Raw genomic sequence first — 117,206 nt, forward strand, 5'->3', positions numbered from 1 at the left:
GCGAGCAGGACCAGCCCCTGCGGAGCCAGCACAAACTGGCTGTGAGGAGAACCGAGAGTCGGTGGGCGGGTCCTTCCTGTCAAAACTTTTTCGCTCGCCTTTCGCCACCTCAGGCAGGGCTTGGTCGCGCTGTGGCTGCGTTGACTTCGAAGGCGCCACACCTACGGCGGAAGAAGGCGCCGTTTCCTCTCAGAGACCACTTGAGGGAGAGAGAGAAAAGAAGTGGCGGGCAGGCGAGCTCGTCCCTTCTCGTCGCGGAGATGGAGGAGAAGAAGGCGAGCCCTCCCCGGGCAGATGCGCCTGCTCCCTCGTCCCGCTGGTGGATGCTCCCCGGCGAGAGCGGCCCCAGGGGCCGCGCCCAGAGCGACGTCTCCTCTTTCTGCACGCTGCGAAAGAGCCACCTGCAGCGGGGCGCGCTCTCCGGCTCAGGTAAGGGAGCGGGGCCGCCAAGAGCTGCCACCTTCATCCCACCTACCTACCCACCCCACCCTCTTTCTCGGCAGCCGGGGGGCTTGCGCCTTTAACAGGCAGGGATTCTGCAGGAGAAGCTTCCCCAGCCCACTGCAGCTGCTTTGCGAAGTGGCTTGCTGGGAAAGCTTCACCTGCTGAATGCCAAGTCGGTCACCAAGCCTAGATCCAGGATCCAGGATCAGGTTGCATTGGAGTTCTCTCCAAGCAACTTTTTTTGCCTGTGTGAGTAAGATAAGCGTATATGTGAGAATTTAAAATGTTCTGCTGGATATGTGCAGTATCGTATAAGGTTATGGAGGGATTTTCTGTTGTTGTTTTTTTTCATATATGAGTCCCACTTCATACCTCCCTTTCCTGTAGGAAAGCTTAGCCTTTGATAGTTGCATGGCAGGCAGGAATTCAAGAAGCACCATGTCACTGTGGTTGAGAGGTAGTTGTGGGAAAGAGATTCTCCCATTGAACTTCTGCCTGTCACAAGGCAGCTGCCAGCATGATGTTAGGTCTAGAGAGGTAATCCTCATGGGATCTAGAGAGGTAAGCCTCATAAGATAAGATAAGATAAGATAAGATAAATTTATTGTCATTGTCCGTATATACACAGTATACACAACAACGAAAATCAAACACCCACCCAAAGACCGGGTCCACATACACATTTGCACGTATCTCCAACACTCTCATCCTATTCAGACATAATCTATAAAAACATATCATACTCCAGAATGTAACATAACCTATTAAAAGCATAACATAACCTAAAAACCTGTCTCATTCCTTCCTACTCCCTGCTTGCTATTTCTTGCAACTGGCCCTGAGATCATTATTTAGTGCAATCAGAGCTCTTGGATAGAAACTATTCAGAAGGCGTGTGGTTCGTGTTTTCATTGTCCTATATCTTCTGCCCGAAGGCAACAGTTCAAAGAAGTTGTGAGCGGGATGGGTGGGATCTCTCAGGATATTGTGTGACTTCCTCAAAGTGCGAGACGTGAAGATCTCATCCAGGGTTGGTAGTTGGAGCCCAATAACATTCTGGGCAATTTTAATTATTCTCTGTAAAGCTTTTTTATCCGTTTCAGAGCTGCTCCCATACCACGATAATATACTATAGGTTAAGACACTCTCGATGGTACTGTGATAATAGGACAGAAGTAGGTGCTGAGATAGATTCAGTCCCCTGAGCATTCTCAGGAAATACAACCTCCCCTGCACCTTCCTCACAACCATATTAATATTTGCAGTCCATGAGAGGTCCTCAGAGATGTAAATGCCCAGGTATTTAAAACTACCAACCCTCTCCACCTCCTCGCCATTTATGTGCAATGGTAAAAATAATACCGGTCTTCGGAGTGCCGAGCCGCTGCAAGTGCTTGCGCCGCCATCTTGACCCATGGGATCTACAGTGTTACCCTTCTGGTAGGATGTCAAGATTCCTTAACTCAAACTTGGCCTTGAGCCTACTGACCTCCCTGTTAATTTAAAACTAGAGTAGTTCCAGCATGCTTTTGTAGATGAACTGATATTTGGCTGGTGATAATGAGCATGAAGAATCACAGTAGTGGTTGTTCCAGACTAGCACTGAGAGTGATGTTGTCATCGTCTCTGGCTTGGCTTGGTTTACATCTCAGTCCTTTGGCAAGTGATGGGTTCTCTCTGGTAGTTAGTATGCCACATTCTTTGACCATTAAAGAAACTGACATGACAAACACTTACTTTCTTCTTAGTAAAATGGTCATAATAGCAGTCTACTTCAAAAGACTTTCTAGATCAGAGCTGTGGCCTTCCAGCCATTGCTGGACTCCCAACTCTTATCACGTGATACCATTTGCCATGCTGAGCTGGGGCTGATGTGAGCTGAAGTCCAACAATATCTAAAGATCTACAGATTTCCCAGCCCTGCTCCGTACTAAGGTTGTACAGCACTTTGTTACATTAGGAGAACTAAATATTATTATGTTATATAGTACTTTTAATGTACAGAGAAAGCACTGGAACTTGAGGCTTTGGGAGGGATAGCCAGCTCATGAGGCAAGGTGAGGCAACTGCCTTAGGTGGTAGGGTCTACAGGTGTAGTGCATGGTAGTCTTCTCACACATAAAAAAATTTCTATATGTTGTAAGTCAGTTTGTCAAGCAAAGGGTTGTTTTCAGTAATTTTTGGATCTAGCATGTGGTCACCGTGAGGGACTTAGGCCATCGTGTGGGGCCTAGCAGGTGCTCAACCATTCCAACAGCCAACACTTGATTTGATCATGGGTTTGCCATGGATTATCCATGATGAATACTGCTGCTTGACCTTTTGAGAAAATACCTGTTTCAAATCTGCTGCATGCCTATTCCATTTGGCACAACAAATGAGTTCTGTGTCAACATTTCCCAAAGTTTGAACTTCAACCCTCTGTTCAACCAGAGCTTTTTTCAGGGGGAACTCACAGAAACACAGTTTTGGCACCTCTCAGGTGGGTGCCATTGCCATTCTAAGAGAATGAGGGAAGTGTTCATGGTGAGCTCTGGCACCTCTTTTTCTAGAAAAAAATAGCACTGTGTTCAACCATTTTATGATTTTCAACCCTATCTTCAGTTGTAAGGCTTGAAAACTTCCAACATGGCCTGGGCTTTGGGCTGTTAGTCATAAGAACATAGTCATAAGAACAAGCATCTCTCATGTAGCAAGCATTTGGGTAAAAGGCTAGGAAGTATAGACCATACTCGCAATTTTAAAAAATGGTTAATAGCAGTCTTAGGGCCATACCCATATCAGTGCTGGGAGAAGTTAATCCTTCTCTCTTGTGCCATTTTCCCATGTCTTTGCATCTGCTATTTTTCATGCAAGTGCAAGCGTATGGGTGCAATAGGGAGTTAAGCAAACTGCTTTATCCACTACTACAGCCTCAGTCTGATTCCCCTGCCCCATAGCTATTCACACACCCCTCTTTTTTTAAAAAGGAGATAGTGTCTGTAGTTCTCTCACATAACATAAAATTTTGCCCTCAGCGTAAGCTTTTGAAAGGACTGGTTTTCATACCTGGATTCTCAGAGCATGGGCATCAGCTTGAGAAATAACAGACTGTATTTGGTTACTGCACTGTCTAAAAGCTTTTTGAATAGTAAGGAGGTGCAGTATGTTGTTGTTTCCAGGTTTGTCGATTTACATCAAGACTTGACTGAAGAGCATTGCTTGGAGGGCTTGCATTGTTCAAGGCTCAGACAATCTCTATATAGGGAATACACTTTGCACTTGACATATTTCAGGACCTGAATGAATCTGCATATTGTTTATATAACATCTATAGTCTGTTCCAGGAGCACGGGTTTAATTCAGAATTGTAGGGGACCTTCATTTTCTCACAGACTTTGAGGGCCTTTAAGTTCACCCAAATATTGATGAATTTGAAGTATGCCCTTTCTCCTACAGACCCCAGGGTGGCTAACAGCATCTTAACAAACAACAGAATTAAAAACATAAACTAAAACCTACTGTAGCAGCAGCAGCAGCAAGAACAGAACAATCAAAGATACAATTCAGTAATATAGTTTCCAATTGTCACTCTTAATATGCCCCAGGCTTGCAAAAATAAACAGGGTTTAAGTTGACACCTGAACAAAAGAAGCTGAGGGACAGCTGGATCAGCAGAGAAAGAGAGTTCAGTAGGCAGGGGACTATCAGAGCAAAATATGGCAGATCTCCAGGCTATGTTCTCTGGGCTTCTGCTGCAGAACTCAAAACTTGTATTCCTGGTACTGTTGAAAGGTGATCCTTCAATTTATGCAGAGATTAATGGTGTTGATATTTATTGAGGCTGGAACCAGATATTCTAGGCTATCTGTTACTTTTTTCCTGTGCTAGTCTTTCATGAAGTATTGAAGTTCCCATAAACTAATTCTATGAAGGGCTATTGTGGATAATAGCTCTGCAACACGGAGACTTATTCTGGACTGGAATTGGGGAACTGAATACTTGAGGGCCAAGGGCCTGTAGTTTCAAACAGAATGTTTGGTTCAAAAGCACGGGAATGAGAGGGCGGTCCTTGCTGTTCTAATTATTAGACAGCATTTTATGGACCTATTTGAACTACTTTGTGAGAGAAATGTGATCTGCTTTGCAACTTGACATTAAAGTGTTGGGGAAATTTATGTGAATGTACCCATACATTATCTATATTGGTATACATTGCAAAAGTGGAGAACCTGTGGCACACCAGATGTTTTTGGCCTGTAAGTCCCATTGGCCCCAGCCAGCATGGCCAGTGGTCATGGATGATAAAAGTTATAGCACAGTGGCAGCCGGAGAGGCAGAAATTCCCCATCGCTGATACTGAAAACATCAATTGCTACAGGAAGAAGTTAATGAGAATATTCTAGTTAGAGACACTGTCCTTTCTAAAAAGCAGTTTTGGCAATGGTCCACAAAATCCATCTATCTGTTATTCCATACAATCCACCTATCTCTAAACAGATTATTGTTTAATATGCTGATAGTTACAATTTCCTGCCATCTCTTTTGTTCAGTTCTTTTAAGCTATAGACCTTATGAAGCAAGCTAGCCTGCTTTGTGGTTTGCTTTATATTGATGTTGTCTGTATTGTCTCCGGTGCAAAAAGGTAAAGGAAGACAGAAATATTATGCATACATTCATTAGAACAAGTTCCAGACTGAAAGCAATGGGACTTCCCTGCAAAAACAGGACTAAAGCTGGCTGGGGCTGAGAGGAGTCATAGTCCAGCAACATCTAGAGGGGAAATAAATAAATTAGCTGTGGCTTATTCACTGACTTTCAACCTTGGGATGCCTATTTAAGGACTGGTGCCACAGTCCCTTCTCCCAAGGCCCTGCGGCACCCTGAATACTGTCTAAACAAGGATAAGAGAGATGGGGGAGGCCAGCAAATTCATCAGCATGTCTCTACCTGGGAACCCTGTTGACCTTGAGCTCTGTGACTTTTCTTCAGGGCCGCGAAGCTGTAGCTTATTGCCACTCCCTCTTTCTTTTGAGTTTGTTTGTTTTTTGCTAAGTTGCTACTGTGGGCATAGAAGCCAACTCCTAGGGGCCAAGGTCTCTTCCGCTCCCCCAATAAAATATTTGAGGAGGCCAGGCCCCCCAAAGTTGATGGGAATTGCCATTCAAATGGTGTTTGTGTGTCGGGGGTCATGATACCCAAGGTTTGCTGTAGCTTACTCCAATTTATTCTTGTAACACTGCACCATGGTTTAGTGATATGTTTGTCCTGGGCCTTATTCAAATGCCCCACCTTCATAAGTTTATAATAATCAGGGTGCCTTGAACTATGTGTGCACCAAATTTCAGCTTTCTAGGTTATGATAACCCTGATAATTTTCATACTCCTATGAGATCCATCAACACCAAGAAGCTTCATCTACATGATTTCTATAAATGCATGCATCTTTGTGTGTTAAACAATATTCTATGCAAACTGAAGAGAAGGAAAATCTGTCATTGAACTTTTCCCTGTCTCTTGATAGATGCAATTTTCTAATAGATACCCAGATTGTGTTTGTAATTTCCTGTTTCTGACAGAAATAGAGAAATGCAGGAAGCATTGCTTTCAAAACATATGCCAATATTCGCTCTTGGGTTTTAATCTCCACTATCTTGGGGATTTTATTTATTTGTCAGGGCTGTAATTCACTGTCATATGCCAAGGTGGTGTTAATATTTCACTTTAACATCTAACTTAGATTCCAGAGCAGCTAACAAGGAAACAGAGTGAGATAATGAAAAGTTTACAACTGAGAATTATTTATTGTCTCCATGGCAGCAATAAGGTTGTCTAAATGCCCACCTGCCCAAAACAATAAGCAGTGATACAGTGCATCTTATTGTCATGGTTGGACCACCAGCTGGTGAAGTTTGGATTGATGGTAGCAATACCTCCCCACAAGGGTTGTGGACCCATTTGGATGGTCCACCCTCAGTGCCTGATGGATTCCAGAATGCAGAGATGAATGACAATCCTGTTGAAGCTCTGGTCATGTCCAAGTCCTGATCGGGGTGGAATTCAATGTTAAGCGCTTACAAACATTCCATCTGCGTGAGCATATCAGCTTGCCAGACAGAATGACACCCACCCACCCCGGTCCTCTTCACCCACACACTGTGCTTGTGGTGCTCCCAACACCCCCACTCCCCACAGCCTTTTTTTATTCTGCAAAATGCTTCATATTTTTCAGTTATAATAAATCTAGTTTTGGTCACAAGCTTATATTTCAATATAAGACTGTAAAAGCTGTCACGTATTTCCTGCCATGAGATAAATAGTGGTTTTATGAATCTAATGCTGAACTTGCTTGTTATGTTGAATGTTTCTGTACAGCTACATAGGAAAGCTGCTATGCAGAGTTGACTCACTAGATGGGGTGATTGCCATACTGATAAGCAAATGTTATTCTCCATAATATCAAATGCCTGTTTAAAAGTCTTTAATTTCTCTGGAGGAGAAGTGCTTTCTAACCAAAGTGTATATTTCTAAAATAGGTGATACAACACCAATTTTAAGTGCATCCAAATGTAGGCTACAAAATGACTTGCAGCTTGTAATATTTAGGCCGCACTTTTGTGTGTTCTTGACAGTAAGTCCCATTGAACTTAATGGTGGTATTACTTCTTAGGATCAAAATAAAAAAATTCCTTCCAGTAGCACCTTAGAGACCAACTAAGTTTGTTATTGGTATGAGCTTTTGTGTGCATGCACACTTCTTCTTTGGTTGAACTGAAAGTGGTCATGTGTAGATGAACATGCACGAAAGAGCATGCAGGAAAACTGGCTCTGTGCAACCCACAAGTGTATCAACAATCTGGTGTGTACACAACTCAAGCTTCTTAACAAGTACTTGTCTAATTCATTTGCAGAATCAGAGGTGAAGAGATGACCCATGTATAATGGGTGGGGGTGCAGAAAAAGTTGCTGAGGGAAAACTCCATGCCCCCTGGGTGTCTGTGTCACCATTTTTGGTGACTTGCTGGGGAGGATAAGTGCTCACCCTCCATGTCTGCCCTATGATGTGGGGATGGTTGAATGTCTGGGAGACATCCCAGGGATGCTGCTGAAACTGCTGTCACCTTTGGGACTTTGGTATAGTGACAAGTGTCTTTAGCCCTGTGGGAACCAGTCACTGAGAGGGAACACCTTCTATTGCAACTCTGCTCCTGTTTGAAATATCAGATGATTTCTAAGTGCTGGGCTTTCAGCTCTCTTACTAGAGGAAACCATGTTGAATATAGCTCCAGAGAGGAAGAAAATGAAGGACAGAAAAGTTAAGATAAAAGTTTTGCTGAGTCCTTGACACCCTTCACACCAGAGCTAGGCAGGACTAGTGCTGGTAGGAGCCTCTCTCCCACACAGGAAGGTTATAAAGCTTTAAGTGTTGACCATACCCTTTGGAGTGGGTGGGAAGAGATCCCAGTTTAGGATGATCTCCATTGCTGTAGGAGAATGTCTGCCCACAAGTGGCCACCACACATTGAATTCATATATTGAAGGAAGGCTGTACTGGTCATAGGAAGTCAGAACATTGGTCTATCTAGCTTAGTATTATCTACGCTAATTGTCAGTGACTTAAGAATTAATAATTAAGAATTTTCCAGCCTAGCTGATGATGCCAAGGATTAAACCTTTTGCATACAAAACACAATAAATGCTGAGCTACCACTCCTTTATTTATCTGGACTAGTGAAATATGATACCCATTGCTGCGATTTGTGTAGAAAATGTCAATAAAAAAATAAATAAAATGGTGGCATTGGCTGTAAAATCCAATTTTCTATTAATATTGCTTCAAAAGAGCACACATGTACAAAATAAGTTTCTAGCCATTTTGGTTGTGAAGATATGTTTGAAAGTGCGCGGGCAGTGACTGGTAAAATGTCAGCAGTTAGTGCATAGACGCCACTGAGCATTATCACTTGCTATTATGCTTGTCAATGCTGCACTTGTTTTGAAGCCATTAAAAACTGATTGCCTGAATATGTAGGCTGCAGAATAAATTTGGTAGTAGTTCATTAACTCTAGCAGGCACATGGCTGCTTAGAAACCAAATCAAGGTTTCCAGGATCTTAGTCTGTGAGATCAGACAATGACCTCACTGCCTACAGAGCTAGTGATTCACAGACTGTAAACACTGATGTCATCCTACCAGTCCTTAACTATTATCATGTAGAGTTATTGGCTCAAAAACATACCAAATGAATTAAATATGCATATATTAGGATGGCACATGTTTAGAAATGCGTATGTTGATATAAAATATTATTTAAATATGTATTTTTATGCAGATTAAAAATGTGCATATTAATAGAGAAATTGGACAGAGCTGACTCATGCATGAACACATGCGTAATTGACACAAACTGGAAATAGACTGATACATCTATCCCTAGATGAATATATGCAAGATTGTTTTGCCACAAGTTTTCTGTTAACAGCATTAAGATTTTAGTGTTCTAGGGAGTTATATCTAAAGCTGTAATCCTGTGTGTATTTCCTTGATAGAGTGACATCTCTCATCCAAACACTGACTGACTCAAACCTCCTTACATTCAGCAGAGTTGCTGTATCAGGTAAAGGTAAAGGTAAAGGTAAAGGACCCCTGGTCGGTAAAGGAAAGGCAACTATGGGGTTGCGGCACTCATCTTGCTTTCAGGCCGAGGGAGCCGGCGTTTGTCCACAGACAGTTTTCTGGGACATGTGGCCAGCAAGACTAAACTGCTACTGGTGCACAGAGGACATTGACGAGTGCCAGAGCGCACAGAAACACCGTTTACCTTCCTGCCACTGCAGTACCTACAGTGGTACCTCTGGTTACGTACTTAATTCATTCTGGAGGCTGTTCTTAACCTGAAACTGTTCTCAACCTGAAGCACCACTTTAGCTAATGGGGCCTCCCGCCACCGCCGCGCAATTTCTGTTCTCATCTTGAAGCAAAGTTCTTAACCTGAGGTATTATTTCTGGGTTAGCGGATTTTGTAACCTGAAGTGTATGTAACCTGAAGCATATGTAACCCGAGGTACCACTGTATTTATCTACTTGCACTGGCATGCTTTTGAACTGCTACGTTGGCAGGAGCTGGGACAGAGCAATGGGAGCTCACCCCGTCGTGGGGATTTGAACCGCCGACCTTCCAATCAGCAAGCCCACGAGGCTCAGTGGTTTAGACCACAATGCCAGCTGTATCATGTACCTTCTGACCATGCCATGGGTGCTATATACATTTTTCTAATCCTGCTCTTTGTGAATGATTGTTTTTTCAGCTTTTTTCAGCTGAAACTTGCAGAAACCTCTTAGATGGGTTCCTGCACCTCTCAGGTGGATACCATTGCCATGCTAAGAGAACGAGGCATACATACATTGAGACTAAATGTTATTACCTAGTAATACGCATAGCTGTCAACCTTCCCTTTTTTGGTGGGAAATTCCCTTATTCCAGCGCCGTTTCCCGCTGCTTCCTGCTGCTATCCTGGATTGTTAGCTATCCTGTAGACTGTCCCCGGGACAGGTGAGGCTGCTGATCCCTTATTTTCGAGGCTCCCCAGGACAGGTGAGGCTGCTGATCCCTTATTTTCAAATCTGAAAGTTGACAGCTATGGTAATATGCTATGATCTTGGTCTGGTCCCCACTCTCCCATCTGTAGAGAGCATTTGTAGGGGATAGAGCATAAAAGAGCCGTTCTGGATCATATCAAAGGGCTATCTAATCCAGTTTCCTTTCCAGCTGTGGCATCTTTCAGGAGGACAGCTTTTGAGGATTGTGAGGGCTTGTAGAGATAGATTATCTGGGGTTTTCTGATTTCCCCACCCAAAAAATTCCTCTGATCATTTCAGAGTTCATCCTAAGTGAGCCTGGGAGATATGCCCATCTGTAGGAAAAGCTGCACCTTGTCTGTGGATCATCCCATTTCGCTGTCAAGCAGGATAGCCAAATTTGAAATTACAAAGAATAGTGATGATAAAATCTGATCAGCTTTGAACAGCCTCATGTCTTACAGCATTTTGCAACAGCTTCTATTAAGGTTCTTTCAATCTTTACAGACACAACTTTATAAGGATTTTATTTTTCATAAATCTTTCCAGAATTAAAAGAAATGTAAGAGAAATGTCCAAATGCAGCCGTTAAAAGATTTTTTTAATGCTTTCTAGCTGAAAAGGATTGCATTTTCCATGGGCTTTGCCCCATGACACACTATTACTCAGCACATCAGATTGATGGAGAATGAGTGACAGAAAGGCAGGGTGGGAGGGGGCTTCTTCTGTCATCATTTACTGAGGCATTTGCCTCTACCTATTTGGTTATTCAACTTCTGGCAAATTAAGAAGAAATGTTGCCAGAGGCTATTGTACAATAATGAACTCCCTTTCTTTGAATACTTGCCAAAACTTGAACATTTTATGAATTCTTGAAAGACCTTCCTATTTGACCTGTTTTTTTCTGCCTGAGGTTAGGATAACATTGGCAGAAAGTGATAGAAAGAGTTTAGTCTAGTTTTTCAACTGATTGAATATTGCTGACACTTGACTTTGATTCCTTGTCTTTTCCATATCTTTAAATTTTGATGCTTTTTTGCTGTTAATTACATTTACATAATGTTGATGAGAAAGAACAAAACTTCAAATAATTTGAGTAAAAAATAATTTGAGTAAAAATTTTGGATTAATGTTTACATTTTTTCACTAGCATTATAAGCTAGTGACAAGATCTATTCTGTATTCTTTTTAAATGCTTTATATAATCTTAAAATCATCTCGTATTGTCCCTCTTGGCATTTTCAGAAGCTGAGCCTTCCTTAGGTTTCTAATTTTGCTCCTTAGAGACATGTGTTGAAAAGTGTATCTTGGGTATAAATTAAATAAGTTGTATCACTCCCCCCCACCTCATTTGGTGCCTTAATATAAACTTGAGTGTTACAGTGATAATTACAGCATCTTCAATTGCACACCAAACAAGCACTTTAAGTGCAAGTGCTAATGTGATGCTATTGTGAAGAGGAAAGAAAAGTAATACAGTGGATTATTTTAAAGCCTGATTACTACCCTAGGAACACGTCATCCAAACAGCATTGATTTGTGTTCCTTGACAGGAATAGACAGCCTCCTGTGATATCCTGTGAAAGGGTGACCAGGTGAAAGAAAACGCACAATAAACTGGATGCTTTGTAACTTCTAGGGAGGTGGGAAAATGCCTCCAATTCTTCCATAATGTATATGGTTGCTCTGTGTTTTGCATCATTGCCAAGGGCTTCAAGTAATAATAGTACCTGAATTGCAGCTTGCTGTTGAGTTAATCACAATTTTGGAATACTTAACCGAGGCAGCAGTAGTCACGTAGTACTGCCTAACAGAGTGTTACCCCCTAATGGTACAATGACACAGTGCGCTATAGAAATGACTCAGAGGCCCGAGTGCCAGGTTTTGCATTGCCAACACTTATTCCTTCAGCAAATGAGGCTTCATTTTGTGGCCTCACCTGGCCATACTGTGTTGTGGGCTTTATTAAAGGAGTTGAAGCCTTTGGCAACCTCAATTATAACCTTCTTGAGCTGTAGATTTATGTACCTGTTTTTCTAGTTTTTTCATAAGTGTTTCCCCGCCCTCTCTCTCTGTAGAAAATTCACTGCAAATATCTTCTAAACTGCAGCATATTATTCAGTTGGCCTCTCAAATATGTATTTTGTTTGTTTATTACCTACTTTTCACCGTAAGATCCCAGGGTGGGTTACAACATTAAAAACAACATTAAATACAATTTATAACAACCCACAACCTTATAAAGTGATGAGGAAGTACAGCAGTACAGCAGTACAGCAGTACCATGTTTTTCTACCAAAGACCTACATTGGCTCCCAGTACATTTCCGAGCACAATTCAAAGTGTTGGTGCTGACCTTTAAAGCCCTAAACAGCCTCGGCCCAATATACCTGAAGGAGCGTCTCCACCCCCATCATTCAGCCCAGACACTGAGGTCCAGCTCTGAGGGCCTTCTGGCTGTTCCCTCACTGTGAGAAGTGAGGTCACAGGAAACCAGGCAGAGGGTCTTCTCAGTAGTGGCACCCACCTTGTGGAATGTCCTCCCATCAGATGTCAAGGAAATAAACAACTACAGTCATACCTCGGGTTACAGATGCTTCAGGTTGCACCTTTTCAGATTGCACACCGCGCCGAACCCGGAAGTACCGGAACAGGTTACTTCTGGGTTTTGGCACTCATGCATGCGCAGAAGCACTAAATTGCACTTTGCGCATGCACAGAAGTGCCAAATCACAACCGGTGCATGCACAAACGCAGCGCTGTGGGTTGCAAAAGCTGCGGGTTGCGAACGTGCCTCCCGCACGGATCACGTTCACAACCCGAGTGTCCACTGTATCTGACTTTTAGAAGACATCTGAAGGCAGCCCTGTTTAGGGAAGTTTTTAATGTTTGATATTTTATTGTGTTTTAATATTCTGTTGGGAGTCGCCCAGAGTGGCTGGGGAAACCCAGCCAGATGGGCATGATATGAATAAAATAATAATAATAATAATAATAATAATAATATTTACCAGGACACTGGGTTGCTACTGCAGTTGTCGTCTGGCCCTTTAAGACTGGGGACCAAGCCACACTTCCACTTGTCCTCTTCTTAGAAAGCACAAGTTTGAGAGGTTTTCTGTTTGTACCATTCTTTCTAGCCATGGATCAGAGCGGTTTTTCATTTACCCTGCAGCTTTCCCCCAGAAAACCCGCTGTCTGCCGTTGAATTGGAGCAAATGTCAATACACAGGATTGATATTTGTACCTTCAGATTGAGCAGTAAACAGTGGGTTTTCCTAGGGGAAAGCATTGGGGAAAGCAGCCAGGTGGATGAGCCTAGGCAGGTTGCCATAATGGTGCTGGAGCTCTCTACATTAGGTACGTTTTCCATCTTGCAGAACGAAAAGGAACAGTGGTCATGGATCAGTGCTTACAATGACAACTCAATGATGTATTCCACATGTTCCTAAAAGATAATAAGAGAATATAAGGGAATTTCAGACGTGTGGTAACTGTCTGTCCTTGTGACAAAATAGTGACGCACGCCTCTGGGGCTTGGGAAACTGATCGTTGCTGTGGCTTGGAAGAGGTACTGCTGCTGTTTAATTGCTTTAGGTCCACATAGGGTCTCAATAAAATAATTGCTAGTGGAGGTGTGAACTCTGCTCTTAACTCACAGGGTGGTCATGTATCCTACTTTTGCAGAGAAGAGTCTTCTATTTGAAGGGATTTTCCAGACCAAGCCTAGATTAAATATAAGAAACCAAAGGAAAGGAGAACAGAGCCTTGAAGTTGCCCATCAGCAGTTGCACTTTATCATGGTCTTCCCCACTATGATGAGATGGGTTGCTTTGCTATTTAAATAATTTATAAATTTGTATCTCATACCCTCCAATAAACCTCAAAAAATAGGGACGCTCTATAGAATGTCCCTATTTTCTAAGGAATGCATAAATTCAGATATCTAAATTTTATGTGGCCCTGTCCCCTTCCCTTTCTCTGTTTTGACACATTTCCTTTCTCTTGGTCACCCTGTGAACTCATTATTCACCTTCACAATAAACTTCATTCTTTTTCTTCCCTCCTGTGTCTTTATGAGGCATAATACTGACTTTTCCCATCACTGACTTATGGAATGTGCATTTTAAAGAAAAATAAAATATTTCCTGGAATACTGTAACTTCCATGTGATTATGAAAATTATATTGGTGACCAACAGGCAATTTAAAGAAACTTGGGGGAAACATGTATTTTGTTTAACCGAAAAGCTGAAAAAGATGTTTGCATTTTCTTTTTGTGTGTAGGTGGGAAATGACCCAATATAGTCAAGAAGTGTTCATTACCAAGTTTTTATTTTTTAAAAAAATATTATTCCCTGAATCAGTATGTGCTTTGCATACACAAAGTAGTAAGACACTGATCTTTATCTTTCTAAAATAATAATAATAATAAATACTTGTTCCGTTTGATAACATAGTTTTAGTGAAGTTGTGATTTATAGGCTTGTTCCGTTTGATAACATAGTTTTAGTGAAGTTGTGATTTAAAAAGAAGTCGTCCCCCTCCCATGACAACCCTGGGCTTCTTAAGGAAGAAGGGTACAATATAAATTTAATAAAATAAAGTTTCAGCAGCCTGACTTTCTAAGAAACCTGGCCATTGCATAACCTCCGACACCTTGGGGCAGCAAATTGGGGGACACCCCCCCCATGCACCATGCCGCTGCTGCCCATCCCCAAACCATCCCCTTACCTTCGCCGGCTCATGCCATGGCAACCTGAGGCTATGGCAGCCACACAGAGACATCCTGGGTGGGTGTGCAAGTGCCAACATTGGGCCTCTTCCTCTCCCTCCCAGGGGCTGAAAGTTGTAGTTGTAGAAAAGAAGGGTGCCATGTTGGTGGGGTAGGGAAGGAGCTCTCGTATCTCCTTCCCAATCCCATTGCCACAGCAGGATCTCTTCCGTGTCCCTTGTATGCATGCTGTACAAAATTAGGGTGCCCTGGGACAAAGGCATAACCTTCAAAGGAATTGTGAACGTCCTGCTTAAAATGGGGTACTTGGAAGGTATACAGTTGTGTCCTTTTTCTGGCATTACTATGACATGGCCAGGATCCACATGTCTGTTTGGGTACTGACACACACTGATGGTTTATTAGGATTTAATATTAGCATTCAATCTAGCTGGCAATGCCTACAGCAACATTTTTAACTTTTAACCACCATACCTTATTCTCTCTCCCACAATATCAATTCCCGAGAGCAGGGGTTCCCAAACTGTGGACCGTGGACCACCAGCTTCATTCGGGTGGTCCACAGTCTTTTAAATTCAATGAAAAGGCAAACAGCATCTAGCACAGCGCATTTCAATTGCTACAACAGGCAGAAAAACAAGTCACCCATTAAGACTCTCAACAGTCTTCAAATGGTCAGGCGGGGGGTGGGGGTGGGGAGTCAGGGATGGGAAACACTGCCCTAGAGACTGAATCTGTTCTGATTGAATCCATCATGAACACAGCCGCAACAGTGGACTTAACTTCAGAACTGCAATGAATGAAACTAAAATCCTATACGTAGTTATCTGGGAGTAAGCTCCACTGAATGACGTGAGACTTAATACCAGGTAAATATGTAGGGATGTGCTGCAACACTGCATTCCTCTGTTCATTTACTCCCTAGAAAATTCCATTGAACTTTACAGGACTTACATGCATAATATTGAGCTGTAAGTAAATATCTGGCATTCTGCAGGATGTTTCTCACCAGATGTATTAAAGACTGACAAGTTTAAGGAGTTTGGCTCTGGGTGAGTGGAGGAGCTGGAGAGAACCTGAAAGAAATCCCAATCCTTGCTTAATCATTTCTTGGCATTCTCTCATACTACTGAAGATGTATGTGCTTCTGGACTCATCATTCATTCAAGAAAGAAAGCCTTTTTTATTAGTGGATATGCACCACCACCCATCTGCCAAATAAGGCAAAAGAAGAAAGCAGAGCCTCCTAAATCATGAATTTTTGTTGGATTTTGCCTGAAGGCTGTTCGCCTTAAGGATAATCATGAAATTAATTCGTCTGCGCCATTTTGAAAGACCAGTTAAGTATATAATAGCATAAAGTCATACAACTGTAACGGCACATTGTATCTTTGTGTAATACAAATAACATTTAACTATTAATCAGCTTGAACTAAATAATTAGAAACCTCCACAATCTATCAATATTATTTTAAATTATGTCTATATTTTTCCTTAAAAATAATAATAAAAGGAATTAGTGAGTTGTGAAACAGTGCTGGGCTGGATCCAGAGGTGTGCTGTTGGGAGAAATTCTGGGAAACTGCTGTGCTGGTGCTAGATGACCACACGTGGTATTGTGCAAGAGGGGTGCAATGCTTTGTGGAAACAGAGGTACATATCTGGATTTTAGTCATAGAGTCATAGAATTGTAGAGTTGGAAGGGACCTCTTCTTGCACTAAGTCAGAAAAAGACCATCTACATGTGGAAGAGGCCTTCTGCACCTCCAATCTACTGTATTCTGCCCCCCCCCCCGATATATTCTATTAATTTAGACATTTCTGCCACCTTCCAAGACTTTCAAGTCCTGACACTTCTTCGCAATTGGAAACTTGGCTTCAGTCAATTTATTCCAGACAATTTCTCTGTCATCAGGCTTTCCTTTCTCTTCCGTACATCCACACACACACACCGTTGCCACCCCCAAATAACTAAGGGATCTGGTGGAATGGTATATTGGATAGCTTAAACTAATGGGGTATGTTATGCTTTTTCAAAATCTTTTGATCTTCAGACATTTCCAATCTTCAGCCATATACAGTATATGCCATCTTCATTCTTGCATTGCTTACACCAACAACAACTATCATTACTGTAATGATACATTATTCCTATATGTTATAGCATCAGATGCCACTGCTATTTTAAAATTTTGTAAAAATGATCTCCTAGACACAGCTTCTTCTCTTACCTATTTTTAAATACCATTTTCTTTCTGTAGGATAGGAAAAGGAGCTAAAATGGGGACAGTAGTCTCTTCCCAAAACTGCGCTCTCAAACTATGATAAATAAGGCATTGCTCTCAAGTTTATATTCTGACCGATAGCATTTCTCAGTCAGGAAAAACTTGTTTAGCTGTTCTTATTGCATTGCGGCAGTGAAGACGGAAACCTGATGCTGTAAAGTTCTGACTTCAGTGTAACTGCTAGAATTGGCAGCTCTCATTAAAAGTGACATTGGAAATGGCATAGTCAGAAGATACATAATGCTAAAAATTAAAGAATATCTGCGCTGCAAACAGAAATCAAATTTCAGAATAGGAGCAAGAGAGCAAACCTTGCAGGTGCTCGTGTTCTCTTTTGGCAGCAGCTGAGAATACATTAATTTAATTAATTTGCTAGAAACATTGCATGGTTTTCCAACAAGCACATTTACTTATAAAATTGGAAAGAGAAAGTAAATAAGCTAAAATGTGGTGGTCCAGCCAGCTGTACTTGCAAGCAATGTCATTGTCCAGTGGTGGGGTATGTTTTCTGGATAAAGTCCTTTACTCCCAATGGGAATTAATAAAAAGTGCTGGTCACATTCTGAAATTAATTAGTTCATGGTGCAGCCTCCTGCTTGTGCCTGACATGTGCTGGGATTATCTCTGACACACACCCTACGGCTTTCTGTGCCCACTGCAATGATTGTCAACCATCATGGCTCAGAGCAAAGCCAGATCACGCAGACAGACTCAGAGCATGCGCAAAGTTCCAGGTGTGCCAAGCTTCTTGGTAACGTGGGTTTTGGATCCCAACAGACTTACAATAAAGCATCGTTCTCAGCGAGCTTCTTTCTGCTGCAGAATTCAAGACTAATTCAAAGACCGTTCATTCCCTAGTATCAAAGTATCCTGGGGACATTGGTTGTACACTGCCAGCTGAACTCCCCAACTATCCAAAATCAAAGCTGGAGATAGAGAATGGTGCTTTACTAGCATGGCCAGCCTGCCAAGAGGCAAGACAGCAGAACCACAATGGGGTACCACTGCCGCAGGTGCCCCACCTGCCACCACTGCAGAAGTGAGGAGAGCGGTGGCATATTCTGGCGAGATCTTATGAATGCCACATGAAATATTGCAAAATGTTATGGGGCTCTGTGCAAGATCTTGCCACTGCTTCCCTCCTACCCACTGAGGGCCTCCTCCTGCCCCACTGGAGAAGTGAGGAGAAATCGCTGTTACTTCTCCCATGGGGGGGCAGGCGCTGCTGGAACCTAGAAGCTGCTGCGTGACCCTGGTAAGCAAGGCTTTGGGGGGAGGCAGGGCGGCAGTGGCAGGGGGAGATGAAACAGGACGGGCCACCCTGTTTAATAGTAATTGGTACAATGAGTGTGCCTGGTTGGAATACTTATGAGAGATGAGGTTGCAGAATATATTTAAAGGAGGAAGACCAGAGATTAGTCTTTGTTAGATTAGACTGCTCTAGGGAGCAAATAAAATACAGCGGTACCTCGGGTTACAAATGCTTCCGCTAACCCAGAAGTGGTACCTCGGGTTAAGAACTTTACATCAGGATGAGAATAGAAATCGCGTGGTGGTGGCGGGAGGCCCCATTAGCTAAAGTGGTGCTTCAGGTTAAGAACAGTTTCAGGTTAAAAACGGACCTCCAGAACGAATTAAGTTCTTAACCAGAGGTACCATTGTAAAAGGATTTTTCATGCATTGTTCATTTAAATCTAACAAACTACTGTGTGCATAGGAAGAACAGAAACAGGTTAGCAACCACTATATCACCACAATATTAGAATGTGTAAACAAGCCTTCATGTCGATAAAGAACAAGCGTGAAGCTTGTCGGGGGGACGGACGACCTTTTATTCTGCATCTATGCCATTAAATTCCCAGTTCTGATGATTTTCTGACACTTCCTGTAGGCTTCTGAATGGTATGGAACATGACTCTTAAGCCTAGGCAATAAACTTGTACATGCACACATGCAAACATGCGCAGTGAAAATTAACATGAGCATTGTAGCTATGCATGTCAACTAAAAAGTGGCAAGGTCATAAATGCATATAAAAAGCTTAATGATACTGACTTTTCAAATTATTTTCCTAATCATCCCTAGCATAGAATTTGTCTTTTTTCATCACTGCTGTTTTAGGAAAGTGAGTTAAAACTCTCTCAGAACTGTATAGGCAATACTATCAAGTTGGGGGTTTTTTTTGGGGGGGGGGAGGAATCTTGTGTAGTTGTGCTGGATTTGAGTCCTTCCCACTCCTTTCCCCAAAGTGAATACCTTGGCGAAGTTCGCTGTATCTTTGATAGGCTTGCATAATCTGCTTGTAATGGAGCTAATGGCTGTTTTGTCATCCTTAGAGATATAAATTTCCGTGGTGATGTCTGCAGTAGTCAGTGCAAGCACTGGCTGCCAGCAAGGGCTAATAATCAGAGATGGGCAGGGCGCTTTGTTAGAGAGAGGGGTGGGGGAAGGAGATGAGCCTTAGCTGTTTTTCTGGCTTTGCGAAGAAAGAAGAAATGGATACTACTGGTAAGTGAAACTAATCAGATATTAATGCTTGGCTGAACTACAGTATTAATTTGTGTCTTCTCTGTGTGCTGCTGTCAGATGCTTGCTTTTTCTGCCTGCAATGCTGGTATTCTTTAAATTCACCTTTTAAACCCTTTCCCCCCTCTTATGAGGTTGAGGGTCACAGACCCATGTTTACTCAGAAGTAAATCCCACTGAGTTGAATAGTAAGTGTACTTACGATGGCAGGGGTAGGGAGGGGAGGCAGAATAGAATTCATGTAATTATCAAACACCTTTTAGAGGCGGGAATAACTTGAATATACATTCACTCTAAAAAGAGAAACACTGTGTCTGTTATTCAATATAAACACATGGCATATATATAGCTGTTGTTCTAATTTAGGAATAATGTGCACTTTAATCTCTTTTTGATGGCTTGACTTTAGAACATGTGGTTTCGTGTTAAAATAGCACATCTAAGGAGTTGAAGGGGAAGTTCAAAATGAGAATTGAAAAGGCTGGGAAGCAGCCTACTTCCATTTAAATTTCTAAGTAGTGCTTAGCCAAGGATGGTTCTTGTATTGTTTTCAGTATGTTTGCTAGCCTCTTGGCAAACCTTTTTTTTTTTTTAATCCACTAAGCAAGAGATATGTCCCTTCTAGGTCATCCTTCTTGGTTTGCATGCTAGCCAGAGTGGAAACCAGCCCATTTATTCACCTGTGCAGAATTCCTGGTGATGTACACGTACCAGGCAATTTGTTGAGTACAAAGCTATGATTGCCCATTTGAGCTATGCAGATCTGGTGCACCCATGTTATATTTATTTTCCTTTCTGAGGCTACAATCCCAACCCCACTTACCTGAGAGTAAGCCCAATTAAATGAAGTAGACATGCTTAGGCTTGCAAGCTTACAGCTCAATCCTACACATGTTCAATCTGAAGTAAGTTCCTCTTTATTCAATGGCCCTTACTCTCTAGTAAGTATGTTCAGGACTTTGGATTTAAATTCTGTTCCTACTGCACTGCACACACACTTTCAAGAGAGCTGCAGTTAAGACCATAATTATGGTTTCATTTACATTTTATCAACAGAGCAAGGGAACTTCTCATACTAGCACAAACTTTAAAACAAACTTGTTAGGTCTGTGGAACAAGCCAGCTGACATAACTGAGGTCCATTAAGATGCAGGAATTTAATACAATGACATGACTAATATTCCATGACTAGGCAAAATTCCAGTTTCATGTCAGACATACCTCAGCATAGGCAAGCAAATGAAACAGGAGCAAATTTCTCCTAGTTAAAAAAATTATCTCACTACTACAGATTCTTGAAACCCTGTCAAAAGATGTCACTTTAATCCTAAACTATATGGCACTGTCCACTCCATACAGTGTAGCTATATGAGCATTTATGAGACTAAAAATAAATATGACTCAAACTTTTGGGGGGGGAGGGGGAAGGGGCAGAGGGAGGACAGAAGCTGATGTTTGATAAACATAGAAACCAATTCTTCTTTGTTGTTCTTATTCTTTCTCTGAGGATAGCTTTAGGTCCTAAATTATCCTTGTTTGGTTTAGGGCATCATTTCTTTTTCTATTTCACAAGGATATTGCTGTCTGGCTTGCTTTAATTAACTAGTATTGAAATGCTCCAAGCATCTGATAGCAACATCAATTGTTGCTTTCTTAAGTTGTCCCTTGTGTTTTGAAACAGCGTATCAGGATGGTGAACTAGGAATTTGTTTACCAAGGAAAAGAAAGAAGCTAAGAAAGCCTATAATACATTTTTCTTTGAAATTACAATATGAGTTATTGCCTACAAAGGACAAACCAAACCAGCTTCCTTTTGTCGGAGAACTCTTCTTCTGTATGTCTGGTAGAGATCTTGGTACTAAATGAGGTTTGTTGGTGAGATGTGCCCATTCTTTTGATCCAGTTAATTCTTCCAGTATGTTATATTTGTGTGAATCACCCATTGCCCCAGCTGGCTGCTTTTGTTCTACTAAACAGTGGTCAATTGAGGATTAGGATTCAGAAGCTCTCCAGTGATATAAGCCTGCCTCAGTTGACAGACTCTTGCAGCGACTTCTAGTACTTCCTGCCTTGGTTGACATGTAACACATTTTTCAGTTTAGTACTCCTTAATCCACACCATTGTGACTATATCCAATTTAGACTAAAACAAGAAGCCAATTAATGAGAAAATCGGCATCTGTGACCAGGCCCATTGTTGGATCATTGCCTGGTCCTGTGGAGGGACCACCACACATTGTAACACCCATCAAAGTTCATCTGTTCTTTTAAATTGAAGAGTGATATTTTTGTTGTTGTTTAGTCGTTTAGTCGTGTCCAACTCTTTGTGACCCCATGGACCAGAGCACGCCAGCCCCTCCTGTCTTCCACTGCCTCCCGCAGTTTGGTCAGACTCATGTTTGTAGCTTTGAGAACACTGTCCAACCATCTCGTCTTCTGACGTCCCCTTCTCCTTGTGCCCTCCATCTTTCCCAACATCAGGGTCTTTTCCAGGGAGTCTTCTCTTCTCATGAGGTGGCCAAAGTACTGGAGCCTCAGCTTCACGATCTGTCCTTCCAGTGAGCACTCAGGGCTGATTTCCTTAAGAATCATGATATTTAGTACCCAGAATAAAGTGCTTTGGCATTTAAACGTTATTTGGGCTGGACTCATCAGTTAGCCACACACTGACCTTGTTTGCATGTAACACTAAGCCATGTAACACTAAACCAAACCATGGCTTAGTGTTATGTGTGAACTGGGTCATTCCTGTGAGATGGAAATTCTATAGCATCAGTGCTTTTATAGCATCAGTGGCACAGGGATGAAATGCCATATAAAAATAAAGTAATGGTGAAAATATTGTGCTGCAGCTTTCAGAGCCTGCCACCCACACACCCTATGGTGACGTTGCAGAGCTTTATTTTTCATTTGCAGTAATATAACGTCACTGCTTTTGGAGGACCAAATATATCTGTTCTACAGCCTGCATAGCTAACAACAATTAGCAATCAAACTGGGTGACAAATTTATTCTTGTAGCCAAACAATTAAAAAGAAAAGAATTATAAATATTCTCATGGAAAACATTGCAGCACATCGACATGTGCAGGTTTCATCACAGGACAAAGCAAGATATAAGCATTAACAGGTGTGAAATGAAGTTGGGGCTAATTGAGATTGAAATACAGACAGTGTGGTCTAACAGTATGAAAATGACTCCTTGCAGTCTTACTCAGTGCATCATGTCAGATGTGGGTTGGCTGCTGAAAATGGCATCCCTGTTTCACATGCTTCCATCTCTCCCTGTAACGTGTAGTTTCACTTGCAGGCATATCACTGCCCCTGCTCCATGCCATTTGCAGCTGCTGGCAGAGGGAACGAGAGAGCACACAATGTGACAATATCACAAGAGGTAAGTGAATCTGCACATTACAGGAAGAAGGGTGACAGTGTGGCATTTCACGCAGCTTCCCTGCCCTGAGGAATCATTCTGTCAATCTCCTCATTCTTTCCAGGCTGGCTAGGCACCTAATCGGCCACACAACATAACAACCAGGTTCAGTTTACCTTGTCATTTTCCCCTTGCACCGTGAGCCTTCACATCTGTCTCAGTCCTTCTATTCCTCCAAATATATATACTGTGTGTGTGTGTGTGTGTGTGGTGATCAAATGAACTAACATATGCATGTAAGCAAGAGAAAGCACCATTTGGGAGGAAGGTGGGATATCAATTCAATAAATAAGATAAAATATAGGCCTTCTGTAACAAATCACCTTCCCAATGTCTGCACAGTAATGTTTTGGAAACTCTGTTCTGAGTTGTCAGGTTAACACACACTTTAGTTGTTTTTCCAACTAAACTGTAAACCATAGAGAGAGAGAAAAAATCAGTCTGGCTACATACCTGACATATCTTTCTGAATAGCTACTATTTTTGGCATAGAACTAGACAGTCCTGCACACAGCAGCTGGCTCTGGCTATTTAGTGCTAGAAATAGCAATTTAGGTATATCAGCATTGGTGAGTCAGGCTTTTGTTATCAAAATTGTCCTTGAATCAGACCATGAATCAGCTGAAGGATAATTGGTAAGCAGAATTCAACCTCCAGTTTTAACCTAAAATGTAATTTACTGGACATAATGGTTCCCAAACTGCTTTGCCATGAAAACCCAGAGATGGAACTCTGCTTCTGCATGGGATCTCCCAGCCAATCCAACTTCTGATCTGGAATCCTCTTTCCCTCCATTACCTTTTTCTGACACTGTCTTACCCCTGCTTACTGGTACCTAGTGAGCTACCTATGCAGCTCCTGCCCCCAAAGAGCCACAGGTGAGTCTCAACCCGCTGTGCAGAATTCACTGTTCAGGTTGCCCAGAAGTCCCAAATGAAATATTATGTGCACATTTTTACTATTTTGACTCACTCCATCTGTAAGTTGAGCTGCAAATGGTTTGCTTCATGTCTATGTCCTAGCCAGAAAATGCTCTTTCTCTTGTGGTTAGGGAGCAGTTGTATGTAATTGTGTTGTATGTTCTTCTAAAAGGCTTTACTGGAATAATAATGAAATATTCATTAAATACTGTACTGAAAGGTTAATAGAAGTGTTCACTGTCTTTTCAAGAGCAATGTGCAGATAAACCTAGGGGGTTGTTGTTGTTGTTGTTTTAAAATATAGTGGCATGGTCTTGTAAAGCTATAGAGCCTGTCTGCTTACCTGCAGGAGTTTTTGTTTCCCCCCCCTAATGTTGCCTTCTGATTCTCTGATACACTTTAAAATGTTCCAGGATTTGCCCACACTGGCTAGGACTGAGCCAGACCTTTATTGCCTTTAATACAGTGTTTTGTTGCCTGAGGTACACTTTCTCTAGATTAAAACTGGCAGCAGCCAAGTACTTTTGAGTGTAAGAATGAAGTGTGCTGCCAATTTTAATGCACAAAAATATGTCAGGACAGTTTAGTTTCTTTTGTGGAGACCAGTTGACATTTCACAATTCTTTTGGCTAGTATTTAGAGACCCTTGAATAGTGGGCCCATCTTTGGAGTGGCAAGCTTGTTTTCTCCTCCTCTGGGCGGTGGGACCTGAACCAATTGCTTCAAGTTACAAGAAAGGAGATTCTGACTAAACATCAGGAAGAACTTTCTGGTGCCAAGAGCTGTTTGACACGGGAAGGTACTCCCTCAGAAGATGGTGGGCACTCCTTACTTGGAGGTTTTTAAGCAGCGGTTTTTAAGCAGAGGATGCTTTAGTTGAGATTCCTGCATTGCAGGGGGTTGGACTAAATGACCCTCGGGGTCCCTTTTTTACAATTTTGTGATTCTATGAATATGTCAGTTTCTGCTGAAAGGATTTAAAGTACTTAAGATTGTAGGAGACATGGGCTGGATCGATACATGTCAAAGAAGCGATTCAGTTAAACCCGTTGTAAACTCATACAGGGAAATCCGGTAGGGAAAGATGGGACTCCACAGCACCATCTGGTGTCGCAGTGTTATATCACATATACAACACATATAAAATGCTTTTTCTTTACCAATGACACTGAAGTGGTACTGTTCTACTGATCTGAAGAGGGCAGCACAACAGTTGGCAGCCACTGAATGAACAGACTTGCTGGATCAGGCCAAAGGTCCATCTAGCCCAGGATCCTGTTCTCACAGTGGCCAACCAGATGCCTATGGGAAGCCTGCAAGCAGGACATGAGTACAATAGCACTGGTCCAATTACGGTCCCCAGTGACTAGTATTCAATGGCATGCTGTCTACAACAGTGGAACCTAGTCGTCATCAACAGTAGCCATTAATAACCATATTCTCAATGAGTTTGTCTAAGCTCTTTTGAAGCCATCCATTTTGGTGGCCATTACTATATCTTGTGGGAGAGGATTAACTATGCTTCTTCCTACCTCCTGAATACCCAAAATACCACATTTCTAAGCTGTTGTACCTTATGGCTGTATTAGCAATTATGCAGTTCAGTTTTACAAATCCTATTGCTTTTTCATAAAATAAAAGTTCTTTAACATCATCATTAGCATTTCATCCTGTAGTGCTTTATACACAGGCATAACAGCAGCAGTCCTTAATCTGGTTGGAGGCACAATAAAATAGAAAGGAACCTAAAATATTGAGTGCAGAGGCGGCATTTCACAAAAGTGAGGCATGTTTTCAGAGGAGAAACACAATACATTGCTGCCCACCTCATTTTATTGAACATTAAATATCACAGGTCAAAAACTAAGCTGGCTTTCAGTAAGCATTACGCACTGTCTGTGCTTCGCTATGCACTTAATGTTCCTAACCTAAATGTGTTTTCCAATACTCTTCTTTAAAACCCAGCTGCTCAGCTTCTTGGAAAGAAGCAAGTTGAGGTTAGTGTGGATAGAATGTTTTCTAGACTACTCACTGTATTTTACAGGTATCTCTAGGGTAGAGCACCTTGTTTGTGACTATCATCTGTTCACAGCATGTGATAACCTAGATGATGGGTGTTAATGTCTAGAGCAGATGTTTGTTGCTTTGTGGAGGATTCCACTTTAGAGCAGCTGGGTGGACTAGATTATCATTATCTCCTTTTCAGCCTTTGGGTTTTGCCTCATTTTTGCATTTTATAGGCAGTAAAGTGATGGTGGTACTTGTGTAAATGCATCGAGTTCAATAGGACCTGTAGATGCTGAAAGAAATGAAATAAAGACACCATGTTGTGCATTAGAAATTCAAACATCAGCCTTCCTGAATGGAATGGTTTTTAAAGAGCTATTGTCGTGTTCCAAGCAGCAATTCTTTATCATTTTCGGATGCGCTATTATTTTGCTTAATAAGTTCTGGAGATGTCCATGTGAACATATTTGCAAGATTTTTTTTTTAAAAAATTAAATATCAGTATCTGCCTCTATAACAGAGGTTCAAAGTAACTGAAAATAATCAGGTCCTGCTTTGATCCCATGTTATATTTCTAGAAGTCCAATGCTGCTAAGCTACAGTGGTGATATTAGCACAAGGAGTGGTGTGCACTACTACAGCAAATAGGGTATGCAACACTAGCTAGGGAATCTCTTCCCAAACATATCAGATTCCCCCCCCTTTCAACCCTATGATTCCAGGAGTTGCCTATAGGGGCTATGGGTCTCCAGATATCTTTGGGCTTCAATCCTCATCATCCCAGACTATTGACCATGTTGGCTGGGGTTGATGGGAGGGCCACAGCATCCCCATTCCAGCTCTAACATGACTAGTTCTTATTTGGCCTCTTTAGTATTATGTTTTTCATTGCTGTCTTGGTTCCTGTTTGGCTGGTTCCATAACACAGACAAGGCTACGGCACCTCATCACGTGATATTAATAAAAGCACATAAAATTGCCGGGTGCTCCTAGATTACTTTGTTTCTCTCCCTGCAGGTTCCCAATCTAATTTAAAACATAAAACAAAAAGGAAGCGGGAATAGGAGGGAGTAGATGGCTTATTGTGGCTGTAGTTTGTGAAAAGTTCCCTCCCCCCCGAAGTTAGAGGTTCAAAATGCAGCAGTGGAAGAAGGCCCTTCCTGCTATCCTCTTCAGCAACCCAGGTGCCAGTCCCATTTAAAAATAAACAAATTAGTGGCCTCTTGGTGGATGTATTTTGGCATCACTGGTTTAAGTGGTATTGGTTTGGATCATGACTGACCCTTCTACAAACTCTTTCCATCCACAGAAAGCTTATGATACAGTGGGAGGCCATTTTTGCAGCTCCTCGCATTGTTCCCAGTGTCCCCTAACCCTCCAGAGCAAACCTTCAGTGCTGGGCCCCTTCCTCTCCAGCCTCCTCTTCTGCCTCTGAGCCTGGACTACTTTCTGCCCTAGCCTCTTTCTCCTTACTAAACTCTCTTGCCCCTTCAGCTTCTGACACTCCTCCCATTCTTCTCCTTTTCCTCCCTCTGACCACTCATCGTTGTCCCAACACCAGCCCCCTGGTTCTGAGCTTTCTTCCCCTGGAGGGTCCCATGGGGGTTATCCAGTTGGTGCCCCCCCTCCTTTGCATCCAGCCAGTCCATGACATGAGTGCAGGGTGGGGAGCAAAGGTGGGCAAAATATCCCAGAAGGAGAACGACATGTACCCCACCAGAGCTACTACCCCTCTCCTAACACCCCATACACCCCAATCACTGGCTGAACATATAAATATAGTTTAAAGTTTTGTTTTGTTTTATAAGTCAGAGCCACCCTTCCTTGTTGCTGCGAGTATTTCATAATTGCCATGGAATGAATGTCATGGTTAATAAGAATATCATGTTTGACTTTGGGAATTTGCTACAGAATTGTGACCAATTAGTAAAGCATTAAAATGTTGGAATTTTGCTGATGGCCAATATTCTGGAATGAACGCCAATCACAGACCAGTTTGCTAGACCTGCATCATGACCACAAAACTATTTTTATTCAGAAATAATGGCTTTACGTGGTTCCATAGATCTATATGTCTCTCTCACACAAGCAGTTCTAAATAAATATCATTGGAGAAACAATACAAAATCTGTCTGGTAGCAAGAACAAATATTTATGGAATGCAGGCCACCATTGTGTTTATACTGCACTCAACTGTGACATAAAATGATATAAAACAGGAACTTTAAAAATTACATCTGGCATTTTGTCCTTTAGCGTACGATACCAAGCACCAATTATACTCCAAAGTCTTGATTTAAGGTCAGGAAGGATATATATATATTTTTTAAAATGAAACATATAACCTGGCTTTTGTCAGCAGAGTTAAAATGGCTGGATACTGATGGTTTAAGAAAGCAGAATAGACGAACAAACCGCTTAGAGGTTTTACGTACAATTAAGTAACATCGAGTTTTTTTCTTAATAAAATAAAAAATAACTAGATATGATCATTTATTGTAGACACCATATAATGGAAAGCAAGCAATATAGGTATTAAAAATGTAAGGGGAAAAGGGATGAAAATCACAACACTGATACCTAGTGCATGGAAAGTTCCGTTTCAAAAGGAATTACGGTAATGCAAGTTCCTGCTGGATGTCCTCAAATTCTGGAGAGCTGCTGCCAGTCTGTGTAGACAGTACTGAGCTAGATGGACCAGTGGTCTGACTCTGTATAGGCAGCTTCCTGTGTTCCATTTACATTTCTTTTACATAAGCTAGTTGGTATAAATGTTGTCACTCTGGATTGCTTACCAAAACTCACCTGTAAATAATTGTATTGTTGCATATTTTGTTTTCCTTACTTTAATAAGTATACAAGAAGGAAAGTTCAACAAACCCTACTGGTAATATTCAATATTTATTTTGCTGTGTGGTGTGACATAGTGCTTATGTAATTTTTGTGTGAGTGTTCTCCAGTGTATTCCGGTGTCCTGAGAGTGACATTATGAACTTGTTTACTTGCCCCCAGTGTTATATTTTGGCATTGCTATTCTTCTTATGTAACTTTTTCTATTTCTTATCACAATACAGACAAAAAATGAACCCTGCTGGTGGTACACAATAAGAACCTAATACAGTGGACGCTCGGGTTGCAAACGTGATCCATGCGGGATTCACGTTCGCAACCCGCAGTGGCGCATCTGCGCATGCGCAAGTTGCGATTCGGCGCTTCTGCACATGCACAAAGCGTGATTTAGTGCTTCTGCGCATGCACGACCGCCGAAAACCGGAAGTAACCCGTTCTGGTACTTCCGGGTTTCGGCGGTCCATAACCCGAAAAAACACAACCTGAAGCGTCTGTAACCCGAGGTATGACTGTACATCAAGGTATTTAATAGAAGCAGCCGCTGAACAGTCTTGGCATTTTTATGAGAAATCTTCCTTTTCTAAAATTCTCAGGTGAAGTCACTGACTAATATGATATATGCTGTTTTGACCTGCAAATAATTTTATTCATATTCAGAAGCACAAGTAATTTTTTATTTACACTTCTTTTGGAGTGTATACTCCCTGTTCCTTACACTTTTAAATTTTTTTAACATATTTTTGCTGCTATGGACATTATTATATTATTAATAGCCAACATAATGTAATTATGTTATAGAAAAACCCAAAAGCATATAGTTTAACATAAATTATATTTTGGATTTGGATTTCATATCCCGCCTTTCACTCCCTTTAAGGAGTCTCAAAGCGGCTAACATTCTCCTTTCCCTTCCTCCCCCACAACAAACACTCTGTGGGGTGAGTGGGGCTGAGAGACTTCAAAGAAGTGTGTCTGACCCAAGGTCACCCAGCAGCTGCATGTGGAGGAGCGGAGACACGAACCTGGTTCCCCAGATTACGAGACTACCGCTCTTAACCACTACACCACACTGGCTCTCCAGTATGATGTATGATGTATATGATGTATGATGTATGATGTATGATGATCTATGGATGTAGGTGCCACTGTACAAGAGATTAGTAGCCTTTTTTTTTTGAAAAGTGGATTTCATAGACGTATACCAACTTGCCCATAATGTCTTATAAGAATTCTTTTTTCCATGCCAAACTATTTGCTGTTTGCAACCTAATCTGTTTTCATGACAAAATGCTTCTCTAGACCAATTAAGATGGAGGGAGGCCTTCAAGACATACAGGACCTGCTCCTTGGACATCTAAGGTTGAAGATGAATATACAGTAATGTGAAAACAGAGCTCGTAAAGAATTCCTAACCTGATAAAATGTGAGCCTGGCTTCCTCTTGTTTCACGACTGAAACGACAGATGTGCATACCTGCATAGTGAGTGCTGGATCAGCTACTTGGCTTGCCCTTCAGCTGATGTTTCATACACTGTCTACATTTTTCTTTTGCTTTAAAAATAATTAAATTTATTTTAATTTATTTTAAAGATTTTAAACACTTTCATACCAACTGAACATTGTGAGGGTAGTTTACATATTTATTAAGACAGTTGATAAATATGTCATAGAGATGTATGGGTGGGATCTTTTCCCACCTCCCAGTGAGGATTTGTTGGCATACATTTGTCTCTGGAGAGAATGGAGGACTGTGCCTTTGGGGAAGTGAAGTTAAACTGTTGGAAGGTTACAGCAGGGGTCAGCAAACCTTTTCAGCAGGGGGCTGGTCCACTGTCCCTCAGACCTTGTGGGGGGCCGGACTATATTTTGGAAAGGAAAAAAAAAAAGAATGAATTCCTATGCCCCACAAATAACACAGAGATGCATTTTAAATAAAAGGGCACATTCTACTCATGTAAAAACACCAGGCAAGTCCCACAAATAACGTAGAGATGCATTTTAAATAAAAGGACACATTCTACTCATGTAAAAACACGCTGATTCCCGGACCGTCCGCGGGCTGGATTTAGAAGGTTATTGGGCCTTCGTTTGCCTACCCATGGGTTACAGCGTCTGCTGTTGCTATAGAGACAGAGACAGGAGAGACATGTTTGTTGCAGCTGGGGCAGATGAAGACATCAGGCTGTGATGCTACAGCTGCATCATGGTGTTTCTTTTTTCCAAGGAAACTGAAACCCCTGGAGTCTCTTGCCACTTGGAGACTGGGGTGCCTGCAACCATATTTTTGTGAATGGCTGAGCAGATTGGAGGTGGGAGGCTCTGGCCAGGTGATGGCCTGCTACTCTGCTTGGCAGCTCAGTGTGAAACAGATTTTGGCCCCTGGGAGATAAGAACATGGAAATGGGTGCTTAACTTGCGCTTTATCCTGTTAGATTTCTAGAAGTGGTTTTACGTCATGTGAAATAACATTTATATTAAATAACCCCTTTTAAATGGCTGGTGAAAATTGTTTTGTTTACTTTCCATATTTTAACCAAGAAGAAAATGAGCATAATTTTAAAGGACAGAGGAACTTGTTCTTAATATAGACTTCCTTTTTATTAAGCGGAGAAAATCTATGGCTACACTCTTTATCCACTTAGCTGGGAATAAGAGCCATTGAAGTCATTTGTATATAATTGTGCAGTATATATCCTGTTACAACCTGTACTGGAAACAATTTGCACTGGAAACTATGAAAAGATGCTTCCTTTGTTCCCAAGACACCTGACCACCAGACAATAGGAAATGAAGCACAGAACAAAGTTATGCAAGATACAGAAGTAATTATTTGCCACTAGATTAAGGTACAAAATCCAATTCAAAGTTACAATCGGATTTTTTCTAGAGAGGGTATGAAACAGCTTATGGAATTAATTTTATATTTTGCCTGCTGTCCAGCACCAGATTAGCAAAGCAGGTTTGGAAATGTGTAAGATGCATTTTCCTGAGCAATGCAGTTTGAACTTTTGTATGCAAGGAAGTGTTGTGACTCACCTAGTGAAGACACGAGTACCCGTTCTCTCTCTCTTTTTTTAATTCTAATGCTGGAATCCCTTTGTGTTTCAGTCCCATATCAGTTCCCTATAGGAGCTTATGCATGGTGCAGTTCAGGTCCCAGACACTTGCTCAGATTTTAATCCATTATTCGAAAGCACAATGCTTTATTGACGGAACTGTAAATTAGTCCAAAGGTGCAAAAACACAGTTTTGTGGCACTGCAAATTCTTTAGTATTTAAGGCCCAAAAGACACTTTACTTTTGCTGCAAGAGGCTAGGATACCTACCTCTGTAGAGGAAATTATCTAACCTGTAGCAGCAGCTAGCTAGCTAGCTAGCAGAAGCGCATGAAACCGGCCCTCTAAGGTCGGAAAACTGAGCAGGGATAAGCCCCTTTGGGGAAAACAAGACCTTTTTGCAAACTTAAATGCCACGACTAAGTACTTTCCTTTTTTTGTCAACCGAGCCCTATAGGGTCGTTTAACACCGAGTTCTTTGTGCGAGCAGCTTAAAGCCACACACTGCAACTGTTGTGGCGCCGGATGATCTCGGCGAGGGAGCCTGGCGTGGCTGTACCAGCTCGGGGCTCTCTCCCTTTGGCCCGAGTTAATCTGCATAGAGGAATGACAGGCATTCGGCTGAGCAGGAGCAGGCTGAGCTGGGCGGCAGCAGCAGCAACAGGCGGAGGGAGGAGCAGGAGGAGGGCTTAGCAACTCGCGCGCAAGGGGAGGCAGCAGAAGTTGCAAGGAGGAGGCTGCTAATTGCAGCGAGCCAGCGAGCGAGCGCCGGGAGAAGGTGCCATGAGCCCTCGGGAGCTTCCGTGGGAGAGGAGACCTTACCGAAGGACCGAGAGGGTGGCCTGATTGTAGGACCCCCGGCCCTCTGCCAGGACCAAGACATGGGCCAGACGTCAGTCTCCACTCTCTCCGAGCACGCAAGCGGTGAGTGCAGCGGGGGAAGCGGCGCGCACGCAGGCAGGACGACTCTCCCTCCCCACCCCGCAAGATTGATCGTGTTTCCTTCGCAGCCGGGAGAGAGTCTACACCAGCATTAATGTCAACCAAGTGTTGCTTTCCGATGCTGCTGCGCGACAAGCAGACCTTCTCAACTGTACTATACAGGTTTCTTTATCCAAGGAAAAGTAGAATACAGCCTCTTTGGGGGGCGGGGGTCTAGCAAGAGTTTCTCTTAAAGGAGCAGCTTTCTTTCTTTCTTTCTTTCTTTCTTTCTTTCTTTCTTTCTTTCTTTCCCTGCCCCTCCCCTTGAAAGGAACGGCTTGGCTTGGCTTCATGTCATTTTGTATTGCCTCTTTTAATAATAATAAACGTAATAAAAATTTTAAAAAACAACAACTTTTGGGGAGGGTTAAAGCTATCCGTGAAACGCATAGTTCTGATTCTTTCGATTCCTGATTTTAAAAACAACAAGAAGAAGTAAGAAAACAACTGCTTTTTGTTGCTGAGATTCGCAGCACGTAGGTCATAAGAGTCTACGCCCAGCTTCTCCTTTTACAAGCTTTATTTTGTTACCACAAGCGTGGTTTCCTATCATGCGTTTGCACTGTTAGTGTAGGCTCGGTGGCTACACATCTGCTTTTTTGCACATTCCTGTCCCCTTCCCTTTTGCACTGTTGTATTTCTGGTTATTAAAACTTAGAAATAAAGCTAATGTCAACAGTGTGTTGATTTTTTAAAAAGCCTTAACAATGGTAAACTATGTAATATTTTGTTTTAACACCCCCCAAAAAAAATTCAGACGTAGAAGCTGATATTCTAATAAGAAAATGGGGAAACAGGAATCATTAACTTTTTATTGAATATATGTTGAGAATATTCAAGTTATTCAAAGGCAAGTTTTTTTAAAGGCTGTACTTGATTTAAATTGCTGTTCAGTAATCTGAAATACTGTTCCGTATCTGAAATTTTGAAATGTCAGCACACAAAAGAGTTCCATTAATTTAACAATGTATCAGCTAGTGCCTGCTAAGATAAAAGATTGCACATGCAACCTAAATTGATACCACAAATGTTTAAAATGTCTTTTAAAATTGCAGTGCCATATAAGAACTACCCCAGTTGTTTAAGTTTGAATCTGTGTGTGCTCATCTTACTGCTTTCCATAGAATACAAATGCTGCCACAATCCAGATAACTGCATGATTCAGAGCAACTAAACACTTCGCATATTACCATTAATGTAGGTACACTGATTTTTGAACAATGTGCACACAAAGTTTGGGTGGCATATCTGCATTTTGTGTGTGTACTGCATATGGGATTTCCCATCTCTCTTGCATACTGTCCCTGCATTGGCCCTAATTCATTCATGTGTGTGGCAGAGATGTGGAAGAACAGGAAGTGTAGGTTGCTTGTGTTTCCTGTTTCTTCCTTGACATCACCCTGTCAGGTGTGAGTGATGAAATCTTGAATAATGTATGTAAATCAGCCCAACTTGTCATGCCTGGTGTGAGTCCTTAAAACAGTAGACTCCTGACTCATATGGCAGTTAAGAACACTTTGCCACTTGGCATGGAACAGCCTTTCTCAACCTGTGGGTATCCAGATGTTGTTGAACTACAGCTCCCATCACTCCTAGTTAGCAAGGCCAGAGCTCAGTAATGATGGGAGTTGTAGTCCAACAACATCTGGGACCCACAGGTTGAGAACTGCTGGATTAGAAGAAGGGAGGCAGCTATTGAAAAGGAATGCCAAAAGCACTGTTGGGTAGGCATCAAAGGAGAGTTCTATTGGGGCCACAGAGACCTAGAATCTCTAAATATTTTCCTTCTCTGATGGCAGCTTCATGGTTACTGTGTATTGCTTGTCATTGTACAGCACCCAACTGTTTTAGATGCTTTATAAACAATATTATCTAATATGTGTGTCTATAGTGGCCAGTTTAAACGCAGATACCCCTCCCTCTGTACTTCTTGAATAGGGGAGCAGTAAGGAGCATTGTGTCAAGAAGATTTAAGTATTAAAAAAAATTACAGAAAGCTTTTCAATCAAACAGTTTATACCAACAAATCATTGATATAATTTTAAGCCTTCCCCCCACCTTGATTTGCAAATCCACATTTCCTGGAAGAACTAGGATAAGGCAGGGTGTGTCAGGAGAAGGAGGAGTCCAGATACACTTCCTTACTTGGAATTCTTCCAGGGAAGCTGAGAGGAAGGGGGAAACCAGAATGTCTGTGAGGGGGCAATTCTTCTCCCTTGCACAGCCAGTCTCCCACTCTAGTTCAACATACACTTAGGAAAAGGAAGGACAGATGGAGGGAGTTTTTCTCCCTCTCTCGTACGGACATCCAACGAAGCTGAATGTTGGAAGATTCAGAACAGACAAAAGAAAGCGCTTTTTCACACAGCACATTGTTGAACTGTGGGATTTGCTAACAACAGAGGCAGTGCTGCCCAACAACTTGGGTGGCTCTGAAAGAGGATTAGACAAATTCGTGGAGGAAAAGGCTCTCAATGGTGCCTCTACCTTCACTGTCAGAGGCCAGTGTGCCTCTGAATACTAGTGGCTGGGAACCGTAGGAGAGAAGGATGCTGTTATGCTCAGGTCTTGCAGGCTTCCCATAGGCATCTGGCTGGCCAATGTGAGAACAGGATGCTGGTCTCGATGGGCCACTGGCTTGATCTGGCAGGCTGTTCTTATGGGCAAGCTGTTGGCAGCTGCGGACCAGGCAACTCTCTCAAGAAGCCATAGTCAACCTGTGAGCTCCCAGTTACCAATCTGATCTACCACCTTTGCCTTTAATCATGCTTAGATGTAACCTACTTGACAGCTGAGGACATTGGCCCTCTTCTAAGTAAGATAGGCCTAGATTTTCAATATAAAAGAAGACAAATCCTACAGTGTGTCCTACTTGCTCACCTGGTAAAGTTTTTTTGTGACATACATCTGTTTGTCTAACAGGTGTGTTTCAGATGCTTTGTCTAAATCATAAAATCTGTAACATTTTATAGCTGTCAGTGCGATGAGTGGTCCTCGGATAGACTGTTTGAGTGTGGTATTTCAGCTAATCAAAATTTTAAGCTTTTGAGAACTGCTGGATTTGAGATGGCTAAAGGGAAACCACTACAAGGGTGATGTCTGTTTTTAGAATGAAATATCCATAGTGTGTTCAGATATCTGGAGATAGCAAAGCAAAAGGAGCTGTGTAAGTGGGCACAAAGGGGACGTGGGTGGCACTGTGGTCTAAACCACAGAGCCTAGGGCTTGCCAATCAGAAGGTTGGCGGTTTGAATCCCTGTGACAGGATGAGCTCCCGTTGCTCAGTCCCAGCTTCTGCCCACCTAGCAGTTCGAAAGCACGTCAAAGTGCAAGTAGATAAATAGGTACCACTCCATCGGGAAGGTAAACGGCGTTTCCGTGTGCTGCTCTGGTTCACCAGAAGCGGCTTAGTCATGCTGGCCACATGACCCAGAAGCTGTCTGCGGACAAACGCCAGCTCCCTCAGTCTATAGAGTTAGATGAGCATGAAACCCCAGAGTCATCCGTGACTGGACCTAATGGTCAGGGGTACCTTTACCTTTAAGTGGACACATAATTTGCTGCATGTCCTGATCCTTTTGCACAGAAGGCGGTAGATAGATTGTGCAGTGTGATCATCTTGGGAGGATCAGTGTTCAAAACACCCATTGTTCTAGGTGCATTTTGTAACACGGAATTTCATTAGTGCAAGCAGTTTCTGAGCTCTGGGCACAGTACTGCGCCTAAGATTTCAGATTTAAACTGCAGAGTGGAAGGAGGGGAGGACCTTTTTCTGCCGCCCCACTTCCAGCTATTCTCTGAAGACTGGAGAAGAGACCCTCTTAAGTATATTAGAGGGGGTAGGCAGGGGACAGACTGGACCCTGTGTAAAATGAACATAATATTTTAGCTGCAGTTCATTCATTTTCAACTTTTATTCTTGTTATAAAAAGCATGCCTAGACATTCTGTTGTTGCACCCATTATCTAGGTTTAAGGTGCCATTTAGCTCCTAGCTTTCATATCTCAGTTTCCAACACTGGTGAGGATATCTGTGTGTTGGGCCATAAGGACAGCCACATGGGTATAGGGCTGTGCTGCTAAGAAACTGCATGTTAAGGAACAAAAACCTGTCTGTGAAGGAAGAATGTGTTCAGTATTTCAAGTAATAAAATGCAATGACAATTTTCAGAGTAGGATACAGTGAAATCCAGGAAAAAGAAATTATGGAGTAGGACGTCCATGGGCAGCTTTGAAGCTTAAAAGAAAACCAAGTTTTTAAAGACTTCTACAATATATATTAGATAATTTACAGATCTCTGGGGGCAGGACCAAATACAGGCAACTTCTGTATTTTTTCTGTATGTTTTGATTGACGTGCGGTCACACACATGCATACACTGCAGAACCTGGAGGTGATCCTAAAACGTCACTAAAAAGGCAGGGTGGAATATTTTATGCAGGCCCCACTGATGTGTGTGGAGGTCTAGTATGTAACCTCCATGCAAAATGAGGATTGCCTTTGTACAAATTCAATCTCCCATTTCTGGTATCTTCTAATTGCCTCCCGACCTCCCACCACCATTGCTTGCGTTTGTATTGGTCATAAGCTATGATAAATTTCCTCAAAGTGCTTTTCTTATATTTACCCCTAGATGTTTTGAGATCATCAGAGTAGGTGTGCTTTGAATGCACCTGTATTCTGAAATGAAGATGGCAGCCATATCCAGGAACAGGTGCTGGTTTTTGCCTCATTGTAGAATTTACTTCCAAGAGAAGCCCAACAAGCTAATTTTCTACTCTGTTCCAGAAATGGCTGGAGATGTGACTCCAGAGGCAGGGTTTTCTAGTTAGTATACTGTCTTTTTTTTTAAAAAAAGATAATGGTCTTTGACATAAAGCATATGATTCTGTGTTAATTGTATTTTTGGTTGTTTAGTTACAATGCTTACCTGTAAGTTGCTTTTGAGAGCTTCAGGTATAACGTAAGATATAAATAATCAGTCAAAATATTCAGTCAAAAATATCTAAGAGTTTTGCATAACTTACTCTTCTTCTTGTGTCCTTTCAAGATACTATGTTTAAAAGTTTTTCTAAAGTTAAAGGATGTTGGATGGGTTAGATACTGTGTTTTTCTCTTGCTTACTAATATACTGTATAAAGCATGCTTGTGGCCTTCAAAAGCTTCAAAGGAGTAATGCTCCGTAATAATTCTTCACAAAGTAATGCTTGGATCCCTTGGAACTGGTCATTTTGATAACCAAGCCTTTTTATTTGTCAGGGTGTTTTCTTACTGGGAAGATGGGACCAAAATATGTTTCCTCTCTCCTGTAATCAAATAGTTATTAGCCCATAGAATCCTGCTGTTGTGTTTGGCAGTCAATGAAGGCAGTATCTTAGGTCAAAAGCTAGCTTGGTTTTCAGCTAGTTCACTCTTAGATCTCCTGGGGTTGGGGACTTCCTGTTTATGAACATAACAAAAGCATTTTTCCTATGTGCACACAGAGGAAGTTGGTCTTATGCTGACCGAGTACAGTAATCATGTCACTGACAGCTACTTACAAATACTGTAGCAAAGGTACTCCTTGTTTTAGAGAAACAGTAACAATAATTACCCCAACAAGTGAATACTGTATTGGTTGAAGTTGCATAAAAATAACACAAATGCTAGAGAATAGATAAACTGGATACATCCTAGGCCTCTACTATAATAGATGATAGTAATACTGACAGAATAATTCAGATTTGGCCCCTAGATAACGGCTTCACATATCTGTTCCTCCATATGTTGTACCACAGATTGTGGATATATTTTTGAGAGCTATACCTATAACAGAATATCTGTGAAAACTTGCAAATAAGTGCATATGTTTCAGGTCTGATTTTGGCACAGAATCTGGCTTGGTCTTCCTGTAGGAAGAAAAACACAGAGAGTGTGATCCTGTTGATTCTTTTGGACTCTCCAGTGATTTTTGATAGAGCATGCAATCTTTCTGTCAGAGTTTGCTATCCTTTCGGAGATGCTGGATGTGAATTTTGAACTGACAAGTAGCTGGTAAAAAAATTGGAAAAGTGTGTATCTGTGCACCTGCTTGTGTGTGATTATGTGGGCCTATCCCCACCCACTTTTTGAATTTGCCTCCCAAAAGTTTTCCATGGGGAAAATATGGCTCTCAGTCTCAGCTCATAAGAGGTTTTCTAGCCCTGGATAAATAGGTCCCTTTCCCGCACTGGTGCTCTGCTCAAGATTTCACGTATTTTTCTTAGTGGAGTTGGTGAGAAATAGTCATTGAGAAAAATAGGTGTTCAGTTACCCTGACCCTCAGTGCATGTAAAGAATCAGAAAGAACTACCAAATGGTGAAAGCATCTATGTTGCGTTTTCTGATGAGGCCTTAGGAAAGAAAGTTTAGAGGAAAACAAATGGCTCTTGCCAGTGCCTTTGCTTGAGCTCCTTGAGATGCTTTTGTGATCCGTTTTGATCTTTGGCATCACTATGCAGTGGATCAAGATTTCCTAGCATTGTAAGATAACATGAGCACCCATCATGAAAATCATTGATGTCCTTACTAAATTGGGGTTGATGGAGAGCAAGGAAGAACTGACTATGGTATTGCAACATCTGCTTTTTGTACTCTATTGGATTTACCAATGAGTTTCAGGTCTTTTTCTGTGTATGGAATAGGGGTGGGGAAACTGTAGCTCTCCTGATTTTTGTGGATTACAAACTACCATTTGCCATGCTGATGAAGGCCCCTGGGAGTTGTAGTCAGCGACATCTGGAGAACCACCCCCGGTCAGCCACTGCTAGTATAGAACATACCGAGTGAGAATAATTGTTGCCAGAGTTCAGTTGCCTTGTACTGGCACTTTGACACAAGAGTATGAGCACACACCTCATAAGTGTTTGGCTGAAGCAGCACATTAGACAGTCAAAAAACTATTACAAGAAAAAGATCTCTGTAGCACACACACAAAAACTCCTGTTTCTCTGTATTTGGGATTTTTGGTGAGCTCCTTTCTGCGTCAGCTTGTGATTTCTGATGTTATCTGACCTGTTCTTTAAGGAAAATCGCACTTCTACAATACTGTCTTTCCCTTGATTATAAATAAAGCTCATAAGAATTCAAAAGTACAGTAAACAACTTTCCATTTGTCACAGTCATAAAGCCAATAGGTATACTATCACAAGAGTACTGTTGGGAAAGAGACTGAAGCTACTTTGAGCCTGATTATTGATGCAATCTAAGATATCAGTATGGGCAGGACAGGGACAGCACAGGTCAGGAGCACATTTACTCCCTGATGTTTGCCCCTGACATGATTGTTTTTTGGCTATGCATGCAAAAAGGCGAATAAGGGATGTTCCCGACTTTCTCCTGATGAGGCTCAATCTAATGTCTTTGCTTGCTGCCTCCCTGCTATATGCATTAAGTCTCTGGAGCCTGCTCCTGGCAGTGTGTTTATTGTGTGTTGTGGCCCCTTCCTGTGGGTTCTCTCCACCCTTAAATTGGGTCTTAATGCCTTGTGTGTGCGCTCTGTGTGTTTGTGTACACTCTCATTTATTGCCTATGTTCTGTGCTCCAAAATGGTGGTTGTAAGCAGTGCAAGGAGATTCAAACCTGTGTTTGTAGAACTTGGAAGTAAGGCAGTCATTGTTTGCTGTGACACTGGGTGTGTTGTGTCATCATTTTAAGTACTGTGTGTACAGCGAACCTGGGATAAGTTGCCATCTTGAGTTCCTTGTCTCCCTTTGTGTGTGTGGGTGGGCATCATGTTTGGCACAGACTACGATTGGGAGGCTTTGGTGATGCTGGTGGGTGGTGTCTGCTATTTTAATGCCATTTTCTGATTGTCTTTGTTCCTACTTTTCAGCCTCCTCCTCGGCTGAGTGAGTGTAGGATACAGTGATGCCCCACTGGCACAGAAACAACAGCTTTCCTCCCTCATATGTCACTGGTGCATAGGATTGCCCTGCCAGCATTTTTGAAACTTTTCATTGATGCATTTTATTCTGCCTTTGAAATCTATGGGATTTCAGAGGACTTCACCCAGTCAGGGTAAAGGTAAAAGTAAAGGGACCCCTGACCATTAGGTCCAGTCGTGGCCGACTCTGGGATTGCGGCGCTCATCTCGCTTTATTGGCCGAGGGAGCCAGCGTACAGCTTCCAGGTCATGTGGCCAGCATGACTAAGCCGCTTCTGGCGAACCAGAGCAGCACACGGAAACGCCGTTTACCTTCCTGCCAGAGCGGTACCTATTTATCTACTTGCACTTTGACGTGCTTTCAAACTGCTAGGTTGGCAGGAGCAGGGACCGAGCAACAGGAGCTCACCCCGTCGCGGGGATTCGAACCGCGACCTTCTGATCGGCAAGTCCTAGGCTCTGTGGTTTAACCCACAGCGCCACCTGTGTCCCCACAGCTCAGGTAGCGAGATATAAATAGAAGTCTATATTCTGGGGTGGAGAACATCAGGCCTAGGGGTCAGGCACAGCCCTCTAGGCTCCTCTGTCTGGCCCGCAGGACTCTCCCTAGGCCATGACCCCACCTCTCTCCCTTCCTTTGTTCTGGTGTTTTTCCTTTCAATATTTCACCAAATTAAGCTCACACTGTTGCACCCCATATTTATATGTTTGAAGGCAGGACTACTGAAGTGTTAGTATGGAACAGTGGCATGCATACACACATCCCTTCTCAAATTGGACACATTTCTGGTACATAAATTCAGAGGAGTGTTAATGAATGGTAATCTGCCTGTGGATTCTGTTTTGACTGTGATGTCATAGAAAATGAGTGCAATATTCCCTTGCTGCTCCACTCTGCAAAGTGCTGCTAGCAGAATACATTTGTATGTGTAATGTAGGGTTATGGATTTGGCAAAGGGGATATTTATTTGGTAGGCTGCTGTTGTAGTTTTAGGGTATAAATTGCCAGAGTTTCCAGGCTACTTACTTAAAGCACTACCCCCCCCCCCAAAAAAAACCCCTGTAAACTTAAAAGGAAAGAAATAGTTGACAGTGTGCAGAAACAGGAATAGAATCAGATAAAGAATGTTTTGCAAAATACTGGTGACTAACCTTTTGTTAGGCCTTGATGGGTTTAAAAATGTCACCAACCACTCCTTTTTAAATGCATGAGAAAGATAAACTTACTTGTTCGGAAGCAATTTAAAACTGTATAGTATAAAAATAACTACTTCTGGCTCCTGATTTTTTAAACACATGTTTCTGTGAAGCAGAATACATTGCTATAACTTGGGAGTTAATTTATTTTATTTTAATTATGTGCTATAAGCCACTTAAAAATGAGAATATGCTGAAACATTGCGGGAGAAAAGGTTAAAAAAACAAAAACAAAAACCTCATAGATTCAACAGCTTGTTCTTTCCTTTCATACCAGCTTCTTCGTTACTGGCAAGACACAGAGAAGGTATTTGCAATGAAATTAAAATCACATCTCTGTTGTCTCCTTAACTTTCTTTCTTTCTTGGATCAAATGTCTATTGGTTGGTGAGGGGAATGTGCAAGGTTCCAAGTCAGTACGGACCAGTTTGGTTCACATCAGCAAACCAAACATTTCCTCAACCTAACTGATGCGTACCTGGCCTCCGTTGTTCTGGTCAAAATAAAATAAAATAAATTTAAATATATTATATGACCTAGCATCTGGGTTTTGGTTTATTGTGGTCGCCTTCTTCTGCCAGTGTACTTTCCCCAAATTAATCAATTAATCAATTAATTACAATTGTATACTGCCCTTCATCCGTAGATCTTAGGATGGTTTACAGCATAAAAATACAAGATAAAAACACAAAATACATAATAAAAACAAAAACTCCCTCCCCTCTCCCCTTCCAAAAACACATTTAATAGGGCATAGGAAGTTAATCAGCCCAAGGCCTCTTTAAAGAGGTCTGTTTTCACCTGGCGGCTAAAGGTGTATAATGAAGGCACCAGCCAAACCACCCAGGAGAGAGCATTCCACAGCCCTACATATAATACACTGCAGTAATTCCTTAATGCTTTAAATATTCCTCAGTATGAGATTTCTCTTATGATCATTTAAGTATGAGGGCATCTGTTTATGATCTGCCACTGTCATAGCCCCATGCATGACTTACTTGCATGTAGGGCAAAGCCATGTCGAATCAGGAGTGGGGTCGTGTTTTTAGCCTCACTGTCGACATCCCATCTGCTTTTCTCTTGTTGACCACACATTGCACATGGTTGTCTGTCCTTGTGCCTCAGTTGCGCAGAGGACCCACATGTGATCAAGAGCTCGCTCACACGCTTAAGTTTCTTTACAGCCAGCTGCATTGTCGGAGAAATCAGATGAGATGTTGGAGACAGGGTAAAAAAGCCTAGCCTTGCTCCTGATTCAGCATGTTGCCCTACACATGACTAACATATGCATAGGCTATGCCTAGTTTGGTGCCTAGAGAAAACAAATGCCAGATGGAACATTTATATTAGGAAGAATTCAAGCGTTGATAAGATGAGTTCACACATTCAAACTGCAAGCATGAATCACAGTGTAGTGATCCAGCCCAGATTGTTCCTTCTTGTCATCCCCCAGCTTGACTTCTGTTTTAGCAACTGGTAATGCGCACACACTTTCTCTTTGAGGTATGAAAATGTAAGATCTGCACTGTACTTTTGGATTACTTGACAGTAAATTAGGTTCACCTGTAGTTCTTTTGCTTTTCCACATAAAACAGGTCTAAATGGATTTTCCACAAGATAAGAAGTTTATTCTTACCAAAATAAAATTTGGCTTTCCATCCCCATTCCTAGCATTCATATGAAACTGGTTTTCACATTTATTGTGAGCAGTGCTTTTTTATGGAGGGATGTAGGGGTACATATACCCTAAACATTTTGTGAATCTAAGTTTGGCCTCATTGAGGGGCAGTATTTCAATATGAGTAGGAAAATGAGAGTACCTCTAAAGTTTTTTTTAGACCCCCGCTGATTATGAGGCTAAAACAGGCAAAAATAAATTAATGAAGAAGCATGCTGTTAACTGAGCCCTCCCTGATAATACTGTTTTCCAGTGATCAGTTAATCAAGGCTTTAAATGAATAACTTCACACATACCATTAAAGGGTTTTTAACTTTACACAGACCATTAAAGGGTTTGCCATTTTGTATTGAAGCCACCATGCCTACAATACCAGCTGTAAATATTAAAGCATAACACTTTAGTGTCTTTCTTGGGGTAGCAGTGGGAGTAAAATACATTTTTAAAGACTTGCCCTGAAATCAGGAAACATTAGTATACGACCTAGATATGGAGGAAGAGATGTGTGACAGCAGAAGCCCTTGTCTTATGTTGAGAGTATTGGCTGTTTACATGTGCATTAAAGATTCTACCTTAAAAACAAACAACCCATACTCGGAGTAGAGTGTGCATTGGTTAGATACCATTCTTTATCCTTGGGTAAGGTATACCCAAAAGTTTCGGTGCCTTGAACTCTGAGTATTTTAAATGTGCTGAAATTTAACCATCATTAGAATTATATGCCACTATCTAACCATTAATTAGAATGAAAATTCTTGATGCTGTTGAATGTACCAAGAATGAAGAACTAGGAATATGAACTAGAAGCCTATATTTAATAGAGTCAAAGACAAGAAGAGGCCATATCAATAATCTGTTTCAGAATCTTCCTGGTGAGTGTGGTGGTTTTTCCTATGGAGTTTTTCCAGCTTCATGCTGTTAATACTCTTCCTGCTCCGGGCACCAAATATAAAAACAAATGCTACTAGTAATGAGGGAATACAGTGCTTTTTCTTAATTTAGTCATGCATAAACATCCAGAGGAATAAATTAAGTGTGTTATGACTCTACTACACAGTAAGTAGAGTCCTGTTACTGGTATTCCAGTAAAAAGCATAGATAGCGACTGTGGGCACGTTCCTTGCAGCAGTGCTTTTTTGAGGTAAAACAATGGTGTGCTGGTACTCATATATGGATAAAAATGCTGTAGGTGCCAGCACAAAATGGCTGCCATGGGCAACAGAAAAAGAGGTGACAGTACACACTGAATACCATGACAAAAATGCATTGCCTTGCTGTTATACGCAGCGGAGAAGAAGTGGGATGGTTATATGCCTGCCTGAAAACAACTGTGGACAGAAGAGCTCACTCTCTGTGTGTGTGTTTGTGTGTTTCCCTCTGTCACAAGTGGTGTGTGGCCATTGTTTGCCATATAAACATTTCTTCAATGAACTGCTCTGTTTTTATAGTTATGGCTAAGAGGTGATGTCAGCAGTGCATTCCAGACAGGAGTAACAATGCCAATGATACATTTTCAGTGTTGTAACAGAAATGATGGTACATAGGAGGCCATCAGAGAGCCATCATACCACTTTGGCTGTTTCTGTAGTGAGAAAGAAAGGGACTGAGATGTGCCGACAGCTGGCATAGGGGGAGGGGAGGGAGAGAAGGGAGCTTGCGTTGTTTTTGCTCGCCTACAATCCATAAAAAATTAAAAAGCTAAATCACATAAAATTATGTTTTTAAAATCTCTGTAAATTAAACCTTTTTTATAATCTTGATATTTGCGATTACGGTTTATGATGTTAAATGCAGAGATGATTGCGTATAGCTATAGTCCTTCATTGTTAAGCCCTTTAATTTCCAGGGATGGCTTTTCAATGTGATACCTCTGCATTAATTTGGTAAAGAAGTTGGACGGGAGAGACTGCTCTGAGTGTGTTTCTGTCTTCCCCGCCCCTCGCCATCCCCCTTTCCTTAGTAGAGAACTTGAAACATTAAATGAAACAGCTGTTTGCCATGAGTGAAATGTGATGCCTGATAAAATGGGTCTCTGACTGGCTCAGCTTCCTCTGTTCTGTAGGAAAGGAACCATCATTGGCCTTGACAGGATCCCTGTTCTTCTTCAAAGAGAAAAAAGATTCATTAAAAACAGCAACTATATACCTTTGCACATGACCAAATGTGATCTAAAATTTAAAGCTGGCAAACTGAATTATTTGGACAGGTTGCTGTCATAGTTCCTTTGATACTTTTATGTCAACCTTTGAGTTGTATCCATTGGTGATTTTGTACTAGCAGAAAGTGCTCCTTCTTGCTCTCCACAGTTCTGGGTGACGACCCCAAGCCTAGGGAGCAGTTTTTTGGGGGAGTGCTGTGTGTGTGCTAGGTGGAGGGGGGAAATTGGGTGGCCATGCCTTCCTTGAGCAGAAGCATCTTTTGCTAGTCCAAACTGACCATATAACACTACCCATTGTTGTTGATGAGTTGGCAGAGAGTAGGAAATTGACCAGTTGGTGCTAGTGCAGCCACAGCCACTGCAGCAGCCATCTTTTATGACAAAACAGGATTAGACTACATATTACGGATTAAAGTTAGGGATGCGGGTGGTGCTGTGGTCTAAGCCACAGAGCCTCTTAGGCTTGCTGATCAGAAGGTCGGCAGTTCGAATCCCCACAACAGGGTAAGCTCCTGTTGCTCGGTCCTAGCTCCTGCCAACCTAGCAGTTTGAAAGCACGCCAAACAGTGCAAGTAGATAAATAGGTACTGCTCCGGCGGGAAGGTAAACAGCGTTTCCGTGCGCTGCTCTGGTTTTGGTGTTCCATTGCGCCAGAAGCGGCTTAATCATGCTGGCCACATGACCAGGAAAAACTGTCTGCAGACAAACACCAGCTCCCTTGGCCTGTAAAGCGAGATGAGCGCCGCAACTGGACTGGACTTAACTGTCAGGGGTCCTTTACCTTTACTTTATTTGATTAAAGTACAGTAGGTTTGGAATTATGTTGCACCTGGTTCAGTGATATGACTGCTCTGAAATTATGAATTATGAAAACCCCATAGTCAATTGTCAACCATTAAATTGATGTTTATAATATTTTGTTTATTATAATCCACACGTTCATAAAAATATCTCAAGGTGCGTTTACAACATAGAATAAAATCGGCAAAAAAGCATCAGGAAGGGATGGTTCCTGCTGAAGCCCTTCTGGTAGGGAGTGCCACAAGGCAGCGCCTGCTGTACTAAAGGCTTGGTCCCTAGTGAAGGTCAACTGATGCTTGGGGATGCGGGGAACCACCAGAAGTGGTGTAATACATTTTTGGGCTTCAATCTTGCTTCCGTAGGCATAAGAGTTTACATGGAAATTGTGGCTGAGTGGGTTCTCATGAGAACTTTTAAGCTTCATTCTTTTAGAGACCATTTGCAGCCCTGTCCTAGACTTTTTTTAATGAAAAAAGCAGAACAAGCCTTCATGGCTGAAAGCACCACATTACATCTAATATTCCACCTCTAGATGCTGTGCTCCTGATTTGGAATGTCACATGGCAAATACATCAATATCCAACCAAGGTACCAGATTTTTAACATTGGATACATTTTTGAAGATACCTAACCATATTTTGGATCTTTTGTCCATCACCAGTTGATTTGTTTTAACAAAAATCTGCTGTCCACAACTCTTTACATCATTTTACCCAAAAAATGTGAATCAGATTTAGAATTACTTTAGCTGTGATTGCTATTAAAGAGTAACCACCAGCAGGCTAGCAACAAGATTGATTATCCCATTTAATCTGAATAATGTGTTAAGCTGATTTGGGGGAGGGAACTCTGTTGGGCAATTAATTTCGTACTGTGAACAGTGGTTTTAAGGAATGAAACAATTATTTTAATAACTGGACTTGTGATTTGAACTGTTGCGGCTTTCCCTCCTTGGATAGGAACACTTTGGCTGGTTGGGGCACCTTTAGAGTGCTAGTACTCAGTTCTGGGTACTAAATTTTAAGAAGTACCTGGACAAACTGGAATAAGTCCCTGTGGGAACACTCAGAATAATGGGGGGTCTGGAAGCTATGTCTTAGTTGAAAGAGTTTAATATGTTGATCCTGGAGAAGAGAATCATAGAATTACAGAATTGTAAAGTTGGAAAGAATCCCAAGGGTCATCTAGTCCAGCCCCCTGCAGTGCAGGAATCACAGCTAAAGAATCCCTGGCAGATGCCTCCCCCCCCCCCTCTGTTTAAAAACATCCAAGGTAGATTAAGGAGAGACATTACAGTGGTCTTCAAATACCTAAAGCGCTGTCATGCGTAAGATGAAGCTGACTTGTTTCTGGTGCACCAGATGGCAGGACTTAAACCACTGGCTGCAAATTGCAGGGATGCAAATATAAGACACACGCAGGATTGATGTGAGCAGACTAATTCACCTGTTGCTAGTGACTGGAACAGAGCCATTTCTAGCTTCCTGTACATTCTCGGAACTATAGAATTAAGAATTTATAAGGAGAGGGACAAATTGATGTTAAGCTGCAGGAAACAAATGATAAAAGCCTCAGCTTCTGGTAGACACTGCATTCCTGTAATGCAAAGAAAACGTGTGGTGTTCCTCTAGGTCCTCTCTTGAAAGTCCAAAAAACACTTTAAACTCTCCTGAACCATTACAGTGCTTCCTATGAGTTACTGGTCAGAGTCTGCCCTTAGTTCAATTTAGGGGGAGCATCCAAAGTCTTTCCTTCTGCGCAACTCTTGCTGGCTTTAACTTTCCTGGGATGTCAGCCAGTTCAGGAAGAGACCAAGTGATCTGGGCTAAACACAGAACCACTATGAGTTGAACTGACGGGAGGAGAAGATGTCATCTATGTCCTGCCAAATCAAGATACATAAACACTGTGCTTTGCTCTCTTAGTTTCTCCTTTTATTGGTAAAAGAACGAAAATGCTGGTTTTCACATTCTACTTTTCAAACAAGAGCATTTTTCTGTATCGTTTTTGGTTTCATTTCTTTATATCTAGTCTTCATTATTAGTGTTGTACTGCTGAAAGATGTATATATAAAAAAATCATGCTGTTGTGGTTTATTACAAATACCTATTGATTCGGCACTATTTTGGGTTCTTTTTAGACCTAAGCAGGTTAAAAGGTTGGCAGGTTAAAAATGATGTGGTGGGAGGGGGGAAACTCTTAAAGGAATTAGGCAGAAGGCTAGTTCATGTGGTCAGGACTTTTCTCCATATCCCAACAAACCCTGGGGATACAAATGCGTGAAGAATGTTATGTGTGACTTTGCAGATATTTTGGCTTCAGTTTCCATTTTGACTGCAATTCTGACTATTCCAGTTACATCCAGCTTACAAAAGCTTAATTAGGGTTGCCGTACATCTGGGATTTCCTGGACATATCCAGAATACTGCATTTTGCAAAAAAAAAGAAAAAAGAAGAAGAGTTCAACTAAGAAAAGCTCAACAACTTTTCTGTCCGGATTTTCACTGCTTGAAATATTGCAACCCCAGCTTAATCCAGAATACATTTATTAGGGTTGGTCTTAAGTGGGATTTAAGTTCTATTGACAAAACCCTTAATCTTTAAGGGTTGTACAAGGTGGCACAAGACTTGTTATTATTGTTAGAACAGACATGGCCACCTCTCTGGGCATCAAGCCATAGTTGTGTCCATGGATCACATGTTACATTATTCATGTGAATGTGTCTCCTGAAACAGTCAGGAGGGCATGTTGCATACAGAAAGGTTTATCTTGGCAGTTAAGCAACGTTTCCAGGTTTCACAAGGAATATTGTGGGGGAGGGGTGAGCAAGTAGGAGAGAAAATCAGCAAAGGAGGGAATATATATATACATATAATTATATATATATATATGAAGAAAAAAAATAATCCATGTGTACTGAAGATATAAAGCATAAAAATTAATCCTGTGAAATCATTTCTGAACTCTGAAAGAGCAAAGACTGCTATGGTAAAATGCGTTGGTTTTTTCAGTGAACTATTTCAAGGTTAAAAATCATAATATTTAACAGAATGTGTGTGTGTGTGTGTGTGTGTGTGTGTTGAGACCCCATCTTCATATCATAAACCCAAGAAAGATGAGAGGATCTTCTCTACCCGCCTTCTCAATATTACGGCAGAAATCAGGGTTCATTTGCAAGCACTGCTACCTACATTTTTAATCTCTTCTCTAGCAGGAGGCCTAATTAACATTTTGCAGCATTGGCAGCCCCATCTGGAAACTACTATTCAACCACCCACATTAATACTCAACCTTTTCCCTTTCCTTTAATTAAAATGCTGTCAGAACACTTAGCTCAAAGAACTTCCTGAAGTTAACAGTTGTATAGCGAGGTGAAGAAAAATGCATGGAAGCCAGTAGTGCTGATCTGCTCTTGCAGTACAGTACAGCCTTATCTTTTGTATAACTCTACCCATTACAAGTTAGCTATATTTCTTTTTCCTCTTCAGTCCCGGAAAACAAAATGGGCAAGGGGGTTCTCTGCAACTTGTATATAGCAATGCTTTCTCTAATAAAACTCTGTAGAGGTTTGTTCTGGAGATAGGAACAAAAATATAATTTAAACTGGGATGCTCTGTGAGAAACTATGTGGCTGTGTTCGCACATAATGGTAAGTGACTTTTGAGCTTTTGCTCTCCCCACTATCACTTCCATAACTCCAAGGAAGAGTTTAGAAGCTTTCACTTCTATGTTAGACTATTTTGAGTCATTTACGGCCCTCCATCCAAGGATCACAGGGTGGTTTACAATATTGCAGTTTGTCATAATGTCTCAACCATAGCTGTCAACTTACAGATTTGAAAATAAGGGATCAGCAGCCTTGAAAATAAGGGACCTGCAGCCTCACCTGTTCCAGGCACTCCAGTCTTCCTGTCCTCCTGCAGTCTGGTCAAACTCATGCTGGGTAGCTTCGAGAACACTGTCCAACCAACTTTGTAACCAGAGGTTCAACTGAATAGAATCTGAATCACATGCACCACAAGGCCTATGCAGCCTCAACTTAAGATGGCTCCCCGGCCTGGCTTTGCACTGCAAAGTTTGCAGCAGCACATGCAACAAAATGGCGCCCAGCATTCAAAAAACCCCTCAGCTTGCATTAACTAGCCACACACAAGGCATGCAAGCTCCACCCCCCAGTCGTTCTTAGACTTCTTATTGGGTGAGCAACACAGCCAAGCAACACAGTTGGACCCTCCCTCCTCCCTGGCCGGCAGGGAGGGAGGGAGAGGAGCTGCTTCCTTTGAAATTTAAGTGACATCATTTAAGGGACATTTAAGGGACATCCATCAATAAGGGACAGCAGCGGGACATGGCGCTAGAATAAGGGACTGTCCCTTCAAATAAGGGACACTTGACAGCTATGGTCTCAACCTGGATGTCTCAGCAATAGTTAATGGAAACTGAGTCAACTTCAAAACCTAAGTTTATGAAGCTGTTTTGTTTCCAAAGCTAAATCACCTCCATTGAGCATTAATCAAAAATGGAAGCAGAAGCTTCCAGTCTCCTTGTAGCCACACCAGAGGTGGAGTTAGGCTGGGAGGCACATGAGCCTGAGGCTCACTTCAGCTTATCCTTGCATCCCTGGCTTAGTGACTAAACCATAGTTTAGCGCTACAGTGGTACCTCTGGTTAAGAACTTAATTCGTTCTGGAGGTCAGTTCTTAACCTGAAACTGTTCTTAACCTGAGGTACCACTTTAGCTAATGGGGCCTCCCACTGCCGCCGCGCAATTTCTGTTCTCATCCTGAGGTAAAGTTCTCAACCCAAGGTACTACTTCTGAGTTAGCGAAGCGTTTGTAACCCGAAGCGTTTGTAATCCGAGGTACCATTGTGTATGCAAACTAAGACTATGAGTTGTTCTTGTTGCTGAACTGGAACAGTATGAAGTTCTGTGGATATGTTGATTAAGCTGCATTAGGGTTGATGCAAAATGCACATTCCTGACTTCATTACTATAAATGAAGTGATGAATTGCATTTGTGAACGAGCCACCACAGAGAGAACTTTCATATTTTATCACAGAGTTTGATCCAGCCCACTGCCAGTGCAGTTGCCTGCATGTGGAATGATCCATATAGGCATAACAGAACCCTGTGTTTCGCTGCTTTTCCTGAGGTGCATGGGCATTCCATGGACCAGGCCGTGACAAGGAATGGGAGGACAGGGATATGGGATGGGAAGACTGCATTGAGACATAGGTATATGTTAAGGTAAGTGTAGAGAAATCAAGTGAAATGAATATATGAACCAGGCCTTAGGCACCATGAATTAATATTTCGTTAGGGCCTGGTGAGACTGCCTGTGAAATAGCAGCATAATAAAACAAAATGATTTGAAGGTTTAACAAACTTGTGTCCTTCTGATACTAGTTGGAGATATGTGTGTAGATAGGTGGAGAGCAAATGTGGCTGATAACAGACTCAGTTCCAATGTACTTATGTAGGAAGTTGCTAAACAATGTGTAGTCCTTCCTGCATTGCTCCTGTGACTGTCTCTTAGCTGCTGCTCCTTCTGGCCTCTGCTGCTGTGTCCTGCCCCTGCTTTTTTCCCTTCTCTGTTCTCAGCTGGACATTCTGTGCTCTACCCTGTTTGTCAAGTGTGGTGCATTTTAGAAGTGCTATATAAACAAATGATAAAATAATAACTATAGATATTCCTGACCTCTACAGCTTATCATTGACCTATGCTTGTCATTCCTTCATCAAAACTGTTATCTGCATACATAGCTATTAGGCTGCTTTTGTGAGAAGCTGAATAGCATTGTCTGGTGAAAAATAATGACAATATGCACAGGATGGATTGCCTAAAAATATCCTCTATAACAGTACAGCAGTAAAGAGGATGTCTGAGTCATGAGGGTTCTAGAGAAGGAAGGAGAGAGGTTTTTTTAAAACGATTAGGTCTAAAGAGCAAAGGGGCTTGTGCTCTTTACATTACCTAAGTGTACTGATCACAGACAATGAAAATGATAGCATTCCTTAGTCACTTGTAGTCCATGTAATAAAAGTTAATTGTAGATTCAGTAGGTACAACTCAGAGAAAATCAAGCACTCTTAAGTGCTTAAGAATGATGTGTTTTAACTTTCCTGGATTGCTTTTAGGGAACAACTGAAATGTTAAATTATGCTAAACTTGGAAACAGATATTTTTCGTAGGATCTACAAGTGCTTTTAATGACAGCCATGTTACTTTGAACTTGTATCTACATTTTGTGGTTATATTGTCCATCCTCCATGTTTGACATTTCTTTGTGTGCCTCACATGTCATATTTGTTTGTTGCTTTTTAATGGGCTCACCATAAAAGTGGGGCAGTAGACAATGTGGCACTTGTGGCACTTTGGAGCAGCATGTGGTACCTGGAGTACTAAGAATAGCAGCTTTGATTTGAATATTAATTATGTTAGACCTTGCTGTTTACAACATAATGCTGAAAGTTTGATGTTAGCATATCTGGAAGGCTGCTTGGGTTCTGGATTTATTCAGAGTGCTGGTTCAGCGTTTGCCGTTATCTTTTACAGTTCTGAACTAGAATGTACTTACACATATTTTGTGATACTTAATCACATTTTCATTGTTAGGTATGTCTGAAGTTATTTAGAATGTGTTAAATGTATATTGCCACATACTGTGAAGTGGCTGCTATTTTTCTCCTCATTATTTTGCATGTTTTAAAAAATGACTGTTGTTCTACAGGTTTTGGTAACCTAACATGCTGCTTGCTGGTTTGTTTTTATATATATAGTTGATGGGATAGACAAGACATCAATTGCAAACTCAGATGGGCCAAACCCAGCATCCCGAAGTCCTTCTTTCAAGAGGAAAGGCAAACTTTCTACTATTGGAAAAATCTTCAAACCATGGAAGTGGCGGAAGAAGAAGACCAGTGAAAAATTTAAAGAAACATCAGCAGGTATCACTTTGGGCAGTGGCAGAGGTTACTTGGTGGTGACTGGAAAAGGTTATTGTTGATTAGTTGCATTATTCCATACCAATTCAAAATAAGATTGTGTGACTTGTTATGTGCATATTATGTAACTTTTTTCTGCTTGCTGTCAGTCCCAGCCTATGGTCTCTTTAAGACAATTTGTTCTAGTCCCTTGCCAATTTCTGTCTGTCACCATTGTCTTAATAACCTGTTAACCTTCCATTCCTCTTCTTGGCCTCTTCCACCTACTCATCTTTCTCGCTCATGGACTAAATTTCTTCTCAGACACACTGAACCAGTTAAGAATTGTTCTGATGTCTAATAGATTTGGACAAAAAAAACCCCCATGTTGATTAATTGCTTATTTTATTTATTTATTTGCTGCATTTATATCCCGCTTTTCCTCCAAAGAGCCTAAGGTGGTATACATGGTTTCCCACCTTCCACTTGAGTCCTCGCAGCAACCCCATGATGTAGGTTAGAGACAAGAGACAGTGACTGGTCCAACGTCACCAAGTGAGCTTCGTGGCCAAGTAGGGATTTGCATGCTGGTCTCTGTTAGATGTATTGACCCCAAAAGAAAGAACTGTTTCTTTAGCTCTATATGTCACATGTCTCAAATATTTCTGTGACCACAGTTCCATATGGAACAGCTAGTAATCTCCCTTTTCTATCCCTGCAGTGCTTCAACTCTGCCACCCTGTTCCTCATTTCAAGGTCTTTTGACTCTAATTGTTTCTGGTTTCATACCTTTACTCCTTTCAGAAGCTAGATCTGAAAAGCATGCTGCACATTAAAAAGAGAAGAGAGACTGCACCAGACATTTTTAGATATGGCACCTTGTCTGTAGAATGACCTCTTGGCATTCTCTTTCCCCTCACAAGCTTTTAATTTTCAGGCATTTTATCTTGGCCAATGTAATTTTATTGTTTTGGTATTTTAATTGGCCTGTGCCCCACCAAAGATGATCAGCTATATCTTCTGCAGCCTATGCATTATTCCATAGCAGTTCAAAAGAAGATTGTGTGACTGATTGTTCTGTGCATATTATGTAACTTTTTTCTGCTTGCTGTCAGTCCCAGCCTATGGTCTCTTTAAGACAATTTGTTCTAGTCCCTTGCCAATTTCTGTCTGTCACCATTGTCTTAATAACCTGTTAACCTTCCATTCCTCTTCTTGGCCTCTTCCACCGACCCATCTTTCTCGCTCATGGACTAAATTTCTTCCCAGACACACTGAACCAGTTAAGAATTGTTCTGATGTCTAATAGATTTGGACAAAAAAAAGAGAGAGAAGATCAGGCAGTGTGGTGATATAACAAAGGAGACATAATTAAAATGTACCTGACCACAGTGGTATTTTTTTTTTACAACATGGGAAATTTTAATAGTAAAACAACTTACGTTTTGTAGTTCTTGCCAAACTGTAAATCGCATTAAAAGCATCTCACAGCACCTGGAAACACCCCTGTAAGGTACGCAGGCATTAATTCTCTCTTTTTACAGTTATATGGAATGCGGACATCCAATCTGTTCTTCCAAATGTCACCTTCAAAAAGTACTTTTCATTTTTCTGGTCTATTAGAGCAGAACTAGATTCAGAAAGCACTGCTTACAATAGGTTGCTTCTGTGCCTGGTGTGATGTATTTAAGTCTTGGAACATAAACATGTAAGCAGGAACATTCCCAAGAAAACATTTGCAGACTTATTTTCCTGGAACCTGTTTACTTTTGTAGGATTTCTTAAAAGCGAGCTTATATATATGTAGTTGGATATGGGTCCCTAATCATCAGCGGAAAGCCCAATTGAAATAAAAGCATCCTGACCATAACGCCCTTAGAGACAAAGGGTAGGATCCTGATACTGTGCAGTACCTTACCTCTGTGGCTCGACTGGCATTCATTTGCATTTAGTTATGTTTTGTACTTGGACAAGGGAGATCATATTTGTAGTGTGCTTGTGCCATATTATTTTACCAGTTATGCTCATGCATGTAACATTGCTCTAATGGGGTCCCCCTCGGGGAGCAGTTTTGAGAGGAAAACTTTTAAGCACTCTTTCCCATTGTTCTTTCACTTCAGATAGGGGACTGCCAAAGCTTATTTTGCTTATTAGTTTGTTTTGCTTTTTTAAAATAACAAGGGGGGGGGGGGACGTGTAGTGGTCTGGCCCTCAGCCAGAGTACTTGGGCAGGGGTGGGAATCTGATTGTTTTGTATTAGGCCTGTGAAAAACAGCATGTATTGAAAGGTGCAGTCTTGGATGGAAGGCTCAGTTTTCTTACAAAAATATATTGGAAGGTGATCATACTGTGCCAGCAGCTGAATAAATCTATGTAAACAGCACATGATACGAGCAGTTAAAATTATGGAGGATTCCTTATGGAAATAACTTGTACTGATGTGGGAATGATGAATGGATCCCCCCCCCCTTTGGTAACATGTTTTCCATGTAGATCTTGAATCTGTGCTGCCAAGCCGCTTGCTTTGCAAAGCTGAGCAAACACAGTTTCGTCATCCTAAAAAACAAACTTTAGGAAGGATCTTATCAGTTTCTGCTTTCGGAAGAGGAAGAGATTTCAGTAGTTTATCGGCTAGAGTGAAAAGATGCTCCTTTGAATATCCACAGGGAAAGTGGAGGGGGTGGAGCAGAAACCGCGTCTGGCTCTGATTGCATCAAATGCTATAATCCCAGAGGAGAAGTTCGAAGCTAAATGAAGAATCTGCAGGTCTACCTTTGAGAAGCAAAAATATCTGGATGTATTTCAGAATGTTGGATTAGTGCTTTTTTAAAAATAAAAACGGCATAATTAAGAGAGCCTGAGGATTTAACAGCTGCTGAATAGCATGGTTAAAGTAAAAGTGAAGAATTAATAATACATTTATATATTTATTTATATCCACATTTTACTCCAAGGAGCTCACGGTGGTTCTTCCTCTCTCCCCTCCCAATTAATCCCAACAACAATCTGTGAAGTAGGTTAGTCCGAGAGGCAGGTAGTGGCCCAACATCACCAAGTAGGGATTTGAACCCAGGTCCCACGGGTCCCAGTCCAGCCCTCTAAGCACCATACCACACTGGCTCTCTGTTGAGCACATAGGGCAAATGTTTACTTGAGCAGACATATAAATGCCAGCCAGAGCTGTCAGATAGAAAGAAGGGGCCTTCTTGAACTGTGGGATTGCAGGAGAACTGAAATGTTCTGATGAAAGAGACCGCCTTTTTTAAAATGGTGTATATGTCCATTGTAAAGAGATGCTTATCCTTAGGAAAGGCCCATGCAGTGTGTTATATTTATACAGTTGTGCATTCAAGTCCCCCCCGTCCCGTTTTTCAAAAGACTTCCTATCTTTAACAACACCTTTTATGTGAGCTGAGCTACCACCTTGACACATCCGCACTCTAGCTTCCCAACTCTATGAACACAGGTATATTTCACAAAGATACAATCCCAGTTGTGTACAAATACTTTGGTCATAGTAACTTCACATACAAATAGCAAGGCATGCCTTCTGTATTCAGTTCCATAACTTTCCCAGAAGTAATTCCATTTTCTCCCAGTGCTTTTCAAACAATTAACTCAGATGAAAAATCTTGAAGAACTCTGAACTTCTAAAATGACATTTATTTAAAATGCAACAGAATGATATTCTGTAGCTGTCTTGATTCTGAAATAAAGCAGATGGTCTCAGTGTGTGTTGTTGAAGCGTTTGATTTTATGTTTCTTAATTTAAGATTTAATAGCAAAACAGTAAATCACTGTTTCTTACAGAAATGTGTCTGCATAACTTTTAAAAAGATAAGATGGAACACTTTGGCAAATTATCAAGCACTAAATCTCTCCAATATTATTTGACCTTTGCCTACGCTGTCTCATTTACTCTGCTTCAGATTCCATCTATTTTATATAATCAAAATACAATTATGCCTTAATAAATGCAAAGTGCCTGGTATTTAGACAACTTCCTTGCTGTACTTTTTGTTCCTTATGCATAGCTCAGATTTGGTTCCATACCATTAATAAATCTAATGCTTCTGCTCTTGTTCATGGAGAATTTAAATTGATGGGTGGCTGCTGCTGTGATACAGTGGGAAGGAGGAAATGAGCACAGTTCAGCTCTGGTGTTTTGACTATAACACTGCCAGCAAGAGACATTAATTAGCTGAAGCAAAATATTCTATTAATAATATAAAAAACCCAAGTATAATTACAGCAGCAGCATCTTTATTCATCTTTATTAATCTTACGTGGAAAAACTTCAGACAGAAAAACCACGCTCCTTACTTCCCCCTAGAATCTTCTGCTCAAAGTGACATTTCACATCACTTCAGGATAAAGTGAACTCTGCTGCATCCCTCACAGAATCCATCGAAAGTGTTTTGTGCTACAAAGGTCACCTAAGGCAGATGGACTTTGTGGCTCTCTTTCTGCCAGCTGTGCCTAGAACTCCCATCTTCTATAGGGCACTCTCTCTCATCTTCCAGAGCCCATCTTTTCCCTGAGACACGTGGATTAATCCCATAATCTTTACTGTAATCAAGTTTCAGGTGTAAATGCTCACATTTCCTTCCTACATGCTCACATTTCCTTCCTACATTTTCTCTTCCCTTCTCTTCCTTCTGTGGTAGGCCATACATTTCTTGAGAGCAAGTACCTGTCTTTTTGTTTATGGAATAATCTTGAGTGCTATGCGTGCTAATGGGGGTGAATTATAATGTATGAGACAAGACAAGACTGTCTTGTCTGTGAGGTATAATTCACATGTTTAAATTACCACATCTATCCCCTGTAACATTTTGCTTTAAAGAAGCCACAATTAGACTGGAGCATGAGCGTAATGAGTGAGGTGTATAAATGTTTTAAGTCATCAGAAACTGAGGAAGTAGAATTTAAGATTAGATGCCCCAAAGTAACATTTTAGAGCTTGATATGAACAATTTGTGCTGAGAGTATTTTGCAGGAACTTGTGGCAAGTGGCCATAGGTCAGTGGAAGAGCATGTGGTTTGAAGCAGACATTCCCAGGTTCAAGCCACTGGGATTACACAACTGAAGGGAAGCACACTTTGATCTCTGCCATCGCCATCTGAACAAGGGCCACTGGGAGACCGCACCCTCTGTAGTATCACCCTCTGTAGTATCAACTTTCTAACTATACAAAGACTAAAGTTTCTCTATCCATTAGCTAGAGAAGAAGCAGCTGCAAAGAGCTTGCTCTCCTCCCCCCCATTTGCTAGAAAGATCACACTGTTCCAACTTCCTGAATTTGCTTGCTTTCCCTCTTCACTCTCCATTCCATTTTCTTTTTTGCATCATGTCTGTTAGTCCCTGCTTGCCGGCTACAAGCTGTCTTATCTTTTTTTTAAATATCTGTACAGCGTTTAGAAAAATGTTAGGCACTCTATAAGTGTTAAAATAAAAACAGCAGCAGAGTTGGGAATATTTCTGCTGAGAGAAACATTAGAGAGCTATCATTCTTCAAACTAGACAAACTCAGAGCTCAGAGCAGCCAATGGTCTGACTCAGAATAATGTCTTAAGATGGCGATAAATACATATTAGTTGCCCTACACATTTCAGTAAATCTCCTTTAGGGTCTTTCTGTAACAGGCAGACGACTGACATATGTACAGTACCTTTGTAACAAACACTCCAAAACTATAGTGTTCCTATCGATACATACAAATATATTTATAAATATTCCAAACATTTTCTGGGCGAATATATATAACCAATATACAAGTTACAAAAATGTGCACAAAAATATTATTTATTAACTTAGTCATAAAAACATGCAACACTTTAGAAACTTCAGCACATGAATGCCTACAGCTATTTAAAAGCAGATACACTTGCACAGATATCTGGACAATATATTCTTCCATAATTCAAATGCAGTAACATGGGTATCTTACCAAAATCACAAATTACATAGTCTTTTGGCAAACATAACAGAAAGATCTAGGGCATCAGAAAGTTTTCCAATGCAAATTCAGTCCCGTCCCCATCCCTAATGTGAATTACCCTAATTTCCAGGAAATTTTTGAACTCAGAATTTTCTGGCAAACTCATTTCCCTCCCCCACCAAATAGAGGGGGTTGTCAGCAATGGGATGTCCTTGGCTGGCAGTGGTCCTTATTAAGACACTACCTTCCAAGCGCATGATTAGCCCTGCCAGATTCGAGCAGCATTATCAGAGCAGCATGAAGGTGGTTCAAGCCCTGGTGTTCAGAAAAAGCGAAAAATGGGGTGAGGAGGGTTGCTTAGAAACCCAATGAATATAGGACAATAAAGCACCCCAAACTGATGATTAAGGAATTCAATACCTTTTATCTAGCAGCTTAAGAAAATAGAGTTGCATTTGGAGGTGCTGCAATATGTTATCTGACTACGTATATTCATGAATAAGTTTCTCTACAAAGTCGGAAAACTGACTTGTCTCTCACTGACTTCCTGAGATCAAACATGATCATAAACATTCTGCATTTATTTCTTTTGTTATATATGTATATTTCTATAAAGAAGTATGTGATTGGAAAAGAGGATGTGAAAACAAAACCTAGGGTGCATCTGTATATTAGAAGAGAATGTCGCCTATAAAGCTGAAGTACATTGTATCTGTTGAACTGCAATATTTTCCATGATTTTTTTAAGTAATAATTTTTATTGATTTTTGCAAAACAAGCCATATTTTGTGAATGCAATAATAAAGAAAAGGCTATTTTGTGCTTTTAAAGTATTGCCTGTGACTTAATACATTTATAACTGAAAACATCTGCAACTGAATATATTTATACATCTATTTTTGAGGGGGTTTCTTTTTTCCAAAGAGGCAGGCGGCATCATGCAAGTGACCTGCTGCTTTGCACAAAGTTCTTTGGATCAAGGCCATTGTGTTTAAAGGTGGGATGGGGAAGCTTTGGCCCTCCAGATTTTGTTTGAACATCTGGACAGTCACAGGTTCTCCATTCCTGATTTAAAGAATATTTAATACTTTGCAAAAACTAAAAACAGCAGGTCTCTATCCAATTGGCTCACACTGAAACCAGGCAGAGGCAAAGGAAGAGAACATGTTGGTGGTGAACAATATGTTACTGTGCAGAAGGAGTTGTAATTTGCTTAAGGCAGTGTGGAACGTTCTTAAATCTGCATGCTGCTAAAGTTGGTAATTACTACTTTGCCTTTAAAAAAATGAAGCAAAATATAGAAGGTAAAAATTAAGGAGGCAAAGCAAAAAGGATTGGTTTTTACAGGCTTTTTGAAATAAGAAAGGAGGCATATAGGATTTTAGCAGGAGGAACATTCCATGCATACAAAGAAGCTAAAGAAAAGGGAAGATGAAGAGAAACAGACCAAGCAAGAGACATGAAAAAATGATGACTTGTAGCAATAAGCAGGACAGATAGGATAGCTGTAGCTCCACAAGCCAAGTGTGCCTGCTCGGGGCCTGATACGGAAATATTCTGCTTGTTTAATCGCTTAATGTCTGTCTGGTTCACTGGTGTCCTGTTCTGAGTAAGGAGGAGATAGTGGCTTAAGGGAGCAGATAAACCTGAGCCATAGTTAAATCCCAAAAATGCTGCATTGTGAGACAGATGATGAATACACAGAGATTGGAAGTGTGGATGGCAGGACTGATGGTAGAAATGGCAAGAGGAAGGGACTCCACCTGACCTAGCTTATAGATAACACTTGAGGAAAGTAAAATGCTTAATTCTCTCCCAGCAATGGGAGATGAATGGGGGGAAGGATTAAATGAGTGGAAGACGCAAACATTTTAAGGGTCACATTCAGAAGATAGACTTAACAATTACCGTATTTTTTGCTCTATAAGACTCACTTTTTCCCTCCTAAAAAGTAAGGAGAAATGTGTGTGCATCTTATGGAGCGAATGCAGGCTGCGCAGCTATCCCAGAAGCCAGAACAGCAAGAGGGATCACTGCTTTCACTGCTCAGCGATCCCTCTTGCTGTTCTGGCTTCTGGGATTCAGAATATTTTTTTTCTTGTTTTCCTCCTCCCAAAACTAGGTGCATCTTGTGGTCTGGTGCATCTTATAGAGCGAAAAATACGGTATATTTTTAAAGGACAGGGTATTAGCAAATGCTTCAGAAAGTCAGTATGAACAATTGGCAAGCCAGGGATGATATGCTGCACTTAAATCCACTGGGTATTCTAGTCTCAAAGAATGAATTGTGGTTCTTTGGGATTCCATTATTGTGGTCTTAGATAGATGTGGTCTGTGAAGCATGGCTGCAGATCTGCCTTGGTTGACAATCAGGGACCTCTGATATTCTGCATCTTAGGGATCTCTTGGATAATGTGCACTTTTCCTGTCCAAGTATTGCACCCTCTCCACTGGAGCCACAGATGCTCAGAAGTACCAGTTTACCTTCAAGGATTATTTATTTGTGTTTCTGCATCTTTCTGTCAGCAGAAATAAGTTTTATAAGCAAACAAAGCAGCTTATGGTATACTTCCTGGAAACTACAAAATATGCGTGCACAGAAAGTTACATAGTTTACAGCCTGATGCATCACAGCATCCAAGAAGTTATGGAAAGTCCCCTTGTACAGAAGCCAGTAAGACCTGGCCGAAACTGGAAGTCTTCAGACTGAAGGAAGCTGACACTAAGTAGGACTATTGGTCCATCTTGCTCAGTATTATGTATTCTGACAGAGCCAGTGGCCCTCTGGGATTTCAGACATGGTTCTCTCTGAGCCCTACCTGGAGATGCCTGGGATTGCACCTGGGGCCTAGAAGCTTTTCCACTGAGCTATGGTTCTTCCCCAACCTGAACCCCGTAAGGGAAGCTGAAAGGCAGCCATTATGTACAGGCTGGAGACCCCACTTTGAAGGTCACTCTTTGTATTCATCATAGCATGTGCTCTCAGATGACTAGCCAGTGGTTTCTGTACAAGGGGATTTCCTGATATATCAGGCTGTGAGTTATGCAACATTTTGTGCACTCATGTTTCCAGGAACTATGACATGCATAGCTTTATATAAGAAGAGATACATTTTCCCACTTCCAGGGTGGTGTTTTACAAAGAATTCATGTCAGTACTGGGATTTCCACTTGGGCAGCAGGACTTTCTCTATCTCTCCTGCCCCTGCTCTTTTATAGAGGCCTGGGGAAACCTGAGGGGCAGGAGAGGAGGGAAACATTCCATTACACAAGAAGAAATCCTTGCACTAACAGAACACTCGCCTTACGGCTACATTGTATTTCATCCAAAACTTGGATGGGAAGAATGAATGCCTGTCATACAAAACAATGCCTTAACAGAGTATGTGAGTGTGACTCCGCTATTACAAATTTGCATAATATATTTCTGTTCTGGAGGTTCATTGCTATTCTTGTTACTAATAAAAAAAAAAGTAGCTGCACTTGTTAACAAAAGATCAAACAGCGTCGCCGACTTGTACAGTGCTCCTTTTCTGTCTAACAACAATATTTTGAAAAGCTATTGCTGAAGACAAAGGCTAAGGTCTTTGCTTTTGTTCTTTTTAATCTTTTTCTGGCTTTAAAAAATATATATAATTGCTATAATTGACTTTCAGTGAATTAACGTCTACATTTTGTCTGTTTCTTTTTTGAAGTGCTGGAAAGAAAGATATCAACAAGGCAAAGCAGAGAGGAGTTGATAAGAAGGGGTGTCCTGAAGGAAATAACTGAACAAGGTGATGGCAGTTAATATAGGCAGCTGCTAATAACTTTTGTATGCCATTTAAATGATTAGCATTATTTTTCTGTTGCTACTATCATTGTTTTGAAACTCTGTGACATGACTGATACAGCAGGCAGGGACACATCCTTTCAAGCCAGACTCATAACCTGCTTGTGATAAAACCCCTGGGTCTTCTGTTATAAGCACAAACCATAATTCAGTCTGTCATTTGTGTCTCATTGTTTGGAAAAGTGAACTGAATAGCAAGGTATATTCAAGAGAGAACATGGGAGCATACTTGAATCCAAGTATTCGTGTCAGGTGGCTGGGGTGGGGGGGAGCCTGCCATGCATCTAAGTGTTGTGCTGTTGAGTCTAGATGTCAAGGGAAGGAAGACATGCTTCAAAGACTGCTTGGAATGCCCTAAAGAGGGTGTCAAGTACTCCCAGCAAAACTGTTGATACCATAATAATTCTGCTACAGAAATCTATGGGGCGACCACACTTGAAATGCTGTGTATAGTTCTGGTCGCCACACCTCTCAAAAGATATAGAGCTGGAAGAGGTGCAGGAAAGAGCAACCAAAATGATCAAAAGGATGAAGCAACTCCTCTATGAGGCAATGTTACAACATGTTGGGGCCTTTTATTTTGGGGAAAGGTGTTGTGTGCACAGTGGCTTGCTCAGGTTGACTAGGAAGAGCTAAATATTAGGTGACAATTAGTGTTCTGGTAATGTAAGTACAGTGGTACCTCGGGTTACAGACGCTTCAGGTTACAGACTCTCCTAACCCAGAAATAGTACCTCGGGTTAAGAAATTTACCTCAGGATGAGAACAGAAATCACGCAGCGGCAGCGGGAGGCCCCATTAGCGAAAGTGGTACCTCAGGTTAAGAACAGTTTCAGATTAAGAACGGACCTCTGGAATGAATTAAGTTCTTAACCTGAGGTACCACTGTATTCTAGGCATTCAAGTGCTTGTTAATGTAGATTCCTTCCTCCCTTCCTCCCTTTCCAATATAGCTTCATCACATTTTATGTACATCAAGCGTGCGGCTCATTGCTGTATGCTGCAACCCTGTAAATGGGAAGCGCTTACATACATTGTCAGTGTAAGGCAATAACTTTGTTATCATTTATTTCAGATGGAGAGATAACAGTAAATTATGAAACCTCAAACGGCCACACGATAGTAATCACTGAAGAAGCCATACAGGGAGAAAATGTCACGAAGACCGCAGAAGAGAATAGCTCCACATCAGCAAAAGCACCACCAGCTACAGAAGAGAGAAAAGATGGCAAAAAGGGTAATTTAAAATGCAACTCATCTGGATTGATTTCTCATTTTAAAAACATGAGTAGATAATTTATGTAAACGGTTATACTGAAAATGACTCTGCCTATAGCAACAAGGAAGCCAATGTAGAGATAGGCTTTGCAGAAACAAGACGGCAGTTAATATTTTTAAGTGGCATCTTTTCAATCAGAAATACAAATTTAAAATGGAACATAAAGTTGGTCTCGTTGGAAGTGGAGGAAAAGGTGGTAGGTCTGGAAGAGGAGCAGATTTTTTTTGTTTTACCAGACATGAATGGAACCTTGTCTGTGGCTTAAGGAGAGGCAATTAGAATTGCACGAGAAGGCCATTCACTGAATCTTAGCTTAACCTCCATCCCAAAGTTGTGAGGCTAACATTAGAGCAGGTGTGGTGTGGGGGGCTTGTGTACCACCCTGAGCTCCTTCAAAGAAGGGCAGGATGTACATCATACAAAAGCATTTATATAACTTTTTCTGCTTGTTTATAACTAAACTTCCTGCGTGTGTAGAATGGAACAGTTACAGACTACAAGATGATGGTGAACAAATATTAGTTCTATTTTAACAGAAGCTCACCACCACCACCAAAAGTTGATTTATGAACTTTTTCTACAAAGGAAAATACACAATACACTAATGGAAACATCTTTTTTTTAAGTGGGTGCCCTGCTGTTCTATAGCTGGCACTACAAGTACTGTGCATGCCACCAGGTTGTTATTTGCTTTCTATGTGAGAAAATCAGTAAGAACATAAGAACAGCTGTTCAGGATCAGGCAAAAAAGTCCATCCTTACTGGCACTCTGATTTTCCTCAGTGGTGGACCAGAAGTCCGCAAGCAGAAAGTGAAGATGCTAGCCATCTTGTGATGTTTGCCTCTATCAACTGGTATTCAGAGAAATACTGCTGCTGGACATGAAGGCTGTATTTAGCTTACGATTTATTACAATTAATGGAACTTTGCTTCATGTAGTCTTGGGGCCAAATGACAAAGAAACATCAAAAACTCCTGACATTTCTGATTGTAGTCTGACAGAAGACAGGAGGCTTCAATTTTGATTGGAGCAATGGGTTACCTGTATATTTTTCACAACAAGGCAAATTGAAGATTCTGGAATGCTGTTAGTCTGATCAAAATTAGAGCCTCCCTTCCACCAGTCATTTAACTCAATACAGAGAAATCAGGAGATCCAACCATGATGTCTTTCCATGGGCAAATGTTCTGCATTTTTGAGGGATAACTCCAGATACTTGAGAGATCCATCGGACAAGTAATACTCATTCAAATAATTCCTAAATCTTGCAGAGGGAAAGAAGGCAGTGATTGCTTATTTACATGCATTGCTGCATCTAACTGTTTACCATGACTGGTGTATTTCATAGCTTCAAGCACTTCATAGCAGAAATAGAATATTTCTGGTAATCACAACATTGTTTTCTCAAATATAATAGTCATGAATAGTCAGTACCCATTTTCCATAAAAGCTGCTGTGATCAAAGATGGTACACTTCTGAATACCAAATCCTGGTAAAAAATCTAGGGGAGAAAGTCATTGCTTCCATGCCCTGCTTGTAGCCCTCCCAGAGAAATTTGCTTGTTGCCATAGGTAACAGTGCTGGACTGTACTGAAGTTTAGGTCTGACCCCTCAAGGCAGTTTTAAACATTTTTAACCATACATTTCCATGGATGAAGAAACATGACAGATTTCTCTTTGACGGTACATATTCAAGATAACTACAGACAACAGTATATCACCTCCCTGTTGTACCTGCAGTCAGGGTAACAGAAGGGGTGATTAAATTTTTTTCTATGCATGCTAATAGGTGCATCCTAATAAACATTGGTGATTTATGAATACAGGGGAAAAGTTTGGTGGCAATTCCAGATTAATTGATAAAGTATGTGATCGTGTACATATGTGCATTTATGAGGTCTTGTTGCTCATCTGTATCTTATCGTTATGAAGGAGCTCCTTGCAGTCTCACTGAAATGAATGACGGCTGTGCCTGAAATCTTAAAAGGCAAATGCTGTGTGTCAAACAAAACTAGCAGCCTAATCCAGGATTCTTTCTAGCCATGTGAAATAAGAAACAAGTGCAATTCCTACAAAAAAATGTTGCTAGATACAAATAGAGCGTATTCTCCTGAGAATACATCAAAAGACAAGTGACCTTTCACATGATATATGCATGAAGATGGGTGGTTTTTTTCACTTGGTCTGTGTTGTAGCAGATAGGTTTATGTGCCCTTTGCCTGCTTGAGGTTTTTGAGTTTGTTTGTTTTAACCTTTTGTCTATAAATACAAAGTATTAAAACTACTCCTACTCAACCCGGGTCTGCAATGCTGCTCATGGTTCTTCTGTGCTCACGATTATATTGATCTCGGCCCATATTCATCTCAGTAGGACTTAAATATACATAACTAGTGGTGGAATTGTATATCTGATTTCTTTTCATGTTCAGGAATGGGACTTTTAAAAAGAACAGAAAATGAGCAGAACTGTAATAATGAAATGCTGAATGCCTTGATGATTAGGCCATAGTAGACTGGTACACTGAGCACAGAAAGAGTTAAGAGTGTTTTTGGAAGCAAAGCTGTTCCTGATAAACAATTCTAGAAATGTTAAATGCTTCCGAAGTTTGTCGCCTTGCAGATGCTTTCTACATTTTGAGTATTGCTATTAGTAATAATGATGGGGTGTCAACCCTCCAAGAGGCATGTTTAGAACTTCTCTTGTACCAAAATAATAAGAACATGCTGACAGGTTTTCATCTGCTTGTATTTTGGGTATATGATTATTGAGTGCATGCTGTATAAGTGATCTTGCCCTAAATCTTTTATAAATCTGTCATATGCTTTAGGAAATACCATGTTCTCAAAAGAAGAAAAAGAAATAAACACTAAAATTACCCAGCATGTATCAAGCAACACTGAGTATAAATGATTTCTGTCCTACACAGATGTTGTAATAGCTGAGCACATACCATTTTAGAATTGTAATTTGGCTTAGAACTGGTAGCAGAAGAGCTAGTTAATTTAGGGGGTTACCAATGATAATGTGAGAGGGGAACTTGAGTCAAAAAGTAACAAAATTGGCATGATTCCATACCATGCTTACATACTACTAACTAGGTGAGCCAGCAGGGTTTTCTGGGCCCAGTCCACTGTATGTGAACTGGGCCCTCTGACCCACATGCAGAAAGGACACAGATTTGCATCAAATTTTCATATGCTTTGTCTAATATGTAAATTTTACAAGTGAAGCAGAGTCCAAAAATAAATCAGCGGCCACACATATAATAAAATATCTGACAGACAGAGTGTGAACAAGTGAAGCTTTCCCCATAAATGTATTTCTATACTACAAGAGGTTTAACTTGTTTAATTTCTGCCTTCCACACAGCTGTTAAATGCACAAGAACCCTGCTTTTCTCAATGCTACCCCTAAACCAAATTCTAGACTGCAATCCTATACCCACTTACCTGGGAGTAATCCCCATTAAACACAAATAAACTTACTTCTGAGTAGACATTCCTCATCTCTCAGACTAATCAACAACCCATGGCCTTTAAACTAGAGGGACTGTTGTTTTTGTTTGTTAATATGGTATATATTTTTGTAGTTTTGCATTGCTAACTGCTCTGTGAGCCTGAGGTTGGCTAGCTGAGTCGGTAGAGCATGAGAGTCTTAATCCCAGGGTTGTGGGTTTGAGCCCACTTTGAGTAAAAGATTCCTGCATCACAGGGGGTTGGACTAGATGATCCTCATGCTCCCTTCCAACTCTACAATTTTATGATTCTGTGATCCTCAGAAGAAGGGCAGTATAGAAATCTAATTAATATTAATAAGTGAACTATACAGTGAATTATTAATGAGTGCCAGGACTTTAGCGCATGCAGGGAAAACTACCTAAGCCTCTGCAGAGTTTTTACATTTGCCTTTTTTGGGGGGGAGGGGGATTCTTCAACATCCACCTATACTTACTGTGTGTTGGTATTTGCAGAAAAGAGCTGCTAGGAGCTACCTGATCTCAGACAGACCCATCACAAGAATGAGGCATCCTGGTTGCTAGGTGGAAAGGAAAGGCAAACTGGAGATTCCAAGGAGTAGTAGATGAAACAGAAGCTGGAAAAGTGTACTAAAGAGGAGGGGAGAACAACAGCTCCTTAGGATCCTAGAGATTCCTGTTGCCCAGTGTCAATTACAGCTGTTACTTCACTCATTGAACATTGAAAGGCAGGAGCAGCAAGGCTGCCTCATCTCAAAGAAGTCACTTAGAAGGGTACCTGCATATTTACTTCATAACTTACTTTCTAGGAGAGCTAGAGACCCTTGTTTTTAAAATGAAAACTCGAGAGTCTGGGGTTCCTGCTAGCTGTGATCTTGTTATATCAGTAACCCCTGTACCTGTCTCTTGGCAGCCCTGGTCACACGTGACACGCACAACTATATTTACTTGTCTCACATACTGTTGGTTTTTACATACTAATTATTTCTAATAATAACGCTGTTTATCTCTTGAGAATGGGGTAGAGATCCAAATATGGTCTGGTGAATTGGAATAAATTGAGCTTTGGTTGCTTGAGAAGTATCTCTGAAATGATTGTAATGACACTATCCTCCTTCAGTGGGAACTGAATTATTTTTTAAAAGCTGTTCCCTTGTTTCTGCATTTTGAGAGCCTCTCTGGGCCGCACGATAGACCTGGGAGATGTACTAGACAGACTTGATGTAATTTGGCTGCAATTCCTTTCTTTAAAAAAATAAATAAATCAGAAATGTTGCTGATTCTCAAGAGGTGGAGCAGTTTGGAGAGATGTGTTTGTTTCTTTGTTTGGCATCCTGCCAGTTGTCGTCTGTTTGTCAGTTGCTTTCTGTTCACTTTCTCATCCATAGAGAAACCTCTTCCTAAAGGTTCCGAAACATCGGCACCCCGTGCCCCCCCACCGCCACCTCCTAAATCTAAGCCTAAAGCTAAAAAAGCAACCATACCTCCAAAAAATGCTACTGCTGCTGCCACTAGCCATAAGACTAACGAAGTGCCACATGCTAAAAAAAAGGGCAAGGCTCCTGCCAAGCAGGCCTCTGCACCGCCTGCCAAGCCAACAAGCCGTGGTGCAAACCGAGAAGCTGGTGAGTAACACACAGGTTGGTCGTTCCGTAATGCATGCTGTGGGTATTAACATACGGGTGCCCAACTTTGGATTTGTGGCGCTTACTGCTTGCTTTCGATGTCAGAAATACTAATACAGTGTGTGTCTTGTCGGTAGCTAACTCTTCACTGACTTTGTTTTCTAATGCACTCTACTGCCGAATAAATGCCACTGGCTATTGCTTCCTTGCCACAGCCACTGGCATTAAAAGTACAGGGAGCAGCAACTTCCAGACATTAGCATGCATTCAGCTGAACAAGCGCTACAACGTCATGGAAACAGGCAGATGACAGTCGTTGGCTTTGCATCTGATGATAATAAGACTTGGGTGTTGTAATGCATGGCTGGGCAACACACAGCCCCATGTAGAGCAAACTTTGTGGTTATCATGCTCTGTTATTAAAATTTTGAAAATTGTTGGTTAGAATAAATGTACATTTCTAGCCCTCCTGCATAGCGATTTGAAAACAAAAGAACAAAAAACCAAAAGAAACCCCCGCAAAGGATTGGTCAGTATTGACAGCTAAATCAAGAATATATGATGAAGCCAAGGGTTGTGGGGTTAATGACTGCATATCGCCTTTATAATGACCACTACCAAAATGCCATTGGTGGATATAGCTGTGTACACATGTAGCCTTTAAAATGCCCAGCGGTTGTTTTTCCAAAGTGTGCTTTTGTAAACAGCGACTTGTAATTGTACACCCCTTCATGCGATGGCATCATTTTCTCATTCTTTCCAAAGAGGGGCTAAAAACTGGTGCATTGTTGATGTCCTGATATACAGAGGATATATATTGGAAGTAGCAAGTGACAACCAAGTTGCTGTACTGCTTCCAAGTTTGATTATTTGATTCCTGGACAAGTTAAACGTGGTGAGGGTGAGAGGCACAGAGATCAGTAGGTGTGCTCCCAGTAGGAAGTGACCTGAAAAGCAACTCTCTCTGTACTCGAGAAGTGCATTCTCATCACAAAACGGGTTGTTACCATGCCTGCAGAATGTACTTTAGATCAACAGATGGTTGGACAGGGACAACATGGGGATGGCATTGTGTGTATAGCACCCTAAAAAGGCGCCTACATCCAATGCCAAATGCATACTGCCATGCACTGTGTACACATTCAGTGGTATCCCCCTCCCTCGAAACTGCTTCCTTCAAATGGGGGGCGGGGGACAAACACAGTTTAGCATCTGAAAGTCTTTATAAAAGGACTTGGAAATCATGCAGCTTAAGACACAGTGAAGACTAGATTCTCTTTACTTGCTTCAATTCTGATTTCCTCCCTCTCCCAATATTTCAAAAATACCGTAGCAATAATGAGTTTGTGAAACCTTTTCTAACATTAAGTTTCCAAGGATGGCAGATTACATTGAAAAAGCCTGTGAAATGCAGAGGCAAATTACCCACGCCTGATCTTAGAGGCACAGTAACAGGCAGCATGTGATTAGCATTTTGTTTCAGCAGTAGCAGGGATTTGAGCTGCTCGTGGCACCCCAGGAATGCAGTACTTTACATCAGATCTGAAAGTGTTGGGTGGTGTGCTTAGGGAGTTTATTGGTTTTGTTATCAGTTGTAAAAAGAAAGAAAGGGAACTTCTAAAAACAAGCAAAAAGAAGTCCAACCATTTTTACCAGAGGATGTGTGAGATGAAATTTTCCCACTGTTCTTCCATCTCCCAGTGAGCTGATGATTGATCCCAATCCTTTTTTTTATGGCTAAGCAAGCTGTGTAATCTTGCATAAATTCATACCCCTTGCCTTTCTATGCTGCGAACTGCCCTGAGATCTTCAGATGAAGGGCAGTACATAAATTTAATAAATAAAAATAATAACTACATCTAAGTATTCCAACATTATCAATGTTAGCAGGCATCAATCCATTGTTTCATATTCCGATTAAGCAAGAACTCTCATTAGCCTTGGCTACAGCTAATTTTGGTACCCGTGGAAGTGTTTGCATGTCATGGCAAGCCTTAAAAGAGGACTTGCTGTGCATGAGACAGTTACATCCACTTTGCCCCTCCCTGCTTGTGCTGGGGAGAACAAAATCAGTGTTGCTTCTGAACAAAGGATTGTGGTTTGGTTTGCTCCAAGCCATGGAGCATGATTGATGACAAGCCATGATTGATGACTAGCCAAGGTTTCCTTTTGGCTTACTAATCATTACTCACCTTTTGGGAAAGGTTCATAGCTCGATAGTAGAGCATCTGCTTTGCATGTAGAAGGTCCCAGGGAAGAGTCTTGCCTGAACCCCTGGAGTGCTTCTGCCTGTCAGTATAGACAATACTGAACTAGATGGACCAACAATATGAATCAGTGAAAGGCACCTTCCTACATTTATATCCCTGGTTTGGATGTAACACTAAGCCAAGGATCTGGTGTTATTTAACCTCCATGCACTCATGGGGAAGAGCAAAGCATTCATGCAAGGCGTAATCATGGTAAATAATCAACTATAGTTTACTATGGTGTGCAAACTGGGCTAATATAATGCTTAAAGCTGGTACAAGATGGGCAGGGGAAGGAAAAAAGGACATGAACCGGCAGTCAGATCTCTTGTTTAACTACTGTCAAATGTGTCCCCTAGCTCTGTAAATAATTATGTGCTTATTACACTTTAGAGTTGCCAATACTGCTCGTTTAGCTTCAGATTTTCCAGTAATAGGGTGGAACCCCATTGCAGAAACGTAACGTATGTTGACCACAAAAAAAAAAGTGTTTAGGAAACCATTTCTGCAATGATGACATGTATGTTCTCTCCCATTTCAGCTAGTTCCTCGCACGTAAAAAAAGTGCACACTTCCAAGGCATCGTCGTCATCTCCCTCATCCACATCATCTCGCCCTAAAACCTCTAAAGAGCCAACGTCAAGCAAAACAGGCACAGGGACACCCAGAGACAAGAAGAAGCATGGAAAGCAGGTGACCGTTAGGACATCTGCTGATGGGGACATTTCTTCCACCTCAAACACAGCAGTAGGCAACTCAGAAGCAAAGGTGGAAAACTCTAAACCAGAAGAGCCTCTCTCTGTTATTTCTGAAGCTAGAGACACAACGCAGCCAAGCACAGCTACTGTTCCTCCCCCTCCTGCTGTTCCGCCACCACCCCCTCCTCCCTTCATCCCATCTCTGTATCCAGGCTCTCAGCCCCCTGGTTTCTCAGACACACAAGATGTGCCAGTTAGCACTGAAATAGCTCCGTCTGTCCCTGGCACAGATTCTAACGATCTTCACATGAAAACTGAAGCAGATAGTGAAAGCTCTTCAAGCAGTGCTGTCCTAGACAATAGCCTGGATACTGAGGGAGAAGACACAGAATGGTAAGACCACATGCTCTCAGGTAGCTAATGATAACTTGGAGCAACATTGCAGTAGTATTTAGGGAGATGGTGGAGTGATTTAAATAGGCTTTCCTATACCTAAAGTTTGAACTATGCTTTGAAACTTAGAAAGGTTTTGCTAATTTTCTCTCTCTTTCTTTAATTATATTTTCATAACCACAAGCAAAAGTGAAAGAGAGGGAGCCAGGATTTTATGCAATTCATTTATTTAAAAAAATACACAAAAAACTTTCAAAACAAAAGCTTTAGCAAAATTGCCAAGCATACAAAATAACTTGGTTAGACTGCTTTGAGTTTCAAATATATATTTGAAAGTTTGCAAATAGGGCTCCAAAATTACAGTTCACCATTTATTTGGAGATATGTTATTCATATTGTTTGTTCATTCATAAGAGTTGTTAAAAATTTTTTCATGGTTCTGGTTGAGTGAATATATCATGAGGCTCAGAGTTCTGTTTTAGAATGACTTCATTGTTCCAACATGGTGTAGTATGGTAGACATGGCCCCATTTCTGAGGCTGACTGCATTTAAGGAGCTGTCCTTGGTAATGCTTCTATCCAGTAGCAAGCCGTGCTTCTTGAAAACAGCTTTGCTTTGCCTTGTTTGCTGAAACCTGGTATTGGGATCTTGCATTTTGCCTGGTGCTCTGCTGTGCAACAATGAAAGAAATGAATATTCCTTTAGAAAGGAACATGGCACAGCTTACCCCTTTTCTAATCTAAAGCTCTTTCTATTTATCTTGTGATATATATATATTCCAGATCTTGCATAAATAAAGCTCTCATTATGTACTTAAAATCAATTCCGCAGCATAAGGCCAGGATGCCATTTAGAAACTAATCAAGTATTTCACCCAGAAAAATACTTTCCCCTGGAGTGATTATAGAACCATAGAACTGTAGAGTTGGAAGGAGACCCAAGGGTCATCTAGTCCAGCCTCCTGCAGTGCAAGAATCTCAACTAAAGCATCCATACTAGATGGCCACCCAAAGTCTGCTTAAAAACTTCCAATGAAAGAAAGTCCACCAAAACATGGAGCTCACAAGCTCTCTCTTTTCCTTCAGTTTTCTCACTGACTGCTAGGTTTGCAGCAAACCATAGTTTGCTATTGTATCCAAACCAGGCAAACTGGGAACACACTACAGTTTGCCTTTAAACCAGAATTGGAAGCCACATTCAAACCAGGGGTGGCTTGCATGGCCCAAAGGATGGAGAAACCATTATTTGGCATTACATTATTTTGCCCACGATCTGCATATTTTAAAATTTATCTGCATAGTTTGTCTGAGCTACAAATTTGCAATCCGTTTATAAATAGCTGACCTTTTAAGGAATCCAAAGCTCTGTACAAGTAGAGTTCTAAATATATTAATTAAGCTACCTATACTTCCCATAATGTCTGCATAGTCCACATAGGCTATGTTACACTTATCCTCAACTGTTCTAGTATCCTCCTTTCTCCATTTGTAACACCAAGCAGAAGTCTTGGTTCATGATAGATTCTAGCCTAATCTACATAGTGTTGTTTTATTATCTCCCCCTTCTGTGTGCTTTGTAGAAACAACTCATTTTTAGGTTTAAGTTCTGGTTACTGTTTTCTAAAAGTCTGCTGGCTTGACTTAGTGTCCTGGCTTGTGCCATGGTCTGTTTAGATTAACTGTGATTTATTTGTATGTTTGAACCCACATCAGCCAGTGGTTTGTGGCCAGCAAAGCAGAATGTGAAACCAAGGCTTGAAGTTGGTTTATGAATCTCAGCTTGCATCAACCATGGTTTTTTGTTGTGTCCAAATCCAATATCCTGTTTAATTCTTACATAGTTCTAGAAATGCAAAGCAAAAGCAGCTATAAAATTAAACATAATGCAAAACAAGGCACAGTTACTCTGCTGATCAACATACTACAGTTAAAACAAGCTGGGACTTAGTGTTATGTCTGAACACAGCCTTTTCCTAAGGTTTGCACGCATGTAAACAGCCTCAGTGTCATGTTTCTGTAGTGTTTGTGTCACGTACTACAGGTTTTTTTTTTCTCCCCTGTGGATCTGCAGTTCTGTTACCAAAGAAGATCAGGAGAAAGAGAGCCCTGACCAACCAAGTCCTGCCCCAACAGATGAACCTTCTGAAGCCCTAAACACTCCAGAAAGTGAGAGCTACAAAGAGAATCACACCAGTGACTCTGATTCAGATGGGCCAATACTCTACACAGATGATGAAGATGATGATGATGGTAGTGAAAGTAAGCCATTAAGCCATGTTTACAAGGGGGAGGGAAACATACTTGTTGAGCAGAGAATTCTACCGCCTTGTCAGAAGAGTCAACTTCCACTTTATTTGGGATCCTCCATCAAGTCAAACCCTTACCCAGACAAACGTCTACGTAGTTAAGGAATACCACCTTGCTTACTTCAGTTGTTGGAACTGCAGAGGTGATGGCACACTACCTGTTGCAGCAGGGTGTATGTGCAGGTGCATGAACCCTACAGTGTAGCACACTATTATACTGTGATTGCAGGTTGAGGGACTGCGCTGATAGAGACTGACTTGCAGCAGTCTTGCATTGTAGCATACTGCTAATGTTGAAGGTCAGAGATGTGGGGTGGGGAAGCTGGTTTAGATTCCCAGACAAAAGTCCTCCAGATCTCTCTCAGGTTTCAGCAAAGATGTGTCTGCTGAAATTGCTCCCTTGGACCTCCTCCCAGGTCAAATTAGATACTCCATTTCATACAGAAGTCTCATGTTCTGTGAACTTTCATGCAGTCTAATTGCAGTTTTACACATTTTTTAAAAAGATTTTTTTTAATGAGCATGAAGAAAGACATGCCTGTGTGAGACAGTTGTAGTCATCGCCGCCTTCATTTCTCCCAAATGTATCTGGGCTCAGATATGTGGGCCAGAGGCATTTGGGGAAAGTTAACATTGTGGTGGCTGCAACTTCTTGGCCTAACACTTCTCTTTTCGGTACCAGGCTGCTTGGCAGCCCCTGTTTTTGCTGCCCTCCTGCAAGTTCATGGGCATTGTGGTGGCTGCAACTTCTTGGCCTAACACTTCTCTTTTCGGTACCAGGCTGCTTGGCAGCCCCTGTTTTTGCTGCCCTCCTGCAAGTTCATGGGCAGAAGCAACAAGGTGGTGCAGGAGGCTAGAGCAGAGGACACTCAAACTAGGTGCTGGCCCAGAATAGGCACCCAAATTAAAGTTTTTTCCACATATAGGTCATTTTGGTACCAGGTTAATATGCCTGGGCCTTTATTTGCTCTTAGTGGTATCTGAGATTCCTATTAATTGCCTATCCTAATGCTGTACTTGCTGGTGTCCTGTCTATTTTACATTGTTATTATTTGTGTATTGTATCCTGTATTTTAGTTTTATCCTAGAAGACTCTTAGTATTATCCTAGAAGACTATTTTGGCAAAGGGTGGGCATAAATATATCTTAAATAATAAATTACGTATACGTGCCACTTAAATAAATCAATGTACATAGGGGTCAAAGGGTTTTGATTTGTTCCATTTGTTTTTTGAGTACATATTATCATCATCCAGAAACTTGTTGTTCTGGATTTGTCTGAGACCACTAAAATAACTTTTTTAAAAACAAACAGTGTGATAAATATATAATAATAAATGCATGCTATAAATTTGTTTAGAAATAATTGCTTGTTGATTATTGTTGAAGACAATCTTTTAAAAAAATGCAAATGCATTAATGAGAGAACTGAAACTGCATTCTTACTATGCAGCAAGTTGCTAAAGCTGAGATTTTATATCAAGTTCTTTCATAGGCACTGGGGAAAGTTTGTGAACTTTCTGACTGCACCCTAGCAGGCAGGTTGTTATTTTCTAAGTTATTCAAATTCTTGTGGGCATGAAGTAAGTCAAAAGTATTTTGCTTCAGATGCTAATTAAATTTCCTCCATTGAAAGAACGTAAAGATAGAAAGTGTCCATGCGTTGCATTAAAAAGCTTTTTGCTGGGATTTGGCATGTTTAAGCCCAAATATGAATGAATCAATGAACCTCTCCCTCCCTTTATCCTCTTCTTCCATTCCATCCCAGGCTCTTTAGCTAGCAAAATACGCCGTAGGGATACTCTTGCAATCAAACTTGGCAACAGGCCATCGAAAAAAGAACTGGAAGACAAAAACATCTTGCCGAGAACATCTGAAGAGGAGAGGCAGGAAATCAGACATCAGATTGGCACAAAGCTAGTGAGGTATCGGTTGTCATCTGAGCACATTTTGGGGGGTGGGAAAAGAGAATGGAGGCAGGTCTGGGGTCTGACCCAGATGTTTTCCTGTTCTGTGAGCTGAGGCATGTCCTAACATTATAAAATAAATCACACTTCATAATTATGAACCCACTACAGCTATGACACTTGATCTGACTTTATTTGTTTTCAGTAGAAGGAATTTGCTATTGTTCAACACTTCCCCACACAAAGCCGCAACAAAAATAATACAGCTGTTGATCACTGATATCTTGGTCGCATTCCCATCTTGCTTATTCATGTGTTTTGGATAGAAGCTAGGCCAAATACATAAAGCAAAACAAACAAATAGCATTTCAGGTATGAATCATTTTAACTGCAAGTGGTTGCTGCTTTGTTTTGTTATATGACAAGTACTTAGCTGGCTTGAAAAATCTGAACTTCAGACATCTTGTTGGGTAATTTTTCTGATCAATTCACATCTTACATTGATAAAACTTTTATGCACTACTTCTGAAGTTACTTGACATAAAGAGCATTTTGCTTTAACTGAGCATGTTTTTCTAAGCCTTTTGCCTGAAATCTAACCTTTTATTTTCTTCTTGCATCATCTGAGCAGATTCCCTCATGCATTGCCTGAGGATGGTGAGTCGCTCAGATTCGAGAAGAGGTAGACTCCACCGTGGGAGCAGGGCCGGGGCGGGAGAGTGCTAGAGTCCTGTCTAGTCAAGTTGTGTGGGATCAATTCCAATCTGTTACCCCCGAGGATGTGGACAGGCTGCTTGGACGAGTGAAACCAACCACTTGCCTCCTTGATCCTTGCCCATCCTGGCTTATAAAAGCTAGCCGGGAAGGACTGGGCGATGGGCTTCGTGGGGTGGTGAATGCTTCCCTCCGTGAGGGAGCCTTCCCAGACCCGCTGAAAGAGGCGGTTATTAAACCGCTTCTTAAAAAACCATCTTTAGATGCGGCCACGATAGCCAACTATCGCCCAGTCTCAAATCTTCCATTCTTGGGCAAGGTGATTGAGCGAGTGGTTGCTGAACAACTCCAGGCACGCCTGGAAGAAGCGGACCATTTGGATCCCTTCCAGTCGGGATTCAGGCCTCATCATGGGACTGAAACTGCCTTGGTCGCACTGGTTGATGATCTCCGGCGGGCTAGGGACAAAGGTGAGAGCTGTTTCCTAGTTCTGCTGGATCTCTCAGCGGCGTTTGATACCATCGACCATAACATCCTTCTGGACCGTCTTGAGGGGTTGGGAGCTGGGGGCACTGTTATACAGTGGTTCCACTCCTTCCTCCTGGGCCGTGTTCAGAAAGTGGTGGTGGGGGATGAGTGTTCAGACCCCTGGGCCCTCACTTGTGGGGTGCCTCAGGGTTCTGTCCTCTCCCCCATGCTTTTCAACATCTACATGAAGCCGCTGGGAGAGATCATCAGGGGATTTGGGCTGGGTGTTCATCAGTATGCAGATGATACCCAGCTCTACCTCTCTTTCAAATCAGAACCAGTGAAGGCAGTGAAGGCCCTGTGTGAGTGCCTGGAGGCGGTTGGAGGTTGGATGGCGGCTAACAGATTGAGGTTGAATCCTGACAAGACAGAAGTACTGTTTTTGGGGGACAGGAGGCGGGCAGGTGTGGAGGATTCCCTGGTCCTGAATGGGGTAACTGTGCCCCTGAAGGACCAGGTGCGCAGCCTGGGAGTCATTTTGGACTCACAGCTGTCCATGGAGGCACAGGTCAAATCTGTGTCCAGGGCAGCTGTTTACCAGCTCCATCTGGTACGCAGGCTGAGACCCTATCTGCCTGCGGACTGCCTCGCCAGAGTGGTGCATGCTCTGGTTATCTCCCGCTTGGATTACTGCAATGCGCTCTACGTGGGGCTACCTTTGAAGGTGACCCGGAAACTACAACTAATCCAGAACGCGGCAGCTAGACTGGTGACTGGGAGCGGCCGCAGAGACCACATAACACCGGTCTTGAAAGACCTACATTGGCTCCCAGTACGTTTCCGAGCACAATTCAAAGTGTTGGTGCTGACCTTTAAAGCCCTAAACGGCCTTGGTCCAGTATATCTGAAGGAGCGTCTCCTCCCCCATCGTTCTACCCGGACACTGAGGTCCAGCACTGAGGGCCTTCTGGCGGTTCCCTCACTGCGAGAAGCCAAGTTACAGGGAACCAGGCAGAGGGCCTTCTCGGTAGTGGCGCCTTCCCTGTGGAACACCCTCCCACCAGATGTCAAAGAGAACAACAACTACCAGGCTTTTAGAAGACATCTGAAGGCAGCCCTGTTTCGGGAAGCTTTTAATGTTTGATGTATTATAGTATTTTAATATTCTTTTGGAAGCCGCCCAGAGTGGCCGGGGAAGCCCAGCCAGATGGGCGGGGTATAAATAATAAATTATTATTATTATTATTATTATTATTATTATAAATGAGTGTCTCCCACTGTTACTTAATGGATTATTTGCTTTATGATATTGAGGGTTGTTTTTGAACAATCAAGCAGTTATATGCATTTTATGAAATAAAAAATTCAGATACATAGCTGATCTTGTGAAAGGTTAAATGTGACTTGATAAGCACATTAGTATTTAGTAAATGCTAAATATGCATCTAAACCCATGTTAATCCCATTCAGCAACACATTTGATACAGCCACCATTAGTATAAACTGGCATTTGACATTTTTGGTTTGAAAATAAATTTAGCTGTTGCATTTCAGTTCTCTGTCTTAGTGACTGAAAATATGCATTATTTTCCCTTTTTGCAGGAGGCTTAGCCAGAGGCCTACTTCAGAAGAACTAGAACAAAGAAACATCCTAAGACGTAAGCAGAGCAGTGTGTGTGTGTGTGTGTGTGTGTGTGTGTGTGTGTTATGTATTATCTATAAATAATTTCTTTTTCTTGGAGACTCTAAGATAGTGCATGATCATATCAGATGCCAACCTGAAATCTGGGTCAAATGAATTTAGAGACATTTCCGGAATTCTGAGCCATGACAGGTGAATGAAGATAGCTTATAACATTGTACAGCTGCTTGAATCAAACATCTTGTTTTGTGACCATGGCATATTGCCTATGCAACTAGTTTGCAGTTTGCATGACAGCAAGAAGGTTAAATATCTTCTTAGCACCAAGATTCATTAATACCCATTGTATATCTAGCAAATTGCAGATCTGGAGCCTTGATGTCTGTGGGCTTTGCCATCTTGCCAAAACGAGCTTTCTAGAAACACGTCATAGCTCTATGTGCCAGCTGAAGAATATTAATGATTATCACTACATATAAAACCAGCAGACAGAATCTGCTTTCTGTAGTATTCCAGTATCCCAGAGCTCTGTTTGTCTTTTCTTTTTCATTTCCTTAGCAAGCCTACAAAGTTATATAAACATAACTAATCCCCAGAGGACATGATGGAAAATTCAGTTTTATGCTGTTGGATTACATTAGAGCACAAAACTGAACTGTGTGCGACCAACAGTCAGTCAGGTGGACAAAAATCCTGTGAAATTAAATAAACAGGAAGGTAGCATGGTACTATATAAAAAGGGGTGCTGGCAGATCAAGACGAAGGGCTATGAGCGTACCTTACAGGATTGGTGCTTCCAGATTGTTGGTATATTCAGGTGGGATTCAATCACATGCCAGCAAATTCAGGGCTCCCAATTATAGTGGATTGGGAGGTCTTGTGCAACAAACCTGCTTCCCCCAAAGACTGGACTTTTTTCAATAAGGAAAGTGATGGGGAGATATACTAGAAAATGTGCAATAACACTGGCTCTGATACAACATCATCTCCCCTCAAACAAATCAGGATGGATGCTTGTTACGCAGGATGTCTGAAAGCAACCACTTTGCCTAAGGTTATTCATGGCACATTCAGTTTAACTATTGCTTCTTTGGGTTTCTTGCTCTCTCTACTTTGATTGGTAATAATGAAGGCTGCCCATCTACTGTTCCTCATCTGGGACAGTGACTGTAACATGCTGGGAGGAAACCAGAATGAGTTAGGAATAAAGTTGAAAGTGTTTGTACTCAAACTAGCCTAGTGCTATACAGTAGTTAACATTCCTTTTAATTATTCCTACCTTTTCTCTCGTACATCTAAAAACAGAAAAGAATGAAGAAGAGGAACAAGAAGCTAAAAGAGAATTGAAGCGCAGTCTCAGCAGAAAGGTACGCAAAATGTCTTCCATAACCCAGAGATTTCCAAATGGTGTGTCACACACAACACATTGGTGTGTCGACTGCTGTGTGTAGTTGTGCTGTGCGAACTCTCCCCATGCTCCTCCCAGGGCTGGAACGGGAGCGGGTAGTCCACTGGTTTTCTAGGAAAACCGAATTACTGTTTCGTGGAACGATGCATGTCTAAATAATATGTCACCAACATGAAAAGTTGGGTATCCTGATAACAAACTGGGTCCTGCTTATCTGCAGGGTGTGTCTTTTCCAACATTAGTCCTTGCTCTGCTTTCCTTTGGTTTGTTCACCTAGCCTTCTTTTACAGCTCAGTCTGAGACCAACAGTGGCTGAGCTGCAAGCAAGAAGAATCCTGCGTTTTAATGAGTATGTGGAAGTAACAGATTCTCCAGATTATGATCGCCGTGCTGACAAGCCCTGGGCAAGGTTAACCCCGGCAGACAAGGCAAGAGACAAATATGGATTATAAATGCAACTTTGTTTCTGTATCTCAGAAATTTTCTTTGCCCTTATATTTTCCAGCAGAGACTCCTGCTAATTCCTGCAGCAGAGGTTGCTTCCAAATATATGTATGTACCCATGGCCAGAGCACATCCATCTAGAAGGAAAAATACACCGACCAGATGTATTTTCTCCTTTGGCCCAGGGACTCTCCCTGTCTGGCCCTGGGAGTTCTCTTCAAGCCGTATCCTCTCATCCTAGCCCCCAGCCCCAGCCTAATTCATACCCTTCTTGGGTGGAATATTATCTTTGAGCTCCCTCAACTATTTTTTTTCTGGTTGGAGGATAAAGAGGAATGATTGAATGTGTGCAGAAATGAGTCTACTGTACAAAGGTAAAAGTTGCGGTCATTGCTCTGTCCCCTTTTTCTTCTGGCCCTACACACCACTGGTGGGGAATGTACCCCCAGAATGTTGCCTAGAAGGGAATGCAGCCCTGCAGCTGAAAAAGATTCCCTACTGTTGCTTTAAAGCAGGCATAGGCAAACTCGGCCCTCCAGATGTTTTGAGACTACAGTTCCCACCATCCCTGACCACTGGTCCCGTTAGCTAGGGATGATGGGAGTTGTAGTCCCAAAACATCTGGAGGGCCAAGTTTGCCTATGCCTACTTTAAACCATAGCTCAAGGTGCGTGCAGCCTTCTTTCCTCTCCCGCTTCTTCCAGCATTCCAGGGAGCAAATTCATGCTACTAAGTTTGGAACTAGGCAGCCTGGCATCTCTACCTCCACTTCCTCTCCCCACACCTAATGTTCAGTAACATAAAACTCATGATGTGACATCGCCATGTTGCAAGTTTCCAGTGCCTTGCTCCACTTCATTCTCTTGACAGTTTTGCGTTACTGAACATCACTGTCAGAAAAAGGAGAATCTAAATTCTATTTAGGTGCTGATACCTAAGCCCCACAGCTTTTAATCACCATGTTGCACCCACTTGGCCCCACTATGTATTGGGTTGTGAGTAAGGTCTTTTACCTTTAACATATGCAACTCTATACATGTAAGGCCTGTATATGTGCTTAGAAACCCTGGTTGGGTCAAGGTTCCCAATCGCACATGACTGTATTGAGGGGAATATGAGAGGAGGTCTCTAATTCTGGCCTAATATGCTAAAGTAGGAGATATCTGTTCTGGTACTTAACACTTCATTTGCTATTGCATAACTCTTATGCTTCAACATCACTATGAGAATTATGCAAGATAATCCTCTTCTGAAACAGGAGACTGCGGTTAGAGATATATCATTGTGGTGACACAGCATAATAATTGTTTCGTGCTGCAATTCTGTCCTGCACTGAAAGATTTCTACTTCTAATGAGATGCCTTTTATAAAGGATTATTGAGAGATATTAATGGTGTTTTCAAAAAACAAAATGCAAGCATAGAATAAGAGTAGCTATGACCTTCATGGAGCGATGGGGGCGAAAAGCAGCGATTATCATAAAAGTATTTGTGGTAATAGCTGTACGCAGATAGCTAGCCTTTTTAGAAAATTACTATGGAATAAATGAAGAGATAGGAAAGTGATTAGTTTTTCTTTTTAAATGTCAACTCTCATTACCAATGTAAAGTACACTGAATGGCTACTTTGCTTTTTAATAATCTGCCACCTGAAAACAAAGGCCTAGAATGTCCAAATATTTCACCTGATGTTACAGAAAACTGAAATAGGAGCTAATTCCTAGACAGGAAGCATTATTCATCTTACATGCCTCATATCTTGTCCTCCGTCAAGAAAGGCAGGAATCCTGCAGTTCTTTGCAATTGCTATGCATGAAGTATTAGTCATCCACTAGACTAGAACTGTATTCTGCTATAATCACTTTGTGGATGCCCATTAAACAGGTGGTTGGTTCCCTTTCTGTCTCTACTGCTGCAAGACATCTATTCCCAGCACTCTTTGTAGCTAGAGCCATTTTCTATTGGAATTATCTTATGAACCATAAATACTGTTTTAGATAAAGAAGATGGGAAGAAAAATTTGACTTTGAGCTGAGACAACATAGCAGGGCCTTGTATGTCATTTCCTGTGTCTTGTGAAACACACCTAAGAATGTAGGTGTGCTGAGGTTGTGAGAGCAGATCAGTGGTGCACATTTTTTTTAATAGACATGAGTATTTGTGTATTGTAAAAGAACTGACATAAGAGCAAGATCATCCAACACCACCATGTAAATGGAACACGTGATGCAGCCCTGAATTGCAGCTATTCAGCAACAAGTCCATAGATGTAAAATCTAAAGTGGGGTTTGGGGGTCTCTTTCTGGATTAGGTATTGGATTTCACCTGTTGGTTCGGGGGGTGGGTCTGTCGTTTTAGTTACACTTAAAACATCATGGTGTACAACTTTGCATGGTATAATATTCAAACTGACTAAATATGGGGTTGCACTGAGATATGAAGAGAACAGAAGTTTAACTGTATATGTTAAGACATAAAAATGGGCTAGACACAAAATAATACTTTGCTCTTTCCAGAATGGTGAATAGATTACATAAAATATATATTCATTACATTATTACATTGTGTGTGTGTGTGTGTGTGTGTGCGCGCGCGCAGTCTTATCTCATACTTTGTTTTTTAAACTAGGCAGCAATAAGGAAAGAATTAAATGAATTTAAAAGCACCGAAATGGAAGTACATGAAGAGAGTCGGCAGTTTACAAGGTAAGGAAACTTGGGGGTTCAACCCCAGATTGAAATACAAACCCCCAGATTGTATTTCAATTTTCAGAAGCAATATTTTCTGATACCTTACTAGGTTCCTTATATACCAGGTTTACAACCTGTGGTTCACCTTGTTGAACACAGGCTATTAGCAATATGTTATAGCCTGCCTGGTGCTTGAACAAACACACCCTTGTGAAGTCTCAGGTAGGCATGAAAAGCAGCTTATTGAGTCCCTCACACCCTGCCACATATGGCTGCCAGGTGACATTTGTTTTAAAAGGTCATCATGCAAGTATGTCATTTGCCATTGTTTGAAAATAATGATCTTTTAAGTGTGGAAGGATTTCTAGATCTGGCCCTGATGCAGCAAAAACCCGCACCTCAGCCTAGTCCTTGATTTCTTGGTACAAATGATTGTGGCAGTAGGGCCTGAGGTATGGGCTACCTGCACAGTGTCCTCCTTGTCTTGGCAGAAATTACTATACACAAACAGGAACATGGATAACTTTTTTATGATTTTATGAGCTATCAGCATCCTGACAAAGTTCATCTGCTTTGTTTCACTTCTTTTCCTGACAAATAAAAGCCAGCTTGATAGCTTTGCATTTATCTACAGTTTTTTGTCCCTGCCTCTGCTTTCACTGATGTAGCACATATGAACTTCACTTAAAGCTGGGGCAGGGGAGGGCTTGCATTAGGTTGGGGAGAACCCTTCAGAAATTTCTGGCTGTAGTTATCTTTTTGGAATGAATAGCTTATTTGAATATAGCAACAGCAGAGCCCAGTATGAAGAGGGAAGTTGACCATGTCTGGCCTGCCATACTGCTTTGTCCAACTGTGCTCTGTGCACCATTACAGTCATACCATGGTTCTCGAACTTAATTCATTCCGGGAGTCCGTTCTACTCCCCAAACTGCTCAAAAACCAAGGCGCGGCTTCCAATTGGCTGCAGGAGCTTCCAGCACTTCAGTCGGAAGCCACGTTGGATGTTCGTGTTCTGAAAAACGTTCGCAAACCGGAACACACACTTTTGGGTTTGTGGTGTTCGGGAGCCAAAACGTATGAATACCAAGGCGTTTGAGAACCAAGGTACGACTGTACTTCTTAGCACATAGGGCTGCAGCAGTAACTCTGTACCAGTACAGTGGTACCTCGGGTTACAAACACTTCAGGTTACATACGCTTCAGGTTACAGACTCCGGTAACCCAGAAATATTACCTCGGCTTAAGAACTTTGCTTCAGGATGAGAACAGAAATCGAGCAGCAGCGGCGCAGCAACAGCGGGAGGCCCCATTAGCTAAAGTGGTGCTTCAGGTTAAGAACAGTTTCAGGTTAAGAACGGACCTCTGGAACGAATTAAGTACGTAACCAGAGGTACCACTGGAGTAGGCAAGTTGCATTTTGGAATGCTAGCTTCATTCTGCTGCTTTTCAGCATATTTCTTTGGCACATGAACAATTTTGCACATTGCTGTAACTTTCAGTGGTGGCTGATACTGGCATACCACCCATTCAGTTTGTTTTTCCAGTGGGGCATCCCGAGTCACTATGTGCTAAATGTCTCAAATAAATGCATAAAATGTACTAAAGACAGGAGAAGAGTCTAAATACCTTACAAAGTGGTTCCTCTGGTGGACTGCTTTAAATGTAGGCATTACAGAAGCCCATGTTGTCTGTGTTTCTGAGAGTGGCTTCTGACATGATCAAAGCACAAGGTTTTTGCACCTCCTGTTCCCTAAACATTGCTTTTCTTTACAATTCATGCAGCAAGGCAAAAAGCTCTATTTCTAGTATGTAAGAGACAGGAAATGCAAAGTACTTTCTCCCCCATCTCCAAAGCAATTGCCAATCCCCTAATTTAAAGTAATAGGCAAAGTGGGAAGGCATCCTGCTGTTAAATTAAAAAGGATTACCAAACCATTCTAAATGTAATCTAAATAAAGGATTGCCATCAACATCTCTTCCCCCCAGTTTTAAGAGGTCAAAATTAATCACAAGTTTTAAGCCTTCTGTCTTCCACAAATGTCCATTCAACTGTCATCCTTCCAATCTCTGTAATTATTAGAACATTATTCCAGATCCAGCAGCCCACAGAGAGCCAAGAAGCAAGCGTTTACATTGTCAGTCATGGAGATTTAAACATTTTAGCAGGCATTTTATATCCATGTTGCTCAGTTCAGTCTTAAACACATTTGAAATACAGATTCAAGTCATATACAAAGAAAACAGAATTTGAATGTTTTGGCTTTTACAGATATTTGGACCCATGCTAAATCTCCAGGAACAGGAAGAAAGGTTTTGAAATAAAGGTTTATTTTTCTTTTTATCTACTGCAGGTTTCACCGTCCATAAGTGTTTGAAAATATCCTGCAATCCAGACACAAACTTCCAACATGGGGAGAGCATAGCATCTCAAGAGTGCACTGCAACTGAAATGTCTGCAGCCGTTTAACCTGAAGTCATTGAGCAATGTGGCCTCCACATTTTACAAAAGTGATGAATCTAAGAGAGATCCTGGAAGGAATGTGAAAGTAGTTGCATGATATGAGAGGAAATGGTATTGAGGTCATCTTATTCAGAGTAAATTATACCTTTTTTTGGCTAGAAAAAAGAGAAGTGAGGCTAATTGTTGCCAGGATCCACTTTCATGTAGGTTAGAAACAGACAGAAGAGAGTCCCTACCTGTCAGCCAATAGAATAATGTTAGGGTGAAATTAACCTAATGCTATATGGGGGTATTGGATAACTTCTTAAAAGTGCAAATCCGAGAATGTGAGCAATTCTGTGTGTACTGTTCCAGAATCCTCAAATTTTCATAGCCAAGTGGAGAACATAAAGTTCTCTCTTCATAAACAGGGCTTACAATAAAGTGCAGTGCCAGTGAATTTGCCAGTAATTAGTCCTAGCTGGATTCATAGGCTTTTAAATAATAATAATAAAAATATGACTGTCATGCTTTTTAAAAAGTGCATTGAGGCTACAATCTTGAGCAGAGCTGGGCAGTAGAAGGAGGTCAGAACTATGTCCAGGATTGCAACATAGATTTTTTTTTTTTTTTTAAGGAAAATCATGGTCCTCCATAATCATGTACTAATTTGAGAAACATGTAGAGGAAGGACAATATGTGAAATTATAATGAAAAGATGCAGATAGAAATGCCTTTTGAAAAATCTGGTTTTTGAAGTCGGGGCTGAATTGCTGACTTCTAGCCTTGCTTAGGGTGCGAGTCTTGACAATCAAATTCTGAAGCCAAACAGAAATGAAAGTGAACAATAAAGCAGTTTAGCAAGTGGTTTGGGTCTATTTTTTATCTTTATAGCTTCAGCTACATTAACAGATTCTTGGATCAGAGTACATAGTATAAGACCTAGAAGCTGTTCATCACTTGCCAAGACTTTCCCTCTAAACTGCACAGCCTCATGCTACTGCCGTGTGCCAGCACTCTCGTAGTTGGCCATTCCAGGGCAGAAAGAGCAGACTTTTTTTGATAGACAACATCATTTGCTGGCCACAGAATATATGGGTATTACATTGCCTTTGTGTTTGGGACTATGTGCAGAGAATATTAGTATGGACACGGCCCTTCCCTGTGTGACCACTGTGTCCTCAAATGGGGGGTGGGGAGAACCTATTCCACATAACAGAGCCTTGTTTCTCCTCTTTTAGCATTGTGTCAGGACAGTCTGAGGAATGAGGCTGCCTGTGCACTTTTCTTACATCTTTGTCCAGCCTGCTTGATCAAGTTGAGGGGAAAGGGCTGGACGGTGAATACAGATCTCAGGTCCTGCTTGTGGACTTGCCATAAGCATCTGGTTGGCCACTGTGGGAACAGGATGTTGTACTTGAGGGGCCATTGTTGTGACGCAGCCGGCTCGTCTTATGTTCTTATCTCCCATTCCCTAAAAGGTATATCCATGTACCAAACGGGTGAAACCAGAGCTCTGTCATGCCCTTCAGGGATCTCTCAGCCAGTGGACTCTGCCTGTGTGGGGAAGGGTCGTTCCGTAGGTGTCCCTACAGCATCCCCATAAAGGACCTTGTGAAAATTATAGAAAGGCCTTGGAACCTACAGCCTGTATTTGTTGTGTGTTAATAATGCGAAGCAAATTGTCTACTTTTATACTATCTTGTAATTGTATTTGTGAATACATGTTTAGTTAAGTTTAAATAGTATACGATGGTGAGAGAGGCAATATGTGCTTTATTATGTTGGCCCTGAGTATGTTGGCTTATTGTAAGCCTATGACATTGTTTACACTAAAAATTGTCTTATATTAGCACTTATTTATCCTTTTAATGTACACGGTGAAACTTCTGGGCCTGAAATACACAACGGCATGTATTGCAGTATTACTATATATATATATATATATATATATGCTATTTATCCTTTTTAATGTATGTACATACTACAATTTATTTTTGTCTATGTGCCCTGTTTAGTTCTTAATTATAAAAGATATGTATTTTTTTCAGGCAATAAATGGTCTCTGTCACTTAATTATTATTTTTTACCTCAACACTTGTATTGTATTCTTCTGGGTTAGCTTTAGTTATAAAAGTTAAGAATGTCCGACAGAGCAGTCCAGTATGTGTGTACTCTGACTTAAGCCCCACTGAGCTCAAAGGCACTTACAAGAAAGTTTATGTGGGATTGCAGCCAGAAATCTTTAAAAAGTGGACACACAGTTAAGCTGGTAATATTGTATCATGTTCATTACTAATACATTTACATTTGCATTAAGTGCAGTGGGCTGTATTCCCCACATCTCCAAAATAAAAAATAATTGTATTTCCAAGTCTTATCATATTGAGATACACATAGTTTCTAAATGTTGGGTAGGTGCACAGGGATATTGCTAACAACTACTAATAACCTAATGAAACATCTGAATACCTTACATAGCAAAGAAAAATAATCAATATTGTTCTGTTCCCTCATTGCCATCAGTTAAATGGGTTCAGAAATAAAGTGAAACTGTTCTGTCATGCTGCTGTATTATAACATATCATAATGAATAGGAGAAGTAAATTCAGCACTCCTATCTCTGTTACTGGTTGGAGAACATGGTCTAAAGCTTGCTCCTCAGCTATGTGAGAGAAAAATGGTGATACCCTAATGGTTGTCATACTCTAAGTAGACCCACTGAAATCAAGTTAGTATTCTCTTGAGTATGGTTTAGTTGGATATTGCCCAGAGAAATTGGCACTGAAACTTCATACTGAAATCAGTTTTTCACCTCCTTACTTTTCTCTCCAAAATGCTTAGGTCACAACCTGGAGTCCGTCTGTCTGTCTCTCTCTCTCTCTCACACACACACACACAGCCACTGTTCTTTTCCTGCCCTGATCCCATTTCTCACAGGGCTCTCATTTGTTTTCCCACAGCAAGCAAGCAAGAGGTAAGCAATGGGACAAGGAAGGCAGGGCAGGAATGCTTGAAGCTGCATCTCCTTTATGTAGGAGATATGCAGTCAGCTCTAATGATGCTAGTTAACATGTGAAGGGGTTAGGAACACAGCTGTATTGCTGATAGGCAAACTCAGACCCCAGAAATGTAATTGGTGGAGAGGGCCATGGGTGTGGGCAGGGGGGCAGCTGCTCCCTCACGATCAAGTTAAACAATAGAAATAACTAACTGACCAATCATGTTGATTCTGCCCCCCCCCCCCAAAAAATCCTTGCTACTGCACGGCTGAAGAAATGTTTTTCTGCCATTGGCTAGAAGTGGAATTAAAACAGTGGTTTAATTAAGGACTTAATATTGAGCTATATAACCTAGCAATGCCTGTTCCCTTACCCAATATCTTTTATGTTTACTGAGAAGTTCCACTTAACAGACGTCATCTGCACCTTTAATTAGAACCTTCCTCTTGGCAGCTTCTGCCCCAGTTGTTTCTTATGAAGTGAGGTAGGGATGATGGGAGTTTTAGTCCAACATCAGCTGGAGGCTCATGTTTGAGGAACAATGTGAGCACCTTAATTACAGAACTTTGTTCCACTCATCAACTTTAATATCATGAAAGGTTGCTTTGAGAAAACTACCACAAATTACCTTGCTTGGGGGATAGGCTCTTATTGCCAATTTGCTACTAGACCAAGTTTGATGTGTTGGTACTAACAATTAAAGCTCTATACAACTCAGGATCAGGTTATTTGACAGACCCTACTCCTTAAATGCCCAGTAGAATAATAGATCACTGTATTCTGAAGGAGTTTCTTCTGCAAGTTCCAAAGATCTCAGAAGCCTGCCCCACAGTAATCTGGAGCACTGCTTTCAGTGTGGCTGCCCCTGTTCTGTGGAATAGCTTTCCTGTCAAAAAATAACAGGTAAGATTTTTGTTCACACAGGCTTTCCCAGCTGGGTAAATGGGTCTTTGCCAGGAGTGTCTATTTTGCATTGTTTTAGGGTTGTTTTTTAAAAAAATCTATCGATGGATTTGTGTGTATGTGTGCCCGTGTTCCTGTTTTTATTATACATTGCCTTGACATGATTGTGCATAAAGCATTTATTTACAGAATTTACATGCATGCATCAATAAACAAAGCTCCTGACACAGCAATAAAAGCAAAACAGACAATTCCTGAGCTATCACTTTAATTTAAGCAAACAAGAAGGAAAGGCAGAAATAAATATATCCTAATTTCTGCAATGGTGGGGTGGGGGGCTAAAATGTGTCACCCTGTCCCTGAATTCTCTCTATGGTGAAAGAAAGGTTCATATCGCCCCTAAGATAAAATAGATTGTAGCACACGAAAGATGATGCCGCAAAAATGAAGTCACACGGCATTGCAATACACATTGGTGCTTTCCGTATACTGTACATGCAACCACTGTATACATTCATTTGCCCCTATTACTTCAGGCACACAGATCTCCCAATAAGCTGAGGTTTCACCACTGAGATGCCGTGGGATAGAGTGACATCACTTTGATACCATAGAGACTCACGGCCAAGAGCGGGGCATTTCATTTGTTCCAGAGCTCCAGTGCCGCTCCGTTTCCCACCAGCACTTCCGCCTGGCAAATAGGGTCAACACCATTGAACTCTTTTGCCGGGGGTGGTTTTTTGTTTTTTTACTCCGTGTAACTTCGTACAGTAGCAGACACGGCAACTTTTTCTCTTAACGATAAGTATTTCTACATCAGTGCTATTCAAATGAAGTAGAAGTAGAGTGGGTTCTCCCACTGCCCCCCTCTTTCTGAGCAGCCTAGTATGAATTGGTATGTTCTAACGATGGCGGATAAACGGACGCCATAGAGAGGGGAAACCAGAGCGACGCCGGAGCCGGAAGCACGTGAAGCAGAGTGGGCACGGGCAGCTGCTGTGCTGGTTTTTAAAAAGTCGCGTGCTGAGGGGTCTTGGAGCGTTCCGTGGGTGACGACCGCGACGTCCGTGTCCTCGCGCCATGGTAGGTGGCTGGGCAGGTGAAGGCGGCTTGAGGAGGAGGAGCCTGCGCGCGCGCTCTGAGCATGACGCGCCTCCTCGCGGGGTCGCGCTGGCAGCCTCGGGAGAAGTTGTGCTGTTGTTCCTCCGGCCTCTTCCCTGCCGGGACGGGGCTGGAGACCTAAGCCACAGTGGCCTTTTCTTAGCAGTTGTGGGGGGATTGAGTAGGCATAACAGTGGGGCAGAAATGAAGGCAGATGGCACGGGCTACATACGTGCCATACGTGTGAAGTGCATTTCCCCTCATCTCTGGGAGCTGTAGCTGACCCTCAACACGCTACAATTCCCAGCAAAGCTACACTTCACAAAATTCCTGGGGAGATGTGCTTTAAATGTATGCCGTGTACACAGTCAAGGTCTCTCAAATATCACTTTTGTAATCTTGATATTTGCTTGCACAACAAACGAAGAAACATATTTGTTTTGCTTTCCTCATGGGTACCCCAAGGCGTTAAGGCACCTGAGGTGAAATGCGCCACTGCCACCCTTCAATGGAGTGTAAGAGCTCTGTAAGAGCTTCTCCTTGCGGAGTCTCACCCGCCAAGCAGCAGGGCGAGATTCCACATCCCCTGCTCCTACCCAGCAAAGAGGTTTTGCACCGGCTTCTCCTGCCACACTACCAGGCAGGGAGATCTCAACCCTGCCTGGTGGCAGTGCTGGGTGGCAGAACGCCTCCCCTTTTGTTGACCCAGCGGAGAGACCAGCAACAAAGCTGGTTGGCAGAACCGGCATGCTGCCCCTTGGGGGGTGCCGCCTGAGGCAGCCACCTCACCCTGCCTCATGGTTGGGCCTGCTCTGGCTTTCTTACCCACCAGGCAAAAGGTATTTGGAACAATCAGGATCTCTCCTACAAGAAGCTGAGATCTGTAAGCCCATGTCAGAGACATAAAACAAGTGCATAAATGTTGACTGCTGCAAGTGTGTGTTTGTTAACCTAGGGATTGCCAGTTTTGAAAGCCAGCAAAACTTTCCTGGGTACCACACACATACTCCATGCAGGCAAGTACACACCACAGCCTAATCTCTTGACAACAGCAGAATGCTTATTTCAAGCCAGCAGGGAAATGATATCATGAGGGTGCCGAGTGCATGTGTGTCTACAGGCACCAGATCAGTGGGTAAGCCTATAAACCAAACAACTTTTGACTAATTTGCTTTGCTTTTCAATTTTAGATTCTTGTAAAAGTTATTGGAAGTTTCAGTCAAATGCAGTCCATATATTTAGGCAGAAAAATTGTCAATTATGGATCATTCTTAAGTATCTTTACTTTGTTTTGCAGCCTCACAGGCGGAAGAAACCCTTCATAGAAAAGAAAAAAGCTGTAACCTTTCATCTAGTACACAGAAGTCAGAGGGACCCCTTGGCAGCAGATGACACTGCACCCCAAAGAGTTCTGCTACCTGCACAGAAGGTGGTTATAAAATACAGTGTTGTAGGAAAGTGGCTGAGCTTTTACTTTTCAGAGAATTGAGCCAGAAATTATTTCAGCCTTGAAGTTTTGGGGTTTGTAATAATGTGTAATAATTCCCTAGCACTTATTTGCATTACAATTTTTGCATTTTGAAACCATGTGGCATACATACAACACTCTGTAGTTTTCAAGGAAGTATAGTTCAAAGAAAAATCTAATTGGGCTATTTGGAGGTGAGGGAATGCTAAAATCTGTGTTCACACACTTCATAAAAAGTGTTTAGAAAGTTACTGTATCCAAAGTGCCTGCTTTCTCCCTGAAATATTTGCTTCCTCGTAATCTATGTTCAGCAAAAATACTGGGCAGATGCTTTTATTGTTAAACTGCTTAGAAATGTTTCATAGGAAGTGATTCATAACTGGAATTATTACACAAATAAATAAATTTGGGACCTCTTCCTTTAAAAAAATACCTTTAGGGGGTTGATGAAAAAAGAAGAGAGGAACAGAGGAAATATGGAGTATTCTTTGATGATGATTATGACTACCTGCAACATCTCAAAGAAGCTTCTGGACCTTCTGAGCTCGTTCCATCAAGCATACCCAGTCAACAAGGCAGGATTGTTGTGACCACAGAAGGAGATGTACAAGAGGAAATTCAGCAAATTCCAGTAAGTACACAATATACTTGTCATGGTACTCTCAAAAGGAGATTCAGCAAAGAAGTCATGATTTTAAAAAGTTATTTTTTTAAAAAGGCAGGATTGAAATTATTAAATAAAGTATTCTGAAAACATCTAACTTAATAGATGTTGTGATGATACATTGCGGATATCACACCTATGTTGTTGTTTTTGAAATCTTTGAGGCTTCAGTCTATGGAACTTCCTACCGTAATACCTAATAAAGTTCTCAGGTAGGCCTTAACAAATGTTGCATTCACTATAAAACCTTTAACCACTGCTGCCAAAATAAATCCTCTGTCTTGAAGAAACCCAGGAGCCTGCTTCCTATGACATAGACATGGGATTGACAACACAATTAGAGACAGATGAACAAACTTGATTTTTTGTTAAGTGAATTATTTACATAAAAAGGGGGAAAGTGTTGCTTTTCAGATGGTAGGATGCAATTTATTAAGTGTACAGTTTGCAGTTAACCAGGGTATCTGCTGCTACAGTTCCTAACATCTAAGAGGGTTTTTTGCAGCCAGATAAGCCCCCAGCAGTTTTTCCCTGGGACCCGATTTGCTTGACCTTCACACCAGGCAGCCATAAGGAGGAACTGATGCTGAGCAGCAGACTTCTTCATGTTGACTTCTAGAATAGTTCAGATGTTTGCTGAAATTCACCCTCTAGTCAAGAGCTCATCTTGAAACCCTCTGGTTCTGGATTTTGGTGCCTACTTGAAGCTTCACCACTACCTCAGAGCATGCCTTTGTGCTCTCCCCAGCTGCCAGTTCATTTCCCAGCAGTTTTCTCACAGACTGCCAGCATTACTTTCCAAGCTGAGCTCTGCTCTCCTCTAGTTGGCAGCCAGCTGACAGATTGGCCTTTTGTTCTGTCTCCAGCCAGAGCCTTCTGACCACTCGTTTCCTTGCCGCTTTCAGGGAAGCCTTACCTGTCTGTCTTCTTTCAGGGACTAGTCAGTGATTCTACATGAACAAATTCTAACAGGCAGTTGAATTTATGGACCCCTTGATGGAAGCAAATTGCATTTTATTCTACACCTGGTCCATCTATAAACAAAGGGAGCTTCTCCCACTAGTCATTTTCAGACAGTCATCTTGAAACCTCCCTCCTTAGCAACTGTTACTAAGGCAGCTGTAAGTGTTTTGTGACCATCACAAAGTCACAGAGCCAGGCTTCTGGTCTTTTAGGTTACATTATAACCTCAGCCACACGTTTCTCCCAGAATATAAATGTTACTAAGCATTATCATCAGTTTGTTTTGTAATCAGCCTTGCCACAAAGAACTACGCTCAAAAGCAATGTACTGTAGCAATGAGAACAAAAATGCAACTGCCTCTTTCACTGATTGATTCTGTGAATTTTGTTACAATGGACTAACATGGCTTTTTAACTACTATTGGTGTGAATAAGTCTGTAATAATAGTAGCTAATAACACAAATGACAAAGTTTTGTAATTTTTAAATTCAGTTTCTGTCAAGCAGATTTATAGAAGCCCTTTTCAACCTATGAGACGGGGGGGGGGGGGAGTGCTGTATGTCTCTTTGGCAGCCATCTGGAAGGATTAGAGGTGTGTAGGGAATATTTTTACCCAACATGTATCAATTAATAAGTTGGCTACTGGTGATGGAACATACTGCCATAACATCATAGTTTGTGCATCCACAAAAAAACAACAACCTGGGACATTTTCTAGAAGTTACTTATAAGCAGGATTTTGGATTCCAGCAGCCTTGCTTGTCAGCTTGCACTCCAGAGAAGCCTATGTAGAAGAAATTCTTACAGATACTAGTCCACTGTGGGGGGGGGAATGAACATACATGTGCTGTGTCTCCAATTTCAGAAGAAAGAGGCAAATATTTTTTTAAAACAGTAGTAATATTTGGTGGTTTTTGTGTCTTGAGTAATTTTTTTTGGGGGGGGGGGAGAATGACTGCTGTTTTGTTCTTTTTGCTTTTTAGGCCCCCACCATTAACTTGCCCTCATCAGTGTTTGCATCAGAATTTGAAGAGGATGTGGGATTGTTAAACAAAGCTGCTCCCATTTCAGGTACTAAATTTACACTGCAGTCTGGTCCATATTTACTAAGAAGATATACTATGTTAAATGGAGGATACTCTCTAGAAAGTGGCTTCCAAAGTATAGGCTTAAGCAGTCTGTCTGTCATAGCATCTATTATTACAGAATGCTTGAAGCTGCATCTCCTTTCTGCAGAATTTCTGCAGAATTTCTATATTAGCAGCAGCAGCAACACTATGTGGTCTAATAGAAAATAGGAGGTAAAACTATTTTCTAGGTGCTTTGGGATTGCATAGATTTCTTTATTCTTCATTCAGAATCAAATTGGCATCAATTATGCAGAGCAGATAAATGTTTTTGCATGATGCATGGTTCTGCCATGCTGGAAGTAAGTCTTATGGAAACGGGGAAAATGAGACAACTTTTATTTCAGTTTTGTAAATACTCAGAATAGACCCATTGAGATTATTGGACTTGTCCATTGATTTTAGTGGATGACCTCAAAGTTTGACATAGGACTCAGCTATACAGCTGCAAATAAAACATTTTAAGTGTTTTTTAAGTGCAATATACAATATGAGACTAGATGGCGATGGTGAGCCTCGTGGAAAATTCAGTGTATTTTTTTATTTAAAAAAAAACACTGTCAGAACATTTTTTATATGTGTGTTGTTTCCACCTCAAGTTGGCCATCATACTCATTCTTCTATTCACGTATGGTGGGGAATAGGTAAAAGGTAAAAAGTCAAAAAGGTGACTATGGGGTGCAGCACTCACCTTGCTTCAGGCCGAGGGAGCCGGCATTTGTCCACAGACAGCAGGGGGAAAACTCTTGTAAACTGTATGAGAATAGAGTTGTACCATAAGTTACTTACCCTGAAATGCAGGCTAGTTTTGGGTTTGTTTGTTTTTTTAAGTTGTGTACTAATAACAATTTCATCAGCTTTCTTTGTATTTTGAAAAGAATTTGGCAGCAGCCTGTTTAAATATAGCACAATCACTTATTGAATTTTTTAAAAAAAGTAATTTGAAAACAAAAGCAGATGCTGCGACACAACTCCTCACAGTAAAAATTAATTACCGTAATCTAAATTTTCTCACCCTTTTCTAAATTAGCTCTGGGCCCTGAAAGCCTTCCCATTCAGGTGGGGGCGTCTTGCAACCCTTCTAAAAGGTACTCAGGTTTGAGTCTGCCATAGAAGGGAATTCTATAAAGGGAACAGCCACAATGAATGGTTTTCTATGCTTGGCTAAAGACTGGTGTTTACAGCAAACTGGCTGTTCAGCTCTGACACTTTCTGAGAAATGGCTTGTCATAACTCATTTATAAGGTGTTATTTTATCTATCTTTAGGGCCTAGGCTGGATTTTGATCCTGACATTGTTGCGGCACTTGACGATGACTTTGATTTCGACAATCCTGATAATCTTCTTGATGATGACTTCATTTTAAGGGCTAATAATCAAGGAAGCACAGAGCAGGAAAAGGAAGCTTGTTGGTAATGGAATGGAAAAAGTATTACTGTCCTTCGTTGCCTTTCTGTTCTTTGTTTTGCATTTTGCCACTGGGCAAAACGTTGCTAAGGAACTATCTTCATGCTCCTTTTCATAGAGATACTTTTCAGAGTCTGAAAATCAGCACCTCATCAGCTATTTAACTGTAAAATAAGAAAAATAATGACCTATGACCTGGTTAGACAAGAAGTCCAAAAAGAAATGAGGTGAGGAGGAAGAGAAGCAGCCTGATAGAGAGCCATCAGAAGCTCAAGTGTACCACCTTCAATTTAGGGTAGACCTATTGAGCACTTTATTTCTTTACCAAGGAAGGCTTAAGACTCTTCTCATTTTTAGGGCTTCTGGCGAAACAAACAATACATTCATCCTCCTCCAACCATTTACATTGTTTCTCAAATCTCTCTAGCTTCTTCTCTCTAAAGTTGGCCCAACTATCCTGTCCTCTCCTTACTGTTTCTCACAGTGCCAGTCCATCATTGCCTGTGACACTGAGGCAAACGGAATAGGGTGCCTCCTAGAATCAATGCTGCTGCAGCTGCCTCTCTTTTCCCACCTTTCTGCCTTGTTCTATGCTGGCAGAAGCAGCATAGGCACCCACGAGTTCTGTCCATCATCACCTCTGACCCACCTGTGTTTACTTTCCATAGCGGTGAGGCAGTCATGTATGTTTGCTGCCGGCCCCTGACAGCCTTCTAGACAATAATAATCAGCTGCAGTTGCAGCTGCAGAGAAACCAAGTGGCTTCAGCCCCCTTCCCCTCAGCTGTTGCCTTACAGCAGCCATTCCTTCAAGCTATGTTTACATGTGGTTGTTATAAAAACTGTAAGAGTTTGCTTTTCGACCTCCTTTCCCATCTCCTTTCCTTCTATGCTTTGGCTTTTTATTGTAAGCCTGAAGGCACACTTTCTACCTCTTTTTCAAATGCCATCCTGGGAGCCATTTTGGCTAAAGAGCAAGATAGAAATTATTTAATACTTCTTTTTTTAAAAATGAGATAGCTGGGTTTCATTTTCTTTTTGGCTGCTCTTCCTAGGCAGTCTGGAGATGAAGATGAATGGGAGGACATGGAGGAAGAGGATGGAGAAGGCACCCAGAGTGATGTGGATTCGGAGGGTCCTTTGTCAGATGACAGTGAGATTAAAGGAGAAATGAAAGAATTTCTTTTCATGCAAGAAGAGACCAAGAGCCGTTTCACAGAATACTCCATGACTTCTTCAGTAATGAGAAGGAATGAACAGTTGAGCCTTTTGGATGAGAGATTTGAGAAGGTGAGGTAACCTAACGGTAATGATTCTGGTGACGCTTAAAGGGTTGTTGGCAAATATTCCCCCACTCAAACTCTGATTCTGATACAGGCAGATCAAAGCCCTGTGTAAATGGCTACTTATTATTTTTCCAATGATAGAAAGACAGCTAACTGCTAAACAATCATACCCTGTAATATGTACCTTACATATTTTTGTTCAGTATCGAGTAACATTTATTCTGAACCGCAGATATGTTATTGTCAATCAGCAGGGTAGCAAATAAATTTGTATTCGTTTTTACATAAAGGAGAAGGAAATTAGGAGAATGAAAACAATTGTTCTCAAAACTCGAATTCCTCTCCCTGTGTGGTTCAGATTTGTTACTGTAGTTATATAATTAGTTCCAGATACTTTCAGATTGAGTGTTGTGTGTTTTATGTTCTTTTAGTTCTTTGAGCAGTTCGACGATGATGAAATTGGAGCACTGGATAATGCTGAATTGGAAGGTTTCATTCACAGCGACAGTACGCGGTTACAGGAAGTCTTGAATGACTACTACAGAGAGAAGGCAAAGAAGTATGTAGAATGTCCCAGCTGTCTGATTTCTTGGTGTTAGTTAAAAGAATTTCTATAGAACCTTTCGACATCAGGGTGATTTACAAATGTTGGACACAAGCTACAATCAAAACAATTAAAAGGCCATTTTTAAAAAATGATTTATTTTTTTTAAAGGCTAATCAAAAAGGCCATTGTGTAGCACGAAAAGGACAGTTGCATGAGCACTAGGGAAGCCTCCTGGGGAGGGGATGTTCTGAGTCCAAAGATGACGACTCACATAGATAGCCTTAGCTCCCAGCTTCAGCTTTCCCATTTTATCCTAGGAAGGGAAGCGTCTTTGCTGGTTTAGTGTTTATGTATTCTGTTTACTGATTAATTTCCAGAGACTACATTGAAAGCTGAGTAATTTTTATTTAAAGGCACTGTCATGAAAAACACTATATTTCTCTAATTGTTTAATTTGGTTGTGGTTTATCTGGTTCATGGGGGAAGAGCTCAGTTGGATCTCTTGTTTATATTCATGCTTGACTGCTGTTACCGATGATCAATTGCTATGTTAGAAGAGGAAAGCCAAAGTCCTTTAAATATATAGCTATTGATGGCAAAATGTTTGGCTTGATGCATGTATTCATATTGACTCAGGGTAATCAACATTCTCTGCCTCTAGCAGCAATTATAAAGTGTGTGTGTCGGATACGGAAGAGGCAATTGTGATGTCCTGTCAAGTATCTGATTGAAGGAAAAGGAGGAGGAAATATACTTCAGCGGGGTTTAACAATCAGTATATACATTTTATGAAAAATAAATAAATACTTTAATTATATACAACTGGGTATGCAGCAAACAACATAGGCTGTACTAAGAGAAAAATATTTAGCTTTTATGCAGTTGGAATGCCTGCTGATACTGTGCAAATAAAATGTATTTTGTTGTGATTCACAATTAAGAGGAACTCCTTTGCCAAATTACACCTTTCAAAAGTATAATGTATATCTACCATTTTCTGCCATACCAGTTGTTGCCAGATTGCAACTTGCGTTATCCCTGGCCATTGACCATGCTGGCTGATGAATTCTGGTGTCCAACAAAGTGTGGAGAGCATAAATTAGCCACCACTGCTCTAAGGGATACTGATCAATGGAAGAGCAGCTAGAGGCAGTTTTAAATTTAAATTTAAAATGTTTTTAATATGCCTTCATGAATCTTTTATTTTTCTCCAAAAGCTGTGTCAAGCTTGAAGGTCTCGAAATCAAAGAAGATTCAAAGCTGCTCCCCAGTGAGGAAGAAGATGAGATAGAAGAAATTGCAGCTTTGGTTATTGAAGAACCCAAAGAAAAGTGGGATTGCGAATCCATTCTGAGTTAGTGTCTAGAGCTACATGTCCCCCCCCCCCCCCCATGGCTAAAAAATGCAGGGATTATACTACTGCTTCTTGTGTGTCAAACTAGCACACACAGTAACTATTAACGAAAAAGGCCAATGAATAAGAAATTATTAATAGTTTGGTCTATAACAAAAGTTTTAAAATCATAACTGGGGCAGTAACTGATTGATTACTCAAACTTGTGTCTCTTTTTTTCCTCCTTAAGGTACCTATTCAAACTTATACAATCATCCAAAACTTATTGAGGTTCCTCAAAAGGTAAATTGAAGTTTCTATATTATATCATTTTAAGAATTTTGACCAGTAATAGGCACATCCAAGAATTTCAGCATGCCTAGTGTGATTTTTTTGCTTTAAAGGAAAAATAAAATAGCAAGCCTTACCATCTTGAAAATGGCTTTTGAAATTAAAAGCCATGTGGCATGGAAGATGATTGTCTCTGGGTTGTGTAGATGATTGTCTCTGGGTCATAACTAGTTGTGTAGTTCTTTGGTTCCCTATCCCAATAGCATGTGTGGTCATAAGCTTACGTGTTTTGGGATAATTGTAAGTGTTCTTCAGACCTGTTTGTCATTACTCAAAAGTGATCCAGCATAAACTGGTTGGTGTCTTTTCTCTCTTCCTTTCAGCAGTATTAAATATTTTTGCATTTATTGCTCTCACAGAAAACAAGTTCTTAGTAACTTGTTTTACCTGGAAATCGGAAGCTAAAAAATTATCACTATTCTCTGCTTTAAATACTAAACATGCATGCACAGTTTCAAGTAATTTCTATGTAATCTGCCAAAGATTTTCAACAAGTATAAGGAAGCCATTTAATAAATATTGCAACAGAACAAGAATACATTTTTTTTATTATTTAATCATAGCCAAACAGACATTCCCCCCCCCCCCCCAGCGAGGTTATAAATTCTGCTTTGACTGAGCATTGATTTGACACTTAGGGCCTATAGGTTCTGCTGTAATGAACTTTGGACTGGGCTGATTGGGGAAGAAAGCCACAATGTTATTGTTGGCTTATACATGACATGAAAAAGTATAGCAAGGGGTGGGGGGGGAAACCACATTTGTTAGTTTGTTTGTATGTATTTACTTTTCAGCCCAAACCAATTGAAGTGTCAAGTAAGACAGGAATCCCTCTGGGTGTTTTGCCCGGAAGAGGACTTACAGCTAAGCAGGCCGAACGCATGGAAATGATTAACGACAGTGACCTGCCAAGAGTAGCCACGCAACCACGATGCAAAAATGAGAGTAAAGAAGACCGGAAAGCTAGAAAACAAGCTATCAAAGAGGAACGAAAGGTAGGCTTCTTTCACATTTTTCAGTAAATACTGAAATGTGCATTTATCTGATTGTCACTTTCACTAAAGTAGTTGGTCAGTTTTAACTTGAACCAGAGCCATTTACATCCTAACTTTTGAACATGAACCCGGGTAACTTCACTGTTTCCAGGTTGTCTCCCATAAATAAGCACCAACAGACTGAGACCATATTAGGTGTATGCAGGCGTATTTCTGCAGCATATATGTCTTTTGACTTCTGTCCTTTTACAATATGCTAAATTGTTGTTGTGAAATAAAGGGTGCAGAGGGCAATGTACACTGAGCACCACAGTGACACTGGTCCTGATCAGAAGGTGATCACCTACTCAGAAGGGAGTAGGTAAATGTAACTTAATCAGAAGGTGACACTGTCATGCTCTATATTAGATCCTTATCAATTGTTAATCTTCATCTGATTGGGAAAAGATGCTTTGTTCTAATGGTGTTTCTCTGTATGGGTTTAGGAGGGGGCAGAAGTTCCTTCGTTCCATTTTGATTGCTAATACCAGTTTTGGATTTATGCTAATTTTTTTACAGATCTTTGCTCGTAGCAGCTGGCTGCTTGCAAGAATCTTTGCATTCTTTGTGACCAGTACAATAAATTTTAAAGTGCAGCCCAGAAAGAACACAAAAACTGACATGTATATAGTTGAAAGGATTGGTAAATCGGTCGCTTCATTCCAAACTCTCTACATGTTACTAGTGATAACAATAGAAATAAACTAGCTTTTCTTATGAGATGCCTTTCTGCAGCATTTGTAGCATGGAATAGCCAATGTGGTGCTCTCCAAAGCTTGTGGAGGGTGCATTTGGGTTGTATCCAATGCTGCCTGTGCACAAACAGAATGGATTTCTGCTCTGGAAGGGGCTTCACGTTCCTCCTTCTCCCTGCACATCCCTCAAAAACTGTTTGGGAGGGCTGGAGGGTCTTCCACAGATGACTGGAGAGCATGTGAGAGGCTGCAGAGGCTGCATACTATTTTATTAAGGAAACTGCTTTGGGAACTTCTTTGTTGAAATGTAAATAAATGGTTTATCTGTGTAGGAACGCAGAATGGAGAAGAAAGCAAACAGATTGGCCTTCAAGCAAGAGAAGACGAGGCAAGAGAAAGAGCTGCTCAACCTGAAACAGAATATTCAAGGGCTCAAGCTGTCATAATGAAAAACAATTGCTTCGTGTTAAGGACACTCAGCTACCATACTCTTTGCTGATACCTTTTGGAACTTCTGTCTTCAACCTGACAACAGCAAAGTTTAAGATAATGACTTTTTGAATTCAGATAGTCACTTACCGGCATCTGGTTACATGCAAAATCATTTTTGGGTACCACTGAAATAAAATTGCTGTAATATTTTTCTCCTATGGAAGTGTTGGCAGGCATTTGTTAAGATGGGCAAACTCCTCTATAGTAAAATCTCTTTACTAGTCACTTTTGTCTGCTTTCATTATAACAATTAGACTTTCAAAACTTGGTTTAACGTTTAAGTTAATACTTCTGTGTTGCTGCTTACAGGAATGGTGTTCAAGAGAAAATCAACTCCTGCGATTGGAGAGGCAGGGTGTTATCTTAAGAACCTCATGTTAAAGTATCAGGCCATGAGTCAAATGGTAGGCTTCAACATAGCACTAAAGAGATACCGTATTTTTCGCCCTATAGGACGCACTTTTTCCCTTCCAAAAATAAAGGGGATATGTAGGTGCGTCCTATGGGGCGAATACAGGCTTTTGCTGAAGCCTGGAGAGCGAGAGACCAAGCCGCGCCGGCCTCCGGAGGGTCGCGCAGAGCTGCCTGCCCCTCCCGGGCTCCGTGCAGGTCTGCGCATCGCTCCAGAGCCCGGTGCCAAGCCGTGCCGGCCTCCGGAGGGTCACGCAGAGCTGCCTGCCCTCCCGGGGTCCGCGCAGCTCTGTGCGACCCTCCAGAGCCCGGCGCCAAGCTGCGCCGGGCTCCGGAGGTTGCACAGAGCTGCCTGCATTAGGAAGCCTCAGCGCGCCCGGGCTTCGCACAGCTGTCCGCAAGCCTGGGGAGACTGACGCAGCTCCCTAGGCTTGCGGATAGCAGGCTCTTCTGGGGGCTGGGGTCGGGGGAAGCTCGGGCTTCCCCCGTGCCAGCCCCGTGCCTGGGGGGGGGGGAATATATTTTTTTCTTTATTCCCCCCCCCCAAAAAAAACTAGGTGCGTCCTATGGGACGAAAAATACGGTAAATTATGGGCATTTCTGCTTGCCTGGCAAAATGATTTCCCTCTCTTCACCCTGCGCGCTGTTTTGGGGATTCTCCTGAACCTCCAGAACAGATTTGTGGGAGCAGTCCTTGCATGGGCTTCCACTAGCAGATCCATATACTGCCTCTGAACATGGAAATTCCATCTAGTGCTCATGGTTATACATTGCTAGCCCAGCCTCCCAGCATTTCCCTCAAAGAACCTTTCCTGAGCATCTTGTGGTTCCTACAACACTTTATCACTGTCCACTAAACAAGGAGGGACGGGGTCAATGGTAAACAGTTCACTTTGGCAAATCAAGCTGCTAACTTCAAGCTTGCCTCTATTAGTTTTAACTACTTTAGAAGTTTCTGTAGCTGAAGAAGCAACTGCCTTATTGAACATCTGTCTTAAGTCAAGGTGTCCCGTTACTAAAACACTCACTGATAGCTGTCTTGTAGAGGAAGCAAATGTATTCAGAGCAGCTTAACTTCTGTTTTCATGTGCATCATTGCATGATGGAGGGGTTGCATGTGTCATAATTGTTTTAACTGTCAGCCAATGACGTTTAACTTGGGCTTTTACAAGTAAAGGAGCTAGATAAGCAAGAGTAAACAACCTGGTGCTCCTGTCTCCCTGAAAAAGTATTAAAGGCAGAATTTGATATCACTGCGCTATGAGATGAGTGTGATTCCTGGGAATAAAGCAGGAGCTGTAGGTATGTAATATTCTCAATTTTTACTTTGAGCTGTAGGTAACTTTTATCACTTATCAGTGAATGGTTTTGCACAGGCTCTCTGCTCTTCATTACATTTAAGTAAATGTTTGTCTGTACTGGCTGATATTTGCAGAAGCTATTCATAGAAATATGTCAAACATGTTGAACAGACCACAGTCATGGAAGCTACCCTCATTCATGCAGTGAGTATGATAAGTAATACATCACTCAAAGTATTAACCTTGTAACATCCTTCTGGAAGCACCTTTTTTCATATGCAGACTTTATGTCTAATTCTTTTTCTAACTTAATAAAGAGCTATTTATTGGCATGTAGCAGCATATACATTAAAAACAATATTAGTTGGATTAATATCACGAGAAGAGGGGAAGCACAACTGGAAGAGAAAAAATGAGATTGTGTCGATTTCTTGGATGTTAGAAAACCCTGGATAAGTAAGTAATAACTTGTATTCTTCCATTTCACACAGATGCTAGCAGCCAGAATTTGCTTTCTTGTGAAATCTGTGGAAGACATTTTACACAGGATGCACTGGTAAAAACAAGACAATTAACCACTGAATATATTTAATGACATAAAAGCGACCTTAAGATAATTGACCAAACAAGAATGGAAAATGACTCTGTTAATGAATGAATTCAGTAGCAATCTTAGGCTGGTTCACAGCTGAAGTTAACCATACAGCAGAAGCTTTCACAGACTGCAGCTTTTAAGGAATTCAAAGCAGAAATAGCAACAGGCAAGTACTTGGAAGTACTTGTTAGTCTTTACAGTAAATATCCCTCATCCCTGCCTTTTATTCAATGCAAAGAGAAGAAAAATCAGTAATAAATGGAAGCTCCACACATACCTCACGTATCTTAGAAACAATTCCCAATGTTTCCTTCACAACATTTTTACATATGTTAATGTGTTTCTCAGTCCCTTAACTCTGGGCAGTTTGGACCAATTCAAGTTCATGTACTCAGGAACCCTTTTGAATATTGGGTGACCATGCCACCTTCTGCTACATTTTCACTTCCCATTTAAACTACCTTTAATCATAGCTGTCAACGCTTTCCTTTTTTAAAGGGAAATTCCCTTATTCCGAATAGGATTCCTTGCAAAAGGGAAAAGTTGACAGCTATGCCTTTAATTGCCACTCTTTCTTAGCAGCTGCCACCACATAATTGATAGGGCCACATGAATATGAATAAACACAAGAGCTGGGTCCCCACCCCTCCATTTACTTTTTAATTTACTACATTTATGTATCCTCTTTCCTGGGTCTCCCCACTCCATTCTGTCCTCACAACCACCTTCTGAAGTAGGTTAGACTGAGGAGACACGGTGAACCTCATGACTGAGTAGGGATTTGAACTTGGGCCTCCTGGGTACTTAGGCGTTCATACGCCTTCCTTCACTGCTTAGTTGATGTGCAATTAGCAAGGGGAATTCAGAGTTACAAGTTTTAAAAGTCCCTTGTTCAGGCCATTTTAAAGTGTCAAGAGTGGTTTATACATTGTCCTCAAACTAGACTTTTGCCAAGCCATGTGGCCTTTACAAAGGCATTACATTGGACCCAGCACAAAAACCAAACAAGAAAAACTGATGCTGCTTCTTTTAAAAAAAGTTTTTACAATCCCTGTTTACAAGATTATATCCTTACAGGTGCAACAGCCTGAGCCAATCAAAGGTGAGCAAGCCACTTGACTTGGTTGGCACTACAGCCAAATAATTACACCTCTGCTAGGGAAAACACGCACACCTACCTTTTTAATATTTAACTTAAGAAAACCAGAAGGATCCTAGATTAGTCAAATTAGGTACCCACATTTATTCCATGTCCAGGATAGAATTCAGACACAGGTAATTAGATATACATACAAGTTAGGCATCATCTCCTTTGCTGACTCCCAAAAGCTTGGGCACACTAAATCAAGAAGGCTTGACATAATCATACCTTTCATTTTTCATTTCTGGAGCCCTACATTTAGAGCTCAGTATAACATAATTTTGATCAACCCTTATTTGGCAGACCTTTCTCTGTGTCTTTCCATCTTAGGCACGACATGAACCAATATGCAGGAAAGTCTTCAACAAAAAGCGCAAGCCATTTAATTCCTTGAAACAGCGACTGCAGGGAACTGACATTCCAACAGTAAAGAGGAAGCCACCCCTGAAGGTATTTTTGAATTAGGCATGCAACTCGACTCAAATATATCAGTTCAGGGACATTTCACAACAGAGTTGGGGGTGACTTACTTGCCAGACATAAGGACTGTGCTAATACATAGGGTTGAAATGTCCTGTAAAAGTTACTGTAGCACTGAGTCATAGACTATCCCTCTGACTCTGCTTCCCTTACATTGCCTACTAGGAAGTAAGTGCATATTTCTTCTTCTTCCTCTTTACAAGCCCTCCAAGACCTCTTCATTCACTATGAAACTGTGCTTTTGGAACCATCCATTTGGGGCTCATATTAACATCTAGTTTAATTGCTATTTCCTGGTTCAGAAATAAAGATCCTAAGAATACATTATGCTTGCCTCAAATAAGAGATGAGCATTGTGATTCCATGATTCTTCAACTCAAGATTAAGAAATTCATCTACTTAATTCAAATTCATCTACTTAATTCATCTACTTAATTCAAGATTAAGAAATTCATCTACCTAACCCTAACCCACCAGGCTCTCTAATCTCTTTCCATCTATGCACAGGCTGCCATACCCTCCCTCTTCAAATCTTCCACCAAGCCCAGGCTTTGGCTCCCACCTAAATCCACCACGCTCCTACCCCAAAACCCATCCTTCCTACCCACTCATTTGTTAGAGGTGACACTCATAGTTATCTCCCCTCTTCTGCACCTGGCACAAGAAAACCAAGGAACTGTATTACCTGTGTTTAATAGATAATTAAACTTTATTATTGTTTGTTATTGTTTCATCATTATAATGCATTTAACATCTCTTGAAATTCTCTTTTCAAAAACAGTTTAGGACTATGTATCTATTAATGCACCCTCTGACTGAAAAATGTGATTCAAGTATTTCCTTTTCAGAGCCAACCAGAGAGAAAATCTAATTGGAGACAACAACATGAGGACTTCATTAATGCAATCCGATCAGCCAAACTTGCCACTATAGCTATGAAAGAAGGCCGCCCTCTGCCTCCGCCACCGCCTCCAACCATTAATCCAGGTTATTTACTTGCATTGAAGCTGTTCATCCTTGTCTAAAAATAGAGGGTTGGGTCCAGGCTCACAGAGGGGCCAAAGATTCAGAGAAATCTCCTGCAGAGAGGAAGAGATACTCACTGCCTTCACCTGTGGGAACATCCCATAGATACAATTCTGCCCAAGGGCAGTCTGGGTCTAACTCAGAGAGTCATTTGAACAATTAACTAAAACAGAGCTAGTGGATAATACTGGACTTCCACTCAAGGGAATAATTTTCAACTCAGCTACTGTTTCAGTGGGAAGTCTCTCTCAACCTAATTTCTTCATCTGCAAGATAACAAGCATAAGCCTGATTCACACATCATTCTAATTCAAAGCATGGCTTAGCATGAATGTGCAGGCTACTGGAGAGGAGATTGTGTCTGCTTTGCTCCTCCTGAGTTGTTTTGCTACTGTGCAATGCTGAGCTAAACCACAGTTTGGCTCAGCATGTTGTCCCAGCCTGGGCTTATTTTAGCTTTCTCCAGCCTAACCACAAGCTGTCCTGTGGTTTATAGCTCATGGTTTGTCCAGGAGAGTTAAGCCATGAACCTGGATTCAGATGACAAAGGGAAACTGGCTCATTGTGGCATATTCACATTATTTATATATTTTATAACAGTGATGTTGTCTCCCAGGTACTATATAAATTGCTTTTATAGCCCCCGTTCCTTTGTTATATTCAGATTATATTCAGTGTCCTTACTGCATGAGAAGGTTTAATGAGGCTGCAGCAGAAAGGCACATCAATTTCTGCAAAGAACAAGCAGCCAGGCGTGCATTTGCTCCAGGTCAGAAAGGATCCAAAGCACCCCCTGTAAGTAATTTTATTGTATTCAAGCCATTAGTCACATTTTTATCCCATCCTTCTTCCAGGGGCTATATAGAATAATAAAAACAAGGAGGAGCTCTGCCAAATGTATCTCCGTTAATTCTTTCACTTTCCCATGAATTCTGGAGAAGGGTTGCGGTTCAGTAGCGGAGTGTCTGCTTTGCATGCAGAAGGTCCCACATTCATTCCCTGGCATGTACATCTGGGACTGGGAATATCACCTACCTGAAACCCTAGAGAGCCTCTGCCAATCAGTGTAGGCAGTAATGAGTCATGGTCCATGCCTAAGCATATATTATATTATGGTCAATGAATACATGTTCATTGCAACATTATTTATTTTCTGCTAATTTTTGCCACGTCACTCTAAAAGTTCTAGAGTACTCTTCTCCCATTAAAAGCAGAATGCAAAATGTTTCCAAATGTCACATTTTTTGAGCTATAGAAAAGACTGATGGATGAATAAACCAGTCAAACCAGAATTTGCAAACAACAAAAAACCCATAGGAAAATGTGCAGAAATATTTTAATCCAACAGACTGGAGGGTTTTCACCTTTTTAAAAAATGCATAAATTATTTAGTCCCTGTAGGGTTGCTATAGGGAATGTGGGTGGCACTTTGGTCTAAACCACTGAGCCTCTCGGGCTTGCCAATTGGAAGGTCAGTGGTTCAAATCCCCGCGACAGAGTGAGCTCTCGTTGCTCTGTTCCAACTTTTGCCAATCTAGCAGTTTGAAAACACACCTGTGCAAGTACATAAATAGGTACCGCTGCTGCGGGAAAGTAAATGGCATTTCCATGTGCTCTGGCTTCCGTCACTGTTACGTTGCACCAGAAGCGGTTTAGTCATGCTGGCCACATGACCTGGAAAGCTGTCTGTGGGCAAACATCAGCTCCCTTGGCCTGAAGCGAGATGAGCACCACACCCATCACCTTTGACTGGACTTAAATGTCCAGGGGTCCTTTACCTTTACCTGCCATAAAGCAAATTTTCTAAGGTTTTTTCTCCTTCAGTTTGTCTTGCTGACAATTATGAGAGGTTTTGGGGAGAATCTAAGTACTCCAGCTAATACAGTGGTACCTCGGGTTAAGTACTTAATTCGTTCCGGAGGTCCGTTCTTAACCTGAAACTGTTCTTAACCTGAAGCACCACTTTAGCTAATGGGGCCTCCTGCTGCTGGAGCGCGATTTCCGTTCTCATCCTGAAGCAAAGTTCTTAACCTGAAGCATATGTAACCCAGCAGCAGGAGGCCCCATTAGCCAAGGTCCCACTGTACACAACTTCAGTTAGTGAAGGGCCAATGTGGTGTAGTGGATAGTGTTGTGTTGGAATGAAATCACGACAGACGAGTAGCAGGTGTCATGTGAGAGGCGTCTCTTGGAGCAAGCCCCGAGAACTCTCTTTTATTGAATATTACAAACATTTCCACAGGTGCGCTTGTTGCTGATTGGTTGATACAAACACAAAGCAACTTGTTGCTGATTGGTTAACACAAGTACAAGGCGAGGATTACATATAGACATTAATCACCAATAGATTAAAGGCTGGGAAATGGAGCACAGAACTAGCCAGGCATGAAACCTCCTAATTAAATTATAACTAATGATTGATATAGCATGACTAAAACAATTACTAATGATTGATCATAACATGAAAGAATATAATAATCGAGTTCCGTAGATGTGGTCAGCTATGCATTAAGAACAGGTCATAGTGTTTTTCATGAACTTAAGATGAACTGAGCTTCCTAGGGAAATGAGGGAATGTCTTGGTATTTAGAACAGGTTGTACAGTGTGTACAGAAGCAGAGAAAAGCTTATAAGCGAGACTTCCCAGAATGCCAGAGAAAAGAAGCAAGACTTCCCATAATGCCACAGTTATGTGCAGAAAGAGAACTTCCCTTTAGTGTTGGATCAGAGAAATGTTGGTTTGAATTCTGCCACCCCCCCCCCCTGCCCCACACTGCAGAATATTTGGGTAGTCAGCCACTCTTTACCTAAACATCATAGGATTGTTGAGACGATAAACATATGATAGTCCCAAAGTTCTTTAAACTTTTTGGATACAAATCTGATAAATCAACTGTACTGCATAATGAACGTATGCTAACACGTTCTTTATATATTTACTTCATATTTTCTAGGGCAAGCAAGCAACTCCCAAAAAAGAACCAACCCTAACAAGTGCCGTGGGAACACTGCTTCAGAACAAGACACAGGAAGGCACTGATCCAAGCCAAGTAGTAATAGGTAAGTAGCAAAAATAATGTTTAATTAATGCTCAGAAATATTTGAGGGTCACAGAAATTATTCCTATTTCAACTGTACCACCAAACTTTAACATTAAACAATTTCATAGCATTTAACATTCATTAGCTAGTATGCCCTATAGTTAAAACCACCCTGTAAAAGATTCATTTTTGCTGCTGTTGCATATTGCATGGATGCCTTTACTGTTCTGGTTAAGCCAATTTTGTAACTGTTAGAACTACTTTAACAGTATCATATGGCTTAGTAGGTGAGTTTTCTGTAGTTTATGATGGCATAATAATAATAATAATAATAATAATTTATTATTTGTACCCCGCCCATCTGGCTGAGTTTCCCCAGCCACTCTGGGCGGCTCCCAATCAAGTGTTAAAAACAGTACAGCGTTACATATTAAAAACTTCCCTGAACAGGGCTGCCTTAAGATGTCTTCTGAATATCAGGTAATTGTTTATCTTTTTGACATCTGATGGGAGGGCGTTCCACAGGGCGGGCGCCACTACCGAGAAGGCCCTCTGTCTGGTTCCCTGTAGCCTCACTTCTCGCAATGAGGGAACCGCCAGAAGGCCCTCGGAGCTGGACCTCAATGTCTGGGCTGAATGATGGGGGTGGAGACGCTCCTTCAGGTATACAGGACCGAGGCCATTTAGGGCTTTAAAGGTCAGCACCATCACTTTGAATCGTGCTCGGAAACTTACTGGGAGCCAATGCAGATCTCTCAGAACCGGTGTTATGTGGTCCTGGCGGCCACTCCCAGTCACCAGTCTAGCTGCTGCATTCTGGATTAATTGCAGTTTCCGGGTCACCTTCAAAGGTAGCCCCACGTAGAGCGCGTTGCAGTAGTCCAAGCAGGAGATAACTAGAGCATGCACCACTCTGGCGAGACAGTCCGCGGGCAGGTAGGGTCTTAGCCTGCGTACCAGGTGGAGCTGGTAGACAGCTGCCCTGGACACAGAGTTAACCTGTGCCTCCATGGACAGCTGTGAGTCCAAAATGACTCCCAGGCTGCACACCTGGTCCTTCAGGGGCTTCATATAGATATTCAAAAGCATGGGGAAGAGGATGGAACCCTGAGGCACCCCACAAGTGAGGGCCCAGGGGTCTGAACACTCATCCCCTACCACCACTTTCTGGACACGGCCCAGGAGAAAGGCGCGGAACCACCGTATAACAGTGCCCCCAGCTCCTCTAGGCGGTCCAGAAGGATGTTATGGTTGATGGTGTCAAAGGCCGCTGAGAGATCCAGCAGAACTAGGAAACAGCTCTCACCTTTGTCCCTAGCCCACCGGAGATCATCAACCAGTGCGACCAAGGCAGTTTCAGTCCCATGGTGAGGCCAGAATCCCGATTGGAAGGGATCCAAATAGACGACTTTTGAACTAATAATTTATTAATTGATATGCAATATAATTTGCTTTTTGGATTATTTATGTAAACTATCTAGAGAACCTATTTGGGGGCTCAAAGGGCTAAGTAGGATAGAAATAATTCTAGAAACAGTAGAAGAAGGGATATAGCATTTGGTTTGGAGTGAAATTAATATTCAAAATTATTCGGTTATATACTCTTGCCTTTGGTTCGTATTTTAAAACTGGGTTATGGAAAAACCTACAAACTTTGACCAAGCAAACCTTAGCATAGTGATCTTAAGACTGGAAATAACCACAGTCAAGCATTTTCAAAATGCAATGAAAGTTTAATGCTTAAAGCTTCAATCCTATACTCACCTGGGAGCAAGCCCCACTGAACTCAGTGGAACTTACTTCTGAGCAAACATGTATAGCAGGGATGTCCAACACATCAATCACGATCTACTGGTTGATCCCTGTGACGTTTTGGTAGATCGCTGGCCCCCTTCCGGCCCTGGCCCCTCTCCCTGCGTAGGCCTCTACTGTTACAGAAGGGAAGGTGGAGTTTAGAAACCAGCGATCAAGGTTAGTGGCTGCTTTTGTTCCTCCCTTAGAAGAGCTGCAAAAATGTCCCTAAACCCCCCAAAATGGGTCATTCCCCCCTCCCCCTAAAAAGCTCAACAACTTTTACCTGAACCCCTAAAAAAATGGGGGTAGATCACTGCCAGATTTTAATTTTGAAAGTAGATCGCAGTCTATCGGGAGTTGGCCACCCCGATGTATAGGAATGCACTGTAATTCTACAAATGAAATCAGTGCTTGACTTTTTCTGGACTATGCCCAGAATGTATTTTTGCAAAGGATTTTAAAGAGGTTAACGGATTTGTTATTTTTAAGGGCATGCTGCAGATACCTCTGGTGGAACACTGCAGAAAAAAGCACCTGCTATTCCCTCTGGGAAGGAGCCTGGGTAAGAAACAAAGTAACTACATCACTGAGTGATCCAATCTTTTCTCTTAAAAGCCATGAAAAACAGTTGAGAAACAGACCAGTCAAGGAAAAATGACAGTTCCAAAGAACTTTTTATATAGTAGAAATAAGCTTGTAAAATGTGGAAATACAAAACTTACTGCAAGTGCCAGATACCTTAATGTAAACATGACATTTTGCTATTTGTATCCATTTATGCAACTCTCATTTCTTCAGCATATGGCCTACAATATCCATTTTAGTAAACAAAATCATACAAAATAACCATGTATACCAGCATCTGTATCAGGGGTATAAAAATAGATCAGTTTCTCAAGGTTTTCTAGCTGAACTATTTCAAAGTGGTCTTGATCTGTACTTTGAAACAGTCTTAACAGAGTCCACCTTCAGAGAAAAGAGAAACTTATACCATTGTATATGATCTGCTTTATTTCACAGCCCTCCTAAATTAATGTTTTACTGCTTTTAGGGTTCCAGTACAGGGCAAAAAATAAGGGTGGCATGTTGCCCCTTGCCTCTGAATAAGAGCACTTACTTTTTACAGCCCAGGAGTCCAGCAAACTAGTTCACCGATAAACATGTATCCTGTGTCTCATGAAACCTGTATGACTTTACGAACTATGCAATAATAAAAGAAACATGATCAAATTCCTGGGAGTTGACTCAATATTTGCAGCTGGCATATATACAATAGCAGCAAATGGTTATGGACGATGGAGTCATATGCACACACACATGCTGTAATTTTAAGTTGAAGCCAAGTGTTTCCCATTTGTTCACCGTTACATCCCCCCCCCCCTTTATTTTATTTATGTATTTTCCCCCTCATTATATTGGTTAGCTACATGTAATCACTGGCTTTTGCTACTAATGAAAGAAAAATAATCAACAGACCAATCAAACCTAGGTGACCTTATGTGATGGTTGTGGAAAATATGCAGTACATATGTTGTGCAGCCTCGTCATTTTAATGGTAATTCAGAGAGGCCTGCATGAAGCGGAGTAACAGCCACCCTCAACTAAAAGTATGGGGGGGGGGGAGAGATCCATTGCTTCTGTATGTGTCCACAAATATTTGAGAGCAATTTCGCAGTCACACTTGACATACAACATTTTGAAATGCAGGTATTTGTTTGCCCTGTAGCGACCTCTGTGCAGTCCATTACAGATGAATCCCATGCAGGTCTACTCACAAGCATGCCCCATTGACTTGAATGGGCCTCACTGGGTTCAACGGGACTTGCTAAAAATACAGCCTGACTGACATCTCTTGTATAAATTAACGAATCACCACAAAACAGATTAGAAGGCGGAGTGGGGCATTTATTAGAGTTGCCTAAATTCCTCCAAAAAAAAAGTTACAAAATCAAGAGTGAGGCGGGGGGTGGGGGGTGGGACGCGTTGCCTTCAGAAGTCCTGCAGTCCTCTTCCAAGAAATTCACGCCGCCTCCGAGCAAGGGGAAGCACCTGCCTCAGTCTCTCGCGCTGGACGGGCTTCTCACAGTGCGCGGCAGAATTGAGGGAAGTTCACAAGCCGCGCTCTCCGAAGGGGCCTGGGACTCGAAAGGAAGTTGGCCCCGGGAGCGCACCAAGGGGACAGAGGGGCAGGGTTTGTTCCAGAGAAGGCGGCCTCAGGCAAGGGAAGAAGCCGCGTCCCGTCGGCCCTCCTCGTCGCGGCGCTTCCCAAATTTCTCTCGCCCCAGCTGCCCTTTCCCGCCCCTTCTCTCCCGCGGGGCGCCAGGCGGCTCAGGCTTCGTCGGGCTTGTCGACGGGCGGCCCGCACGGCTGCAGCATCTTCTCCATGAGGTTGAAGCGGACGCGGGCCTTGCTCTCGTTCTCGGCGATGGCGAAGTAGTTGAGCAGGTCGAAGTGGCCCATGTAGGAGCAGTACGAGTCCCGGTGCTGGTTCACCAGCCACTCCCACTTGGTGGTGTCCGCGTGGCCCGTCCCGATGTACTTGGACTGCAGGTGCTCCAACTGGCTGTGGATCGTGTAGCGGTCCGTCATGGCGACGACGAGGAGGAGGAAGGCGGCGGCGGAGGCGGTGGAGTCTCAAAGCCGGCCAAAGGGACGCAAGAGGACGAAACCGTATCAGCTCGACCGAATTGCCCACCTCTGCCAGGCCGCCGAAAAGCACCTCACAAAATGGAGGCCGGAGGGACCAGACACGCACTTCCTTTTCCGGATCAACCTTGGCGCTATTGCGGTATCTAGGTAACGTCGCTCTTGCATCGTAAACGTTCTCTCTCTATTGTCGCAACCCGCCGCGCCGAATGCGGGGCGGTCCTTGCTCACGGCGCAGCCAATGTTAGTCCTCCCTGCCTGCCTTTAAACGAATGAGGCAAATGCTTTCGTTTCGCATTCACCGCGGTGGTTCCCCCCCCCCGCCCCTTGTTTGTTTCATTGTTTCTCGGTATGGAGAGCAGAAGTTAAAATCCCCTGTGAAGGTCCGCGGGGAATCGCTTTTTCCAAAGGAGCGCTTCCGCAAGCCCTGTAGAAAGAATGAGTGCTCGCATTAAATAAACACAAGTTCATCTCTTTTGTACAAGGTTTATCAGGCTTAACAAACTGCATAGTCAGGGTTCAGCCTCGGGTCACGCGAAGTAATAATGCGCAGGCGTGCCTCTGAGCACGCGCAGAGTCCTTCCTCTCCCTAGGTAAGTGTAGTAATAATAATATTTTTTTATTATTTATATCCCGCCCATCTGGCTGGGTTTCCCCAGCCACTCTGGGCGGCTCCCAACAGAATAATAAAAAATAATAAAGAAATAAAATATCAAGCAGAGAGCAGAGACTGACAAACGAGGTGCCGCAGATTTCCGACAGACTTGAGCGCCGAGCCCTTTCATAATCTAAATTACAGCCTTCTTCCTGGTTACCCTATTCTGAACCTAGAGTCGAAATCCACCGTGATCACCGACCTTCCAAGACGGGGAAAGAGAGGTGACTGTGCCGAATCCCTCCCATAGGAGAATAACTTTTGCTTGTTTATTCTGCTTGCAGTCGGTACTCTTAAATAAATTCCTGAAATTACTGTGTAGTGATTGGCTTAAAAATAATTGGAAGTTTTGCCTGTGCAGTTAATCTGAATGGCCGCTGGGTGTCGTAGTAACCTATTCTGGAAAGTCCACTCATTTTTATTCTTGATCGATGCTGCCAAAGCCAGCATGACGGCAACAGGGCGTTTCTAGGAATAGGGGTTAATGTGAAGGCAATGGCTTGAATATTTTATCCAAATTATGAGGTCTATTGCATTACTGAGTCCTTTGCTGGTGAAGACACACATAATATGCGTGACTGCAAAGACCAGTGGAATGAACACAGAGGAAGCCTTCCATTGTTTTGTTGGCTGGGAATTCACCTTCAGATAATACTGAACATTTGCTGACATCACAGCATTCCTTACTTTGGTTTGTTTTAAGAAAAAACTATTTCATCCAGGTGAAGTGGAATAAGATAAGGGGAAATGGGGATATAGGGTTTTAAT

At 41.6% G+C, this 117,206-nt stretch overlaps 4 protein-coding genes across 7 annotated transcripts; 3 read left to right on the plus strand and 1 right to left on the minus strand.

Annotated features, from left to right (window-relative positions):
* The first annotated feature begins 245 nt into the window (after positions 1-245).
* Positions 246-89,070, plus strand: PHACTR2 (phosphatase and actin regulator 2). 4 transcript variants are annotated; one of them, XM_080998566.1, is made up of 13 exons: positions 246-429; positions 22,858-22,941; positions 53,315-53,482; positions 63,096-63,176; positions 64,308-64,469; positions 69,378-69,614; positions 72,405-72,954; positions 75,026-75,213; positions 77,029-77,185; positions 79,952-80,007; positions 81,297-81,358; positions 81,690-84,547; positions 86,887-89,070. In XM_080998566.1, exons 1-12 carry the CDS (start codon positions 261-263, stop codon positions 81,849-81,851), a joined length of 2,076 nt encoding a protein of 691 aa, XP_080854692.1. In that variant the 5' UTR covers positions 246-260; the 3' UTR covers positions 81,852-84,547; positions 86,887-89,070. The 4 variants fall into 4 exon arrangements, with proteins under 4 accessions (XP_080854692.1, XP_080854693.1, XP_080854694.1 ...); XM_080998567.1 differs by lacking the exon at positions 246-429 and adding an exon at positions 19,503-19,530; XM_080998568.1 differs by lacking the exons at positions 246-429; positions 22,858-22,941 and adding an exon at positions 19,503-19,530.
* A 2,733-nt stretch (positions 89,071-91,803) lies between these two features.
* On the plus strand, positions 91,804-103,573 carry LTV1 (LTV1 ribosome biogenesis factor). Its single transcript, XM_080998574.1, has 11 exons — positions 91,804-91,963; positions 93,279-93,410; positions 93,889-94,080; positions 96,061-96,148; positions 97,472-97,616; positions 98,666-98,900; positions 99,328-99,455; positions 100,661-100,797; positions 101,027-101,079; positions 101,922-102,122; positions 103,189-103,573. Exons 1-11 carry the CDS (start codon positions 91,961-91,963, stop codon positions 103,300-103,302), a joined length of 1,428 nt encoding a protein of 475 aa, XP_080854700.1. The 5' UTR covers positions 91,804-91,960; the 3' UTR covers positions 103,303-103,573.
* An 809-nt stretch (positions 103,574-104,382) lies between these two features.
* ZC2HC1B (zinc finger C2HC-type containing 1B) lies at positions 104,383-114,367 on the plus strand. The gene is made up of 8 exons (XM_080998595.1): positions 104,383-105,061; positions 105,552-105,616; positions 107,127-107,246; positions 108,125-108,263; positions 108,967-109,097; positions 111,257-111,362; positions 113,627-113,699; positions 114,189-114,367. The coding sequence occupies exons 1-8, from the start codon at positions 105,025-105,027 to the stop codon at positions 114,211-114,213; spliced, it is 696 nt and encodes a 231-aa protein (XP_080854721.1). The 5' UTR covers positions 104,383-105,024; the 3' UTR covers positions 114,214-114,367.
* A 654-nt stretch (positions 114,368-115,021) lies between these two features.
* On the minus strand, positions 115,022-116,077 carry SF3B5 (splicing factor 3b subunit 5). Its single transcript, XM_080998603.1, has one exon. It carries the CDS (start codon positions 115,724-115,726, stop codon positions 115,466-115,468), a length of 261 nt encoding a protein of 86 aa, XP_080854729.1. The 5' UTR covers positions 115,727-116,077; the 3' UTR covers positions 115,022-115,465.
* Positions 116,078-117,206: the final 1,129 nt, after the last annotated feature.

The sequence above is a fragment of the Podarcis pityusensis genome, assembly GCF_964106645.2.
Source record: "Podarcis pityusensis genome assembly, chromosome: 3".
Lineage (NCBI taxonomy): Eukaryota > Metazoa > Chordata > Lepidosauria > Squamata > Lacertidae > Podarcis > Podarcis pityusensis.

Excerpts from the sequence above, each read along its gene's own strand:
- PHACTR2 (XM_080998566.1), top strand. The coding sequence starts at position 261 with ATGGAGGAGAAGAAGGCGAGCCCTCCCCGGGCAGATGCGCCTGCTCCC. Across the intron at positions 22,942-53,314 it reads ATGTGACAATATCACAAGAG|TTGATGGGATAGACAAGACA; the intron begins GTAAGTGAATCT and ends TTATATATATAG. Across the intron at positions 81,359-81,689 it reads AGCGCAGTCTCAGCAGAAAG|CTCAGTCTGAGACCAACAGT; the intron begins GTACGCAAAATG and ends CTTCTTTTACAG.
- LTV1 (XM_080998574.1), top strand. Across the intron at positions 96,149-97,471 it reads CAAAGCTGCTCCCATTTCAG|GGCCTAGGCTGGATTTTGAT; the intron begins GTACTAAATTTA and ends ATCTATCTTTAG. Across the intron at positions 100,798-101,026 it reads GGATTGCGAATCCATTCTGA|GTACCTATTCAAACTTATAC; the intron begins GTTAGTGTCTAG and ends TTCCTCCTTAAG.
- ZC2HC1B (XM_080998595.1), top strand. The coding sequence starts at position 105,025 with ATGAGTGTGATTCCTGGGAATAAAGCAGGAGCTGTAG. Across the intron at positions 108,264-108,966 it reads GCCTCCAACCATTAATCCAG|ATTATATTCAGTGTCCTTAC; the intron begins GTTATTTACTTG and ends TGTTATATTCAG. Across the intron at positions 111,363-113,626 it reads TCCAAGCCAAGTAGTAATAG|GGCATGCTGCAGATACCTCT; the intron begins GTAAGTAGCAAA and ends GTTATTTTTAAG.
- SF3B5 (XM_080998603.1), bottom strand. The coding sequence starts at position 115,726 with ATGACGGACCGCTACACGATCCACAGCCAGTTGGAGCACCTGCAGTCC.